At 36.4% G+C, this 135,959-nt stretch overlaps 2 protein-coding genes across 4 annotated transcripts in view; one reads left to right on the top strand and one right to left on the bottom strand.

Annotated features, from left to right (window-relative positions):
- The first annotated feature begins 34,940 nt into the window (after positions 1 to 34,940).
- On the top strand, positions 34,941 to 121,442 carry PIK3CA (phosphatidylinositol-4,5-bisphosphate 3-kinase catalytic subunit alpha). Of its 3 annotated transcripts, none has more exons than XM_081570969.1 (21): positions 34,941 to 35,308; positions 89,876 to 90,303; positions 90,804 to 91,013; positions 92,396 to 92,646; positions 94,484 to 94,729; positions 95,389 to 95,474; positions 99,236 to 99,341; positions 99,807 to 99,959; positions 100,058 to 100,192; positions 105,773 to 105,897; positions 106,780 to 106,861; positions 107,620 to 107,784; positions 108,005 to 108,108; positions 109,137 to 109,308; positions 111,075 to 111,181; positions 111,705 to 111,826; positions 112,634 to 112,712; positions 116,020 to 116,190; positions 116,778 to 116,895; positions 117,001 to 117,152; positions 117,940 to 121,442. In XM_081570969.1, the coding sequence occupies exons 2-21, from the start codon at positions 89,952 to 89,954 to the stop codon at positions 118,208 to 118,210; spliced, it is 3,207 nt and encodes a 1,068-aa protein (XP_081427095.1). In that variant the 5' UTR covers positions 34,941 to 35,308; positions 89,876 to 89,951; the 3' UTR covers positions 118,211 to 121,442. The 3 variants fall into 3 exon arrangements, with proteins under 3 accessions (XP_081427095.1, XP_081427097.1, XP_081427096.1); XM_081570970.1 differs by lacking the exon at positions 34,941 to 35,308 and adding an exon at positions 82,964 to 85,011; XM_081570971.1 differs by lacking the exon at positions 107,620 to 107,784.
- Positions 121,443 to 125,064: 3,622 nt separating this feature from the next.
- Positions 125,065 to 135,959, bottom strand: part of KCNMB3 (potassium calcium-activated channel subfamily M regulatory beta subunit 3) — a 14,202-nt gene continuing 3,307 nt past the window's right edge. Inside the window, 4 exon segments of the mRNA XM_081570988.1 lie at positions 125,065 to 127,365; positions 127,368 to 127,509; positions 128,331 to 128,529; positions 130,335 to 130,526. Of these exon segments, the coding sequence (XP_081427114.1) occupies positions 127,112 to 127,365; positions 127,368 to 127,509; positions 128,331 to 128,529; positions 130,335 to 130,526 (787 nt within the window). The 3' untranslated portion in view covers positions 125,065 to 127,111.

The following is a 135,959-nucleotide window of genomic DNA, read 5'->3' on the forward strand; positions in this document are numbered from 1 at the left end:
CCTGATGCTTTCAATAAATGCTGCAGTATTAGCTAATAAATTCAGAAAATAAGCACCTTCCAACTATATATGTGATAGATTTTACCACATTTATTAATTTTTTCAGTTGCTATTCTGTTCACTAAAAACTTATCATCTGTTGAAAATATTTTTGTTTGTACTCTGCAGATAAACATGAATTCACAAACATTGTAAACAAAAATCAGTGAGAGGTTAGATCAATGTTTTTCTTCAACATGTTTGAGTACAAGTTTTGAGCATATAAAAAGATGTCCTTCAACAGTTTATTTTTAAAAGTTCAATTGTTTCAGCGTGGATACCAATTTTTGAGGCAAAACATATTTTAGCAGAATCTACAGTACCAAATCATCATCAAACTTTCTCTTATTCCATAGCATCACTGTCCACAAGAATTCTGAAATTAATTCCAAGGCAGCTTTAATTATTTCATTTTTGTTTAAAATTTTTAGTGATTTTTCTTTACAATTTGTGTGGTTGTTTTCTAAAAACCACTAAAAGATTATTTCATGTAGTTACTCTGACTTTATCACCCTAAGTCACACTAAGGTTCAAGCTATTTTGCACCTTCCTAAAAATAAGACTTATGTTTGAAAAAGCATCAGTGCAAGGTCCTATACTGCTCACCAAATAAGCATGTGCTGCTCCACGTTTCCTTAGACACTTGCAGTTAAATGAGCCCTTGTGACTGACTCTGGGCTGGGAAAGAAAATAATGTATGTCATTTCTAACTCAAAGTTTTTAAGAACCAATATGTGATCTTCCAATTTGGAAGCCAGGTTTTGAGAGAATAGTCCCAATACAGAAGCAAACAAGGTTCTTGAGTCCCTGTTTGGGACAGAGCTACCCTGGAAAGTCAGTGGACCCACAATTGACTGATCAGGTGAAATACAGCCACAGTACTGTTAAGCCACTAAGATTTTGAGGTTAATTTGCTACCATGCATAACCTAGCATCCGAGTACATTCTATGAATTTTGATTACTGCTGACTCTAACTACTATGATTGCAGTAATGCTCTTATTTTCTGCCAATGAAGTGGTCTTCAGGGACAATGCCACTTACTCATAACCTTTGATCAGTTCAGTTATTTTCTTTATTTGAGTGAGAATAATTTACATATTCATAAGTTTTAAGCTTATACATCAAATTTTCTTTTGTCAGTTCCAATGGGTGGCCCTAATTAAAAATACTATTTAAAGGTATAATATTATATTTTTATGAAGAAAAAGAGAGTCACTAGAGTAATTTTTAAAGCAGAATTTCAGGTATATTTATATTACAAGGGAACTCACTGCCATGGAAAGTAAAACTAAGTAAAGTTTCATATTTATAAACAAAAGATTTAATTATGGGACATTACATTAGAAAGTTGAGCTGATTTGTGAGAAAATTTTTTTCTATAATTAAATGTACGTTAATAAACAAGTACACAAACAAATGCATGCAGGGGTTTGAAAAGAGGCCACCTTTTCAAAATAGTAAATATATAAACATCTGCAGGCTGACTGAGAAATCACATGGTCTAGATCTAGCAGGCAGGGTATGGATGATACAGAGGAATTGGGTTTACGGCAAAAAATGTACACAATTAGGAGGGGAAAAATAGACAAAGTTTCTTTAATGATACAAAAGTCCAAATTTCCCATTAATTACCAGTATATAAAAATATTAAAACATAAAAAATTAAACCTATGTAAAGCATAAAACTGGTAAAAGACATAAAACACAGCACAAAATATTGATTTTTCTTGTGGACTTCTGTGACAAAATGTTTCAATAAAAAATATTCACAATTTCCCTCCAAAATCTTCACATAAATTTAATGCTTCAGAAAGATGAGACATGTTAATTCTTTGGTTTTAAGTATCCATGGTTCACTGACATATATATATGTATATATGTGTATATATATATATACACATAAACTCAGAAATAGAATTACCTCAATTTGAGAAGCATCACTCCAATTTCCCTGAGATTATCCTTGTATTATGCTGGTACATCTGAAAAGTTTCAATTTTGATGGATTGTGTAGATTTCTCATATCAGTGCTTTCACTTACTGATATTTTGGTTTTTAGCCATCAGTTTACATTAAGGGGTACCGAACAGTCCAGGTTGCTATAATAAAATATCATAGCCTGGATAGATTAAACAACAGTCCTCTCTCACCTCCCCTCTTAAATCACTCACTCTGAGAAATCCAGCTGCCATGTTATAAGGACACCCAGGCAGCCCTGTGGAGAGACATGATGAAAAATTAATACCATCTGCCAACATTCAGGAACCAAGACCATCAGCCTTAGCCAATAGCCATGTGATAAGCTATCTTGGAAATGGATCTTGCAGCCCCCATCAAGCCCCCCTTCAAACAACTGCAGCCACAGCTGATATCTTAATTCAGCCTTATGAGATAGCCTGAACCAAAACCACCCAGCTACACTCCTCCTAGTTTCCTGACCCTCAGAGATAATAAATTCCTGATATTTTAAGCAACTAAGTTTTGAGGTAATTTGTTAATACAGAATAGATCATTTATTTATCTGCTTCCCTCTTTCTTTTGACTGTAGGAATCCTAGATTCAAATATGAGGCTCACCTCCAAAATTGATACAGGACTCAACATTTTTGTGTTCTAACATTATTTTCTTATCTTTATTTTTCTTTTCTCTCAATTTCCTCTTCTTTTTATTTAATTTTACTACAGTATATGCTAAAGCCACCTCAAATAGCTTTTATAAGATGAGGTAAAGTATTTTTTATGACAAAATGAAGAAAAATAACCAAAAGAAGATAACAAGATACAAGCAAAAAGTTAACATTCCATATTACACCTCAGTTTGAAGCTTTCTTCAACATGGAAGAAGCAAAGTTATTATCTAGCCTTTCTTAAAGGATTTGAATATAACTTCTAAGTAGGAAAATATAAAAATATTCAACAGAAGTATAAGCTATTTGAAATGAACTTTATGTTTTATCCTGAATAGTGATTATAAATCACTAGTCCATAAAGATAATTTCACCAATCTGCAAGAAAATAAGAAAAATGAGACCAATGCAGTCAATTTTCCATTGAATTAATTTAACTTGAATTTGACTGTATTGAGATTATGTTCCTTCTGTGCTGTGCTGTGCTTAGTCTCTCAGTCATGTCCAACTCTTTGCAACTCATGGACTGTAGCCTGCCAGGCTCCTCTGACCGTGGGATTCTCCAGGCAAGAATACCAGAGTGGATTGCCATACCCTCAGCCAGGATGTTCCTTCCAACCTTGATGTATTTTCTTTTAGGATACAATAATAATAGTGTATTGTGGTTTTTTAAATGTTCTTAATCACACGATTTCCCCATTTCTCCCAACATGAATGTGTTTTTGTTTGGTTATGTCTTATTAAATGTTCCCTGTGAATGAAACGACTACATACAGAAACCACTGCTCCTAGAGAAGTACTGAGGGACAGGGGAGAGATGGCAGGGCAATGTATGAGGGAGAAAAGCATTCATATTTTCAATATACCCTTTGTTTTTATAACATGAACTCCAGAAGAGAAAGATCAACCAACATGTATCTCAGGCCCTCTCTCAACCCCAATCTGGTTGAGTTTCAATGTTCAAAAGCAGTAGACAGTTTCCTACCTTTGCCCCTCTGGCCTGTGAAGAGAGTATAAAAAATTATGCAACCCTTTTCTCCACTTAACTTTATCTTCAGTATGAAGAATGTCTTCGGAAAATATATGTACTGTTTCAATTACATAGAACTGCTAGGCATAATGAAACAAATTCCATTTAAAATGGGGCTTCATGGTGGCTCAGTGGTAAAGAATCTGGCTATCAATGCAGGAGACATGGATTTGTCTCCTGATCCAGGAGGGTCCCACATGCTGTGGAACAACTAAGCCCATTGCCACAACTATTGAGCCTGTGTACTCTAGAGCCCATGAGCCACAATAAAGCCCGTGCGCCTAGAGCTGGCACTCTGCAGCAAGAGAAGCCACAGCAATGAGAAGACTGCACACCACAACTAGAGAGTAGCCCCCCTCGCTGCAACTAAAGAAAAGCCCATGCAGCAATCAAGACCCAGCACAGCTAAAAATAAATAAATACATACTTGAAGAATTACATTAAAAATGGTCTAAATTCATGGCAGTATTTTATACATGTGTCGTCTTCTAATTATTAGATACAAAAATATAATTTCTATGAGATGGGCATCATAAATTTTTTTATGTTTTTAACAAGGGTCCCTTGCAATACTGGGGAACTGGTGCTAGATGATTGTTTTTGGATAGGTTAGAGTGGCTTGAAAGCAGAAAATAGAAAAAGAAGAATGAAGTGGTTGGATCTTCTTTCCCATAATTCAAGCTTCTGGGAAAGATTCTTAACGGTGACAGACTCTAACTCTGACATATAACATTTTATTTTCTTCATAAGGTTAAGCGGTTCCTTGCTGCTATCCCCAAATGAAATAAAATTGCCATACTTTTGCAGGTGAAATTCTTTCTTTTTTCAGATTATCCAAAGAATGTGTCTATTAAACTTATATCTTATTTATGAGATAATAATAAGACTAATTTCTGTAAACCACTCTAGAAAATCAGCTCTTTTTTCATTAAAAAAAGAGCTCCAGTTTGCACAAGTAATATAAGTAGATGTAAGTAGATGCAACTACAGCCTGCAATTTGTCATACAGGAGTCAAGCTATTCTGCATCTCCTGTGTGTTTTGAATATTTAAACATGCCTCCAGTACTTAGTGTACCATCCATTTCATTTTTACCTCCCCCAGCTTTAGGTTTCTTTATGACAAACTGTATATTGTGAACATATATCCTTCCTAATACCAGATACTGAATCCTTTTAATAATAGAAACACGTGTTTGGACTTAATCTAGCAGGTTTTTTTTTTTAATTGTGAGAGGATGAGGTTATGTCTGAAACAATTCTGCTACCTTTTAGCAGATAGACTTAAAAGAAGAATGACAACCAGCTAACTTTATTTCTCCAAAAATTCTCTCACTATAATCTCTCACCCTCAGAAATTGTTTTCTCATCAAGATTTGCATTCCCCTCAAATCTGGAGACTAAACAAAGCTCAGCAAAGTGAACAGCAAGAAAAATTACTGCAACTTAAAGATTGAAAGACCAAAAAAAAAAATCTAAACTCAAGTCTTGAATTTATAAAAGAAGAAAGTAAGGCCCATGTGTCTTGATTAACATCACACAACCACTTCCAAAAGAAGCCAGAATTAGAATCCAGGTCTCCTTGCACCAGCTTAGAGTTTCTTCTGTGTAGGAATTCATGGTGTTGATGGTACAATTGGATAAAGAACTGGGGAAAGGGAGAGCGATAAAATATTCTAATAAATCATTCCCATTCTAATTTGGTACCTCTCAGAGGAAACTCCAAGGGGCCCTAAGCCTGGAAGGGCAGGAAGTCCTCCTTCCGGAGTCTCTTCCATCACAGCAAGCGCTGGCTTCAGAAACAACTTAATTTTACATTTGGCTTGAAAATCTAAAAATGATGTCATGACTGACCTCATGGCAAGTTACCCAGCCAACTTTTCCTTCAGGGTCATAAGTTTTCTAAAAGTGAAATAAAAACCAAAGCAGTATTTTCCTTTGCACAGAAAGAAAAAGAAAGGGGAGGGGGGTGGAGGGAGAGAGAATGACACTGTGATAGGCATATGACAAAGCCAATGAATAAATTAAATGGCAATTTCTGACCTTAATTTACTTAGTCTTGTTTTAAATATCAAGAAATAAGGCCTATATCATTTTAAACCTTAAAAATCATCATTAGGAAAGTATTAATGAATTTTAAGCAGCTAGAGTACTTGAACCCAGGAGAGAGCAACATGGGACAGAGAGTATTCCAATTTGCAGCACCTTCTATTGCACTACCTTATAGTGTTCTGAAGTTTTTAAATTATGTTACCTTTTATACCCACAATTCCTTGAATTTTGTATCAGGTTCTTTCACTGACTTAGCTTTAATCCCACTATTGATGGGATTGTACACTGGGACAGCCACTATGCCAAACAGTATGGAGGACCTTCAAAAAATTAAAAATAGAACCACTGTATGATCCAGCAATTCCACTCTTGGGAATATGTCCAAAGAAAACAAAAACACTAACTCAAAAAGATATCTGCAACCCCACCTTCATAGCAGCATCATTAACAATAGCCAAGACATGGAAACAACCTCAATGTCCACTAATAGATGAACGGATGTTTTACATATATACACTATGGTATATTATCCAGCCGTAAGGCGGGGGGGTAATTGTCCAATTTGTGACAAAATGGATGGACCATGAAGGTGTTATACTAAGTAAAATAAGTCAGACAAAGGCAAATACTGTACAATATTACTTATATGTGGTATCTTCAAAAAACAAATAAAAACCCAAACTCTTAGAAAAAGAGATCAGACTTTAATAACCATAGGTGGAGGTTAATGGGGAAGGAGAATTGGAAGAAGGTGGTCAAAATGTACAAACTTAAGTTATAAATAAGTACTAAGTGTGTAATATATTATACAACAGGATGGCTTTAGCTAACATCGCTGTTCAATATATGACAGTTGTTTAGATAGTAAATCCTAAGAGTTCTCATCACAAGCAGACTGTTTTTCCTTTTTTCTTTTCTTCTTTCTTTCCTTTTTATTGATTCTGTATGATAAGACGGTTAACTGAACCTATTGTGGTAATTATTTTACAATATATGTAGATTAAACCATCATGCTGTATGCCTTGAACTTACACACTGATGTATGTCAATTATTTTTTCAATGATTTGGAGGAAAGAAACATTACAACATCAACTTGACTACACTAGATGGCAGCAAATAATTAGAAGGGCCAAATAAAAACCATTTGAGTATCACACAAATATTGAAGCACTGGAGTGAGTGGAGACATAATGGTAATATTTGAGAAAGAAAAACAAAACCTGAGTGACTCATAAACATTTTTCAAGATTTATGATTTACTTATTCCTTCATTCAAAAAACATTAACAAATTATTAAACAAATACTTTTACTACAACAAAGTACTGTGGGAGTACTTCCTCTCTGCTGATTTTATAATTCTTAGAAACCACAAGAGAATTTACTTTGTTACTTTTGTACAAAAAGCTATGTTTTTGGTGTTTGAAGACTCCCTGTGTACTACAACTTTGATACATAGTATCTTCTCAGATTTTACTTCAGTTACTTGCTAGTTTCCAGTCACAACATGCGCTCTCATATGGCTGTAGTTTTTCATATGTTGTTCTCTACATCTGGAATTATGCCCAACTCCCCACCACACATACACACACACACCCCTTTGAAGTGTTTTCTCTTTTCCTAACCTTCAGTGACCATCATACACATATCAGAGTTCACTCTTCTAAGTCCCCCCAGCATTCTGAGAATGTCTATATCAGTGGGGAGTTCTGTGTTATACTTGACCGTCTCCACCACTAGACTGAGCAGTGTGTCATAGTTTTACATAGTCTCTCATTATCCAGCACAACTTCTCTCAGACTTGTGTAAAATTTTGTTGAGTGATTTAGCTGTGTTACAGGAAATCAAACTTCTATGTTAGAGGTCTGCTTATGACTTACAAATGTAGATGCCAATATCTTATAATTCGGTGTGGTAGCATATGGATGAGACTTTGTAAAAGTGGTCTATACACCAGAACTCCCTCCAAAATAGATTCAAGGTTCATGATGACACATTGTTACACAATCCTAATACAGGCACATGTCTGAGATATTGTGGCTTCAGTTCTAGACCAGTGCAATAAAACGAGTATCACAATAAAATGAGTCACCTGAAATTTTTAGTTTTCCAGCACATGTGAAATTTAGTTTACACATAATGCAATATTATGAGGGCAATATCATTATGCCTAAAAAAGCAATATGCATATCTTGGGACTTCCCTGGTGGTCTAGTGGTCAAGACTCCACACTCTCAGTGGAGGGGGCCCGGGTTCAATCCCTGGTCAGGGAACTAGATCCCACATGCTGCAGTTAAGAGTCCGTATGTCACAACTAAGGGTTCCACATAAAGATTCCACATGCTGCAATAAAAATATCCCTCATGTTGCAACTAAAGATCCTGCATGACTCACCAAAGATAGAAGATCCCAAAATTAATACCTGGTGGAGCCAAATATATAACAAAATATTTTAAAGTAATATTCATAACTTAATTTTAAAATTATTTATTCCTAAAAATTTCTAACCATCATCTGATCCTTCAATGAGTAGTAATCTGTTTGCCGGTGGAGGGTCTTGCCCTGATTTTTTTTTTTTTTAATTTATGGCTGTGCTGGATCTTCATTGCTGTGCATGGGCTTTCTCTAGTTGCAGCGTGCAGGGGCTACTCTCTAGTTACAGTGGACAGCCTTCTTGTAGCAGTGGCTTTTCTTGTTGCAGAGCACAGGCTCTAGGGCTCTTGGGCTTCAGTAGTTGTGGCCTGTGGGCTCAGTAGTGGCATTTTCCACTACTAGTCTCTAGAGCACAGGCTCAATATTTGTGGTGCAGGGGCTTAGTTGTTCTGTGGCATGTGGGAGTTTCTCAGACCAGGGATCGAACCTGTGTCTCTGACACAGGCAGGTGGATTCTTTACCACTGAGCCACCAGGGAAGCCCCTTGTCCTGACGTTTTGATGGCTGCTGACTAATCAGGGTGGTGATAGCTGAAAGTTTCTGTGGTTGTGGCAATTTCTTAAAATAAGACAACAATGAAGTTTGTCACATCTATTGACTCTTCCTTTCACAAATAATTTCTCTGCAGCAGACAATGCTATTTGATAGCATTTTCCCCCACAGTAGAACTTCTTTAAGAATTGGACAATCCTTTCAAACCCTGCCACCACTTTATCAACTACAGTTATGCAATATCCTAAATTTTTTGTTGTCATTTCAACAATCTTCACAGCATTTTCACTAAGGAGTAGACTCCATCTCAAGAAACCACTTTCTTTGCTTAGCCAGAAAAGGCAGCTCCTCCTCCTTTAAGTTTTATCATGACATTGTAGCAATGCAGTTACATGTTTAGGCTCTACCTCCAATTCAGTTCTCTTGCTATTTTCATCACATCTGTAATTAATTCCTTCTCTGAAATACTGGACCCCTCAAAGTCATCCATAAGAGTTGGAATCAACTTTTTCCAAACTCCTACTAACATGATATTTTGATCTCTTCTGATGAATCACAAATGTTCTTAATGGCATCTAGAATGATGAATGTTTCCCAGAAGATTTTCCATTTATTTTGTTCAGATCCATCAGAGGAATGACTATCTATGGCAGCTATAGCCTTTAAAAAATGTATTTCTTAAATAATAGGATTTGAAAGTTGAAATTACTCCTTAATCCAAGGGCTGCAGAACAGATGTTGTGTTAACAGGCATGGAGACACTGCTCTGTTGTACATCTCTGCTGGAGTTCTTGGGTGATCAGGTGCATTGCCAATGAGCAGCAATATTTTGAAAGAATTTTTTTTTTTTCTAAACAGCATGTCTAAGAAGTAGGTTTAAAATATTCAGCAAACTGTGTCATAAACAGATCTGCAGTCATGCAGGCTTTGTTGTTCTACTTATAGAGCACAGGCAGAGTAGATTTAGCATAATTTTTAAGGGCCCTAGGATTTTGGGAATGGTAAATGAGCATTAGCTTCAATTTAAAGTTATCAACTACATAGACCCTAACAAGAGAGTCACCCTGTCATTTGACTCTTTGAAGCCCGACACTGATGTCTCCTCTTATGCCTTGAAAGTCCTAGCTGGCATCATCTTTCAATATAAGACTTTTATCTATGAACCAACCTCTTCTAGCTTCAGACTTTTCTTCTGCAGCTTCCTCACCTCTCTCAGCCTGCATGGAATTGAAGAGAGCTAGGGCCTTGCTCTGGATTAACCTTTGGCTTAAGGGAATGTTGTGGCTGTTTTGATCTTCTGTCCATACTGCTCAAACTTTCCCCATATCAGCAATAAGACTGTTTTCCTTTCTAATTATTCATGTGTTCACTGGAGTAGCACTTTTAATTTCCTTCAAGAACCTTTTTGCAACTTGGCTAACTGGCCCAAGAGGCCTAGCTTTTGACCTATCCTGGCTGTCAACATGCCTCTCTCACTGAGCTTAATCATTTCTAGCTTTTGACTTAGCATGAGAGACGTGCAACTCTTCCTTTCATTTGAACACTTAGAGACCTTAGTAGGGTTATTAATTGGCTTAATTTCAATATTATTATATTTCAGAGAATAGAGATGCCTAAGGAGAGAGAGAGTGGCTAGGAAATGGTCAGTGCATGGAACAGTCAGAATACACACAATATTTATCCATTAAGTTTGCCATCTTATACAGGCATTTTGGTTTGTGGTCCTCCAAAACAATTACAATAACATCAAAGATCACAGATTACAGATCACTACAACAAATATAATAACAATAAAAATAAAATTTGAAATATTGTGAGGATTACCAAAATAACACAGAGACACAGAGTGGACCACTGTTGTTAGAAAAACAGTGCTAAGAGACTTGCTCAACACAGGGTACCACAATAAGCAAATAAAATTTACTAATGTCCTGTGAAATTACAGAAGATAGGGCATCTGAAACAAGAATAGGATGCAATAAAAAGGAACATTCAGAGGCAAGGTATGTTAGTTATCTATTGCTGCATGGACTGTAGCCCACCAGGCTCCTCCATCCATGGGATTTTCCAGACAAGAATACTGGAGTGGGTTGCCATTTCCTTCTCCAGGGGATCTTCCCAACCCAGGGATCAAACCTGTGTCTTCCTCACTGCTGCTGCTGCTGCTGCTAAGTTGCTTCAGTCGTGTCTGACTCTGTGTGATCCCACAGACCGCAGCCCACCAGGCTGCCCCGTCCCTGGGATTCTCCAGGCAAGAACACTGGAGTGGGTTGCCATTTCCTTCTCCAGGGGATCTTCCCAACCCAGGGATCAAACCCATGTCTCTTGCATTGCAGGCAGACACTTTACCATCTGAGTCACCAGGGAAACCCGCATGACAAATTACCCCCAAGCTAAGCAACTTACAAGAAACCTTTACTATCTTACACAATTTCTGTGGGTCTGGGAGCAAATTAGCTGCATGGTTATGATACCAAGCGAGGCTCTGTGGGGCTTCTGGGCACAAAGCCTTTCTGTATCCCTCTATTTCTTTGATCATATGAAACAGCCTTCATTCAGCCTCCATTACCTTCCCTGAGTTCCAGTGGGCAGATTCAAGCACTTGTTAATTGAAGGAGAAACAGGGAGAAACAGTCAAGAGCAGCCCTGGGTGGAGGACCTGTTTCCCCACAACAATGTCTTTGAGCTGTTTTGCAGATACTGAAACCCCTTGTAGGTGGGAGAAGTTGAAATGGTGTGCCCACAAGCATGTAGACCCCAGACCAGTTGGAACTGAAGGTTGATGATGTTGACTCTTACTTACTTCACCACCAACCCATCAGAAGAATGTCTATGAGCTGATCACACCCTCTTTGAACATTTACTATAAAACTTCCCACAATCTTCTCCAAGTTGGGACACAAAGTTTTGAAGGCATTAGCCCACTGTGGCCCCCTTTGCCTGGCAAAGTATTAAAGTTATCCTTTTCTACTTTACCCAAAACTCTGTCCCAAGATTCAGCGTGGCAATGGTACACAGAGAAGCTGAGCTTTTGGCATCAGTTCTGGCTCAGAGTCTCTCATGAGATTGTAGTCTAGCTATTAGCTAGAATTGCAGCTTTCTGAAGACTTGACTGGAGCTAGAGGATCCTCTTTCACATGATTTATTACACAGCTGTTGGCAGGAGCCTTTAGTTTCTCAGTCCATAGAGCTCTCCATAACACTATTGTGTGTTCTCACAAATGGCAACTGGCTTCCCCTAGAGCAAGTAATCCAAAGAAAGAGCAATAAGAAAGCCACACTGCCCTTTATGAACTGGCATCCAAAAGTCACACATTTTCACCTGCACCTTTTTTCCTATTCATTAGAAGCATGTCACAAAGTCCCGCACACACTCAAAGGGAGGATTGTTACACATTACTTTTAGATGGCTGCATCAAGGAATTTGTGGAAATACTTTAACCCACCACAAAAGAAGAAAAATAACTCTAGGAAATTATAAACATGATCAAAGCATAACCATCAGAATAAAAATTTAATATCCAAGTTAAAAGGTTAAGTTGAGAATAGTTGACAAAAAGTCAGGGATGGTTACTCCAAAAAAAAATGGAAAAAAACATAAAGAGCTTTATTCCAGATGCTCAAATTCCCAACTAATTGGAATTTCAGGAAGAGAAAACAAAAAAGTAAGAGGGGAGATAATTATAATTTTTCCTAGAATTGAAGGACACACATCTCTAATGTTATGAAAGAACCTCCCCACTGCCTAGCACAAAGCATGAAAAATGACCAAACCAAAACATGATAACACTAGAAGTAAAGAGAAGATTCTAAAAGCTCCCACAGTGGATTTTTTTTTTTTTTTTTAGTTTCAAGTTCCAAGCACCACCCATGTAGTAATCAAATTTCAGTTTTGATTATTTGCATAGGACCAAAAGTCTTTGTATCTATTTAGCTCCCCAAGTGTTTTTTAAGTATTAGTCAAATTTAGGGCTTCCCTGGTAGATCAGGGATGAAGAATCTGCCTGCCAATGCATGAGACATGGGTTCAATCCTTCATCATGGAAGATTCCACAAGCCTCAGAGCAACTAAACTCATGCGCCACAACTATTGAGCCTGTGCTCTAGAGCCTGGGAACCACAACTACTGAAGCCTGCATGCCCTTGAGTCTGTGCTCAGCAATAAAAGAAGACATTGCAGTGAGAAGCCTGCACACCACAACTAGAGAGCAGCATCCCCACTCTGCTCTCTGCAACTAGAGAAAAGCCCCCACAGCAACGAAGACTCAGCAGAGCCAAAAAAATTAATAATAATAAGTAAATTATTTTTAAAATTGGTCAAGTTTGGAAATCATCGATTTAAAGCATTTTGAGGAGAGTGAGATAAATATTTTCATATTGAAGTATCATTTTTCTCCAAAGTAGTTGGATATATTTTCCCATTATTCTTCTATAAATGAATCCAGTTTTTTGTGGGTGGTAGACTTATCCTCATTTTATAGCATCATGGTGGAAAGAGGGAAAAAAATTTTCTAAAGCACACCTACAACTAAATTTTAGTTCCATGTAACCTTTTTAGATTTACACACCAGGAATGGAAACCTCTTTTCTAACAGCATTAAAAAAAGAATAAAAGGAAATGACTTAAACTAAACTACAGCAAAATAGCCTTTAGAGTAAGGAAGTTTCCTGACATTGAGATTTGTCAAACACTAACATGGGTTTCTAGGGATGTTATGAAATATTCACCTTGGAGAGTTTTTAGAAAATGCTTCCCATCTGTCTGAGTTTAGAGGATAAGCCTGAAGAGAAGAAGACGGCCAGGAAGACTAAATAAGTTTGTTTACTCAGTAAGTTCTTGTTGAACTATCGCCAAGTGTCTGGTACTATGCTCAATGTTGGGGGGTATTTTTAAGACAGCATTTTTCAAATTTATTTGATCATAGAATACTCCAATGAAAATGTGTAAATAGATCTGCACCAAGAGGAACTTCTAATATGTAATGCTTATTTGTATAAAAATAAAACAAAAAAAAGAGTCTCACAGATTAATTGCTGCAAGAAAATAAAAAATAATATTTATTCACAAAATTAATCAAGCTTAAAAAAGTTTTCATTTCATATTCTTATTATAAAATGATACACATTTATAAATTACATTTACATAAAATTATCAACTATACTCTATAAGAACTTGCAATTCATCTATGTGATCAGTATAAGATAAATATACAAATCTGTTCTTTTCTATAACCAGTTAGAAATATATGTTGTACTGATCACTTCGATAAATGGAGAATGGAAGTTCCAGTATTGTAAAATATAAGTTCCTCTCAATTTAACCTATAAATTCAATGCAATTTTATTGAATATGGATGAACAGATGACTTTGTACAACACGGAAAACTGTTTATAAGTTCATCAAGAAGAATAAATACATCAAAATAGAAATGGATGACACATTGATCATAGAAGTTAAAGATCTCTTCTTCCAAAGTCCCACCTAAAAATGACATTAAACGAATTCTTGAAAAAGATTATAAATAAAATTCCAGGGAAAAGGAGGACAATAGGGAAAAGGACAGTGGTAAATGATACCAGCAAATTTTTGGAAGATGGAAAACAAATAGAGATGATAACAGAGAAGAGGATAAGTTAAGATGCCTCTCATAGAGAAGCATGTCAATTTACCTTACTGAATTCCTGACAGGCTCAAAATATGGATGAATCAGACACTGGTTATAGGGATGAAAGTCAGGGATGAAAACAGAGAAACTGGTCAAAAGTTTGTATGCAGAATAACTAGAATAGTAGGTTCTCTACGTCTGTGTCTCTACTTCTGCTTTGTAAGTAGGATTGTCTATACCAATTTTTTGCGTTTCACATATATGAATTAATATACAGTATTTGTTTTTTCTCATTCTGATTTACTTCACCCGGTATGACAGTATCGAGTTCCATCCACACCTTTACAAATGACTCAGTTTCACTCCTTTTATGGCTGAGTAATATTCCTTTGTATATATGTACCAAATCTTTTCTATCCATTTCTCTGCTTATGGACACTTAGATTATTTCCATGTCCGGCTATTGTAAATTGTTCTGCAATGAACACTGGTATGCGTGTGTCATTTTAAATTATGGTTTTCTCTGGGTATATGCCCAGTAGTGGGATTGTTGAGTCATATAGTAGTTCTATTTTTAGTTTTTTAAGAAACTTCCATGCTATTCTTCATAGCGGTTGCACCAATTTTTATTCCCATCAACAGTGCAAGAGGGTTGCCTTTTCTCCACAACCTCTCCAGGATTTATTATTTGTAGGTTTCAGGGGGAAGAGAAGTATGGGATGAATTGGGAGACTGGGGATGACATATATGTATATGCTAATGATACTATGCATAAAATAGATAACAAATGAGAACCCTCTGTATAGGACAGAGAACTCTACTCAATATTTTGCAATGACCTAAATGGGAAGAAAATCCAAAATAAAAAAGAGGCGATGTATGTACATGTATAGCTGATTCACTTTGCTGTACAGTAGAAACTAACACAATATTGTAAAACAATTATACTCCAATAAAATTTTTTTTTTTTTCGAAATTTTATTTTATTTTATTTTATTTTTTTTAATAAATTTATTTATTTTAGTTGGGGGCTAATTACTTTACAATATTGTAATAGTTTTTGCCATACATTGACATGAATCAGCCATGGGTTTACATGTGTTCCCCTTCCCGGACCCCCCACCCACCTCCCTCCCCATCCCATCCCTCCGGATCATCCCATTGCCCCGGCCCTGAGCCCTTGTCACATGCATCGAACATGGAATGGTGCTCTGTTTCACATATGACAATACACATGTCTCAATGCCATTCTCCCAGAACGTCCCACCCTCACCTTCTCCCTCAGAGTCCATAAAATTGTTCCATGCGTCTGTGTCTCTTATTCTGTCTCGCATATAGAAATTTTTTTTAAAAAAAGGTTATTTCCCCAGTTCAGCACAGCCAGATCACTATCGTCTCAGAAGAAACTGAAATCAGAAAGTCTCTAGGCTTAGACAAAGCAGGTACAGCACAGAGTAGGAAAGAAGTACGTTGTAAAAACCTCAGTTCTGAGTAGTGAGGAGCCAGGATCTTTCCTTCATGTAGGAATTCCAAGAATCAGACACATATCTCACAACCAGAAGATTAGAGGATCCTTTTTTTTTTTTTAAGAAACTAAATAGCTCTGGGGACAATTATTTACTAATATTAATGCTAATATCTAGGAATTCTAATAGCTGAATCACCCTAATCTGAAGCCTGCCACTCAGCTTTTTTAGCATCTCATTCTAAAATATAAATTTTATATATTTATATATAAATATATGAGAGGACTTCCTTGGTCATCCAGTGATTGGGACTTCACCTCCTGGGTGTGTGGGGTATGGGTTCAGGCCCTGGTCAGGCAGCTAAGATCCCACATGCCTTACAGCCAGGGAATCAAGGCATAGAGCAGAAGCAGTATTGTGGCAGTTTCAATAAAGACTTTAAAAATAGTCCACATCAAAAAAATTAAAACATAGGGGCTTCCCTGGTAGTACAGAGGTTAAGAATCTGCCTTGCAATGCAAGGGACGTGGGTTCGATCCCTGGCCAGGAAACTAAGGTCCCACATGCTACAGAGCAACTAAGTCTGCATGCCACAACTACTGACCCCATGCACCACAATTAAAGAGTCCATAGGGTGCAACAAAAGAGCCTGCAGGATGCAAAAAAGATCCCAAATGCTGCAACTAAGATTCAACACAGCCAAATAAATAAATAAATAAAGTTTTTGTTAAGTAAAATATAAATGGGTACTCTGGGTCACTGAACATTTGAGGATACTTTTTCAGTTCAGTTCAGTTCAGTCACTCAGTCATGTCTGACTCTTTGTGACCCCATGAACTGCAGCATGCCAGACCTCCCTGTCCATCACCAACACCCAGAGTTCACCCAAACTCATGTCCATTGAGTCAGTGATGCCATCCAACCATCTCGTCCTCTGTCGTCCCCTTCTCCTCCTGCCCTCTATCTTTCCCAGCATCAGGGTCTTTTCAAATGAATCAGCTCTTCGCATCGGGTGGCCAGAGTATTGGAGTTTCAGCATCAGTCCTTCCAATGAACACCCAGGACTGATCTCCTTTAGGATGGACTGGTTGGATCTCCTTTCAGTCCAAGGGACTCTCAAGAGGATACTTTCTAACACGTAATAAATACTGAAATGAACAATACATAGAGGTGGGGAGTGAGTGTAGGGGGAGGGAACCTCAATCTAGATGCAAGAAAGCATACAAATGAAAACATTCAGGCAATTTGTTATGATCATTGATGGGTAAAGGGACAACATTATGTGTGTGTGTGAGTGATTTAAAAAAACTTTTTTGTTGGAGTACCATTGATTTACAATGTTGTGTTGATTTCAGGTGTACAGCAAAGTGACTCAGTTATGCATATACATGTATCCACTTTTTTTTTAGATTCTTTTCCCATATAGGTCATTAGAGTATTGAGTAGAGTTGCTTGTGCTATGTAGTAGGTCCTGATTGCGTATCTATTTTATATATAGTAATGTGTATATGTCAATCCCAATCTTCCAATTTATCCCTCCCTCCTCCCCATTTACTCCCTGATAACCAGAAGTTTATGAACAGGTGTTTTTTTTTTTTTTAAGTAACAATCAGAGGACAAGAAATAACTTTGTGAAATTTTAAACATGATCATAAAAACTAAAAATTCAACAGAGGGATCAGATTGATACATTCCAGATGGTGCAGCAAAGCAAAGATTAAAGAGTTAGACTATAGTACAGATTATATTAAAAATATAGATAATATTAACAAGAATCAGAGACATTACTTTACCAACAAAAGTCTGTATTGTCAAAACTATATTTTTTCCAGTAGTCATGTATGGATGTGAGAATTGATGTAAAGAAAGCTGAGCACCGAAAAATTGATGCTTTTGAACTGTGGAATGGGAGAAGGTGCTTGAGAGTCCCTTGGACAGCAAGATCAATCCAGTCAATCCTAAAGGAAATCAGTCCTGAATATTCATTGGGAGGCCTGATGCTGAAGCTGAAGCTCCAATAGTTTGGCCACTTGATGCAAAGAGCTGACTCATTGGAAAAGACCCTGATGTAGGGAAATATAGAAGGCAGGAGGAGAAGCGGGTAACAGAGGACAAGATGGTTGGATGGCATCATCGACTCAATGGGCAAGAGTTTGAGCAAGCTCTGGGAAATGGTGAAGGACAGGGAAGCCTGGCATGCTGCAGTCTATGGGGTCACAAAGAGTCGGAGATGACAGAGTGACTGAACAACAACAAGAAATATTAACAAAACCAAAACAGTAGAATGATACTGGAGATGTAAATACCTGACTAAAAAAGAATTCCAAAGGAAGAAAATGGAAGAAAGAAAATAATCAAAATAAGTTTTTCCAATGGACAAGAATTCTCAGATTAAAAGAAGCTACTGAGTACCCAGGAGTATGAATAAAGGAAGATTACCTCAGTATCATTAAACTCTAGCACCAAAAATTATAAATTATGGTACATTTAGAATAGAGAGTTTAGAGGCTCTCAGGGAGAAAAACAGATCACTTAAAAGAAAATGAAACTATTAATTTAGATCATATTTTAAAATGGTGACAATTGAATCAGGCAAGAATTGACAGAAATTCTAAAGCTAGTAGGTGAAGTAATTTGAGAACAGAATAAATTATATAGTCAAAAATTTCCACATATATTGTTTATTGATTATAAAAGGAAAAATAGTAAGTTTTAGTGGAGAGATTTGGAAGATATCATTTTAACCAAGCAATCAAAGTTAATATCACATGATAGTTGCCAAGCAGGAGGGGATTAGGAAAAGGATGGAGTGGGAGGTTGGGGTTAGCAGATGTAAGCTTTTATATAGAGACTGGGCAAACAACAAGGTACTTTTGTATAGCACAGAGAACTACCTTCAATATCCTATGGTAAACCATAATGGGAAAGGATATTTTAAAATGTGTGTGTATATATATATATACATATATATATATAGGCCAGAGGTGCCTCAGTGGTAAAGAATCCTCCTGTAGCGCAGGAGACTCAGGTTCAATCCCTGGGTCAGGAAGATCCCCTGGAGAAGGAAATGGCAACTCACTCTGGTATTCTTGCCTGAGAAATCCCATGCAGAGAGGAGCTTGGTGGGCTACAGTCCATGGGGTCACGAGAGTCAGACATGACTTAGCAACTAAACCACCACTGTGTGTGTGTGTGTGTGTGTGTGTGTATAACTGAATCACATTGTTGTACAGCAGTAGTTAACACAACATTGTAAACCAACTATACTTCAATTTTAAAATGTTAATATCACAAATAATAGGGCAAATTGACAACATATACCTCCTGATGAAATGTATTAAAAAGAACATTTATGTATTAGGTTGGTACAAAAGTAATTGTGGTTTTGCACTGCTGAATTTGCTGTTTGATATTGGAATACATTCTTAAATGTGGCTGTCATACATCATTTTAATGCACATTTCTCGCTTTATATATATTTTTGCTAACGACTTATTACTTGCTGTTTATTTTATATTTATTTGAAACTATGGAAATGATGTTAGACAAAATGCAAATTCAAGCAATTTTCTTATTTGAGTTCAAAATGGGTCATAAAACAGCAGAGACAAGTTGCAACATCAGCAATGCATTTGGCCCAGGAACTGCTAACCTACATACAGTTTAGTGGTTCAAGAAGTTTTGCAAAGGAGACAAGAACCTTGAAAATGAGGAGTCTTGTGGCCAGCCATTGGAAGTTGACAATGACCAGTTGAGAAGATCATCAAAGCTGATTCTCTTACAACTAAACGAAAATTTGTTGAAGAACTCAACGTTGATGATTCTATGGTCATTCAGCATTTGAAGCAAATTGGAAAGGTGAAAAAGATCAATAAGTAGGTGCCTCATGAGATGACCACAAATCAAAAAAAGCCATTTTGAAATGTCATCTTCTCTTACTGTATGCAACAACAATGAACTATTTCTCAGTTGGATTGTGATGTGCAATGGAAAGTGGATTCCATACGACAACCATCAATAACCAGCTCAGTGGTTAGACAGAGAAGAAGCTCCAAAGCACTTCCCAAAGGCAAACTTGCTCCAAAAAAAGATCATGGTCACTGTTTGGGGGTCTGCTGTGGTCAGTCACTGGTAGTCAGTCTAATCCACTATAGTTTTCTGAATCTCAGTGAAACCATTACATCTGAGAGGTATGCTCAGCAAATCAATGAGATACACCGAAAACTGCAATGCCTGCAGCCGGCTTTGATCAACAGAATTCTTCGCCACAACAACATCCAACTGCAAATTGCACAACCAACACTTCAAAAGTTGAACGAATTGGACCATTAGGTTTTGCCTCATCCACCATATTTACCTGACCTCTTGCCAACAGACTACCACTTCTTCAGGCATCTCAACAACTTTTTTCAGGGAAAATGCTTCCACAACCAGCAGGAGCCAGAAAATGCCTTCCAAGAGTTCACTGAAACCTGAAGCATGGATTTTTTATGCTACAGGAATAAACAAACTTATTTCTCATTAGCAAAAATGTGTTGATTATAACAGTTGCTATTTTGATTAATAAAGTTGTGTTTGAGCCTAGTTATAATGATTTAAAATTCATGGTCAGAAACCACAATTATGTTTGCATCGACTAACAGTATTCCTGCCAAAAATGTATAATCTGAATCAAAGTATGATGAAACATCAGACAACCCCAAATTGAAGGACATTCTACAAAACAACTGACCTATTGTTTTCAAAAATGTCATAAAATACAATGTCAATTTCAATGTCATAAAATAAAAAGAAATGCTAATGAACTGTTCATTATTAAAGAGACATTAAAAACTTGGAAACCAAATGCAATGTGTGACCCTAGATTGGATCCTGGTCATTTTTTAAAATGTTACAAAGGACATTAATAGGATAATTGGTGAAATTTTAATAAAATCTGTAGATAAAAGTATTGTGACAAAGTGAAATTTCCAGATTTTCATAACTTCACTGCTGCTATTTTAGTGAATGTCTGTTTTTATGACACACACACTTCAGTATTTAATGGTAAAGGGATGCATTCTGTGAAATATACTCATACATGACTCCAAAAGAATGGAGATTAGAATACTATCTAATTTCATGACAGCAATATAGTTAGAACCAAATGGAGCATCCTCCTAAAATTCATAGGGAACATGATTTCCCTCCAAGAATACTGTACACAGCTGTATCATCAGTTTTCTATTGCTGCAGAGCAAATTGCCATAATCTCAGTCACCCATTTATTATCTCATTGTTTCTGTAGGTGAAAAGTCTGAGCACAGAGTAGCTGAGATTCTTTTTCAGGGTCTTACAAAGCTATAATGAAAGAGTCAGCTGAAGCTCTGCTATCACCTGAAACTTAAAAGTCCTCTTCCAAACTCATTTGAGCAATAGGCAGAAGTCAGTTTCTTGACGTTGTAGGACCAAAGTCCTTGTTTTGTTACTAGCTGTCAGCCTGGGACTGCTCTTAGCTCCTAATAGCTTTCCCCCGTGTCATGCTATCTGGCTCCCTCCTCTCATAGTATAACAATTTGCTTCATCTTCAAGGCCAGTAGGAGAACAGCTCTCTGAACCTTCTCTTAAAGGACTCACCTAATTCGGTAAGACTCAGTCAGGATAATCCCTCTTTTTATTCACTCAAAGTCAACTTATTAGTAAGTTATTCATGGGAATAATACCCCATCATATGTACTAGTACCATCCACACTCAACAGAAGGATATTATGCATCAGGGGAGGAAAATCTCAAGGACCATCTTAGAATTCAGCCTGCCACATCCACCTAAACTTTCATGTGGAGTTTGAAGGCTTTCAACCCTAGCATCACAATAGAATCTCCTGGGGAAATATTCAGTCTTAGTATCAGAATTCTCATTTAGTCGGTCTGAGGCACAATCTCAAAAGATATTGCTTTTGTTTTTAAGGCTCTCCCATGTAATTCCAATATGCAACCAGGGATGAAAACCACTATGGTAGAATGAAAACCTTTTCAGATATCCGAGATCTCAAAGAATTTGCTTCCCATTTGCCCTTTCTCAGGAAGCTCTGAAATGAGGCTGTAATCAAGGAAAGCACAGGATCCAGGAAACAAGGACTCTAAAATAGGAAATTACAGAGGAAAGTCCCCGGATGACAGACTGCAGGAGCCTAGGAAGTAACCAGTCTGAACTGGAAAAAGAGGATGAAGGACTCCAGGATGAGGTCTCAGAAAAAAGCAAGTGGAGTTAGTAGATTATCCAGATTTTTTTCTTAAAGATTTTTAAAATGTGGACCATTGAAAAGCTTTACTGAATTTGTTATAGTATTACTTGTGTTTTATGTCTTGTTTTTTTGGCCTTGAGTCATGTAGGATCTTAGCTCCCCAAACAGGGATTGAACCTGCATCCTCTGCCTCAGAAGGCGAAGCCCTAACCACTGGACCACCACGGAAGTTCCAGTCATCAGATGTTTCTGATCACTGGATGAAGAGAACTAGTATTTGGCATATGACAGAACTGATATATAATTGGAAAAAATTGTAAAAATAGGTGCAAAGAAAATATATACATTTGATAAATGATGTAATTATTTTCTTCAAGAAAAATTATAAGCTTTTCAAGACAGAACAGTATGTACTACTTGGCAATGCAGTTAACAATATTAATGTGGCCATAATGTAATTATTGATCCTTAAATTAAAATTATAATTACCTCGAGTGTATAAAAAGAGGGGAAGAAAGGGTGTATGTATATCTATGTAAAAGAGCTAAATCAATAAATTACAAAATTTTTTAAAAAGAAATTGCAAAATAGAGCTATAATATTAATTACAAGGTAGAAGGAATGGGGAACTACTGTGTTATATATAATCTTTTAAGTATTACATTTTTTAAACTATGTGCATGTTTAAATTGCTAAATGTTAAAAAAATATAGGAGCAAAAGGAAGCTCATGAGTAATAATGTTATAAGGAAATAAACTGATTTTTTTACTCAATTTTTTACTCAGTTTTTACTAAATAGATTAGCAAAAGTTAAAAATTCTTACATGAAAAAACTTCTTACATGAAAAATTGTAACAAAAGGTAAAGGGTAATTTGCAACTGGTAGGATGGTAAATTGTTATAGCAACTGGGGAAAGCAATTTGGCAGTTCAGCAAAATTGAAAAGATAGGCACACTACTACCTAGAAATTTACATTCATGCATGAGCCTTAGAAGGATATTCAATGCAGTATTTCTTGTAATTTGCAAAAATTGAAAATAACTTGACCATTTATTGACATATCACTAAAATTCATTTGTTCATTCAGCACATACTTTATGAAGTGGCTGCTATGTGCCAAGCACCGTTCCTAAAACTAGAAACATAGCAGTAATGGATACAGACTAAAATCCCTGCCTTCATATAGTTTACATTCTAGTAGAAGGAGGCATGTAATAAACAAAGAAGTACATAATTTGTTGGATGGCAATAAGAGCTATGGAAAAAAACAAAGCTGGAAAGGGTAACAGAAGCCCTGGGAAGGATTGTGTGTTTGATTTTTAAAAGGGTGCTCAAGGAAATCAGTTTTTGAATAAAGACTTGAAAGTGATCAAGCAAGTCAAATGAATACAGGAGTTGGGAGTGTGTCAGGCCTTTAAAATAAATAAGCTAGGTCGCTATATACCAAGACAGACAGATCTCAAAAAGATAAAGTTGAGTAAAAATGGCTATAAATGTACCGAAACACTATTCAAAATAATTTTAAGATAATAATACTATTCCTTGTTCCCAGATATAGGTAAGTGTAAAAATATAGAATTTTAGAATAAAACTAAGAAGAAAAAATATCAACTTAAAAATAGCAGTTGGCAGAAAAACAAACAACCCAATCAAAAAGTGGGCAGAAAACCTAAACAGACATTTCTCCAAAGAAGACATACAAATGGCTAATAAACTCACAAAAAGACGTTCAACATCGCTTCATATTAGAGAAATGCAAATCAAAACTACAATGAGGTATCACATCACACCAGTCAGAATGGCCGTCAACAAAAAAATCTACGAACAATAAATGCTGGAGAGAATGTGGAGAAAAGAGAACCCTCCTTGCGCTGTTGGTGGGAATTCAAAATGATACAGCTACCATGGAGAACAGTATGGAAAGTGAAAGTGAAGTTGCTCAGTAGTGTCCAACTCTGTGACCCCATGGTCTATACAGTCCATGGAATTCTCCAGGCCAAAATACTGGAGTGGGTAGCCTTTACCTTCTCCAGGGGATGTTCCCGACCCAGGGATCAAACCCAGGTCTCCCACACTGCAGGGGGATTCTTTACCAACTGAGCTATCAGGGAACAGTATGGAGATTCCTTTAAAAGCTAGGAATAAAACTACCACATGACCCAACAATCCCACTACTGGGCATATATTCTATGGAAATCATAATTGAAAAAGATACATGTACCCCAGTGTTTGAGGTTTCCCAGGTGGCACTAGTGGTAAATAATCCACCTGCCAGTGCAACAGATATAAGAGACATGGGTTCAATCCTGGGTTAGGAAGATCCCCTGCAGGAGGTCATGGCAACCCACTCCAGTATTCTTAAATGGAGGAGGCTACAGTCTATAGGGTCACAAAAAGTCAGACACTACTGAAGCAACTTAGCACAGATGCACCCTAGTGTTTATTGCAGCATTATTTGCAATGCTGCTGAACTTAGAGCCTATTATACGGAGTGAAGTAAGTCAGAAAGAAAAAAAACAAATATCATATATTAATGCATATATATAGAATCTAGAAAGATTATACTGATGAACATATCTGCAGGACAGCAATGGAGACACAAACAGAGAACAGACTTGTGGGGAAGGAGAGGTGGGGGAAGGAGAGGTGGGATGAATTGAGAGAGCAGCATTGAAACATATATTTGTTGTTGTTGTTCAGTAACTAAGTCATGTCCGACTCTTTGCGACTGCATAGACTACAGCATGCCAGGCTTCCCTGTCCATCACCAACTCCTGGAGCTTGCTCAAACTCATGTCCATTAAGTCAGTGATGCCATCCAACCATCTCATCCTCTGTCACCCTCTTGCCTCTTGCCACATCTCATCCTCCTGCCTTCAATCTTTCCCAGCATCAGGGTCTTTTCTAAGGAGTCAGTTCTTCACATCAGGTGGCCCAAGTATTGGAGCTGCAGTTTTGGAATCAGTCCTTCCCGTGAATATTCAGGTTGATTTCCTTCAGGATTGACTGGATTGGTCTCCTTGCAGTCCAAGGGACTCTCAAGAGTCTTCTCCAGCACCACAATTTGAAAGCATCAGTTCTTTGGTGCTCAGCCTTCTTTATGGTCCAACTCTCACATCTGTACGTGACTACTGGAAAAACCATAGCTTTGACCAAACAGATCTTTGTCAGCAACATGTTTCATGCCTTCATGGACCACAGCCTTGTTGTAGTGAAGGAACTTGAGCAACTCAATGAAGCTATGAGCTGTGCAGGGCCACCAGAGGCAGACGGATCATTGTGGAAACTTCTGATAAAATGTGATCCAGTGGAAGAGGGAATGGCAAATCACTCCAATATTCTTGCCTCGAGAATCCCATGAACAGTATTGAAACATATACATTTCCACATGTAAAATTAGACAGCTGGTAGAAATTTGTTGTGTGACACAGGAAGCTCAAATCTGGTGCTCTGTGACAACCTAGAGGGGTGGGTTGGGGTGGGAATTGGAAGGGAGGTTCAAGAGGGAGGAAATACATGTCTACCTATGAGTGATTCATGTTGATATATGGCAGAAACCAATACAATATTGTAAAGCAATTATCTTCCAATTAAAAATAAATTTAAATTTAAAAAGAATGGCTTCCTAGTAATCATATGGCCTTTCCCATTGTTCATTTAAAATATTCTGAAATATCTAATTATTTTCCAGTTTAAAAAATAAAATAAAAATAGTGGTTGGTTCTAGGGATGAAAGAATTAGGCTTGGATAGAGGATCAATAATGTTTATCTTTATTGTAGTATTTTATTTATTTGATGTGAAACAATACATTTCACTCAGATAAAACAGACTGTTAAATAATTGTTAATTCTGGGTAGAAGGAAAATTGGTGTTATAGAAATTTTTTTGTACTTTTCTGAATTTAAAATTTCTCAAAAAGATTAGCCAATACATTTTTGGAGAGAATAATGAGAGCAAAATTGATCTTTCAGATAACAAAGTGAATAATAAAGTTATCATGATTCAAATATTGCCATGCTAGCATAGACAGAGAGATTAATGGAACAGAGTAAAGTTCAGAAATAGATTCAGAGGTATATATGAATTTTTTATATGATAAATACAGCATTTCAAATAAGTGAAGAGACTAGAAAAAATGACCAAGAGGTAGAATAAGTAATTTACCAAAGAACATGAATCTCAACCTTCATTCAAGTTGCGTGTATCAGCAGTTTGTTCCTTTTTATTGCTGATTCATATTACATGTCATGGTTGTACCAGTTTCTTTAACTATGCATTTATTGAAGGACATCTATGGTATTGTGGTTTTTGACTATTTATTTTGTAAAACAAGTTTTGTGTATAAATATATCACGAAAAAAAAAAAGACTAAAAGACAAATTGCTGGGAGGTATACCAAAGTAAAAATGACTTTTTTAAATCTTTTAGGGAGAATTAATTTTTTTCCTTTACACATTTCTTTATTATAATTTTTTGTTTTTTGTTTGTTTTTGGCCATGTCACATGGCAGGCACATGGGATCTTAGTTCCCCCACCAGGGACTGATTCATGCATGGCCCCCTGCAGTAGAAATATGGAGTCTTAACCACTGGACTGCCAGGGAATTCCTATTATTATGTATTATTTTTAAAGAGTACAAATAATATTTGAGTGAAGCAGCCTTTCTACAATTGCCAACATTTAAGTGAGAATAGTAGTTTTTGCCTTATTATCATATAGCACCCATGAACTATCAGGAATGATGTCGTTGAAATGGATACTCTTACCGTGAAATTGAATCTATTTCTATAATTTGTTTCTATTGTGGCACAATGTAAAAATTTTGTTTCACATGAGAATGGCACACCAAAGTGAAGAAGAAAATGAACTGCATGTTTTTCAACATTCAGGTATTCCTGAGTTAGGGTACACTGAAAATCACTTAGCTTTATTAAAAGATTTGTCTTACTCAATATTTTAATATCCCTTCTATTAGAACCTCATGATACTACCCTTCTAATACAACCGGTTTAACTAATATAAGGGATCCCCAATACAAATATTCCTGTTGTTTCTTAGGTAGAAACACTTTAACAAAGTAGCGTGCAAACAGTAGATTCTACAATGGCACTGAAAGTATCTTTGGCAGCTACAGAATTAATTTTAATCATAGCTATTGAGTATAAGAAAATTGTTATTCTTTGTGGTCTACATGCAAAATTTGTCTTTCTAACAATGTTTAATTTTTTTAATGCAGTAAAACTGATTATTTTTCCCTGAAGAGCTGTTTCTCACAATTGAACTTCATAAAAATACCTGCAAGGCATATTAGTAACTATGCTCCTTAAGCTAAAGACAAAAATTTGAAATGAATGAGAAAATACAGGTTCTTACTGAGAAAGAGAAACCATAAAAAAGAGCCAATTAGAAAACTAAAAATTGAAAAACATGATATTGAAAATTTTAGAATTTCCTTGGTGGGCTCAAAAGCAGAAATGAATATAAAAGAGATAAAAGTAAGTAAACTGAAAGATCAATAGAAATTATCCTGTATGGACAAGAGAGAGAAAAAAGATTGAAACAATGAACAGAGTCTTAGAGAGATGGAGGACAACTTCAAAATGTCTAACATTCTCATCACTGGATTCCCAGAAAAGGAGAAGGAAATTGGGAGGAAAATACATGAAGAAATAACTGCTGAAAACATCCCAAATTTAGTGAAATACATAAATTTTCAAACTCAAGATCTCAGCAAACCCAAATAGAATAAACTCAAACAAAAACAAAACAAACAAACAAAAAAAAACCCTTCAGCACATCATAATCAAACCGTTGGACCAAAAAAATGTAAAATCTTGAAATAATCTAGAGAAAATTTTCTAGACAAATTACATATGAGGGGGAAACAATGAATATCTGAATGACCACAGTCGTAAGAGGAAAAATCCTGTTAAATCAGAATTCTATAACCAATGAGTATATTCTTCAGGGATAAAAACAAAATAAAAATATTCTCTAGTGAAGGAAAGAGAGAGAGTGAAACATCAGGCCTGCTCTAAAAGAAATACTAAAGTAAATTCTTCAGGCTAAAAGTAAAAGTAAAAATTCCAATCCCAAAGAAAGGCAATGCCAAAGAATGCTCAAACTATCACACAATTGCACTCATCTCATACGAGAGCAGAGTAATGTTCAAAATTCTCTAAGCCAGGCTTCAACAGTATGTGAACCGTGAACTTCCAGATGTTCAAGCTGGCTTTAGAAAAGGCAGAGGAACCAGAGATCAAATTGCCAACATCTGTTGGATCATTGAAAAGCCAAAGAGTTCCAGAAAAACATCTATTTCTGCTTTGTTGACTATTACAAAGCCTTTGACTGTGTGGATCACCACAAACTGTGGAAAATTCTTAAAGAGATGGAAATACCTGACCACCTTACCTGCCTCTTGATAAATCTGTATGCAGGTCAGGAAGCAACAGTTAGAACTGAACACGGGACAATAGACTGGTTCCAAATCGGGAAAGGAGTACGTCAAGCTTATATATTGTCACCCTGCTTATTTAACTTATATGCAGAGTACATCATGAGAAAGGCTGGGCTGGATGAAGCACAAGCTGGAATCAAGATTTCTGGGAGAAATATCAATAACCTCAGATCTGCAGATGTCACCACCCTTATGGCAGAAAGCAAAGAACTAAAGAGCCTTCTGATGAAAGTGAAAGAGGAGAGTGAAAAAGTTGGCTTAAAACTCAACATTCAGAAAACTAAGATCATGGCATCCAGTCCCATCACTTCATGGCAAATAGATGGGGAAACAGTGGAAACAGTGACAGACTTTATTTTGGGGGGGGCTCCAAAATCACTGCAGATGGTGACTGCAGCCATGAAATTAAAAGATGCTTGCTCCTTGGAAAAAAAGTTATGACCAACCTAGACAGCATATTAAAAAGCAGAGACATTACTTTGCCAAAAAAGGTCCATCTAGTCAAAGCTATGGTTTTTCCAGTAGTTATGTGAGGGTTGTACTATAAAGAAAGCTGAACATCAAAGAATTGATGCTTTTGAACTGTGGTGTTGGAGAAGACTCTTGAGAGTCCCTTGGACTGCAAGAAGATCAAACTAGTTAATCCTAAAGGAAATCAGTCCTGGATATTCATTGGAAGGGCTGATGCTGAAGCTGAAACTCCAATACTTTGGCCACCTGATGAGAAGAGCTGACTCATTTGAAAAGACCCTGATGCTAGGAAAAGATTGAAGGCAGGAGGAGAAGGGGACGACAACAGAGGATGAGATGGTTGGATGGCATCACCTACTCAATGGATGTGGGTTTGAGTAAACTCTGGGAGTTGGTGATGGAAAGGGAGGCCTGGAGTGCTGCAGTCCATAGGGTCAGCAAGAGTCGGACACAACTGAGCGACTGAACTGACTGAAAAGTAAATAATACCAGAAGGAAACATGGGTTTTCAGGAACGAAAGAAGAGAAATGGGAATGGATGGGTAAGTCAATAAGATTTTTTTTTTTTCCACATAGGTTCTCTAAAATATGTACAGGAATGTCTTAGAGATATTGCAGGTTCAGTTCTAAACCACCTCCATAAAGCAAATATCATAATAAAGCAAGTCAAATGAAATTTTTGGTTTCCTATTGCATATTAAAATTCTGTTTACATGAAATACTATAGTTTATTAAATGTACAATAGCATATCAAAAATGGACTAGTGCATACCTTAATTTTAAAATACTTTATTACTAAAATATGCTAACCATCATCTGAGCCTTCCGTGAGAGCAGTAACAACAAAGATCACAGAACACAGATCACAATATAATATTGAAAAAGTTTGAAATATCATGAGAATTACCAAAATGTGACACAGAGACATGGAGTAAGCAAATGCTATTGTAAAAATGATACCAATATACTTGTTCACTCAGGGTTATCACAAACCTTCTATTTGTAAAAAAAAAAAAAAGAAAATATTTGCAAATTACAATAAAATGAAACATGATAAAATACAGTATGCCTGGCTAACTGTTGAAAGCAAAACTTATAAAATTGTCTAACGGGGTTTCCACGTATATAAATTTCTACATATACCAACTATATCTTAAAGACCAGTGAGTAGGGCAAAGAGGGACATATGTGACTGCAAGGCATCTTTCCTCATTTTACTTGAAGTGATGTAATACTTCACTCAATAGACTGTGAAAGCTTATGTATATATACTGTAAGCCATAGAGCAACTATTTAAAAAAAATACAGAGAGATATATCCAAAAAGGCAATACACCAATTAATTAAAATGTATTATTAAAAATACACAAATAATCCATAAAAAGGTAGGAAAGTAGGAATGGAAAAAAATAGAGAACAAACAGAAAATAAACAATAAAATAGTAGGCCTAAATGCAATCTTAATAACAATTATATTAAATGTAAATAATCTAAATATAGAAATTACAGAGGTTGTCAGACTGGATTAAAAAGAGAGACTTATGTGTTGTCATTTTAAATATAATGATATAGATAAATAAAAGATAGGAAATATATATGTTATGCAAATACTAACCAAAGAAGGTGGAGTGACTACATTAATATTAGAAAAAATAGATTTCAGATCAGGGATATTACAAGGGATTAAGATAGTACATAATGATAAAAAGTCAATTCATCAAAAACACGTAAGTCTAAATGCGTGTACAGCTAACAACAGAGCTTTAAGATATGTAAAGCAAAAATACACAGAAGCGAAAGGAGAAATAGACAAAGCCACAATTATAGCCGGAGACATCAATGCTCTTCTCCCAGAAACTGATAGAACTACTGCAGAAATCCAGTAAGGATATAGAAGACCTAACATTATCAACCAATTTGCCATGATTGACATAGAACATTGCACCCAATAACACACATAAAATGTTCTATTATAGGGGTACAAACTTGTGTGCAGATCAAGAAACAACAGTTAGAACCAGACATGGAATAACTGACTAGTACAAAATTGGGAAAGGAGTATGTCAAGACTGTATATTGTCACCCTCCTTATTTAACTTAGATGTAGAGTACGTCATGTGAAATGCCAGGCTGGACGAATCACAAGCAGGAATCAAGACTCCCAGGAGAAATATCAGCAACCTCAGATTTGCTGATGACACCACCATAATGGCAGAAAGAGAAGAGGAACTAAAGAGTCTCTTGATGAAATTGAAAGAGGAAAGCAAAAAAGCTCAAAAAAAACTAAGATCATGGCATCTGGTCCCATCACTTCATGGCAAATAGATGGGGAAAAAATGGAAACACTGGCAGATTTTATTTTGGGGGGGCTCCAAAATCACTGTGGATGGTGCCTGCAGCCATGAAATTAAAAGATACTTGCTTTTTCAATGAAAAGCTATGACAAACCTAGATATCATATTAAAAAACAGAGACATTACTTTGCCAACAAAGTCCATATAGACAAACTATGGTTTTTCCAGTAGTCATATACAGACTTGAGAGTTGTACCTTAAAGAAGGTTGAGGGCTGAAGAATTGATGCTTTTGAACTGCAGTGCTGGAGAAGACTCTTGAGAATCCCTTGGACAGCAAGGAGATCAAACCAGTTAATCCTAAAGGAAATCAAACCCTTAATATTCATTGGAAGGACAGATGCTGAAGCTCCAATACTTTGGCAACTTGATGCAAAGAACTGACTCATTGGAAAAGACCTCGATGCTGGGAAAGATTAAGGGCAGGAGGAGAAGGGAGCAATGGAGGATGAGATGGCTGGATAGTATCACCAACTCAATGGGCATGAATTTGAGCAAATTCCCAGAGATGGTTCAAGACAGGGAAGCCTGACATGCTGCAGTCCACGGAGTCACAAAGAGTCAGACACGACTTAGTAAGCAACAAAAGGACATTTACCAAGATACTCGGGCAAAATAAACCTTAACAAATAGAAAAGAACTGAAATCTTAAAAGCATGTTTTCTGATCATAATCAAACTAGTAAGTGCTACATGGTAGTTCATTTTTGTCTTCCTTTGGTGTGTTTTTATTGTTTGACTTGGCAATTTTATAAATCCAGAGTATGCTGCTGCTGCTAAGTCACTTCAGTCGTGTCCGACTCTGTGCAACTCCATAGATGGCAGCCCACCAGGCTCTGCCGTCCCTGGGATTCTCCAGGCAAGAATACTGGAGTGGGTTGCCATCTCCTTCTCCAGTGCATGAAAGTGAAAAGTGAAAGTGAAGTCTCTCAGTCGCATCCGACTCCTAGCAACCCCGTGGACTGCAGCCTACTAGGCTCCTCCGTCCATTGGATTTTCCAGGCAAGAGTACTGGAGTGGGTTGCCAATATATTGCTTCATAATCAAGTTGACTCTTGTTTCCAAATGACTTCAAAGCTTAATTGTAATTTCAGTGTTTGTTACAGAGTATGTTTCAGTGCACAATACACATTTGAGTATCAGTTATCTTTATTTTCAGTGGAAATAAAACCAAAAGGCAAGTAACTATTATTAAATACCTCCAATGTGTTAGAATGGAACAACAGTGTCACCTTGGACATTCTACCTCTTGACTTTGAAAATAGCTCTTTAATTCTAAAGTATTCCATTTTTTTGTTTGTCTTACAGTCTGAGAATCACAATTTCAATTTTTCCTGTAAAACATTCTTCTTTCAGTTGCAGGACCTTAAGCAACACGTTTCATCATATAGAGGCCTAACATAAACACTGAAGAACAGTGCAGACACCTTCAGAAGCAAGATAAAGCAGACAACACATCAATGGTCACCATATAAACCAAATACAGCAATTGTGAATTCAGCAGTAAATGTTAATCGTGTACCAATGAGTAATCACACAAGTACCAGGTATGACATTTTCTGTTGTGACCTGCATGCGTTCTAAGTTGCTTTAGTCGTGTCCGACTCTTGGCGACTCCATGGACTGCAGTCTACCAGGCTCCTCTGTCCATGTGATTCTTCAGGCAAGAATACTGGAATGGATTGCCATGCCCTCCTCCAGGGGATCTCCCCGACCCAGGGATGGAACCTGAGTCTCTTAAGTCTCCTGCACCGGCAGGCAGGTTCTTTACCACTAGCGCCACCTGGGAAGCATGACACATGTGACACGTGATTTCTTAAAGGCAGATTGAAAAGTGGAAGAAAGTGAAAGTGGCTCAGTCGTCTGACTTTTTGTGACCCCATGCACTATACAGTCCATGGAATTCTCTAGGCCAGAATACTGGAGAGGGTAGCCTTTCCCGTCTCCAGGGGATCTTCCCAACCCAGGGATTGAACCCAGGTTTCCCACATTGCAAGTAGATTCTTTACCAGCTGAGCCACAGGGAAGCCCAAGAATACTGGACTGGGTAGCCTATTCCTTCTGCAGTGGATTTTCCTGACCAAGGAATCTAACCAATGTCTCCTGCATTGCAGGCGGATTCTTTACCAACTGAGGTATCAGGGAAGCCCAAAAGGCAGATTATCACATAACAAAAATCATATAATGCATGTACCATCTTTCTATTAAAATAAATTTTAGAAAAAACATGCATTTACCGTAATTTTTCCCCACTAAGGACCACCTGTTAAGATCTCACTAAACTCTGGCCCTAGGAACACAAATTTGGGAAATGCTGCCTTAACGTTTCCTTTGACTAGTAATTCAACATCATTGCTTTTTTTTTGTTTGTTTAAATTCCTTTCTCTTGAGTAACACAGTGTTCTGAAAGTTCTGAAAAACACTGGTTCAAGAAAAATATTTAGAAACTTAGACCTCTGAAATATGAGATGAAAACCAGAGCTTAGGAAAAGAGAGAAAGCACAGGAAATACAGAAACACAGTCAAATGAAATCAGGACCACATAAAGGAATGGTTCTTTTTTAGGATTGGTAAGGATGTGTGGTGTTTGAGCAAAACTGGTTATCGGTCAGCTTTCTGACTGAATGACAAGATGGACTGTAACATCCCCAGGGTGGGTCACTTTCAACTCCTCTACTCCTTAAAATGCAAGAGAGGGCCCTAGTTTAAGGACTTGTATTGCAGATTTCTGCTGATCACTGTTCCTATATCTTTTTAATACAACGAAAGGCCACTAGGGGGAGAAACACGCCCAAAACCTGACCCTTATCAGTAGTGATCTCAAAACGTAACAGATCCTATTACTCTCCAGCAAAAAGAAGCTTCTATGGTACGCAGTATCAAACCACCACCCTGCATCTAATCTGGAACCAAAATGGTTTTTCTAAAATCTCCGTGGGCCCTACGCGAAAAAAGCACGTGTTCTGAATAGTCAGAATGGAATCCTACAAGCTGATTCAGATCTGAAAAAAAGGACATTGCAAAAGGGCTCCCTGAGTGAGTCAAAGTATTGCAGAGGGCTGTGGCAGCGCATTCCTCTTTCGGGATGGGCTACAACTTAACCTTACGTTGGCAAAAGGACGCGAAGCAACGTTTTGTAAAAGGCCTTCTTTCTAGTATTTATATCCATTTCTGGTTAGCCACTGACAGAGGCGGTTAGCCACTATGTCCTCTCCCCTCGCCCCTATACGAGAGGAAATCTCATTTCCTCTATGGGCGTAAAAGTGAATGGACCCGCTTGCTCCCGATACGCTTTTCTATATCTCAACCCAGCCCTACAGCTCGCAGAAACAGATAGGCGCATCCCTGCTGCTCGTGCGACACCTATGCCTCCACAGGATGACAAAACAGCCTCACCACTGCAAAAGACAACAGCGTTAAATACCAGCACGGCACGAAAATGAGCCACAAAGCCACTCAAACTTCGGGCACAAAACCAATGCGCAGGCGCACTGGCACACTGTTACCCGATTTGCCCACTTACCCCTCCTGGTCTCTACAGTTTCACTTCCCCTCGTTTGTCCCTCTGCTTCCGGGGCATAGTAGGCCCGGCCCCTCCTCAGCTCTTACCCTCCTCTGCCCGAGGAGGGGGGAGTCGAGGGGGTGGGGAAGAGTTCGTTGTTTGTTTACACGATGTGAGCGGAAAAAGAGACCAATAAAGTTTATTCTGGAAACAAAAGGAAAAAAAAACAGGGGTGACAGAGAAAGGAGACGGGGGCGGGGGCGTGTGGCGGGGGCTAGCTAGGAGAGGCAGCGAGAAGGAGAAAGCGGCAGTTCCGGTGCCGCCGCTGCGGCCGCTGAGGTCTCGGGCTGCTGCCGCCGCGGCCGCTGGGGCTGGGGCCGCCGGCGAGGCAGGGCTCGGGCCCGGCCGGGCAGCTCCGGAGCGGCGGGGGAGAGGGGCCGGGAGGCGGGGGCTGTGCCGCCCGCTCTCCTCTCCCTCGGCGCCGCCGCCGCCGCCGCCCGCGGGGCTGGGACCCGATGCGGTTAGAGCCGCTGAGCCTCGAGGAGCCCCGAGCGTGAGTAGAACGCGGACAGGCCGGGAGCGGGCGCGGTCGGGATGGGGCCGGGTGGGTGCCGGGGACTCTCGGGCGCGCCCGCCGTTTTGGGCGGGGGCTGCCCGCCGGTCGTCTCTCCCAGCTTCGGCCCGCAGCAGAGTTCGCCTGCGATCCCCACTCTCCTCCGCCTGCCGCTGGCCTCACCCAGATGCAGAGGCGAGGGCTTGCCGCTCCCTCTTTTTCCCTCTGGCCGCCGCCTCGCTCCTCGTTTCCTTCCTCTCCCATTTTTGGGGATGGGGCGGCTAGAAACTGAGGAAGTGCGCCCAGGGCCGCCGCCCCGGTCGCGGTGGCTCGGTCCCCCGCGCCCTTACACATCCACCCGACCCGCGAGCACCGCGGCGTGAGCGATCCCGGGTGCCAAACCGCGAGCTCTTCCTGGGGGGCTGTCACGCCCGAGGACTTCGACAGCGCCAGCCCGGCGACCCTGCGTTTGCCTCATACTGGGTTTAAATCGCCCGGCTGGGGCTTGGAAGGCTACATCCCCGCAGCCCGCGGTTCCTCTCCCACCCTTCCTCTCGAAGTTGTTTTTTTCCTTTTAACCGAGACAATCAAACGTATTGGATCTTTCATTCATAGACCTGAGACATTGTCTCGCGATTTGTGTCTTTAGTAAGTCTAATATGTGATGTCTGCTTCATAGCTCCTAAGTGGCTCGGAAAGGTAGGGTAGCGCCCAGAATTGGACTGTGTAAACACCAGACGTTCAGCCAGTGTGTTTTGATCGCGGCTTGAGGGGTTTATTTTAGGATGCTAAAGGAATAGTGATGGTGGCTAGTTACCAGACTTAGGAATCGAAAGCTGTTTTGGATGTCAGTAATTGGGAAGCTGTTTACGTAGTTATATAAAGGGTAAGGGGAGCGCAATAAGAGGGGCTTCTGTGAAAACAGCCTGCATATTCTTTCATGAAGTAGAGTTGTGATTTCGTTTGGTGAAGCTTCCTCATTCCAGCATTGCGCCTTTGGGCACATGCAGGACATAGGTTTGCGAGATGATGTTTTGAATCGTAGTTTGTGAGGCCTGGGAGAACCCCTGGAAAACTTGAGTAGGTAGACTTCTGTTAACTCAAGTCATCGGGTAATTACTATGGCCACATTTGAACCACTGTGGACAATACCGGTCGCATGTTTTCCTGCTCAGAAGCTGGGTTCTCTGGGTATTTGCTTACATTGCACTGTACAAAATTTGTTTATCTACTGGATTGCGTGTTGTTAAGGAAAGACCTACAAAATACTTAAGAGACCACGTTGCTGATTTAATTTGTATAAATCACAGCATGTCTTTATTAATGGATCCTAGAAGCAACTGTAGTGTAAGAATTTGTTAATATGTCTATATTCAAGTTTTAACATTTTTTAAGACTGAATCATTGAATTCTGGTTGACAGCATAGATCTCTATCTAAACATCACATGTTCTGGAAAATTTTAATTATCAAATTAACTGTTCTGCAGTGTCATCAGCCAAAATTATCTGAAGAGGGCTCAGTGGGGGTGTGGGGGGGTAGAGTGGGGGGGTATTTTGTTTGGTTTTCTGAGTTTTCTCATCTCACCTTTTTGGATCAAATTAAATTTCATCCGTAACTTTTTTCAAAAGTTTCTTATAGGTTTTTCCATCATTGTAAAATAGAGTGCTTTCCTATTAAAATCACGAAATAGATGATTGAAAGAAGTGATACCACATGGTAACAGTCATAGCATCATGGGGGAAATAAAAATGAATGAATATTAACTTATTATCATTGACTTTATGAATATAAAGTTTGAAAGACATTCCTATCAGTTTTAGTTCAAGAGTTAAAAATGAACCACATATAAATGCAGAACAGTGTTTTTATAGGTATAAAGTTTTTTTTCTCAGTTTTAAGTAAATTAGATATAGCATTAAGGAGATGTCACTAAATTCAAATGCTGTAAACCCCAACATTACTGCGTGAAAGTGTATCTTCTCATGGGCTAGATATATGTGAAAGGAGGACTGTAAAAGAGCAATGGGTTTGCCTGGCTTTGGATGGAACAACCCTTCTTAAAGCAGAGCTTCCTTCCTGTCAGGATAAGATCCTCTCCATCCCAAATAAGTATTGCCTTAAAAAAAAAAAAAAAAGGTAAATTTACAAGTAAAATATTTAAATAAGATAGGTCATACATTTCCTAAAAGAGTTCGCTTGTTTCCCTTATTGAATTAAGAATTTTTAACATTTACTATTACCATTTAAATGGCATTTGCTCTGTTGATCTGTTTATTTGAAAAGGGCTAACTTAATCCCGTTTGATCTCTTTAGCAACAAAAATAGCATTAAAAGGATCACTTCTCTATTTTATTATTTAAATATCTTGAATTTCAAGTGAGGGCTGATTCTATAAATGCAATGTGTTTCTTAAGCATCATAAAAGATTTTATCTCTGAAAATATTTATGATCTTTAAATTTGTACAAGTTTAGAACCATAAATCTTAGAAAATCAAGGTTTATATTAGTATAGTTATTGAGCTGGTTTTTTAAGTATGTTTTATCTTGAGCTACAAAACAATCCTGTAGAGAAGGCAGTATTACTGTCTCTGAGAAATGACATTTTAATCTAAGGTCAGACAAGTATCAGATGACAGACTCATTGACAAAATGAATGCTTTGTGACTCCTTTCATTTTATTATGCTACCTCTAACTTGCTCCAGCCTGCTTTTTTTTTTTTTCAGCCTGCTTTTTTATAGATAAAGAAACTAGAGCCCATAGATAACCTTTTCCCTTATTTGTAGTAATAAATGGATGTGTTTAATTCCCTATATAGTTTAAACCGTGGTTTTTGATCCTGGCCACACATTAGAATCATCTAGTTAGCTTTTTAAAAATACCAGTGCCAGGGTCTCATTCCTGGAGATTCTGGTTTAATTGGTCCGAGATGGAGCCCAGACATCTGTTTAAGTTCCCTGGGTAATTCTAATAGACATGATTGTAAAGCTTTTGCTTTCTAAGACCTGTATGATTGGTTTCTTTTCTTCTCTCTAAGTTCATCTCTCCTTTTTCTTCCTACAGCTCCCTTGGCCTTTTCCTGCTTCATGTGCCAGTGCTGTTTGCTTTTCATGAGACATTTGCACACTCCATACCCCTTGTTTAACTGGCTGACTCCTACTCATTTTTCATATCAATTCCTTTGAAGAGTCTAGTCTGGGTCAGGTGCCCTTGCTTCCTGTTCCCATAACATCTTGTGCTTCTACTGTCAGAGCATTGACTCAGTGCATTGGCAATGGCCAATTTATTTGTCTGTATCTTCCACCAAGATGTAAATTTCATGAGAACAGTAGGGGTTTTATCTTATATAGTTATGTTCTCATTGCCAAGCACAGTAGCCAGTACATAATAGAGTTATTCACTGAATAAATATATTGACAACAGGCTTCTTTACAACATTAATAATTTACAAATGCCTATTGAGTTTTTATACTATATTTGTTCACTAAAAATATACATCCCTAACCTGCCCCACATATGTATTTTATTTGGAGACATTTGGGATGTTCTAAATTACATATAAATTATATCGAGAGTGACACTCAAACTACCCCACACACACACACACACACAAATAATTAAACATAGAACTATGCTAGAAATCAGGAGATGTGAATTCAGATCCTAACCTCACCACAAGAGTGTGTCCTTGGGCAAGTCTCAATCTTTTGGGGCCTCAGTTTCCTCATCTGTAATAGAGGAATTGTACTGAATGCTCTACATGGTACTACTCAGTGCTTTAGCCTTAAAATCCTGAGTACTAAAAAGACTGACTTTGGAAAATCTGAACCTCCTTGGTTCAAACTCTGGCTTCTATACTTACTGGCAGAATTACTTTGGATAGATTTCTTAATATGTATATTGAGAGTAATTACTATTCAACAGAGTTGTTATTGTTTTTGTTTTGTTGAATTAAATGAGTGTAGATCCAGGAAAGTTTTGGCCAGGATCAGATGCCTAATACATATTCATTTCCTTTCCCTTTTGAAAGTGTTAGATCTCATGAGTGGACTTATCTGAGATAAGAAAAAAGACAGTTTATGTAATACATCCTGTTTTCTACTTTGCTGACTGCTAACTTTACAGGTGTGACTAGGGACCAAGAATCACGTGGCTTTTAGTTTCATTTTCTTAGAACCCTATTCCACTGTCAAACACCCAGGTGTTAGTTAACCTGCCTGGGAAATAATTATGCCTTGAAGTTTGAACCGTGACAGGAGCTTCCCTGGTAGCTCAGTCTGTAAAGAATCTCCCTATAGTTCAGGAGACCCAGGTTTGATCCCTGGGTGGGGAAGATCCCCTGGAGAAGGAAATGATAAACCACTCCAGCCAGTATTCTTGCCTGGAAAAATCCGATGGACAGAGGAGCCTGGCAGGCTACAGTCCATGGGTCCCAAGAGTCGGACACGACTTGACGACTAAGCCACCATGACAGGATAGCAAGTGTCAAGCTATTTATATATCATAATACATAATATGGAGGAAGGGAGAATCTGAACTGATGACCTTATACCATTGCCAAAGATCAGTAAAATCAGACTTGACCATTCCAAAAGAATGGAACAGATTAAAACTAAGGATGATTTACAAAAAAGACTCAGAGATTTTGTTGAAGTCTGTTTGCCAGACCTTAAAATTCAGGGAGTTTTTTTATTTAGTAAATTTTAGTAAAAATTATTTAGTAAATAGTAAATTTATTTAGTGATTTCCAGGAGATATAGTAAGTATACTTATGGTCAGGACCAATTGCAGAAGATTGTTCTCGATATCAGATTAGCAGTTACAGGAATTAGTTAGCAAACTGAGGTTATTGATATTTTTCTCTGAGAGTTTTGTATCTTAATTGTATGTGTTTATTTTAGCCTTTATTTATTTGGTAACCTTTATTTATTTGTTTGGTTACTCAGTGTAACAATATCTCTGCTGAAGTTTCTTAATGCCAATCTTATTTTTGAATAAATCAAATTGACTTGGCCTGAGTTTTCCCTTAAGTTTATGTCTTTGTTTTGTTTTTAATTTTTTAATGACTTTAGTGTATTATTTATTTATTTATTTATTTTTATTTGTTGGCCACACCTCAGGGCATGTGGGATCTCAGTACCCCAGTCAGAGATCAAACCCACACCCCTTGCAGTGGAAGCATGGAATCTTAATCACTGGCCCACCCGGGAAGTCCCTTAAGCTTATGTTTAAAGTGAACTTTATTATCTTTTTAGAAAAGATACTGTAGTAAAAATTAAAAATAGTGGTTAGGAGAAACTGAAGTCTTAACGGGTGTGAAAAAGAAGCATGAGGCAACACAGTGAAGTCTAAGGATTTGACTTAAAGGCTTGTGGTTTCCATTGTTCAGAAAGGTTATTATTCAGCCTTAGATAAACTGATGATGTTTTATAGCCACTTATGTTATTTGTATTTAATCCTTTATTAATATGAATCAGTTGATATTGGTTAAGAAATTTTTATGTGTTCTCTCTCCCTCTCCTCAACTATACAATTTGGCGAGTTTAATGTTAAAATACTTCAATAAAAAGTTTCTAAGTTTATAGTAAAAGTGGTGGCTTAGAGCTTTTTCTTCAAGTTTAATGTTTCTTACAGTGAAACTGTTTTTTAGTATGGATTATAGTACTCTGGTTTGGATGGCTGAAAGACCAAATTCCAATCTCAAACTGCTACTTTGTATTTGTCTATAGGGGAAAGGAGGCAGACTTTATCACATGTTTGCCTCTCTTTAGTGTGCCACGTGCTAGTAATTCATACAATTAATGAGATAGTTTAAGTAATCCAAATTCTATACAATTATTTTAAAAGAAAATGTATACATACTAATTATTTTAAATTTATACCTAGTACGGAAATAACTTCAGCGTTTGATCTGACCATTGAACACTCATCTCTTCGTATCATTTTGCTAGTTAGCTTGATAGTTTATCTAAATTACACTCATTTATAAGAGGTTAAGTTTTAGTACCTTTTAGTATTAATATTAATTGGAATTGTTACAAAGGAATCACTGTGTTAGGGCCAGCATTACCATTTGAAATAAGTGTGGGATTTTAAAAAAGGTAGACGTTAAGTATTCTTACAGACCATGCTTATCTGGTACACTTCAGATTTTAAATATTTGTGTAGTGGAAACCAAGGAAGTCAGTGTTGTGATGTAAAAATAGCTGCATTAGGATAGAAACATTCTGTTCTGATCATAATTCTCTTGCCAAACTCACCAGGAGTTAGTAAGATTCTGTAGAGAGATGCATCTTATAAAGCACTATAGAGATTTAAAGCAATATTATGAGGATAATTTTAAGTATAAAAATTTTTTTTAACAGGAGGAGACTATGTTTGTGTTCATTCTTGTATCCTTAGCACCTAGCATAGTACTCAAAAGTAGGTGATCAGTAAGTGATATTTTTGCAGTAGAATCATAATTGGGGATAAAAACACTTATCTTTCGGTCAGTTAGTAGCTGTATATTTTAAACTATCTGAAAATTAATAAATTGCTGTGTTCCAGTCTTAGTTGATCATTTACTGTGTATAGATTCAAATTATAGGAGACATTTTTCTATAAGTAAACTAGTTGCATATTTCTATTGATGTTTGTAGACATTTTTAACAAAGATTGATAGGTTAGCAATAGCTATTTCCTAGAAGAACACTGAGTCAGGAGTCTGAGAATCTAGGTTCTATCTAGCTCTTTGGCCTTAGATCTTGACCTTTTAGCACTTGTTTGATTCCTAGCATTTTAAAGCCTATTTTTGATTTCAGGGAAGAGTTAGTAAGCCATTCCTTAGAGGGAAGATGGCCTATCTCAGTTTATTGTTATCTTCAGAAGAGAAAATCTCTTTTATCTACCCGTTTATAAATTTGCACATATTTGAAGGCCCTTCTGTGAAATTCTGTGACAGAAAAAAACAGCCATCAGAAAAGAATGGACTGGAAAGATTTTTTTCTTTCTCTCCAAAACTGTCAGGGACTTTGGAGGATCAAACTTACAACAGGCGTGCCCTTTTTGGTTACTGGCACTGAGAGCAGTTAAGTTTCTGACAGGCATTGAGAGTAGATCATCCATTGCACTCCAGTTGCCAGGGTTTTGAAGGCTCGAAAACCTGTCTCAGCACCCTTAATAGCCATTGGCAATCTTCCTTACTTTAGTTAAAGACTTCTAGGAAAATATGTCCCATAATTTCCTTTGGTAACCCATCCCACTAGTTGATTTTCAGAAAATTCATTCTAATCTTAGAAACATAATTCCAGAGGCATAGTAAGGCTCTTTTTTCTAGATGTATCCTCTGTTGTGCATAAAAATATATGAAAAGATGACAAAAATAATTGTCCTTAATCAGGAAACAGTGATGTGTATGCTATTGATTTGTTGCTTCTATAAATGTTCAAATCACTCACTTTCAACTTTTGAATAGGTTTTAACCAGCAAACTGTTCAGGTAATGAGATATTATGTTGAATTATTTTGATTATGTACTTCATTTTTCAACAAGCTAAGCAGATTTCTGTTGCTCTTCTTTGACAGATGATGCTTTTCCAAGTGCTTTTCTGATGGACTTACTGCAGGTCTAGACCTGAAAGTACTACTGCATTTTGAAACAATTTATTGCCTTTAGCCTGAAAGCAAGTGAATTGTGTGTGTTTTGGGTTTTTTCCTTAGGTTAACCTCTTGACAGGTACAAAATCCTTTGAGTTTTCTGCCAAATAAGCTACTATTCTGGAATATAGATTTATGGGACATGTCACCAAAAGCAGATCAGCATTAAAGGGAAAAATTATTGGGAAAAAGATTGAAATTAGGCACTATTGTAAAGTCAATATGAAATCAAACTATATGACAGCAAAGAAAGGAAAAATTATATTTTCACATTGTCATTTTATACTTATTGTAAAGATTAATAGTAACATCATTTTATTTTCCATATGAAGATTTCCTTAAGATCTAGTGGCTTTTTTTGCAATTAATACCTTGATAGGCAGCATCTTAAAGTATTTATGAAAGTGATATTTGTATTCTTTTTCTATATACAAGTTGTAAAAGTTTGACATGACATTATCAAAGCAGTTTCTGTACTTGATAATTAACAGTGGTAGTAAAATTCAAAGCAGTTTATAGTATTAGTAATGTTATGGTTCAGAGACTGGTAGTTTGTTTTCTCTTCAGTATAAGGAACCAACTTTCAACTTTCTTAGTGACATTGTAGGACTTAAGATTTATTCAAAATCACTGTGAATTATTTTGACTGTTTCTGTGCAATGGGAACCTAAAGCCTTGTGTTGTTCACAGACACTGCTAATATATAGCTAAATGATCTACTGATACACAATGACTAAAGCACAACTAAATGTGTCATGTGGTGGTGTTTTGTTGAGTTTAAATATCAGATACATAAATCTGTTGAGTACATTCCTCTTGCAGATAATATTTTTCCCCCCGTCAAAATGAGATCAAGTAGTCTTAACAACTGTACAGAATATTTAAAGTCAGAACAGTCTTAGAAAATCCATAAAATATGGTCAGTGTGTAGGCTTCTTTAATTTTTCTTTTCCTAAATATATGTCACAATGGCTAAGAGCATGTGCTCTGAAGCCAAACGATCAAAATTACTAGTTTTGTAATTAAGAGCAAAATTATTTACCTGTCTAGGTTAAGTAGTATCTTGTTCATTCACCAAGTTGTGTCTGACTTTTTGCACCTCCATGGGCTGCAGCATGCCAGGCCTCTCTGAGTTAATACATAATTCCTTATTTGTAGAAGAGGGATAATAACAGTACCTACATCATAATATTATAATGAAGGTTAAATGCCAAATACATGAAAGCATTTAGAACAATGCCTAGTACATAGTAAGCACTCAGCAAATATCTGTATGCTACTTGAGAGCACTAACCATGTCATGTTCATTGGTTCATTATGGGGCTTTAACATTTTGTAGTGAATTGAATCCTGTCCATGTTGAGAATTTACTAATGGATCCTATCTCTGGAGAATGAATGATAAGGTTCCTGTCTAACAAATTTCTTGACATTAGTGCCTGCTTTTTGTTCTATTACAGTTTTTTCAAGTTTCATACTCACTCTGAGAATTTAAATTCTATTTCATACCTAAGAGAAGTTAGCATATAGAGATTTAGCATGATTGGATTGAGGGATTTGTGGACAGAAAGGAATTAAGTAAATGAACGTACATTTTTCATATCTAATCTGAGCTTCCTATGGATTAATTTTCCCTGTCCATTCTTAGAATCTCAGAATCCCCATCAGATATCTTTTTTCTTTTTTTATTGAAGGATGACTGATTTACAATATTAAATTAGTTTCAGGTGAACAACATAGAAATTCGATGTTTTTCTAGATTATACCCCACTTAAAGTTTTTATAAAATATTGGCTATCTTCATATGCTGAACAGTATGTCCTTATAGCCTACTTATTTTATATTTATTAATTTGTAGCTCCTGACTTTCTACCCCTATATTTCTCGTCCACTTGCCTCTTCCCCACTGGTAGCCACTAGTTCTCAATATTTGTGAGTCTGTTTCTGTTCTGTTATATTCTGGCGTTTATTTTTTAGATCCCACATGTAAGTGATAACATACAATATTTATCTTTCTCTTTCTGATTTATTTCACCAAGCATAATACTCTTGAGGTTTATCCATGTTGTTGCATATGGCAAAATTTCATTCCATTTATGGCTGAGTAGTATTCCATTGTATGCATACATACCACATCTTCTTCATCTGTTGGTGGACACTTAAGTTGCTTCCATCTCTTGGCAGTTATAAATAATGCTGGTATGACCCTGATGGCTCAGCCAGTAAAGAATCCGCCTGCAATGCAGGAGACACAGGAGATGTGGGTTCAATCCGTGAGTCAGGAAGATCTCCTGGAGGAGGAAAATGGTAATGCACTCCAGTATTCTTGCCTGAAAAGTCCCATGGACAGAGGATACTGGCAGGCTACAGTCCATAGGGTTGCAAAGAATCAGACATGACTGAGTGACTAAGCATGCAATATTCATGAACATTAGGGTATGTGTATATTTTTGAATTATAGTTTTGTTTTCTTTGGATATATACCCAGGAGAAAAGAAATTGCTGGATCATATAGCAATTCTATTTTTAGTTTTTTGAGGAACCTCCATACTGTTTTCCACAGTGGCCGCACCAATTAACAGTCCCACCAACAGTGTACAAAGTTTCTCTTTATTCTACATTTGCACAAACATTTGTTATTTGTGGTGTCTTTGATGATAGCCATTCTCACAGGTGTGAGGTAATATCCCAGTTGTGGTTTTAATTTGCATTTCTCTAATGATTAACAAGCTTGAGCATCTTTCTGTGTGCCTGTTGGCTGTCTGTGTGTCGTCTTTGGGAAAATGTCTGTTCAGGTCCTCTGCACACTTTTTAATTGGGTTGTTTTTGTTTTTGTTTTTGGTGTTGAGTTGTGTGAGCTCTTTATATGTTTTGGATATTACCCCTTATCGGTCGTATCATTTACAGATATTTTCTCCTATTCTTTAGGTTGTCTTTTTGTTTTGTTGATGGTTTGCTTTGCTATGCAAAAGCTTTTAAGCTTAATTAGGTTTCACTTACTTTTGCTTTTGTTTCCTTTGACTTAGGAGACAGATCCAAAAAACACTGTTACAGTTTATGTCAGAGACTGTTCTGCCTATGTGTTCTTCTAGGAGTTTTATGTTTTCCAGTCTTACAGTTAGGTCTTTAATTCATCTTAAGTTTATTTTTGCTTATGGTGTGAGAAAATGTTCTAATTTCATTCTTTTGCTATTCATTTTTCCCAGCATCACTTATTGAAGAGACTGTCTTTTCTCTGTTCTATATTCTTGTCTCCTTTGTTGTAAATAAATTAACCATAGGTGCATGAATTTATTTCTGGGCTCTTTATTTTCTTTCATGAATCTGTCTGTTTTTGTGCCAATACCTTGGTGATTTGATAACTGTAACTTTGTAGTGTAATCTTAAGTCAGGGAATGTAATAACTCCAGCTATGTTCTTTTTTCTCAAGATGGTATTGGTTATTTGGGATCTTTTGTGGTTCAATATAAGTTTTAAGATTGCTTGTTCTAGTTCTGTAGATGTCTTGGATATTTCGACACGAATTGCATTAAACCTGTAGATTGCTGTCGGTAGTATGGACATTTTAACAACATTAATTCTTCTAGTCCATGAACACAGGATTTTTTCTATTACTTTGTATTATCTTCAGTATCTTTCATCAGTGTTTTATAGTTTTCAGAATATAGGTCTTTCATCTCCTTGGTTAAGTATATTCCTTGATATTTTATTCTTTTTGATGTGATTTTAAATGGGTTTTTTTTTTTTTTTTTACTTTCTAATAGCTCATTATTAGTGTATTAAAAAAGCAACTGACTCATATAAACTAATCTTGTATCCTGCAACTTTACTGAATTCATGTTCTAATAATTTTTGTGTAGAAACTTTAGGGTTCTCTCTATATAGTATCATATCATCTACAAATAGTGAGTTTTACTTCTTTCCTTGGCTTCTACTTCTTTCTCTTGTCTGATTTCTGTGGCTAGGACTTCCAGTACTGTGTTAAATAGAAGTGGCCAGAGTGGGCATCCTTGTCTTGTTCCTGGTTTTAGAGAAAAAGCTCAAAGCTTTTCACCATTGAGTATGATATTAGCTGTGGGTTTATCATGCTGCTGCTGCTGCTGTTTTGTCACTAAGTCATGTCCAATTCTTTGCGATCTCATGGACTATATCCTGCTAGGCAAGAATACTGGAGTGGGTTGCCATTTCCTTCTCCGTGGGATCTTCCCAAACCAGGGGTCAAACCCATGTCTCCTGCTTGGCAGGTGGATCCTTTACAACTTAGCCACCTGGGAAGCCCTGGGTTTGTCATAGATGGCCTTTATTATGTTGAGATATGCTCCCACTGTACCAACTTTGCTGACAGTTTTTATCATGAATGGATGTCAAATTTTGTCAGATGCTTTTTCTCCATCTATTGAGATGATCATGTGGTTTTATCCTTTCTTTTGTTAATGTGGGTTATCACACTGATTTGCAGATATTAATTATCCTTGCATCCCTGGAATAAATCGCACTTGATCATGGTATATGATCCTTTTGATATATTTGTGAGTTCTGTTTGATAATATTTTGTCAAGGATTTTTGCATCTATATTCATCAGAGATATTGACCTGTAATTTTCTTTTTTTGCAGTATTATTTGTTTGAATTTGATTTCAGGGTAACCGTGGCCTCATAGAATAAATTTGAGAATGTTCCCTCCTCTTCAATTTTTTTGGAATAGTTTGAGAAGTATGGATATTAGCTTTTCTTTATATAATTGATAGAATTCCTCTGAAGCCCACTGGTCCTGGACTTTTGTTTGCCCCCCAGCAACTATCTTAATCGCACTCTACCACAGGGCCTTCCCTGGTATCTCAGTGGTAAAGAATTTGCCTGCCAGTGCAGGAGACGTGGGTTTGATCTTTGGGTCAGGAAGATCCCCTGGAGAAGAAAATGGCAACCCACTCCAGTGTTTTTGCCTGGGAAATTCCATGGACAGAGGAGTCTGGCAGGCTACAGTCCATGGGGTCGCAAACAGTTGGACACGACTTAGCAAATAAACAACAAATTGAAGCAGTAATTGTTTCATGCTACTGGGTATTTCCTTTCCCTATCTTTCTTCATGCACTAGATGGTAATTGTGTCATATTGTCACATAGCTGCTGTGTTACATGGCTTTTGTAGAATTCTCATGTCGTGTTTTAAAGCTTCTCCGTTATACTTGCTGTGAAGTCTTAATGAATACAGAGTTAACTCTTGTGAATCATTCTGTTCGTTACCTAGTTTCCATTGACTGGACATTGTGTAAACCTTACAAGTCATTTACATGAAAATAAGGAAAGCAGTCATGTGTTCTGAATATTTTCATCAGTTTATCTCTTAAGTCTTTGCCTTAATCACTAAGGTAACTAGTTACCTGGCATCATGGATGGAAGTTTATGTGGCATCATCTATCTGGTTTCAGTACCATGGTTGGCACCTTATATAAATGAGGCTGTTAGTTAGTATTAATGTTTTTGGTAACTGTGTGAATTTGTTTTCTTACGTCTTAACTTTTAACAGTTTTCACTAGACCGCTCTGGATGGTCACACAAGGTAATTTATTTTTCTCAAGTTGATGATCCCATAGTCTTATCTGTAATATAACAGGAAAATAATAGCAGTAAAACCCGCACACTTTTAAAAACTTCATATATTATTATAATTAGTTTATATGGAGATTGCTTTGGAAAGTGTCTATCATTTTTGGCATAATTGTTCAACATTTTTCATTATTACTTGCTCTTAAAGAATTGTCAGCATATTCCCCAGCATTTTTTATGCATGTAAAACTGTATAGAATTTTGTGTCTTTGGGGGGGGGGGGAATGATACGCATAATGAAAAGTTTAAAAAAAAAATGGCAGTGGACTTCCCTTGTAATGAACAAAGAATTAATTGACAGTCTGTGGGAGAAAATTTCCTTGATTTTCTAAATGTGCCTGTTAATACATAAATTTTTTGAGTTACCTCAAATCCAAACTTCAGTATCGTGAATCCAGGAAAGGGGAACGTTACGGACTCTGTGCATGTTGTCTCCCTTAACCTTCACAGTAGCACTTCAGTACACATCCTCCTTCATTTCACAGGTTAGGAAACTGAGGTTCCACATCTAATCAGTACAGTGGAGTTGCATCACGTTCAATTTACAAGAATTCAGTTATACATATTAATACGAAGCCAAAAGTAAAAGCATGACGAAAGCAATCATTTAAATATTGCAATCACATTCCGCTACTGAGCTTTTGCTTGAAGTAGACATGAAATTAAAGATGTGAATTTGCTGTTACCTCAAACTGGTTTCAGTGTGTAGGTATGGACTCACTGTGTTGAGTGTGATTCTGTTATTCAGACATGTGTGATGTTCATGCAGTATGGCCTCTAATACCAGTTCTCTAGTGCAGAACTAAAGAAATAGCTATATGTTCCAGTGTTGAAAGAGAAACTGTTGTTTTAGACTTGCTGAGCACTTGTGTTGATTTCTAAGGTGGCCTGTAGACATGACCACAACAAACTATTATCTCTCTGGTACATGCATGGACATGCAGAAATCCACACCATTTTAAATGCTAGATATATTTTATATATTCTGTATATAATTTTGTGTTCTAAATTGATGTATATATTAATATATTATTATCTTTACACAAAACATATTTTTGTACAAGGTGGTATACAAAAAAACATACATTGTAATTTATAGGGGATTTAAGAGACTTTTTTTCAGGAAAATGTTGACTGTGTAAATCCACAGACTATGTATGTGATGTTTGCTGCTATACACCCAGTACCTAGCATGTTACCAAGCACAAGGTTTATTGAATAAATGGGGAAAAAATGTTTAGTCATTCAGCAACTTAACGTTTTTTTAAATACAAATATACATATGGTGATCACATTTTCTCAGGCCAGATTTTGAAGGCACTTTTGAAAAATGTGCTTTATCCCCCAGATGGATTAGTCTTAAATCATATTAGAACAATAAGAAAATAGAATATTAGAAATTACAACTGTCTCACAACATCTGGTCCTAATATGACCACTAGACTTACTGTTATTTATGTTTCTTTCCTTTCTCCCATCTGTTCTTTTATATGCATATGAATTTGCTGAAGGAAGTACAACCATACTAGACAGAATTTATTTTATGGGAACCTAAATGGGTTTCTGCTCTTTCACCTAGAAAAATGGAAAGACCAGAGGATAGAAAATATAAATAAGGTGACAAATCTATGTGTTATTCTTACCTCCTTATGTAATATTTATTGCCTTTGTACAACCCCTTTTTGAATTCCCATCTGGTTTGTGAAGGGAAGAAGAACTTCCCCTCAGTCCCTTGAAAGAGTTGAGCTGCCAGATATTATTCTTTTTAGCTGGTCCAGAAGACATGTCTCCTGGGCCACGAAGACATGATCTCTTTCTTACATTGGCAGGGGAGGAAAGGCTTGATACAGTGAAATAGGACATTTGCTTGTGATTCTAGACCAGAACCAGAATATCTAACCTGCCTGCTAACTGCATGACATTGAATAAGCCACTAATGTTTCATAAGCCTGAAAAGTTGATGCTGTGTGGCTAGTGACTGAAAGAGATGTTTTCAGGGTAGTACTGTGTTCCAGATGGAGAAGGAAATGGCAACCCACTCCAGTACTCACACCTGGAAAATTCCATGGATGGAGGAGCCTGGTAGGTTACAGTCGATGGGGTTGCAAAGAGTCAGACATGACTGAGCGACTTCCCTTTCTTTCTATAGTTTCTTTTGGAGAAGGAAATGGCAACCCACTCCAGTGTTCTTGCCTGGAGAATCCCATGGACAGAGGGGCCTGGTGTGCTGCGGTCTATGGGGTTGCAAAGAGTCGGACACGACTAAGCAACTAACACACACACACACTATGTTCCAGAAGTGAGCTTATGCAAACAAACTTTAAGCTCAGTCGTGCCTGACTCTTTGCAACCCCATAGATTGTTGCCTACCAGGCTCCTCCATCCAAGTGGGTTTCCATTTCCTTCTCCAGGGGATCTTCCTGACCCAGGGATCAAACCCAGGTCTCCTGCATTGCAGGCAGACGTTTTAGCATCTGAGCCACCAGGGAAGCCCCAAGGATGTAGAACTCAAATGAAATAGCAACTCTAAATAAAATAGGGAAAATAAGTCAACAACATATTAAGTCTATTTTATGATTACCAAATAGAAATTATTCTAAAAATGCAGAGGTGGCTTAATATGAAATTTTATAAGTCATAGATCAGTAAATCCAATAAGGGAAGTAAAGATCATATCAATAAATATGGAAAAGAAAGTAATAATTTCCTTTTGTTTCTTTAAAAACCAGGAACAAAGAGAAATTTTAACAAAATATATCAAACTGAAAGCTGAAATAATGGTTAATGGTGAAACACTAGAAAAGTAACCATTTTTTAAAATTTGGAAACCCATTATCACTATATTATTATACAACATTGTTCTGGAACTTCTGACCAATACAGTAAGACTTGAAATAGAGACTAGAGGAGTAAATACTAAAAAATAAGCCACACAGTCCCATTTTCAGTATGATGTAGTTGCTTTGTAGGAAAACTAATTGAGAAATTACTAGACTTAATAAGAAAAGAATATAGAGTAACTAGATTTAAGACAAATAGCTTAACATTAGTGGTTCTCCTTTATGGTAGCAATAATTGTTTAGAAAATATATTTAATATAAAAGAAATCATTTTTAACAATATACAGAAGAAAGTTAAATTATGTTCATAAGAAATATATGAACTCATGTGAAGAAACCTAAAAACTAATGAAATATAGACAGAGTATGGGTACAATAAGGAGAGTGTCATTGCAACTGTTATAAGTACCAGTTTGTCTCAAGCACACCTGTGGATTTAACATAATCGTAATTTTTCAAAATGTGAGAAATTAACATGAGACTAAACAGGTAAAATGAGATAAATTCTAAGTGAAAAATGAAGAACAGTGCCAGAGAGCTAATCCTATCGCCCTATCAGATATGAAAATATACTATAAAATGCTAATAGTAAATCAAGGACTTGGATAGTGGTAGAAGCATTGATAATAAAGTTGGTAAAGGAAATAAAGATCCCAGAAACAGACATTCTGAATGTAGAAAGGGAGTTCAGAAATCAATAGAAAAAGGAAGACATTCAATAATTGTTTTTGAGAGCATTAGTTAGAAAAACAAAGTCAGTTTGATCTTTATCTCATCTTATATACCAGAATAAATTCTGGATTAATTGAAGAGTTAAGTGAAATAAATATTTTTATGCTAAGATCTTAATGACCCAGATAACCACGATAGTGTGATCACTCTAGAGCCAGACATCCTGGAGTGTAAAATCAAGTGGGCTTTAGGAAGCATCACTACGAACAAAGCTAGTGGAGGTGATGGAATTCCAGCTTAGCTATTTCAAATCCTAAAAGACGATGCTGTTAAAGTGCTGCACTTCGTATGCCAGCAAATTTGGAACACTCAGCAGTGGCCAGAGGACTGGAAAAGGTCAGTTTTCATTCCAATCCCAAAGAAAGGCAATGCCAAAGAACGTTCAAACTACCACACAAATGCACTCATCTCACACACTAGCAGAGTAATGCTCAAAATTCTCTAAGCCAGGCTTCAACAGTATGTGAGCCGTGAACTTCCAGATGTTCGAGCTGGATTTAGAAAAGTCAGAGGAACCAGAGATCAAATTGCCAACATCCGCTGGATCATCGAAAAAGCAAGAGAGTTCCAGAAAAACATCTACTTCTGCTTTATTGACCATGCCAAAGCGTTTGACTGTGTGGATCACCACAAACTGGAAAATTCTTCAAGAGATGGGAATGCAAGACCACCTGACCTGCCTCCTGAGAAATCTGTATGTAGGTCAAGAGGCAACAATTAGAATTGGACATGGACAATGGACTGGTTCATAATTGGGAAAGGAGTACATTAGGGCTGTATGTATATGTCACCCTCCTTATTAAACTTCTATGAAAAGTACATCATGCGAAATGCTAAGGCTGGATGAATCACAAGCTGGAATCAAGATTGCCAGGAGAAATATCAGTAACCTCAGATATGCAGATGATGCCACCCATATGGCAGAAAATGAACAGGAACTAAAGAGCCTTTTGATGAAGACAATGAAAAAGCTGGCTTAAAATTCAGCATTCAAAAAACTGAGATCATGGCATCTTGTCCCATCACTTCATGGCAAATAGATGGGGAAACAATGCAAACAGTGACAAACTTTTATTTTCTTGGGCTTCAAAATCACTGCTGATGGTGATTGCAGCCATGAAATTAAAAGACATTTGCTCTTTGGAAGAAAAGTTGTGACAAACCTAGACAGAATATTAAAAAGCAGAGACATTACTTTGCCGACAGAGGCCTATATAGTCAAAGCTGTGGCTTTTCCAGTAGTCATGTATGGAAGTGAGAGTAGGATCATAAAGAAGGCTGAGTGTCGAAGAATTGATGCTTTTGAACTGTGCTATTGGAGAAGACTCAAGAGTCCCTTGGACTGCAAGGAGATCAAACCAGTTTCAGTCCTAAATATTCATTGGAAGGACTGATGCTGAAGCTGAAGCTCCAATACTTTGACCACCTGATGCAAAGAGTCAACTCATTTGAAAAGACCCTGATGCTGGGAAAGATCGAAGGCAGGAGGAGAAGGGGACAATAGAGGATGAGATGGCTGGATAGTATCACCAACTCAATGGACATGAGTTTGAGCAAGTTCCAGGAGTTTGTGGACAGGGAAGCCTGGCATGCTGCAGTCCATGGGATCGCAGAGTCGGACACCATTGAGCGACTGAACAACAATAACAAATCTCATTTAAGAAAGATATTATCTGGATGGGGAAGTAACTTCCAAACATACAAGAATGCTGCTGCTGCTGCTAAGTCGCTTCAGTCGTGTCCGACTCTGTGCGACCCCATAGACGGCAGCCCATCAGGCTCCCCCATCCCTGGGATTCTCCAGGGAAGAACACTGGAGTGGGTTGCCATTTCCTTCTCCAATGCATGAAAGTGAAAGTGAAGTCGCTCAGTTGTGTGCGGCTCTTAGCGACCCCGTGGACTGCAGCCTACAAGGCTCCTCCGTCCATTGGATTTTCCAGGCAAGAGTACTGGAGTGGGTTGCCATTGCCTTCTCCAATAGAAGAATGAGAGACTCTCAGAGAGAAAGTTACATTTGACTCTCATGTAAAACATTGGCATTTATTCTGTCTTTATCTCCCACCTCCCCTCCTATTCCACTTCCCAATACAAACAAACAAACTAAAAGATGTACAAACTAGGGTTAGGAATTTGCAAAAATGTAACATACAGATGTTTAAACTTTAAGGTATTCGTACAAATACTTTCAAAAACACCAAGATCCGTGTAAACGAATGAGCAAAGAACTTGAGAAAACAAGTTTGTTGACTAAAGAGAAAATAAAAACATGGGAAAATGTTTTTCCCAGAAAGATAAAGAAGTGAAACTGTAAGATACAGTGATATATTTTTACTTTTTGAATTAGCAAGAAGTTTCTTCAAACGATGTTGTTGCTGGTGAAGGTGCTGGGAAATGTGCTTGCTCATGTGTTTCTGTTGGCAGCCTAAATTGATTCAACCCTTTCGGAAAGGAAGTCAGCTATTTTTTTTTCCCATTAAAATTAACATACCTTTTAATCCCTTAATTCCATTTGTGGCATTATGATAATAATGTCAGTTTTAAAACAGTTGAAGTATTCAAGTAAGCTATGCTATATCTTCCATAGAAATAGGCAGTGAGAAGACTGTTGTTCTTGAAGAATTTACAGTAATTTGAGGGAATGTTTTCAAAGTGGGAAAAAAGGCAAGATACAAAATTTTTATGCTATTTGAGCACAACTATATAAGCACAACTATATAACCCATGAAGTAAACTATGAAATATGCATATTAAAAAATCTGTAAGAGACTGCATTGAAAAATGGTAATAATGGTTGTCTCAGGTGCATTTTTCACTGTTTTGTTTTCTTCCTTGATTTATGTACCACTGTATTTTGCGTAGATACAGAGCACAGTCCCATGGTCTTAATAGACATTTCAGTCAGTATTTAAGTGAATGAATATCTCTAATAAGCATGGGTTACTTTTACTTCGACAGAAATATGAATACAATCCACATCTAAGTTAAGGAGAACGTGGGAAGTGTTTTAGAAAGGAACTTGGTTCTATTTTGTGTGATCCTGGTCTGTTAATAACATCACTACTGCCTAAATTAGGAATTTCTATTCATTTTGGACTCTTATCAATTATCTCTGACCTGTTAAATCCAACTGATCACCAAAATCTTGAATATTTTTTTTTAGAAATGCCTCTTGGTTTCATTTCCATCTGTTTTCATTAGTCACTGCCTTAGTTTAGTCCTTTCCTTGACCACTGAAGTATCCCAACAAGTCTCTCTGCTTTACTACTCCTCTTTTACCAAGGCTTCCTGCTCTTGAGCCTCATCCATGTGATCCCAAGACTAGATATTGAGGAACACTGACCTTAAAGGGCTCTTGTATTCATTTACTATAATTCTCACAATTTGGCACCAGCATACTCGCTGTACACTTTCTACGCTGTCCCTTCTGAACACCTTGCAATCTAGCCGTCTAGAACTGCCTCAGGATCACCTAGGCCCTTCTGGACTCCTGCACTTGTGCTCACGCTGTTTCTGCTGCTCAGAGCCCTTTTGCTATGGCTGCTCCTACCCAGTAACTTGTTGACCTGGCACACTCTCTTCAGCTTCTCTATGAAGTATTCCTGATCTCAACTCTCCTAGGCAGAGCAGAGCTCTCCCTCCTTTATAGGCTCTACTTAGGGCTTCCCAGGTGATGCAGTGGTAAAGAATCCACCTGCCAGTGAAGGAGGCACAAGAGACATGAGTTCAGTCCCTGGGTTGGGAATATCCCCTGGAGTAAGAAATGCACCCCACTCCAGTATTTTTGCCTGGGAAATCTCATGGACCAGAGGAGCCTGGCGGGGTGAGGGGCTACAGTCCAGAGAGTGAGACACAACTGAGCACAGCACAGCCTCTGCTTTTTGCAACACATACATACTAAGTTACGCTTACTTATTTATGTATCTGTCTTCCTCAGTAGACTGTGAGCCTCTTGAGGTCAGGGATGTCATTTTACTTATCTTGTACCTTTAGCATAAACCTGGCACATAATTGCTTAATGTTTGTCATATCAGTAACAGCTCAATAAGGAAGGCAGGGAAGGAGTGGTTAGTCCCACTTTTCAGTGAAGAAGATGAGGTCTTAAAAAGTTAAGTATTTGCTTACAGTTACCCAGCTTGTAAGTACCATAGACTTGAGATTTGCCCCTAAGATACCTGGCTTCTTTTCTGGTTTTAGTCTACAGGAAAGGTAGACAGACTATCACTGTAAAATTACACACACATACACAGCCTTTTAAGCATTTTTTTCCTGTTTATGTATTTGTCATGTTTGGGGGGGGGTGTTTTAACTTTTTTTTATCGTATTCACAATTTGTACATAATATATATTCCTCTAGGGCAAGAACTGATTACTGGATATTAAGCTGTTATTGCTCAGTATCCTCTGCTTTGTGATGCTATTTGTATCCCTTTCAGAAACCATATTATAGTACCTAGTGGGGTATCCACAAATACTTGTGTAATTAAATTCAGCTGACACTTATGTACTCACCATTTATTCTGCAGTAATTAAGACAAAAATTATATATAAAAATATATATATACACACACATGTATAGTACATATATAAGTATTCAAGAGGTTTTGCATTGTGTTTTTTTCAAGTTCAATTTCCAGAGTTTGGTTGTGTTCAGCGTTGGTACTTCAGTCTTGATGTGTTGATGGAAATCAATGACCAGCTGCAAAGTTCAGATCCAATGTGCCATAGAATACATCTAGCTATGGCTTAAACCAAATGTTAGTAATGAAATATTTAGTAGCAACTGTTCTTTTAAAAGAAACATTTTGGATAATTAGAGTCATCTTGTAATATCCTTGCACCCAGCTGTCAGCTTTTTACTTTTTCTGCCAATATTTCTGGAACTAAAATCAAGAAAATGGAAATTAGGGTACCACACTTTGAAATACACTAAACACTTGACAAACTGTTACATCTTATAAAGATTTCCAAGTAGAGTTCTTCAGTCAATGTCTCAAAAGATTTTGTAAAAAGCAAATATCTAAATTAACCTCCTATATTAAGCTGAAATACATTAGTAAATATTAGCATTTGAGAAATTGAACAATTCCCTCTCTTAATAGTCACGGGACGTGGAGATTATTAAATTTGAGCATTTAATTTTAAAAATTTCCTGTTCCTGTTACTTTTGTTGCCATATTTAATCAGCGTCTCACTATCCTTTTGTTCTCCCTTTCTTTTAGCTTTTGTTGTTACTTTCTGCTTTTAATACAGTCAAATGTCCATTTTTTATCACATCAACTTTTAATAATATTCCTGATATCCCACTGTTACACAGTGATAATAGTACCCTATCTTTCCTTTAAATTCTTGTCCCACCTTTCCTAACACAGTATATATGCAGCTACTTAGTACATTGTCAAGTGATGGTAACTTTTACATTCTATTTTATGACCATACTTGAAACTTCTTATGTTTTGACTCTAGGTAGATGTAATAGCTGATATTAATAGTATTTACATCAATTTGCTTGCATGCTAAGTCACTTCAGTCATGTCTGACTCTTTGCAACCCTATGGACTGTAGCCCACTGGGCTTTTCTATCCATGGGATTTGCCAGGCAAGAATACTGGAATGGGTTGCCATTCTCTTCTCAGAGGATCTTCCTGACTCAGGAATCAAACCCCAGTTTCTTTATATCTCCTGCGTTGGCAGGCAGATTCTCTACCACTTGCACCACCTGGTATGATTATATAAAAATGTTTCACTCCACAACCAAATGATAGATTTCTTTATACGTTCAACATCATGAACCACATAAAGAATATCCTTAGTACTTAGATCACATGGTTACTCTTTTTATACAAGCCACAAGTTGCTCAAAATTGTGCAGTTTTCCTTCATATTTTGAGCCTGATTTTATTATACATTTTTGTTGTTGTTTTTCCTCCCTAAAGTTTCAAATTGCCTTTTATTTCCTATTGTGAAAACAAGCATGTATATTCAACATGCCACTAATACTTTCAGTTCAGATCAGTCGCTCAGTCGTGTCCGACTCTTTGTGACCCCATGAACCGCAGCACACCAGGCCTTCCTGTCCATCACCAACTCCCGGAGCCTACCCAAACCCATGTCCATCGAGTCAGTGATGCCATCCAACCATCTCATCCTCTGTCGTCCCCTTCTCCTCCTACCCTCAATCCTTCCCAGCATCAGGATCTTTTCCAATGAGTCGGCTCTTTGCATCAGGTGGCCAAAGTATTGGAGTTTCAGCTTCAGCATCAGTCTTTCCAATGAACACCCAGGACTGATCTCCTTTAGGATGGACTGGTGGGATCTCCTTGCAGTCCAAGGGAGTCTAAAGAGTCTTCTCCAACACCACAGTTCAAAAGCATCAATTCTTCGGCGCTCAGCTTTCTTTATAGTCCAACTCTTAACAGCCATACATGACCACTGGAAAAACCATAGCCTTGACTAGACGGACCTTTGTTGACAAAGTAATGTCTCTGCTTTTTATTATGCTATCTAGGTTGGTCATAACTTTCCTTCCAAGGAGTAAGTGTCTTTTAATTTCGTTGCTGTAATCACCATCTGCAGTGATTTTGGAGCCCAGAAAAATAAAGTCAGCCACTGTTTCCACTGTTTCCCCATCTATCCGCCATGAAGTGGTGGGACTGGATGCCATGATCTTAGTTTTCTGAATGTTGAGCTTTAAGCCAACTTTTTGACTCTTCTCTTTCACTTTCATCAAGAGACTCTTTAGTTCTTCTTCACTTTCTGCCTTAAGGGTGGTGTCATCTGCATATCTGAGGTTATTGATATTTCCCCTGGCAGTCTTGATTCCAGCTTGTGCTTCCTCCAGCCCAGCGTTTCTTATGATGTACTCTGCATATAAGTTAAATAAGCAGGGTGACAGTATACAGCCTTGACGTGCTCCTTTTCCTATTTGGAACCAGTCTGTTGTTCCATGTCCAGTTTTAACTGTTGCTTCCTGACCTGCATACAGATTTATCAAGAGGCAGGTCAGGTGGTCTGGTATTCCCATCTCTTTCAGAATTTTCCACAGTTTATTGTGATCCACACACTCAAAGGCTTTGGCATAGTCAATAAAGCAGAAATAGATTTTTCTGGAACTCTTTTGCTTTTTCGATGATCCATCAGATGTTGGCAGTTTGATCTCTGGTTCCTCTGCCTCTTCTAAAACCAGCTTGAACATCTGGAAGTTCACAGTTCACATATTGCTGAAGCCTGGCTTGGAGAATTTTGAGCATTGCTTTACTAGGATGTGAGATGAGTGCAATTATGCAGTAGTTTGAGCATTCTTTGGCATTGCCTCTCTTTGGAATTGGGATGAAAACTGACCTTTTTCAGTCCTGTGGCCACTGCTGAGTTTTCCATATTTGCTGGCATATTGCTGGCATATTGAGTGCAGCGCTTTCACAGCGTTATCTTTCAGGATTTGAAATAGCTCAACTGGAATTCCATTACCTCCACTAGGTTTGTTCGTAGTGATGCTTCCTAAGGCCCATTTGACTTCACACTCCAGGATGTCTGGTGATCACACCATCGTGATTATCTGTGTCGTGAAGATCTTTTTTGTACAGTTCTTCTGTGTATTCTTGCCACCTCTTTTGATACTTTATGACGCCTCAATTCTCTTATCTGCTGTTTAAAAGCTGTGAGATTCTTTTTTCTGAATACTTTTTTCTTTGGCCACGTAGATTTCATTCTAGTTTGGGCTTATTACTGTCTATGATTGGTGTAAAACTTTTCCTGGGATTGCTTTTTCTTAATATAACTAAGATTATTTATGTGATTCAGCCTCTACGTCAGCTCTATCATCTCTAGCATGTATCTTCCACTTTTTTGGCCTCCATTTTTGGTTGGCTTGAGTAATAACTCACGTGCCTTAGGACTGGGTCATGGGAGGTAAAATCCATGGAAATACTTTATATTTTCTTTATATATGATAATTTGCTGGGTATAAAATTCTTGCTGAGAACATTTTCCAACAGATTTTAATTGCTGCCTAGTTTTCACTCCCTCTATCCCTCCACTCCACAAACCTTAGGAAAATAGTAATAGAAAGCTGTACCTTGATATATTAAATAGCAGCTATCCCAAGCCAGAAGCTTCAGTTCAGTTCAGTCGCTCAGTCGTGTCTGACTCTTTGCGACCCCATGAACCGCAGCACACCAGGCCTCCCTGTCCATCACCAACTCCTGGAGTCCACCCAAATCCATGTCCATCGAGTCGGTGATGCCATCTAACCATCTCATCGTCTGTCATCCCCCTCTCCTCCTGCCCTCAATCTTTCCCAGCATCAGGGTCTTTTCAAATGAGTCAGCTCTTCGCATCAGGTGGCCAAAGTATTGGAATTTCAGCTTCAACATCAGTCCTTCCAATGAACACCCAGGACTGATCTCCTTTAGGATGGACTGGTTGGATCTCCTTGCAGTCCAAGGGACTCTCAAGAGTCTTCTCCAACACTGGCTTAATTACAAAGGATTCACATTCTATTCACATTATGAATAACATAAGGAACAATCCGCTGTTTTCTCACTTTTTTTGTATAGATATACAATGCTGGTACAGTTAAATGAGGGAAAGGAGACAAAGTATGATAAAGGAGGATGTAAATTATTATTTGAAAATTTTACTTCCCGTATTCATTTCTGTCTGTCCTAACCACCCACTCGTATTCTGCTCTCCAAAGTGTAGCCAGTGTTAGTAACGTGATTAATTTTAAGGGGGAAATGGGAGGGAATACACGAATATATATTTATGTAAGATACTTTTTAAGCCAGAGTTTTAGTCTTATTAGTATAGAATTATAATCGACATTTTTCTTGTTCAAATATCTTCTGAGTTTGTCATTGTATTCCCCTTTAAATTTTTAATTTTCATCATCGAAATAAATGTATTCTCTAGTAATAACAGTGTAAGAAGATTGGGTGATTCCCCTTTGTGGAAAACAAATGTAAGAATGCTGAAGTAACTATATTAATATCACCCAGTATATTTTAAAGCAAAGAATAATACTAGAGATAAATTATAAAGGAACGAACATAGCAGGGAAATGCGAAATTCTAAATACACGTGCACTTACAACAGAGACACAAAATACATGAAGTAACACTGCCAGAATTGAAAGTAGAAATAGGCAGTTAAACATTTAGAGTTGCAATTTTCTGTATTCTTCTTTCAACAATTGGTAGAATAAGTAGACAGAAAAACAGGATATAGAAGACTTGAATAAGGCAGTCAACCAATTTGACCTGACATCTACAGAATACTACACCCAACAGCACATTCAAAGTGCATTTGAAACATTCATCAGGATGAGCCATATAATGGCCCACAAACGTAAAATTTGTTAATAAATATACAAAGATTGAAATTATGCAATGTGTTGAAATTACATAGTGGCAATTTAAAGGAATTAAATTGAAAGTCAATACAGAAAGAAATAAGGACAATTCCCAATATGTGGAAATTGGATCACGTATTTCTAAGTAATCTGTGGGTGAAAGAAGACTTCACAGGGGAAATTGGAGGATATTTTTAACTGAATGAAGAAAATATTTTCAGCTGCATGAAAATAAAAATACAGTATATAAAATTTTTGGTATATAGCTAAAGCAGTGCTAAGAAATTAATTTATAGCTTTAAGTGCTTAATACTAGAAAAATCAGTTATCTAAACTACTGCTTTAAAGAGCTAAAAAAGAAATAGTAAGCTAAGATCAAAGTAAACAGAAGAAAGGAAATAATAAAGATCAGAGAGGAACTCAAGTAAATAGAAAACAGAAAAGCAATGAGATGAAAATCTCATTCTTTAAAAGGTTCAGTAAAATTGATAAACCTTTAACTAGAATAATCAATAAAAAAAGTAAATTAACAATATTAGTAATGAAAGAATAGATATCATTACAGATCTATAGCTACTTAAAAAGATAATGAAAGAATATTATGAACAACTTTATACCAGTCAGTTTGACAGCTTGGGTGAAATGGACAAGTTCCCTGAAAAATACAAATGACTAAAAGAAGAAATAGAAAATCTAAGTACACTTATATAGAATAAGGAAATTCAGTTAGTAATTAAAAACCTTCCAGCAACAACCATATTCAGGCCCCAATGCCATAACTGGTAATTCTGACAAACACTGAAGAAAGAAAAATCATAATTCCTGCCCAGATTTTAAGGAAATATAGATGGAAGGAGAACATCACAACTCATTTTATGAGGCCGGTATTACCCAGATATCAAAGTCAAACAAAGACATCACAAGAAAACTAGCAGTGAACATTCCTCACGAATATAGACACAGAAATCTATAATAAAATATTAGCATATTAAATCTAACAGTATATTGATATGAAAAGGATAATGTATCATGGCCATGTGGGATTTATCCCAACAATGAAAGACTGGTCTAACTTCCAGAAATCAATTCCATGTAATACACAGTGCTAATAAAATAAAATTGAAAAATTGTATGATTATATCAATGGATGCAGAAAAAGTATTTGACAAAAATTCAACACAAATGCATAAAAAGGTCAGCAGGCTGGGAATTGCAGGCAACTTTTCCAGTTTGATAAAGAATATCTATGAAAACACAACCAGAATCATATCTCATAGTAAATGCACATGATTATATCTTTTCTGGTACAGTTTTTGTTCTTGTTGCTGTTTTAATTAAATAATTAACTTATTTAAAAATTTTGCTTAGTTAAGGTTGCATCTGTCTGTCTTCCCAGAGGCATCAAACCATCTTTGTAATAATAACTTTCACCCATAGGGTAATTAGTTTGATTACTTTTGTAAGACACCTTCCTGTGCATAGTAAGTCAGTTCAGTCGTGTCCAACTCTTTGCAACACCATGATCTGTCTACCAGGCTCCTCTGTCCATGAGATTCTCCAGGCAAGAGTACTGGAGTGGGTTGCCATGCCCTCCTCCAGGAGCTCTTCCCAACCCAGAGATCAAACCTGCATCTCCTATGTCTCCTGCATTGTCAGATGGGTTCTTTACCAGTAGTCCCACCTGGGAAATGTTCCTAGAGCCTTCAGTTTTTCTGATTTAATCTTGACTACCCCCTAGGTGTGTTTCACAGCTGTTGTCTTGTGACTTCTTGCTCTTATCCTGGAAATTCCCTTCATCTGTTTCCTGTGTTGGAGCCTTGATTTCCCATGTCCCATACCTTCATGGTGTACTCTCTCATTTATAAGAGCATATTCTCTAGTGGTTTGTTGAAAAGAGAGAGTTCAGTTCAGTTCAGTTGCTCAGTTGTGTCTGACTCTTTGCTACCTCATGGACTGCAGCACACCAGGCTGCCCAGTCTATCACCAGCTCCCAGAGCTTGCTCAAACTCATGTCCATTGAGTTGGTGATGCCATCCAACCATCTCACTCTCTGTTGTCCTCTTCTTCTCCTGCCTTCAATCTTTCCTAGCATCAGGGTCTTTCCAGTGAGTCAGTTCTTCATATCAGGTGGCCAAAGTTATTGGAGTTTCAGCTTCAACATCAGTCCTTCCAATGACTATTCAGGACTGATTTCCTTTAAGATGGACTGGTTGGATCTCCTTGCAAGGGACTCAAGAGTCTTCACCAACACTACAGTTCAAAAGCATCAATTCTTTGGTGCTCAGCTTTCTTTATAGCCCAACTCTCACATCCATACATGACTGCTGGAAAAACCATAGCTTTGACTGGATGTTTCTTTGTCAGTAAAATAATGTCTGTGCTTTTTAATATGCTGTCTAGCTTTGTCATAGCTTTTCTTTCAAGGAGCAAGTGTCTTTTAATTTCATGGCAGCAGTCACCATCTGCAGTGATCTTGGAGCCCAAGAAAATAAAGTCTGTCAGTTTCCATTGTTTCCCCATCTATTTGCCATGAAGTAATGGGACCAGATGTCGTGATCTTTGTTTTTTGAATGTTGAAAAGGGATAACTTAGGGGTAAATTTTCTGAGATTTTACATACCTGAATATGTCATAATCTATTCCTGCAATTATGTGATATTTTAGATGAGTGTACAACTCTATAGATTGAAAACCATTTTACTCATAATTTTTAAAATATTGCTGCTCTACTGTCTTCTGGCATCCAGTTTTGCTATTGTGTGATCAGGTGCCATTCTGACTCCTGATCATTTATTTGGTTTGAGGGGGGTTGTTTTTGTCTTTAGAAGTTATTATTATGTTCCGTTCAGGCCTAGTGTTACGAAATTTTATGGCACTGTCTCTTGGTATGGGTCTCTTCCTTTATTGTGTGGTTCACTCAGTAGGTCCTTGCTTTCTACAGACTTACATCCTTCAGTTCTTGGAAATTTTCTTGCCTTACTTTTTTTATATTCTATCTTCATTTTCGTTGTTGTTTCTGGAATTCCTTCAAGTCAGATATTAGACTTCCTGAATTGCTTTGTCTAGTTTTTTACCTTTCCCCCTATTACTCATCTTTCTTTGTAGTCTACCTTCTGGAAAATTGCCTTGACTTTAAATGCCTATTGAATTTTCTTTTCAGCTCGTAGTCTCTCATTTTCCTACTGGTTCCTCTTCTTGTTAAATGATGCAATATTTTCTCTTTCATGAGGATATTTTAATTAGTTTCTTCAGCATTTTCTTCTGTCCCATCATTCTCAGTGTTTCTCAGCACTCCTGTTTTATCTTGGTTTCTGTCTTTGGAGACTTTCCTCAAATACATAAAGATCCTTGGCTGTCATTCATATTTAAAAAGCATTAAAAGCTGATAAAAAGCTCTGAGTTTGAGGCAGGTGTCTTGTTCGTTGGTGGACTGTGCTTTAGGAAATACTTGAACGTCTTGATCTTTCTCTAGGTTAGTCAGTTTGGGATCCTTTTTTGGAGAAAAATCTACCATCTCTTATGTGGGACTACTTATGTTCTAGACCTTTACTGAAGAAAAGAACTTTGAATCTCATTTAAACTTGCACATTATCCTCTGGTTTTATTTACAACTTTACTCTTAGCTATTTTTGTATCTGTTTCAGTCCACGGTCTTTTGGGTTTATTTTTTCCGGAAACTATGGCTTCTGATTTCCGAAAGATTGGCAAGTCATTGACTATGTTAAGTGAAGTTGGAGACCTGAAATTCTGATAGTTCCAGGTATTTCCTGTCCTGAACCTTTCTGAGGTTCTGTGAGAATTGGCTTGTTTCTTATCTATAGGCACTTAAATTTAATATTCCTCACCTCACTTATCATTCTTTTTTTCCCTTGTGAGCTATTTGTAAATTACACACACACACACACACACACACAAAATTAGCCCTTTGTCATATATGTTGCAAACACATCTTCCTAGTTTGCCAGTGGTCTTACAGTTTGGTTTATGGAAGAACTTTCACCAAAAAATCTTTGACTTTTTAGTCATTTTATCCATTTTTTTCTGTATGATTTCTTGGTATCATAACATTAATATATAAATGAACCATAGTTTTATTCTATATGAACAATAATCAATTATATAATGGAAAAGAAGAACTCATTCACAAAACTAACAAAAAGATCATTTATCTACAAATAAACTTAATAAGCCATAACAGAACTTACATAAAGAAATCTTTTAAAACTCTACTGAGGAGGCAAACATTTCTTGGGCAGAATATGGGAAGCACTAATTATAAAAGAAAGATAAATAGGACTATCAAAGTTAACATTTTTTGCTCATAATAAGACAGTAGGAAGATGAAGAGACATACCACAGAATGGAAAAAATATTCTTAATATTTATAAGTAACATAAAAAACTTATTTTCAGAATATATAAAGAATCTGAAATCAACATTTTAAAAAATCAGCTACCTAATATAAAAATGAAGAAAAGATGCAAAGCATTTCATGGAAGATATACAAATAGCCAGTAACACATGGAAAGATTTTAAACATCATTTATCATTGGTAAATGCGAATTAAAATCATTGTGTGTTTATTTGTAGAAATATCACTACCCACTAGATATCAGATACCCACTAGAATAGCTAAGATTAAAAACTGATACTACTAAATATTTATGAGTATGTAGAGCAGCTGGAACTCTCTTTTATTGCTGATGGGAATGCAAAGTGATCAACTACTTTGGAGAACTGGTAGGCAGTTTCTTATAAAGTTAAACATAATATTTACCTCCTGTGTCAGGAGTTCACTAAGACCAGGTTCAGTGGTTTTGCTTAGAGGACTCACAGGACTCAACATGTGGTCATACTCATTGCTGTAATTTATTATAGCAAAGGATGCAAAGCTCAGTCAGCAAATGAAAAAGGTACAAGGGGAGAAATCCAGGGGAGAGCAGGTAAAGCTTCCAAGGGACCTCTCTCAGTGGAGTCATGCAAGGTACATTAATTTCCCCAGTGAAGGGTTGTGACAACACTGAAGTGTATCCAACCAGGAAAGCTTGTTAGAGATTCAGTGCACAGGTATAGCCTTAGAGGTTCATCCCTCTGCCCAGCACATACCCAAATTCCAGACGGAAAGCAGGTTATTAGATGCAAACCATATTGTTTCCATAAACAGTTCAGACACAGTGAGCCACTCTTACTGGTTAGGGGTTGAAAATAAATCCTCTCAGTATCTAAGATCCACTTTCCCAGACGCTAACTACGGACCAACTTTGTAAGCAGGCCTTTTTAGGGATAAACAGTCTTGTAGAACCCAGCATTTCACTTCTAAGTATTAACCAAGAGAAATAAAAGTATGTGTCCTCTAAAACAAAAACAATAAAAACTGAGGTAAAAACGTCCATGCCAAAATTGGAAAAAGCTCATATATTCAACAACTAGAGAAAGAACAAACAAGTTGTAGTATATTTTGGAGTACTACTTGGTGATTTAAAAGAACTGACTAGTGATACATTAACAGCATATCTAAATCTCAAAAATAATATGTTAAGTGAAAGAAGCCAAATACAAAAGAGTAGATACTATGTGATTCAATTTATATGAAGAACCAGAAATACTAATCTGTAATTAGATTAGTAATCAATTAATTGATTAAGAATCAAAATGTGATTGGGACAGAGAGAGAAGTTAATTGGAAAAGAGCATGAGGGGACTTTCTGGAGTTATAGAAATAGTCTGTATCTTGTGTGGTGGTTGAATAGATGTAAAAAGTTAAAAATCATCAAACTTAACATTTAAGATATAAGCAGTTCATTGTATGTTAGTAATAGTTCAGTTTAGGCTTCCCTGGTGGCTCAGTGGTGAGGAATCTGCCTGCCAATGCAGATTAGAGTTTGATCCCTGAGTCAGGAATATCCCCTGGAGAAGGAAATGGCAACCCACTACAGTATTCTTGCCTGGAGAACATCATGGACAGAGGAGCCTGGTGAGCTGCAGTCCATGAGGTCACAAAAGAGTCAGTCACGACTTAGCGACTAAACAACAATGTAATTCAGTTTTAAACATAATTACTGGGGAACACTGAACAATAGTTAAGTGGAGATACATACTTGTATAGGAAAATTATTTTGTAAAAATGTCAGTACTGTCTAAGCATAAATCAAGTATTCATAATCAAAATATGACCAAGTTTTGCTTTGAGCTTTATTTTTGAACTTAACAAAATGATTCTCAAATTCATTTGGGATTGAAAGCCAAATTTAATGAGACTGTGAGGAACTAGAAAGAAGGCATTTGGGTTGAACTTAAGGAATAATTGAAATGGCAATAAATAGACACAGAAGAAAGATCCTGGACTTTATTTACAAATGCAAAGAAAACTGAAGAGAAAAGGTTGATCCAGTGAGGTTAGAGTTTGGAGGGTGGTTGGAGAGTGGGAGAGTAGAGGCAGAGCATTGTTGTAATGGTTTGTGACACTTTGAGTTTGAGCTATATTCTGTAGACACTAGGGATTCATCATATTATTGTAACTGAGTAATTGTATGATTAGATGTGTTTTAGGTAGCTAGTGACACTGGGTGATGAATTGGGGAGGGGAGAAATTAAGTAGTGTATGCTTTCAGGGCTTTTTGCCTTAGTTCCTATTGCCCACTTAACCTGCTGTGTCCTCTATACTTGTCAGACATTCTTTTCATTTCATCTTAGAAAAAGCACTTGCTTATGAATGCTCATTGAATTATAAATATAAATAAGTCACTGTTCCATGTGAAAACTCTTTAGGACCTAATACTGATAGAAAAACACAAAAATCCCATGGACGGAGGAGCCTATCTGGCTACAGTCCATGGGGTCTCAAAGAGTCAGTCAGAGCGACTGAGCACACACAGTGACAGAGAAGATGGCCAAAAAAACACAACCGATGGGTTTAAGGACAGTTTAGTGGGTGGAAGTGGCATCATGCAAGAAACATCTCCAAAGTTTCTAACCTTGGAGATTGATAGAGTGGTTATGTCATGAAAAGTCCTCACATTTGCATGGTAAGCTGAGTGTGTGTGTGTGTGTGTTAGTTGCTTAGTCGTGTCCGACTCTTTGCAACCCCTTAGACTGTAGCCCACCAGGCCCCTCCGTCCATGGGATTCTCCAGGCAAGAATACTGGAGTGGGTTGCCATTTCCTTCTCCAAAAGGAACTATAGAAAGAAGGAAAGTGAAGTCACTCAGTCGTGTCCGACTCGTTGCGACCCCATGGACTGTAGCCTACCAGGCTCCTCCATCCATGGAATTTTCCAGGCGTGAGTACTGGAGTGGGTTGCCATTTCCTTCTCCAGGTAAGCAGAGTAAGAGCTACCAATGAGAGAAGCAATTAAAGAGACCAGAATAATATCACAGAAAGATTATTTTGACTTTTTATTGGGGAAATTTGGGGAGAAAACTTGAAATCATTTATAATATTAATAGCTTCTTACCTTTGTAATTTTAGGGCTTCCCTTGTAGCTCAGTCGGTAAAGAACTTGCCTGCAGTGCAGGAGACCTGGGTTCGATCCCTGGGTTGGGAAGATCCCCTGGCGAAGGAGATGGCAAGCCACTCCAGTATCCTTGCCTGGAAAATCTCATGGACAGAGGAGCCTGGTGGGCTGCAGTCCATGGGGTCACAAAGAGTCAGGCATGACTAAGCGACTAACACTTACTTACTTTGTAATTTTGATCTTCTAATTTTGAAGGTATTTCAAAATAAAAGGTAACATATGAACCTGGGAACTTTTTGACAATTACCGTTGTAGAAATAGCCACTTTTAGAATGTTCTCTAAATATACTGTCTTGTAGTAACTTTGTAATTGATAGTGAGATCTATTACAGAGTTTCTACAGATAGATAGGTCAAATAGTGAGAGAGGTAGAGGATGTATGAGTGAGTGCCTGAGTATATGTGTCTGTATTTTGTCCTGGGAAATGACATCCTGACAGGACAGAGAACAAAAGAACAGTATTGAGAATAGCTAGAGTAAAGGTTGTTTTTTTCTGTCACCACACAGCAGATATGGAGAATAGTAGAAGCAGACAGATGGACAGTTATGCTAGTTTTGGAGTGTTCTAGTAGAGAAAAGAAACTTTCTGTTCCTTTTATTCAGAAATTGAATTTCTGGGCTAACTTACTAGTTTCAGTAAGAAGTTTCATATTCTGACCAAAGAAACATTTTTTTTTTACCCTGGGGGTAATGACTCATGCTCTTCTCAGAATTTTGCTTTTGTGGAAGCTGAAGTGCAGTCATAAATATAGCACTGTTATTTGGATCTTAGTGCTAATGATACTATTGTGAGTAGAGTAGTGATGGGTAAGAACACTAGTATTGTAAGGTCAGTTGTAACAAAGGAACCCCAGACAGGTTTTAATTAGCTGATTCCTAGAGATATAAAAGTATTTAGATATTTTTTAAAAAAAACTGATAAGATAGTTACTGTGATTTTGTTGATTATGCTATAAAAATAGAACATACTTTTATCTTTTTCTTTTTTTTAAAGTACTTCATTGTTTTGAGGACTTTATGACAGACAAGTAAATTTCTGACTTCCGATAGTGACAGTAGAGAATTTTTTCTGTGCATTTTTTTGTGTACCACTCAAAATTGGTATAAGACTGTCAAGTTATAATCATATAGACCATAAAGCAACTCTCCAATAATAGAGATTCTTAGTGTTACTGGAGATGCCACTTGAGAATCCCTTGGACAGCAAGGAGATAAACCAGTCAGTCCTAAAGGCAATCAGTCCTGAATATTCATTGGAACGACTGATGCTGAATCTGATGCTCAGATACTTTGGCCACCTGATGCAAAGAGCCAACTCATTGGAAAAGACCCTGATGCTGGGAAACATTGAGGGCATGAGAAGGGGGCAACAGAGGATCAGATGGTTGGATGGCATCATTGATTCATTGGACATGAGTTTGAGCACCCTACGGGAGATACTGAAAGACAGGGAAGCCTGGCTAGATGCAGTTCATGGGGTCGCAGAGAGTTAGAAACGACTTAGCAATTGCCAAATTCAGAATTAAATTGAAGAAAGTAGGGAAAACCACTAGACCATTCAGGTATGACCTAAATCAAATCCCTTACAATTATACAGTGGAAGTGAGAAATAGATTCAAGGGATTAGATCTGAGTGCCTGATGAACTATGGACGGAGGTTCGTGACATTGTACAGGAGACAGGGATCAAGACCATGCCCATGGAAAAGAAATGCAAAAAAAAGCAAAATGGCTGTCTGAGGAGGCCTTACAAATAGCCATGCAAAGAAAAGAAGTGAAAAGCAAAGGAGAAAAGGAAACATGACCATTAGAATGCAGAGTTCCAAAGAACAGCAAGGAGAGATAAGAAAGCCTTCCTCAGTGATCAATACAAAGAAATAGAGGAAAGCAATAGAATGGGAAAGACTAGAGATCTCTTCAAGAAAATTAGAGATACCAAGGGAACATGTCATGCAAAGATGGGCTCAATAAAGGACAGAAATGGTATGGACCTAACAGAAACAGAAGATTTTATGAAGAGGTGGCAACAATACATAGAAGAACTGTACAAAAAAGATCTTCACGACCCAGATAATCATGAAGGTGTGATCACTCACCTAGAGCCAGACATCCTGGAGTGAGAAGTCAAGTGGGCCTTAGGAAGCATCACTATGAGCAAAACTAGTGGAGGTGATGGAATTCCAGTTGAGCTATTTCAAATCCTAAAAGATGATGCTGTGAAAGTGCTGCACTCAATATGCCAGCAAATTTGGAAAACTCAGCAGTGGCCACAGGACTGGAAAAGGTCAGTTTTCATTCCAATCCCAAAGAAACGCAATGGCAAAGAATGCTCAAACTACCACACAATTGTACTCTTCACACGCTAGTAAAGTAATGCTCAAAATTCTCCAAGCCAGGCTTCAACAATACATGAACGGTGAACTTCCAGATGTTCAAGCTGGTTTTAGAAAAGGCAAAGGAACCAGAGATCAAATTGCCAACATCCACTGGATCATAGAAAAAAGCAAGAGAATTCCAGAAAAACATCTATTTCTGCTTTATTGACTATGCCAAAGCCTTTGACTATGTGGATCACAACAAACTGTGGATAATCCTTCAAGAGATAGGAATATCAGACCACCTGACCTGCCTCCTGAGAAATCTGTATGCAGCTCAGGAAGCAACAGTTAGAACCAAACATGGAACAACAGACTGGTTCCAAATCGGGAAAGGAGTACATCAAGGCTGTATATTGTCACCCTGCTTATTTAACTTATATGCAGAGTACATCATGAGAAAGGCTGGGCTGGAGAAGCATGAGCTGGAATCAAGATTACTGGGAGAAATATCAATAACCTCAGATATGCAGATGACACCACCCTTATGGCAGAAAGTGAAGAAGAACTAAAGAGCCTCCTGATGAAAGTGAAAGAGGAGAGTGAAAAAGTTGGCTTAAAAGTCAACATTCAGAAAACTAAGATCATTGCATCTGGTCCCATCACTTCATGGCAAATAGATGGAGAAACAGTGGAAACAGTGACAGACTTTATTTGGGGGGGGCTCCAAAATCATTGCAGATAGTGACTGCAGCCGTGAAATTAAAAGATGCTTGCTCCTTGGAAGGAAAGTTATGACTAACCTAGACAGCATATTAAAAACCAGAGACATTACTTTGCCAGCAAAGGGCTGTCTCGTCAAAGCTATGGTTTTTTTCAATAGTCATGTATGGATGTGAGAGTTGGACGATAAAGAAAGCTGAGCATCAAAGAATTGATGCTTTTGAACTGTGGTGTTGCAGAAGACTCTCGAGTCCCTTGGACTGCAAGGAGATCCAACCAGTCCATCTTAAAGGAAATCAGTCCTGAATATTCATTGGAAGACTGATGTTGAAGCTGAAACTCCAATACTTTGGCCACCTGATGCGAAGAGCTGACTCATTTGAAAAGACCCTGATGCTGGGAAAGATTGAGGGCAGGAGGAGAAGGGGACGATAGAGGATGAGATGATTGGATGGCATCACTGACTCAATGGACATGAGTTTGAGTGAACTCCGGGAGTTTGTGATGGACAGGGAGGCCTGGTGTGCTGCAGTCCATGGGGTCGCAAAGAGTCAGACATGACTGAGCGACTGAACTGAACTAAACTGAACTAGCAACTGAACAACAAGATGAAGTTGAAATTTATGTTCCAGTTTAACCTTAATCTTGCAGTTTAAGAAATAGAGGTTTAAATGTGCTATTTATGTTCCATAATAGATACTGTTATGCTGAATTTCACCACATCAGGATTCTCCATCAATGTATCCATTCATCTAATAACCGTTTTTGGTCACATACGCAAAAGTCTCTGTTAATATCGCCTATAGTGACTCTCTTTAACCTAGGAACTTTCCCTTATCTCTTCACTGTAAACTTTGTAATCATTCTCTTTCTTGAGATAATAGTACTCCCTAGTGGAGGTTTAGAATTTTAGCTAAGTTCTCTTTTTCAAACTTTTCTTTTATCTCCCTCTGTGCATTTATTTTAATTTCAGCAAAATTAACTAATGAATCATAATGTGGGAAGCAGTTGTTTGATAATAGTTTAATGACATGTTAAATAGTTTTAAAGGTTTTGTCAGTTGATACAGATTTAAAAAGTGCTTTAACTTTTTGAATTATAAGGTAATTTATTGTTTATGTGTCAGGCAGTTAACTGGTGACATACTAAGCAGCAATGAATAAAATGGAAATATTCTACTTACTGATCCCTTATGTTGCCATTTATACACAGTCACACCCACTTCAGTTTGTCATTCTCATTGCTCTCATTTTAAAGTATAGTAACTATGATTTCCCAGCTACTTGGTACATTGTACTGTATCAAGTATAAGTGAGTGGTAAATGTTTGAAAGAGCAAAGCGAAACACATCTACTAATATAATCCATCGTTAAATGGATTCTAAGATATCTTACCTATATTTTGTTGGCTGAAAAATAGAGTTTTTAAAAAACAAATCTGTGCTTATATGACTCCACATTGTTGTTGCTGTCATTCATAGGACTGCTTGTCTTTACATCTTGACTAAGGGATGCTTGTGCTGAAATTAAGCTACCTTCTCTCTGATTGCACACTAAAAGATCTGTGTTCCTTTGCTTGCCAGACAGCTCTCCTGCATTACTCCAAATCTTGCTTTAGTGAAGTAGCCTTTATACTAGAGAGCAAATACTGAAGTCTGATAAATCACTACTAATTTGGTTAATAATTGCTTGCAGGGGAGTTTCTCTGCGTTACTAGTGTAATACTAAAGTATTCTGTTATTGCCAGAAAATGGACCAGATGGCAAGCAGTTACACCAGAGTATATACTATTATTGTTTGGTCTTTATCGTTGAAAAAGGACATTTTTAAAATCAAGTTTCTACTGTATCTCATGTCTTCCATCCAGTGTTGTTGCATTCCCCTTGAACTGTATTGTTATCTGTAGATAGACTTGGGTAGTATTCACTAAACAAATAATACCTATCTTAGAGTTCTTTTAGAGTTTAGTTTTAAGAAAATGGAACATATTTGCAAGTAGCTCTCTCTGGATTTATTTGATTAAGTTTGGTAAAATGAGGGACTTTTTTTGTTTTGGCCAATAAATTTGGCATGTGGAATAAGCAGATTAAAAATAGACTAATGCCAGTAATATATCAGTAAGTATGGTATAAAAGTAAGAATACTTGAAGAGATTGTAGTAGTGGCCTCCAAGAAAGGTAATCAGTTCAAGGACAAAGGGTGGGATTGTGATATTGGGACAAAAGGATAATAGCTAGCATAGATAAATAACTAGACAAAAGTGGCAGGGAACTGTGTACTGATATGACAACCAAGATTGTGCAGTACATCTTCAGTCAGATTTTCCCAGTGTAGTCTAAATTAAATCTAGATTAAAAACTAAAATATGTTTTCATGACACTGTATTGTACTGATGCTTAATTTTGTAATACAAACATTGGGGACTATGCCTTGAGATGAATGAAGCTGAAGGTAAGGTCTCTAGTATTTTTAGTAAAAGTCCATTAAATTATACCTATTTCCATAGAATATATCCTAAAATTAGAATGACAGCAGAAGACTAGTCCTGGTCCCTGTGTAAGATTGATACACATATTCAAGAAGTACTCTGTAGTTTTACGTTAATGTTTTTATTTGATTCACTTACCAGCAGACTTTTCCTGCCATAAAGGAAATTGGCAGAGTCCATTTATACTTTCTCCTTAGCCTGTGACTACTAGCAGAATCACCACCATGATCGTTGCAGTGCATGCTAGACCTTGTCATTCGATTTTGAAAATGTTGTCCTTGCAACAGCCAGTTATAACAATGATATATAAATATATGCTTTGTTTGTCATTTGTGCGTGGTAGTATGTGATAATAGACACAGATAACATAGCTGAAGTTTTATGACACTGCATAAAACTCAGGAGATAGAGAAATCCTTTGGAAATTGTAGACCATGATGAAGCTTTATGATTGGCCGCTCATTCTCTCTTCTAGATAAGTTTGGGCTTGTGACAGATAGTATAAATGTGTAGTATTTGAATAAATTTTGAGTTGACCAAAAATGAAAATAATGCTGTACAGAGACTTTCAATGAGACATATCTGGAGGCATTTAGGTGAATATTTTGTCTGCTAGTATCCCCAGTCAAAATTGCTAGCTCCAACTTTATTGGATCAAACTAGAGTGAAAATTTACTATTTGGGGATTTGGGTTTCTCTCTCTCTCTTTCTCTGTGGACACAAAGAACTTCCCTCACGGCTCAGACAATAAAGAATCTGCCTGCTGTTCATTCTTGATAAAGAGAAGAAAAGACAAAGAGGAACAGTGTGAAGCAAATGGTTTCCAGAAGTTCATCCATCCTCACCCGTAGTAGCAGGAGAACTTGAAAAAAGACTGTTAAGATATTTAAAGCCATGGAAGGTCTTGTGAAGGCATTATGCTTAACCAGAGAAACAAAAATGAAAGAGGAAAAGCCATTTGATTAACTTTAGAAAGAGAAGTTCTCATTCCTGATGACTTATGGAAACACCTTGCCTTCAGGTTATTACAGGTCTTTAAAAAGAATCAAATCAACACTGGAAGATACATTGCTAATGTTACCTTTTACTAGATGTTTTAATTTGATTAAGATGTTTACTCAGGGCATTCTTAAACTCTTTAATGAATTTCTCTGGATGGGCCCTGGATGATGTACTCTTGTCTCTTCAAAAGACTATATCTGAGTCCTGGATAGGTGTTAGCTTCATTAGAATAATAAAGAGTGAAGTTATTTTTGGTGAAGCACCCAGGCTTTTGAAAGAAAAACGGGAGAGTAGAGCCCTTTTATACTTTTTGAAATGAACCCATCAATCAAGAAAGGAATGGTGTGTGGTTAGCATCATCCAAATAATGGCAAGTAATAAATAGATTGTCTTCCTTAAATATATGGGACATGAGTCTCATTTGAAAAGGGAAATTAGAGTCTGTGGCCATACTACCCTGAATGTGCCCAATCTCCTCTGAAAATGGAAATTAGAAAGTACTGTGAGCCCGATTTTTTGGTTATAAACTTTGATTTGGTATGTAAAAGATTAAGCTTTTAGGACTTTTTCTCTTCATCTTTCATGGGCTAAAATTTTTGCTTAGTAGAAAATTGGAGTAACATTTCTAGAACCCCTCCATATTTTGCGTTTTCTTATAGTGGGTCATCCTTCCTTACTGGGCTGGTCTCTTCACTGATATCATATTGGTTGAATTTTCATGAAGGCATTCGTGCATGATTAGGCTTCTATTTTCACTGTTGTGTTGGAGTATACTCTAAATCCTTAAATGGAGATATAGCTGTCAAACTTAAATATCATAGAGTTGTTTCTCTCTTTATGTAAAAGATACTACTTTTTTTTCATAGTTTGCCAATTTCATTTCTTTTTTTTTAAATTTATTTATTTTAATTGGAGGCTAATTACTTTATAATATTGTAGTGGTTTTTGCCATACATTGACATGAATCCTCCATGGGTGTACATGCGTCCCCACCTTGAACCCCGCTCCCACCTCCCTCCCCATCCCATCCCTCAGGGTCATCCCATTGCACCAGCCCTGAGCACCCTGTCTCATGCATCGAACCTGGACTGGCAATCTGTTTCACATATGATAATATACATGTTTCAATGCTATTCTCTCAAATCATCCCACCCTCACCTTCTCCCACAGAGTCCAAAAGACTGATCTATACATCTGTGTCTCTTTTGCTGTCTCGCATATAGGGTCATCATTACCATCTTCCTAAATTCCATATATATGAGTTAGTATACTGTATTGGTGTTTTTCTTTCTGACTTACTTCATTCTGTATAATAGGCTCCAGTTTCATCCACCTCATTAGAACTGATTCAAATGTATTCTTTTTAATGGCTGAGTAATATTCCATTGTGTATATGTACCACAACTTTCTTATCCCTTCGTCTGCCAGTGGACATCTAGGTCTACTTTTTAACCATTTTTCAAGGAAAGTATCTTTTTTTCTCATTAAAAAATTACCCTCTATATTATACCAAATTTCCTTTAAGTGTTGCTTCTGTGAACTAAATAGTATCTTAATAAATGTACATGAGCTGTATTGTTGGTTTTTAACCCAAAAGATCACCACCATCCCTGCTTATTTCCAGTCAATTCAGATATGATTAAAAGACATTTATTTTAGCATGAAGAGAAATTTGATAGTATAGTCTATTTAATTCCTCTTTACTACTTGCTTTTCCTCACTTGTCATTATTTTTTTTCAGTCCAAAAAGCCAAAAATATTTGTTGCCATGAGTTTGCATTTTTATTTCTATTACACATTGCAGTTTTCCCCTTTTCTTTAAATAAGAAAACCAATATAATTTCATGTATAAACTTAAATAAATAGATTTTAGAAATGATGTATAGCATAATTCTAAAATAACAGTTTTTTCTATTTCCATCTGCTTTTTTAGAATAATCTCTTGTGTTTTATTATTATTGGAATGTGTCAGATGACCATTTGATGCTTATGCTCTGCTGAGAGTGTACAGACTGAGTTAAACTGATATAGGCTTCATCCTTTAGGGATTTCATGTTTGAATAAGAATACAGAGACAAATATAAAGATGCGTACAGAGACATCTGTGCAGATATCAAATAGATCAATAAAATTATTCTGCATCAAAAAAGATTTTTTAAAATAGCTATCATCTTCAGACTTAAATTGAAGAAAGTCGGGAAAACCACTAGACCATTCAGGTATGACTTAAATCAAATCCCTTATAATTATACAGTGGAAGTGAGAAATAGATTTAAGGTACTAGATCTGATAGAGTGTCTGATGAACTATGGACGGAGGTTCGTGACATTGTACAGGAGACAGGGATCAACGCCATCCCCATGGAAAAGAAATGCAAAAAAGCAAAATGGCTGTCTGAGGAGGCCTTACAAATAGCTATGAAAAGAAAAGAAGCGAAAAGCAAAGGAGAAAAGGAAAGATATTCCCATTTGAATGCAGAGTTCCAAAGAATAGCAGGGAGAGATAAGAAAGCCTTCCTCAGTGATCAATGCAGAGAAATAGAGGAAAACAACAGAATGGGAAAGAGTAGAGATCTCTTCAAGAAAATTAGAGATACCAAGGGAACATGTCATGCAAAGATGGGCTCAATAAAGGACAGAAATGGTATGGACCTAACAGAAACAGAAGATATTATGAAGAGGTGGCAACAATACATAGAAGAACTGTACAAAAAAGATCTTCACGACCCAGATAATCATGAAGGTGTGATCACTCACCTACAGCCAGACATCTTGGAGTGAGAAGTCAAGTGGGCCTTAGAAAGCATCACTATGAACAAAACTAGTGGAGGTGATGGAATTCCAGTTGAGCTATTTCAAATCCTAAAAGATGATGCTGTGAAAGTGCTGCACTCAATATGCCAGCAAATTTGGAAAACTCAGCAGTGGCCACAGGACTGGAAAAGGTCAGTTTTCATTCCAATCCCAAAGAAAGGCAATGCCAAAGAATGCTCAAACTACCGCACAATTGCACTCATCTCACACGCTAGTAAAGTAATGCTCAAAATTCTCCAAGCCAGGCTTCAGCAATACGTGAACCGTAAACTTTCAGATGTTCAAGCTGGTTTTAGAAAAGGCAGAGGAACCAGAGATCAAATTGCCACCATCCACTGGATCATGGAAAAAGCAAGAGAATTCCAGAAAAACATCTGCTGCTGCTGCTGCTAAGTCGCTTCAGTCGTGTCCGACTCTGTGCGACCCCACAGATGGCAGCCCACCAGGCTCCACCGTCCCTGGGATTCTCCAGGCAAGAATACTGGAGTGGGCTGCCATTTCCTTCTCCAGTGCATGAAAGGGAAAAGTGAAAGTGAAGTCGCTCAGTCGTGTCTGACTCTTAGCGACCCCATGGACTGTAGCCTACCAGGCTCCTCCATCCGTGGGATCTTCCAGGCAAGAGTACTGGAGTGGGGTGCCATTGCCTTCTCCGACCAGAAAAACATCTATTTCTGCTTTATTGACTATGCCAAAGCCTTTGACTGTGTGGATCACAATAAACTGTGGAAAATTCTGAACGAGATGGGCATACCAGACCACCTGACCCTGCCTCTTGAGAAACCTGTATGCACGTCAGGAAGCAGTAGTTAGAACTGGACATGGAACAACAGACTGGTTCCAAATAGAGAAAGGAATACGTCAAGGCTGTATATTGTCACCCTGCTTATTTAACTTATATGCAGAGTACATCATGAGAAAGTCTGGGCTGGAAGAAGCACGAGCTGGAATCAAGATTGCCGGGGGAAATATCAATAACCTCAGATATGCAGATGACACCACCCTTATGGCAGAAAGTGAAGAGGAACTAAAAAGCCTCTTGATGAAAGTGAAAGAGAAAAAAAAAAACAAGTGAAAGAGGAGAGTGAAAAAGTTGGCTTAAAGCTCAACATTCATAAAACTAACATCATGGCATCTGATCCCATCACTTCATGGGAAATGGATGGGGAAACAGTGGAAACAGTGAGAGACTTTATTATTTTGGGCTCCAAAATCACTGCAGATGGTGATTGCAGCCATGAAATTAAAAGACGCTTACTCCTTGGAAGGAAGGTTATGACCAACCTAGACAGCATATTAAAAAGTAGAGACATTACTTTGTCAACAAAGGTCCGTCTAGTCAAGGCTGTGGTTTTTCCAGTAGTCATGTATAGATGTGAGAGTTGGACGGTGAAGAAAGCTGCGCACTGAAGAATTGATGCTTTTGAACTGTGGTGTTGGAGAAGACTCTTGAGAGTCCCTTGGACTGCAAGGAGATCCAACCAGTCCATCCTAAAGGAGATCAGTCCTGGGTGTTCATTGGAAGGACTGATGCTGAAGCTGAAACTCCAATACTTTGGCCACCTCATGCGAAGAGTTGACTCGCTGGAAAAGACCCTGATGCTGGGAAGGATTGGGGGCAGGAGGAGAAGGGGACGACAGAGAATGAGATGGCTGGATGGCATCACCAACTCGATGGACATGACTTTGGGTAAACTCTGGAAGCTGGTAATGGACAGGAAGGCCTGGCGTGCTGCGATTCATGGGGTCACAAAAAGTCGGACACGACTGAGCGACTGAACTGAACTGGTCATCTTCTTACACTAGACCTGAAACAATAAAGTTCTGTCCCTTTCTGGACATGGACCTAGATAGCATTGATCTTATAGATAAGAGAGGGGGAAACTTATTGAATTTTTATGTTCCAAGAACTATGCTAAGGATTTTTTAATATGTATTATCTTATTTAATTCTAATACATCACTATGAGGTAGTAACTATTTTTTTTTCACTTGGTGCTAATAAGGAACTACCCGAAATTTCCTGAGGAAGTCTTAGTAATTAGAGAGTTCTCCGTAAGGTCAGTAATGCTGAGGGTGATGGAGTAGTAATCTGAATCAAAGCAAAACCCTCAGTTTTGACCATTCTGCTCTGCTGTTAGAACAAGACTGGTTTCATATATGTTCTTTTTGCTACTAAATACTGAATAATAGCATAATTGAAAAAATGTAAAGGTTTCTAAAATGTTTCTGGTTCCTTTGCTACTCATTTGCTACAGGTGTTAAGATGTTAAGGCTTAAGTCCTGGTTAGATTCTCTTTATGGAATGGTTAGCTTTGCTCTTCCCTTTGGGCAGAAGGAGGTACCCCTAATGCTGTCCACGTGTCTTACCAGTGCTTGCTGTTAGTCATAAGGTAGCACGACTGAAGTGACTTAGCAACAGCAGCAGCAGCCTGATTAATAAAGAGAAATCAAAGAATTAGAATTCACTACTCTTTTCTACAACTAGAAAAACAAGGCAAACTATTAATGTATTTTTATTTGAAGTATTAGTCATTCTTTTAGTTCTATATTTCAAAATCGTAATTTAACCAAATATGGCTATCTTGATCTGAAAAAGTAAGTGGGATTTATAGAGTTACCTGATTTGCAGTTTATTTCTGACTGCCTGCTGCTTTTTTATATGCAGCTATGATAATCTGTTTTGACTCCCTCACAAAGATAAGAAAAATATTTCCTGGAAAGCTACGTCACTATGGAATCATTTGTCCTATTAAACTGTATGTTACTACGAAATATCTCTTATTGTGTTTTCCACATTATTTAACTATATTTACTTCATAATCTTGTCCTTCTGATTTTCACCTCTGTTAATATTTAGTTCCTTTTGAGCTTAAATTTTAGGCAATTTTAATTTATCCTGTCACTAAAATTTGAATTTTTATAAGTTCAGATTAGGGAAGTTAGTACTATATTTTGAGATTTATTTTTTCTTCATTTATCTATATAAAATTTGAAAATTCATAATTCAGTAATCTGAGATCAAGTTCTTAGATTTCAAGATTTATTAATCTCTATTTTACCTTATTAATTTCTTTTATGTTTGTTTATCACATTTGATTCTGGCTCTCACACTGGATTCTTTTAACCCCCTTTAAAGTTCTTGTTCATATTTATCGATAATCAAAAGTCTGTATCAGTATAGATATTGTTGACCTAGATGTTGTCATTATTTTAAAAATCCATTAGCAAAACCCTTCCTAAACCTGTTTGTGGACCTCATGTTAGGGAACGCTTATCTTATATAATGGACTTCCCTGGTGGCTCAGTCGGTAAGGAATTCACCTGAAGTGTGGGAGACAGGTTCGATCCCAGGAAGACCTGGGATCTTCCCCTCGATTGGGAAGATCCCCTGGAGAAGGAAACAGATACCCACTCCAGTATTCTGGCCTGGAGAATTCCCTGGTAGCTCAGACGGTAAAAAAATCCGCCTGCAATGCAGGAGACCTGGGTTCAATCTCTGGGTTGGGAAGATCCCCTGGAGAAGGGCATGGCAACCCACTCCAGTATTCTGGCCTGGAAAATCCCCATGGACAGAGGAGCCTGGTGGGCTGCAGTCCATGGGGTCCCAGAGTCGGATACGACTGAGCGACTAAGCACATCTTATATAATGCATTAAATCTCTGAAATGTAGTGTCATAACACCTTTTTTATAGCACTACACATTTAATAGTGAAAATGAATTGCATTCTCTTGTAAAGGAATTTAAGTTTTCTATATCCTAGTCATGAGAACTTGATTTTCCAACCTGATTTTCTCTTAATAAAAGAATGTTAGATCTGTTTTCTCATCATCTGCATACAAAGGTCAATGAAGGACAGCACTTTGAAAGAAATAGATTATATGCATCCTTCCAGAGCTAGTGTATATTACAGCTGTGCCTTTGGATTCACTTCAACAACAGTTCAGTGACTCTTTAGAGGAAGAGAATTTTAGAAGCCCTAACTGGGACTCAGAATAATTGTACTAAAAGACACTTGCTTCCCATGCCCACGTAGTCTCTGCAGTGAAATGTTTAAAATTACTCTTCTTATCCCTCAAATCCAGTTGGTCTCTCAGTGCTTTTGATTTTCCTTTACAAGGTATCTTCATTTATCTCTTTTTTGCTTTTTACTAATTGCTACCACTTTTTTGTTCAGGCCCTTGTTACATTTTCCCTGGGATAATTTCAACATATTAGTTTTCCCACTTACTCATTTATGCTCTAAGATTATAGTGACCCAAATAAAAACCCTATCCTGGAAAAGTTCATGGTCTATCAGGAAGTCTAACATGGATGTAGATAATTTTAATAATAACATATTAAGGTACAATTACAGAAATACATGTAAGAAGCTGACTGACATTAAGAAAGGAAGTAATTAACTCTGAAAGTAAATATTAGAGTAATCAGACCATGGAATTATTGAGATTTTAGTCATGTTATTTCTGTAGCAAATGTAGAGGCAAGTTTTTGTTATCTTGTTCTAAATAAATTAAAGATTCATTTGTAATTTTTTAAAAACAAAAGCTTATTTTCCAGTTTATAAGTGAATAGATGCAGCTGAGATGTAACTTTGGCAACTGAGTTAGCCACAAAACTAATGTTTTCCTATTGACTTGTCTGAGAATGGGGTGGAAAATATCTTGTCAGTATATGTCTAAGTAGATACACATTTCTTAATGTGTTAGTTAAATCAGATAACATGTTAAATGTATCAGTTATAAAAAATGGTTGTAAAACCTTTGGTCATTCAGCATTTATGCAGCTTCTGTATTTGTGGGACATGTATATATATCTATAAAATACAAGGTGCCTGTTTTAGCAGATTGTGGCTGTCTGGGCTTCTCAGGTGGCTCAGTGATAACGATTCCACCTGCCAATTTGCCAGAGCCACAGGAGATGTGGGTTCAATCCCTGGGTCGGAAAGATCCCCTGAAGAAGGAAATGGCAACCCACTCCAGTACTCTTGCCTGGGAAATCCCATGGTCAGAAGAGCCTGGCAGGCCACAATCCAGGGGGTTACAAAGAATCAGACACAACTGAGCGACCGAGCACACATAAGGTGATTAAGCTACTGTAGAGTCAGTATAGATATCCCCTAAATTTGCAAGTGTATACTTCAAGATAGCTTTTTTTTTTGGAACTTTTTATTTTGTATTGGGGTATAGACAATTAACAATGTTGTGATAGTTTCAGGTGAACAGCAGAGAGACTCAGCCATACATATACATGTATCCATTCTCCCCCAAACCCTTCTCCCATCCAGGCTGACCACATAACATTGAATAGAGTTCCATGTGCTATACAGTGGATCCCTGTTGGTTATCCATTGTAAATATAGCAGTGTGTACATGTCCATCCCAAAGTCCCTAAATATCCCTTCCCACTGGCAAGCAGAAATTTGTTCTTGAAGTCTGTCTCTTTCAGTTTTGTAAGTTCATTTGTATTTCTTTTTCAATTCCACATATAAGGGATGTCACACAATATTTCTCCTTCTCTATCTGACTTAACTTCACTCAGTATGACACTCTCTAGGTTCGTCCATCTTGCTGCGAATGGCATTATTTCATTCTTTTTAATGTCTGAGTGATATTGTACCACGTCGTCTTTATCCATTTCTCTGCCGATGGACATTTAGGGTGCTTCCATGCCTTGGCTGTTGGCTATTGTTAACAGGATGGCAGTGAGCATTGGGGTGCACGTACCCTTATATCATGCTTTTCTCTGGATATATGCCCAGGAGTGGGATTGCAGGGTCATATGGTAGCTCTATCTTTAGTTACTTAAGGAACCTCTATACTGTTCTCCACAATGACTCTACCAACAAAATAGCTTTCTTATTTTTAATGATTTTCTGATGTAGATGTAACATTGATATTTTAGAAACAAATAATTTTTAAACATAATATACTTCTGAAATTAAAATTTAAAATATATAAGATATGCTTTATGTATATTTTAAGTTAGAAAGTCTCTGCTATCTTAGCCAGTGTATATAGACTTATAATTCACAGTTAACTAACAGTTATCTGTACTCTGCCTTAATGATATTGACTGTAGAGTATTGTACTAGATGTTAATTGCTGCATTTCGAGGTGAATATTATCAGCAAAAGAATACATCCAGTGATGGCAGAGAAGACAACAAGCTATCTCACTTGAATTACGGTTAAAGGAATTGGGGTTAAAAGAACTAGGGAACATTTTTAGTCTTTGTCAGTATGTGAAGAGATAGAAGGCAGACTGTTGGAATAAAGAAGTGTAAGAATAACAACCTTTAGGAATACCTTTAGAAGTGCTTCACAAAAACGTCTATATCAGATGGGTGAGCTCCTAACACTGAAAATTGCTACTGAACATTAATTAGGTGACTTAATAAGTACTTTAGTGTTTTAAGATTTTAACTTGACTGGCTTAACATTAATCTCTTTGTTTTCAAAATATTTAGATTGAAAGTGTGGGATTGAGGTTGCAAAGGCAGGGTTGGGATGACTTATTAGCCAGTGTACATTTAGAAAATTCTCTAGTTGATATCAAGTAATTCTGACATGTTTTCAGAGGTAGCAGACTTTTTCTGTAAAAGGCCAGATAGTAAGTATTTTAGATTTTGCAGGCCACATGGTCTCTGTAGCACCTGCTCAACTCGACTGTTTTTGTGCGAAAGCATCATTGATGGTACGTAAACACGGTTTCTTGGCTGTGTTTCAATTAAACTTTATTTACAAAAGCAGGGGGTTAGCTAGATTTAGCCTGTGGACCATAGTTGGACAACTCTTGTCTTAAATGATAAAATCTGGAAATACCATTCTAATATAAATGGAGAAAAGCTTTCAGTTAAGGAGTTAAAAACCAAATTGTCATAATGTCATTGTCTTTTTGGCTGTAAGAGTGCACGTCAGGTGTTCCAAATACTGAATTGCCTATTGAATTAAGAAACCTTTTGCTATAAAAGTCAAGTGACAGTGAAGAGTCTGAGACTATTTTCTGCTGTTCATTTCTGCTGCATATTTTGTCCTTAAAGGTGTGTTTTTACATCTTGGTTGAATGTTTATTTGATAATATCATTTATTTGAAAACAAAACTTTTAAGAAATCTGAATTTAAAAATCATGAAAAAATGTCATGTTGTTCTTTTGTTCAAAATACTTAGAGGCTCCCTTTTACTTAGAGTATACTACATAGAATTCAAACTCCTTAACATGGAGTCTGTCCACTTTTGCCCCTGTGTATCTCTCAATCCTCCTTCATTATCACATATCCTACCTATTCCCATGCATTTCATACTCAAGGAGTAAAAAAAAAAAGTCAAATTTGTATTGCTGGTAAAGGCCGCATTTTTTTCATGGTCTTTGCACACACACTTTTATAGCTGTCTAAAACACCTTCTTCACCTAGCTGTCCCATGTCCAAGCCACTTCTCTACAAAATCTCTATTAATCTGTAATGCTGTACATAAACTTCCCTGATGCCTTCCCTAGCCTCCTCAGGCAGTTGGAGATTTCTTGTGACTTTTCCGAAGTTCCTATTCTGCCTTATAACAATTTTCCATTGTTAAAGTTGTTCCTGGGTCTTGTCTTTCCCCAACAAACTCAACAACCAAAGAGAAAGCATCTATTTACCATCGTTTTCATACTATTTAACCTAGAACCTGGCACAAACAAGTATTTCTCCAAAAAGGGCAATGAAGCCAGGGATTCCTCACACCTAAGCTGTAAATAGCTGTACCAATTAAATAGGGATACCTGGGGTCTGGGGAACAAGCCACAGTTGCAAAAATCCCAGCATCTGAGCCACTCAGTACTATTCCAAATTCATCTTTGAGTCTTGCAGTTCCAGCTCTGCCCTCAGGCTTCAGCACTTGACTCTGGTACTGCTTTGTGAAGCTGAAACTCCTTGTTTACTTGCCCCCCCCTCTGTAAAAGAACCCAGTTCCCTTTTTCCCATCACTAACTGATACCAGTCCTGAATAATTCATAAAAACTTGAAAAGATACTATAGGTATAGTTGACAGGTTTGTTAATCATATTTAACATTTTTTGGGTGCTTACAGTGTGCCAGTCTCTTTGCTTACATGTTTTGCATATATTACCTCATCAATACCATGGTCTGATGAAGTATATGTTATTATCCCAACTTAACAAATTGGGGCAGGGGGCCAGAATGGTGGTGGTGGTGGTGATATAAGGTTTGGTGAGATGAATTGAACTGCTTAAGGCCATACAACTATTAACTAAGGCAGACAGAATCTGAATCCAGTGTAACTTCAGAGCCTGTTCTTTTATTCACCATTATTCACCACCAGTGAATATTCCTGCCATAACTGAAGTCCAAATAACAGTATGGTTGTAATGTGCACTTTGAAATCATGTAGACCTGGATTCAAAATATTTAATATTTACTGGTGGCAAATAACTTTACTTCTCTGACCTTCAGTTTTCTCATATGTAAAATGTTTATTACTTATCCCAAAAGGGTTATTACATGCGTAAGTGCAAGATATATACTAAATAGTAAGTGTAAGATATATACTAAATAGTAAGTGTTAGCTCCATTTGTTTTTTCTACACTTCTATTCTTGTGAGCTCTGAGGTGATGGTTTGAACAGAATAAGGCCTGGGGTAAGAGGACAAATAAGAAAGTTAGCTTCCTCTCCCTCCTGTAGAGTACTACCAGTGTGGACCAGTGCCTGCTTTCCAGGATCTCCCAGTATTTTATGGCTGTGATCACATTTATTCTCTTAATAAGAAGGGTGTGTCTTCAGTATTTCATAGTTGTTAATTGCCCATAAATATACTAAAGTAGAATAAGGATTAGAATCAGTGATCTCTTGGGTACTAGACTTCTCTTTCGCTAATTCTTAGGAAACATATGGGACTTTGGGAGTTGTTATTTATTATATAAAATAGTTGCCCTCATGATTCCATAACATAGACCTGTTAGTGCCATTCAACAAAGAAAACTGTAAACACAGCTGCTGTTTTGGTATGGTTTGTGGTTTGGTTTTGTTTTTATTTGAACTTTTTTCTGCAGGCAGATCATCACTTAAAAGTAATCATTTGGCATTTCCCCTTGCATTCTTCAAATTTTTTTGTATGTTTTTTAAAATCATAGCCTAACTGATTTCTATAATTATGCTCTCAGATTGATCCATCTGTTTTTTTTACTAGCCAATGAATTTTCTTTTAAAAGTATAGAGAATAGGATAATTATATTTTAAGTCCTATAACCTCGGTGAGTCTCGTATAAATTTGAAGAAGATGTTTTCAAATATTAAAAAATATGTACATTCCTTATTGTCTTTCAACTGATCTCTGTATTTCCAGGGGTAGGGAGAGGGCCCGAAATTTCTGCTATTTTACTCCTCATCTTCCTCATGTGTTAAAACTCTGAAGCATACCATAAACACTTATTTGTGACTGAGAATGGACACTGCAAAAAAGTCTAATCAAAGTAGATCCTATTGCTCTCTCTAGGTTTCATAGGGTGTGCGGAGAAAGAGGAATTGTAGGGGGCAAATGTAGATGTAGTTAGACAATTTAGGCCTTTGCAGTGGTCCAGACAAAAAATAGTGGTGGGCTGACCCAAGACATTAAGAAATGCAAGATATAGAATTAACGCAATTTGTTGATGAATTAGATACTGGCTTGTAGGAAATAAAGGAGTCAGAGATAGTTTTTGGATTAAGTATATCCTGCTCTTCACCTCTTTCTCACTGTGTTTGTTCCACTCTTGCTTATCCTTAAAGAATTTAGTTTATATGTTACCTTCTATGGAAAACTGCCTCATTCCAACTTCCATTAAGTTAGGTGACCACTGTATGTGCTTTTATAAGCACCTGGTACTTCTTCATGAGAGCTTTTTTTTTTTCCTGTTTTATATGTGTGAATTTTTTACCCCACACCCACATACACATAACCTTCACACTCTTGATGTTGTCTTGTGAGGGCAGAGGCCATGCCTGTCTTATTCATCATCATATTCCTAGTACCTAACATGGTCCTGGGGACAGCACCAATACATTGTTGGTGAATAGTGTCATTTATAGCTATTGTCTACAGTGCCTGATAGAGTAATTGAATACAGTAAGTTGTCTGGGGTTTTTTGAATCATTCCTCTGGCTTAATTTTTATTTCTTTTTTATTTTCTTAATATCTCTAACCTTATTTTTTTCTTATAGTTCTATAGTTTAGCTTACTGTATAACAAAATATAAACCACAAGAAATAAAACTGTGCTACGTGGGACTTCTGTAGCTCATACAGTAAAGAATATGCCTACAGTGCGGGAGACCCAAGTTCGATCCCTGGTTTGGAAAGATGCTCTGGAGAAGGGAATGGCAACCTACTCTAGTATTCTTGCCTGGAGAATCCCATGGACAGAGGAGCCTGGCAGGCTCCAGTTCATGGGGTCGCAAAGAGTCGGACACGACTGAGCAACTAACACTGCTACCTTTTGGTAAAAGGGATGGATCATTGCAAATTAATCATCTTATCTCAAGGAAAATGCATTGATGACACTTTTTATTACACTGAATATATAACTAAATTATACTTAAAGACAGAATCATCAAAGGTATTGCTTAGATAATAATCAATACAAAAAAAGGAAATTACAAAGATTTTTCTTCTTAAGAAAGAAAAAAATACTAAACTGTGTAAATTCTAGTTACCACAGAGTAGAGGTAGTAGTGTAAAAGGAAAAGGATTTGACTTCTGTAGCCTTTACTTTACTCATCTTTAAAATAAAAACAGTGGTGGTGGTTTAGTTGCTAAGTCGTGTCCGACTCTTGCTACACCATGGACTGTAGCCTGCCTGGCTCCTCAGTCCATGGGATTTTCCAAGCAAGAATGCTGGAGTGGGTTTGCAATTTCATTATTCTTGCCTAAAAGCCTTTACTTTACTCATCTTTAAAATAAGAACAGTGACCCATGGTCTAAAAGGTCGTTTCCAGACCAAATTCTTCTGTTCCATAAAATAGAAAAGAATGATATATAATGGAAATTTTGTTTCAATTGCAGCTTACTGTTTATTCCCTCCATAGTTCCAGCTCTGTCTTGATAAGATTTGACCTTAAAAATCCATTCAAATAAGAATTTTTTATTGAATGAATTTATTAAATGTGATTAAATGCAAGTAATTGTTTTTTCTAATTTCTGGTTTGTAATCAATTCTTTTAGCCTGTGCTTAGTCGCTCAGTTGTGTCTGACGCTTTGCAACCCCATGGACTGTAGCTCACCAGGCTCTTCTGTCCATGGGGAGTCTCCAGGCAAGAACACTGGAGTGGGTTTCCATGTCCTCCTCCAGGGCATCTTCCCAAACCAGGGGTCGAACCCAGGTCTCTCCTGCATTGCAGTCAGATTCTTTACTCTCTGGGCTACTAGGGAAGCCCTCTTTTAGCCTAATTAGGAACAATAAGATGAACTATAATTACTTACTCTAATCATTTCAAACTACAGAAAATGAAATTTTACATTTAGTAATGCCATAAGTGTATTCTTTGATGGTCCCTCCTTTAACATACTTTTTCTTTCTTTGATTTAGATTTCTGCTTTGGGACAGCAACACATATAATTCCTTAAAGTACTTTTATATGTAAAACTTGTAAAGGATCAGAACAATGCCTCCAAGACCATCATCAGGTGAACTGTGGGGCATCCATTTGATGCCCCCAAGAATCCTAGTAGAATGTTTACTACCAAATGGGATGATAGTGACTTTAGAATGCCTCCGTGAGGCTACGTTAATAACTATAAAGCATGAACTATTTAAAGAAGCAAGAAAATACCCTCTCCATCAACTTCTTCAAGATGAATCTTCTTACATTTTCGTAAGTGTTACCCAAGAAGCAGAAAGGGAAGAATTTTTTGATGAAACAAGACGACTTTGTGACCTTCGGCTTTTTCAACCCTTTTTAAAAGTAATTGAACCAGTAGGCAACCGTGAAGAAAAGATCCTCAATCGAGAAATTGGTATGATAAAATTTTGAAATGGCATTGTCCCATTCTAAATGCAAATAACTATGAAGCTTAGCTGTTTTCTCATTAATAAAATATTTTGTCTGAACTGGTTAAATAGATTTCAAAATAAAACTCATTACAATTCTAAAGTATTTTTTGACCGCTAGGCTAAGGAACTATTTTTAACACCTTGGTATTAGTCTGTAAAGTTTTCTTTAAAAAGTATCATATGAAGGAATGAGAGATGATTTATATTTGTTATATCCAGTTTTTGTTTTTTAAAAAATAATTGATAATGAATAATGTTTGCTACTTTTGCTCCAAATTACTGAGCATATCACATTTTATATATTAAACATATTTGAGATTTTGTCAATTCTTACTATATGTATTCATCAAAAATTTTACTAACACAGAAAATTCTTTATTGTGATCGTCCATATCTACCAAGTTCCTTGTTTATAACAAGCATGGTCTTACTGTGTGTTTAACAGAATGTTATATCATTTTAGGTTTTGCTATCGGCATGCCAGTGTGTGAATTCGATATGGTTAAAGATCCAGAAGTACAGGACTTCCGAAGAAATATTCTCAATGTTTGTAAAGAAGCTGTAGATCTTAGGGATCTTAATTCACCTCATAGTAGAGCAATGTATGTTTATCCTCCAAATGTAGAATCTTCACCAGAACTGCCAAAGCACATATATAATAAATTGGATAAAGGTAAGAAAATTATTTATCTACCATAAATGGCCACTGTAATGAAAACTTCTATCTGTACCTATATCTTTATACAGTCCTTTTGTCCTGGCTAGATGATAAGCTTCTTGAAGGCAGGGGCTGCTTATACTGACAAGACATAGTTGACTGCCAAGTACACAACTTGTATGCAATAAATATTGATTGAGTGAATGAATATGTGCATGTGGTGCCTGATCCCTTGGTGAATTGTTTATCTTAGAATAAAACTGAAAAGAAAACATTGAATTTCAAATTCACTGTTAACAGAATTACAGCTAATTATATTTTTACAAATAAAAACAACTATAAATAGAAATATTTTATGAAATTATGGAGAAAGCTAACACATTCTTACTATATGCAAAGAAAAAGTAAATGTTAGATGCAGTGTTTAACTCTGATCATAATGAGTGATAATAATCACTTGACTATTGACAGTATATCAGTTTCTAGAGTTAAGTGAACATGAGAGTATTTAAACTGCATTGTTCTAGAAATGAAAATATCATTGTATCAGATAAACATTTGTGTTTTTCAAGGTAACAAAGTGAAGTTTTTAATGGAAAGTTATAGAATAGGTTTACTTATTAAACATAGTATTATATCAGAATAAATTAAGGCATCTTATTACTATTTCAGCCATATTATTCAAAGTAGTTTAGCATAAGATCTTCATTTAAAATTCATTTCTACATTAGCATAGTTTTTAAAATGGAATGATCTTTTCATTTTTTCCTAATACTCTTTATGAAAATTTTCCAACATATAGAAAATCTGAAAGAATTTTACTTGTGTATACCTTGGCCACTCCAACATAGTTTTAATCTTTTCATTTTCATCTTCTTTTTCTTGGTCCCCCAGCTTTATACTTCATTAATCTTAAAAGGAAAAAATTAGAAAATTTATTTTCTTCCCATTCCCTCCCCCATCTTTTCTCTCATTCTGATTCAGCATCTTTCTTTTAAGTCTCCATGGTTCTTCCCCATAGTTACGAGACACATTTGTACTTAAAGTACTGTTGAACCTTTGATTCCATAATGAATCACTCTTCACAGGGGTTGTATCTATGAAGTATGTCATGCAGTTTAGAATGGAAATTAGCTTGGTCTCAGATACTTGCAACACACAGTAGTCACAGTTTTGTGTGCTTGCCTTAAAACATGAGGTTGGAACATGTTTTGTCAGCCCTATCAGATTTGAAGATTTGCTCTTTCTACCTGACATTTACCTGTATTTAATTATGGTTGATTATAAGTCATTTCTGTTTGTGGTTAGAGTAATGGTACTGCATACTTTTTGAAACTTGTCTCTTAAAAAATGAAATATATGTGGTGATTGCATCTAATATTATTTTTCAATTATAGGGCAAATAATAGTGGTGATTTGGGTAATAGTTTCTCCAAATAATGACAAACAGAAGTATACTCTGAAAATCAACCATGACTATGTGCCAGAACAAGTAATTGCTGAAGCAATCAGGAAAAAAACTCGAAGTATGTTGCTATCATCTGAACAACTAAAACTCTGTGTTTTAGAATATCAGGGCAAGTATATTTTAAAAGTGTGTGGATGTGATGAATACTTCCTAGAAAAATATCCTCTGAGTCAGTATAAGGTGAGTAACAAGTTTTAAAGATATTAATTTTAAATTTAAAAGTTAGTAACATTGGGAACTGGTATCTGCATTTAGGATGCAGTTTTTGAAAATTTGATTTTTTTTGGCCACACTCTTGGCTTACAGAATCTTAGTTCCTTGACCAGGGATTGAGCCCTGGTTTTGGCAGTGAAAACGTCAAGTCCTAATTACTGGACTGCCAGGGAATTCGTAAATAATTAATATTAGTAAAGAGCATTAATAAGCTTATTTTTTACACTATATTTTATTTGAGAGACTGATAAATTTGAGAGGACCAATGCTATTCTTTTAGATTTTATATAATTAATATTTAGGGACCTGACTACGTGTATATGGGTAAGCTGAGTAACAGTTTACAGTTGTAACAATAGTTATGTCATTATTCAGATACAAACATTTGATTTGGTGATGATTTAATTGTGCCATGAGGTAAGATATAATAATGTTTCAGGTGTTTAACAAAAAATGCATTATGTGCTTTTTCTGGATAGCTCGAATTCTAAAGTGGAAATACCTTTATAGCCAATAGGAATTTTAAATAACATGAAACTTGCCCAAAAGGCTTTTCACGTGCCATACTTTTCAAAAAAGGGCTTGTTGTATTTGAATAGGCAGTATTAGCAATAAAGTAAATGTTCTTTGTCAAAAAAAAATAAAAAATTGGCAGTTACACTAACACCCAAATATGGGGCATTTAATGATTTTTATCCCTTTCCAAACAGTGGCACTAGAAGGAATTAAACATTTCAAAATCCATGAACTACAGTTAATTAAGATGTACTGTTAATACTTCTCTACTCTATTTTTCTATTCATTAACTAAATACCTATAAGAAGCAACCATATTTGTACCAAGCATATGTCAAGTACTGATTTACAATACCAAGTAAGACATGGTCTTGGCTTTTAGTTTGCTTACATTCTACTAGGGCTTATGGGTAAGAAAATAGATTTTTGTAATATGGGTACACTAGTGCTATGTGTGTATGTGCTTAGTCACTCAGTTGTATCCTACTCTGTGTCACCCCATGGACTGTAACCCCTCCGCCAGGATCCTCTGTCCATGGAATTTCCCAGGCAAGAATACTGGAGTGAGTTTTCATTTCCTTCTCAAGGGGATCTTCCAGACCTGGGGATTGAACCTGTGTCTCCTGCATTGGCAGGCGAATTCTTCACCTACTGAGCGATTGGGGGTGTACAGTAGCATTTATATTAAAAATCTCTATCCTGATTATCATTTTAAAGTTCAAACCAATGCATTTTAATATTTTTTAAAACATATTTCATAATTATTAGTCTCCTCTCCTCGTGTGTGTGTGATTTTTTTAAAGAAATGTTTCTCAAGAAATGTCAGGACAAAAGAACAAGTGGGCAGCAGCTCTTGGATTTGACATCAGTATGACTTAATAGGTTGAAGGACAGAGGCTTTCTAAATAATGTTGCTTTTTCCTTTAACAACTACAGTGTTTTCATAATGAGTATCTCCTGATCCTTATTTTTAATTCCTTTTTCTTTTTTTTTTTTTTCCAGTTGAAGGTAGAACTATAGTCTCAAAAGCTGACCTTTATTTTTCTTTTCTTTTATACAATTTATATGCCAGGAGGTGCTTGGCTTATCTGTGCTATAACCTGACTCTCAAATGTTATTATTTTAAATGTTATAAATATAGCAACTGCTAAAAAAAAATCTGTAATGTTTCATTTGTTTTACCTTTGCAGATTAGTATGTAAATTCTCTCATAATACTCTTGCACTTTGCTTTTAAAATGAAAACCTTACAAGAAATGGCTTCTCCCCTCCCACCTTAATCTCTTACAGTATATAAGAAGCTGTATAATGCTTGGGAGGATGCCCAATTTGATGCTGATGGCTAAAGAAAGCCTCTACTCTCAACTGCCAATGGACTGTTTTACAATGCCATCGTATTCCAGACGCATCTCCACAGCTACGCCATATATGAATGGAGAAACATCTACAAAATCCCTTTGGGTTATAAATAGTGCACTCAGAATAAAAATTCTTTGTGCAACCTATGTGAATGTAAATATTCGAGACATTGACAAGGTAAGGTCAAGTGTTGCTGTTTATAATTGATATAAATTATTTTATATAAATCTTTTTTATTGAACTATATCATAATCTGTTGACCTGCAGTATGTTTTCAGTTGGCTAGAAAACATCTACCTCAGTTTATAGTCCTTTTCTGTAATTCTAATAATTCTAATATCCATAATTCTAAGCTCTTAAAACCAAACTTTTATAGAATTCATTTGGCAGGAAAACCTGACCTAATCTGAAGCAAGATTTTTTATAATCTTTATTTATCCCACTTAGTGTAAATACCCATATGTTTTGTTGTAGAAATATTAATTTCTCTATGAAGTGCTGCTCTAATTGCTAAGAATACTAAGTAATATTTAGTATATGTACCAATTTATTGTTCTGAAATTTGAAAAACTGAATTACATACCTGGTCTAAAAAGGGATTGTGGGCCTATGTTGAAGGCAGCACCATATTGGTGAAAAATCTACATCAGTTATTAGTTTACTATATATGGGAAGAAAAAGAGAACAGAAAAGCTACATCTGAAAAAAAACTTTTAGTTGATTATCTCATTCATATCAGTTAAATTGTTTTGATAATGTTTAATATTGGTCTTGTCTAGTATGTATGTGTGCATGTGTATATGTATGTGTATACACATAACTTTTTTTTCCCTTAGATTTATGTTCGAACAGGTATCTACCATGGGGGAGAACCCTTATGTGATAATGTGAACACTCAAAGAGTACCTTGTTCCAATCCCAGGTAAGGAAGTATATGAATTCATATTTTCAAAAGTCATATTAGTGTTTAACAGTGTAATAAATAAAAGTAGCATATTTTACATTATTAATTTTATGCAAGTCATATATAATTCCCAGACATTTAATATAGAACATAAGGACATTCCATCAAATAAGTATCCTCATTCCGGGATCACTTTATTTATTTTCTCTAAAATGTTATCAGAACAGTTTTTCTGATTCTCTCTTTCATTGTGTTGAGAAAACGGAAGGTGGTTGTAGTTTTGTGCTGATGATTCCTTACAGTAGATCTAAAAACCTTGCATTTTATTCTTTTTTAAACTCCCTTTCCATTAAGAAGTGAGAGTTGGCAAATAACTTCAGAGCTGTACTACTCTGAGGCAGTTTCCTTTACAACACTCCCAAGAATACATGTTTATGACATTCAAGTAAAGAATCTTTGGGAACAAATCAATTTCTTAGTGGGAGGGGGAGTTATTGGAAACATTTAAAAATGATTACTGCCTAGATAAAATGAAGAAATAAAAAAGGTAGTATAATTCAGCAACTTTCCATCTTGCCATTTCTTTGCCTTTCTTTATAGAATCATTTGAGAATAAAAGTTTATTCCTGAATATAGTCGGAGAAGGCAATGGCAACCCACTCCAGTACTCTTGCCTGGAAAATCCCATGGATGGAGGAGCCTGATGGGCTACAGTCCATGGGGTTGCTAAGAGTCGGACATGACTGAGCGACTTCACTTTCACTTTTCACTTTCATGCACTGGAGAAGGAAATGGCAACCCACTCCAGTGTTCTTGCCTGGAGAATCCCAGGGGCAGGGGAGCCTGGTGGGCTGCCGTCTATGGGGTCTCACAGAGTCGGACACGACTGAAGCGACTTAGCAGCAGCAGCAGCAGCAGCCTGAATATAGTAGTATTTTAAGAGAACTCAAGTTGGTTTTAAATGTTAAAGTAGATGTTTTAGACTAGCAGTAGAGCTAACTAATGGATCTTCCAAAAGTAAGTTTCATAATGAATTCAGACTGAGTTCTAGAAACGTCAGGAAAAAGTTCTAGTCTTGTAATAAAATTGCTAGAGATGCCACCCTTCTAGACCATAGGTAAAGTTCAGAGAGATGGTAGCCTTCTCTACCTGGAAGAAGGAATATAATTGCCATCCCACCTGAACCATCATAGGTCAGAAAGCACATCATTCAGGTTAGAAGTTACGCTGTGGCAATAGACAACACCAGAATCTTTTAAAATTTTTGTTAGACCAACAAAAGTTTGTTTCCCATCCGTACAGCATATCCGTCACAGGTTAAGTGGGAGATTTTTGCAAGGAGCATAAAAACAATATTTGAGGAAATAATAGCCAGAAATTTCCAAATTTTGGTGAAAACTATAAAACCAACAACCTAAGGGGTTCAGCAAGCCCAAGGAAAGACCCCAAAATAATGTTAGATAGATTTATCCTAATTCTTTCAAGTAACAAAAATAAACAGACTTTAGAAAAGTAAAAGGTAAATTTATTTAATGATATAAGATCAAAATGTCAAAATTTTAATATATCAAAGTAACTATTTAGAAAGGACTTCTGTTTTATTATCTTTTCTTTAAGAATATCTAAAAGGTAAAATCCCTATGGAAGTAGTATAAAGACTTAAGTAAATTTTTAAGCTTTTCTGTACTTAAAAATAGAGATAAAAGTATATGAAGTTATTAGAAAGATAGAATCTTAAAAAATCTTAATGAGATTAAATGATTTTTTCAAATCTGTGCTTTCTATGTGCTAAATAAATTAGATATTTTTTATGATTTCCATATAAATGTTACCAGTTATCTCCCAAAATCAGAATAAATTTGGAATATATGTAAAACCATTGCTTAAAACTAAAGAACTTAATTGGGTTGTGCGTGTTTGTGTGTGTGTGTGTGGACTTTAGAAGAAGAAAAGAACATGCTTTAGTTGGTTATCACAGTACTGTACAACTGGAATACATTAATAAGATACAGTTCTCTTAAAAAGTGTGTAGAAAATTTTTCATTAATTATGAGCAATTCAGAAGGTTTCGATGTGGTAAAAAGTACTAGGTATATTTGAGATACACCATCTAATTTTTCTTGAATTACTATGAACTTAACAAAGCTTACAGTATTTCTTTTCCCTGCATTTGTTGTTTGCTTTCCCTTTAGATTTCCTTCTAGCTGAGTTTCCCCATTTTAAATGTAAGTCTTCTCTGTATAAATGGACACTTGAGCTTTTAATATGGACTAGTTACTGTTCTAATTTCTTTATGTATGTTATCTCATTTAATTTTCACTACAACTGTATGAGAGTTGGTGCTGTTATTAGTCCCATTTCACAGACGAGAAAACAGACAAAGCAAGGGTTACACATTTAGTAAAATAGTAGAAACAAGATTTTACTCCATACAGTCTGACTTCTGAGTTCATATTCTTAGCCATTACTATGTTTTTTAATTTAAAAAAAAAAAGAACTACTTATTGTATTGGTTCTTTGTAAGTATGTATACCAAATATAGACATAATTTCACATGTAACATCCAATAAATTAAAGGGAACTTATCGTGAAAATTTGAATAATTTTTATGATCACTTTTTGTAGTAACTTTTTTCCTCTCGTTATGTCAAGTTTTATTACTACCTGTGAAGTAGTTACTCTGAAATTTAAATAGTTTCTCCTTATGTATCTTTTCTTTTATTTATCTACTGGCTATTTAAATTAATGGGCTCTTTTGAATGAAACTACATCATACATAAGAGTAATTAAATATAATTTTAATCATAATAGGAAATTAACTTTAATTTTATTAATTTTATTAATTTTTATTTTAATTGTTTATTTTATTAATTAATTTTATTTTTCTATTTCCATCTTCTATAAGTGAATTTGTTTTTTATTTTTACCGAAGTATAGCACAAATGCATAAAATTATACAAATCATGATTGTATAGTTCAGTGAATTATCACAAAATGAATACTTATATAACCACTATGCTGGTCAAGAATTAGAACATTTACCAGCATTCCAAAACCCCTCCTCATGCTCCTTCCCAATCCGTTAATCTTCTCTCCTCCCCAAAGGTAACTGTTCTAATGCTATTAATTTTGGTTGTTTCTAAATTTTATATAAATGGACTCAAAGAGTTGATATTCTTTTGTTCCTAGCTTCTTACAGTAAATATTATGTTTATAAGATTTCATCTATATTGTAAATAACTAGTGTTCATTTCCATTGATATACGGTATGCCATTACATGACCATACTACCATTTATCTATTTAGTGTTAGACATTAGGATTTTTTTTGAAGTTTGGAGATACTGTATATAATTCTGTTAGCATTCTGTTCAGGATTGCATACATTTGTGTGGTTTTATACCTAGAAATGGAGCCAAGTTATGGATCAATTTTAGTAGATTATGGTTTCCAAATTCGTTGTACAAATTACACCTCCCCTAGCATGTATGAGATTTCCTGTTAATGCACCTCCTTACCACCCCTTAGTATCATCAGTCTTTATTGTTTTAGCCATTCTCTTTATACTGTTATCTTTTATTTTTGCATTTTCTGGATGACAGATACTCTTTCATGTCTATTAGCCATTTAGATTTGATCTTGTAAAGTTTCTGTTCCAGTCAGTCTCTGACCTAGTTTTCATTTGATTTATCTTTCTCTTAGTGATTTATAGGAATCATTTATATAGTCTGGATAAAGTCTTTTTTGGTAAATTCTTTTTTTCTTTAAAATTTTTCATAGGTGGAATGAATGGCTGAATTACGATATATACATTCCTGATCTTCCTCGTGCTGCTCGACTTTGCCTTTCCATTTGTTCTGTTAAAGGCCGAAAGGGTGCTAAAGAGGTAAAGTATCAGAAAGAATAGTAATAGTCACTCCTAAAAACCCCTGAATATACTGCTGATTGAATTTTTCAAGAAATGGATATTTTTTTCCCTTACTTAAAAATTAATAAATCAAACATTTAAAAATAATATATTTACTTAAAGAAGAATAACTTAGTAGAGCTTCCAGAATTTATTTTGTGATGAATATGTCCTCAGTTCATACTGATAAAACTTTTAATGTGCACAGTGACTACACGTAAATGTGTCTTGCTTGCTTTGGTTCATATTTCCCATTTATAATTTTAAAAATATGTGTACTTTCAAATGGGGAAAATGAAACTACACTTTGAAAAAAATTAATGTGATTTGTTATAGATAAAATTTAAAAGGCAGTTGTTTAATTCTTTCTGGCAAAGAAAAGTATTTTGAAATGCGTTTTATAATTTAATCCACAGAGTAGTGAGCATTTTTCTGTTTCTTAAGGAACACTGTCCATTGGCCTGGGGAAATATAAACTTGTTTGATTACACAGATACTCTAGTATCTGGAAAAATGGCTTTGAATCTTTGGCCAGTACCTCATGGACTAGAAGATTTGCTGAACCCTATTGGTGTTACTGGATCAAATCCAAATAAAGTAAGCCTTTTATTATCATAAATTAGATTTTTTTTCTTTCTTGTGTGTGTGTGACAGTCAAGTATAATATGTATAATAACTTTTGTTCCATCTCTTAGGAAACTCCATGTTTAGAGTTGGAGTTTGACTGGTTCAGCAGTGTGGTAAAGTTTCCAGATATGTCAGTGATTGAAGAGCATGCCAATTGGTCTGTATCCCGTGAAGCAGGATTTAGTTATTCCCATGCAGGACTGGTAAGGCAAATCACAGAGTTTTCCTTAAGTATCAGTCATAATCAGTGCATTTGCATACCTGCTTTTACTCTTTGAATGGAAAAGGTTTCGTGTGTTTTAGTTACACTGGCATCAATATTACAGGCTCTAGAACAGTATTGCAATAGAATAAAATTCTGTATGCTAATATTTTTTCTGCAGTCTGCCTCTTAGTTTAGCCTGCCTCATTTAACAAATAATTTATTTAATACTGACTACACATATATATTTACTATACAATAGGTTGTTGTTCAGTCACCCAACCGTGTCCAGCTCTTTGTGACTCCATAGACTGCAGCATGCCAGGTCTCCCTGTCCCTCACCTTCTCCTGAAGCTTGCCCAAGTTCAAATCCCTTGCATCAGTGATGCTATCCAGCCATCTTATCCTCTGATGCCCTCTTCTCCTTCTGCCCTCAATCTTTCCCATCATCAGGGATTTTTCCAATTAGATCTTCACATCAGGTGACCAAAATGCTAGAGCTTCAGCTTCAGCATCAGTCCTTCCAATGAGTTTTCAGGGTTGATTTCCTTGAGATCGACTGGTTTGATCTCCTTGCTGTCCGGGGGACTCTCAAGAGTCTTTTCCAGCACCACAGTTTGAAGGCATAATTCTTTGGTGCTCTGCCTTCTGTATGGTCCAGCTCTCACAACCATACATGACCACTAGGAAGACCATAGCCTTGACTAAACGGAACTTTGTTGGCAGAGTGACGTCTCCGCTTTTCAACACACTGTTTAAGTTTGTCATAACTTTTCTTCCAAGGAGCAAGCATCTTAGTTTCATGGCTGCAGTCACCATCTGCGTGATTTTGGAGCCCAAAAATATAATGTCACTGTTTCCATTGTTGCCTCATCTATTTGCCATGAAGTGATGGGACCAGATGCCATCACATCCACTAGTTTTATTGGCCGCAGTGCTTCATAAGGTCCACTTGACTTCACACTCCGGAATGTCTGGCTAAGGGTGACAGATCACACCATTGTAGTTATCCGGTTCATTAAGATCTTTCTTGTACAGTTCTTCTGTGTATTCTTTCCATCTCTACTTGATCTTGACACAATAGGTACCAGGTAATAAAGTTGTGACCTGAAGAGACTCTACTGTTTATATAGTGTGCTGGTGAAAATAGGTCTGAGACTGGTAAAAGCATAAATGTAAGATTACAAATTATGCTGAGTGCCATGAAGGAAATAATAGTGTGTCAAGAATAATGAACTGTTAGGGAAGAAAGGATAGTGTATTTTGGGCGCAGGAGAGACCTCTCTGGGATAATAACTTTGAAATTGAAACCAAGGTGTACGTATGTTGTTAACTGGGCCTAGAAGCAAAGGAAATAGCATATCACAATAGTCTATGCTGGACTTCCCTAGTTGGTCAATGGTAAAGCACTCAAATGCCAGTGCAGGAGATGCAGGTTCAATCTCTGGGTTGGGAAGATCCCTGGAGAAGGAAATGGAAACTCACTCCAGTTTTCTTGCCTAGGAAATCCCATGGACAGAGGAGCCTGGTGGGCTACAGTCCATGGGGTTGCAAAGGAGTTGGACATGACTTAGCAACTAAACAACAACAATAACAACATAGTCTATACTAGAAAACAGTATATATAAAATGGAGTTTAAATATGGATCTGTTTGTCTGATCTTGGCTGTAGTTTTAGAACCACAATGTAACTGGGTTCAAGGATCATAAACTTTCCCTTATTTTTCAAGGCAAAAGTGTCAGTACTGAGAGAAGAGAGTATTTTGGTTCTTTGCTGTCTCTTTTCCAAGGTTCCTAATTTGTCACCTTTTTCTTTGGCCTAATTAAAGATTATAGATAGACCATTCAATGAATGTGGGTCCTGAAACATGCTACCCCCAGTAATAGTGGCACCCAGGGGCAGTCTGGAATCCTACACTTAGAAACTTTATTAGTTTAACTTTATTATTAATAGTTGTGTTCTCAGTAAGGAGTTTACCAAACTTTTGTAAACGGAATAATAATAATAATAGTAATAGTAATCTTCCTGCCTGTGTACTTTCAAAACTATGTACAAAATGTTTTGTTAAGTAGAAATTAATTTAAAATCATTTCTAATTCTGTCATTTACTAAAAGTATAATTAGCTTTTTTGACATTAAAAAACAGATTCTCTTGCTTGAAAAATGTAACCACTACTTTGTAAGTTTAATTCCTTGAATATATTTAACATGTATTAAGTGCTTACTGTGTACTAAATGCCATGCCAATTACTTTTCACATATTACCTCATTTAATCTTAAAAGTAGTCTCAATGAGGGTAGGTGCTATTTTAACTCCCTATTTTCCCAGAAAAGAAAAGGTTTATGGAGTTTAAATAAGTTATCCAGTGTCACTCTTAAATAAGTATTAAGTGTTTTACTCTTAACCATTCTAACTTAGATAAACAGGATAATAACCTTGATTCCTTAATTTTGAAATTAAGCATTTCTATAAAATGTCCATAACTCTGTCCAACTAGCTATACCTATAAATTAACTGAATTACCAGAATTAGGTCACATACTTGAAAACTCGTTTATTTCCTATTTTATTCATATTTTAGTCATTGAACTCAGTTTGCCACAGCCCATTTTAGCTTTTGAGTTTCCTTTTTGAGCAGTTCTAAGTTTTTTAAGGATTGATATTTTATGACATTTTCTTCCTAGAAGAATTTTTTTTTATTTCAAAGAAAAAAGAAAAACTGTTTATTTTTGTAATAGAATAAAACTGATTCTATCTTTCAATTACCATTGGATCTATTGAAAACTTTCATAAATCTAAGATACAACAATGAGATTCTTAGTTTTCTTGTATCTTAAGACATTTTACTATTTAATCATTATTCATTAATTCCAACATGCTAAAAAAAGACTAATATAATATGGAAATATAGAAGGATAGAATAACTAGAAGGATGATACAATAGTGAGGTAAATCATCACTTTTACATCATCCTGCAGTCTTATTGCAATGCTCAATGTTTTCCATCATCTTTCCAGATGTATAAAGAAGTCTGCAAACACCATCTTTGTAGTTTGTTAGTTTTTAGGCTTTCATTGAACACTGTTAATAATTTAGAATTTTTCCCTTTCCACTCACAATGACAAAGAGAAGAAAACTTGACAGAGAAAAATATTTCACAAGTATGAATGCAAAGAAATGGGTAATAGTGCCTTAAAGCAAAGTTTCTCAACCTTATCACTGATGACATTTGGGGCCAAAAATTCCTTTGCTGTAGGGACTGTCCTATTCATTACAGGATGTTTAGCAGCATCCCTGGCCTCTACATACTAGATGCCAGTAATATCACCACCACAACTTGTAACAATCAAAAATGTGTCCCAACACTATCAATGGTTCCTGGGAGGTAGATGGGACAAAATCACCCCAATTGAGAACCACTGCTCCAGACTTAAATGATGATGTTAAAATTGATCATATTAAGTGAAACATCAGATGTCACTATCCTAGATGGATTTTCTCAAACTCAAGAGACAGTGAGTGAACAATGTATCTCCAAGGACAAAAAATGACTAACACAAGTTAGTCATTCTGCAGGAATGACTTTATCACACAATATGTCTTAGTAAGAACCTGGACCACAAAAAAAATTAAAAAATAATTTTTAATTATTACCACATCTTTTACCACATTACCACCATCTATTATTACCACCATTATTACCACATCTTTTTCAGTATTCTTTTCATCTTTTATGATGCTGTGCATCAAAATTTACTTTGTAAGTGGCTAAATGCTACAGACAGTTGTGTATAAAAATAACTGGAAGGAAAAAAGTAATATAGAAAAATTTTAACTCCTTGGATTGATTATTCTGATTGATATCTGTAAGTATAAACAATAGAAATGTTTTGCACTTATGAAGCAAAGAAGATGGTTATCCTCTCTTCAGCAAAATTATGTCATCAGAGTTTTCAAAAGTATTGTATTTTGAAAATGCAAGTATGAGAAGAAAAACCAGAAGTAATGATACTATGTTTAAATTCTTATTGAGATGTCTATTAAATTGTGTTTACCATTGTTTATTCTTCTCTAAATTATTTTGTATTAAAAACAAAAATAAGTAAAAGAACTAAGAGTCCATTGGAACCCAAATGATTAATGTTAATGACTACTTTTTCTGATGAGTTGAGGGTTAAGTATTTATTCTTTTACCTGGAATATTACAGTAGCTTCCTACCTGGTCTCCCACTTATCCCAGAGCAGCCGGAATAATAAAATTATAAAAGATAAATCAAGTATTAATAACAGTATTCATCCTGTAAATAACTTTCACTAAAAGTAAAATCCAAACCTTTTACCGTGACCTGCAAATTTTACATGCTGTGACTATGACCTCCTGTCAGTCCTCTCCCTCATCTACTGGACTTTAGATGCACTGATCTTCACCAAACTCTTTCTGTCCGTGGGGCACTTTCACTGTTTCCTTCATCTTTCCCTGGTCTTAGTGTGGATGGTTCTTTCTTGTCATTTGGATCACAAATTAATATGTTCTCAGAGGCCATTTCTGAACACTCAGTCTAAAGTAACCACCCCGTCCTTCTCTGTCACATCACTCACAGCATCTGTGTTGACTCTCCAATAGCTTTATTTGTTCATTTAATTTTCCACTGTAATAGAGTCTCTGTTAATACAGGGTGTTTTACTATTTTCTGAGCCCAGCAGTAAGAATAGGACAAAGTTACACAATACATGTATTAAAGATTTGTTGAGTGAATATGTGCCTGTAATATTTTGTTATGCTTTTGGATAAATTAACAATATTTAAATATATAAAAATCAGGGGCTCCCCTGGTGGCTCAGATGATAAAAGAATCTGCCTGCAGTGCAGGAGACAAGACCCGGGTTTAATCCCTGGGTCAGGAAGGTTCCCTGGAGAAACAAATGGCTACCTACTCCAGTATTCTTGCCTGGAGAATTCTGTGGACAGATGAGCCTGGAAGGCTGCAGTCCACAAGATCCAAAGAGTCAGACACAACTGAGCAACTGACACTTTCACTTTTTAAATAAAAACCAAGTAGCATGGATGTCTGCTTTCATCTTTATCCATTGGGAATAAGTATAACCCATCCTAAATGGCATGTGTTTTTCATCATATATTAATGTGTTCATAGTTATTCATTATGTGGTTAATATATTTGTATTTAAAGGGAATAAATGCATTACTTGGAATCTTGGAATTACACCAAAAGTTATGGTATTTTCATTTTAGTTTCCAAAATTCAGCATGCAGTATTTTAAAGTGGCTTGTTGTGTGTTTTTTTTTTTTTCCTGTTTTCCCCTTATTTTTACTTTTGAAATTGGAAAGCCTTGCAGTGATTATAAGGATATATTCAGGCAAGGGTTATGAAAGAATTTAAACTAGTTCTCGCCTATCCCTGAAAATAAAGTCTTACAATGAGAATAAACTTTTTCAACAGTTAATAATCAATGTAAAGTTTATTGAAAGTTAATCTTTTTTTGCAGATCACTCATAAATCGAGGGAGAGCGTTAGGAAATATGACAAAGAAAATTGTGTAAGATATTACTTTATTTTACAGAGTAACAGACTAGCTAGAGACAACGAATTAAGAGAAAATGATAAAGAACAGCTCCGAGCAATTTGTACACGAGATCCTCTATCTGAAATCACTGAGCAAGAGAAAGATTTTCTGTGGAGCCACAGGTAAGCGTTAAGATAGAGTCTCTCTTTCTTCTATTTCACAAGAAAGAACTGACGTTGGCTTGATCTTGCCATGTTTCTGCCATTACCTATTAGAGTAAATAAAGCATAGGTTACACGATTTTTTATTATAAGCATTATCCTTTTTTAATATGGATGTAGATCAGTATTTCTAGAAAATCATGATACATTGGTAGTAAGCTTGCAGATTGAAGGCTTTTTTAAAATTCTAAATCTTAACATGACCTTTTCTTAGATTTGGTTTTTTGGTTTTGTTTTCAAATAAAATTTAAGATCCACCCCCCAAAAAAATACCTGTAGTTTTAGACCCAGTTAATTGTGATTTAGTTGGCCTAGATATTTTCAAGAGTTCCTTCCGTTTTTCATTTTTTCTTCTATTTCCTGAAAGTAACAGTGTAATGCCCTATTTTTACTTTTGAAGAAACTACCCTGAAGCTTGGTATGTGTACACTGGTTTATTTAAATAAAGTTGCAGTGCATTTCTGCAGAAAGTCCATTTAAATATAAGTTTTGTCCACTGACCACAGTAGAAGTGGGAACTCTTCTCATGGTTCATGATTAATAATAGAAACCATGTAAAGAATGTTATAAGTTCATAATTTTTCCTAAGTAGTTGTCCTCCATTTGGATTTTCCTTTTGTCTTCCATGCCATTTATAACTGTCTCTAAATATATATGTGCATATATGTGCAGCTATAGTGTTAAACAAAGATTTATTTTGGTTTTAAGGAAGGCTAGTCATGGTAACAAGTTTTAAAAATATTTGGAACTTATTAGAGATTGCATAGTTGAAAATTTAGACATTTAGGTCTTTTGGATAACATGTAAGAATGCTTTTTATTTTCTTTTGTCTTTTCCACATAGACACTATTGTGTAACTATCCCCGAAATTCTACCCAAATTGCTTCTGTCTGTTAAATGGAACTCTAGAGATGAAGTAGCTCAGGTAAATGCATGTTTGAAATTACTGAATAACTTGCACAAATTTGGTATGTCGTTCAAATTGTTTTCTCTCAGAAAATCTGCATAAGTGTAAGAGATGAAATAGACTATGTTTTAAATTAATTAATAATGATAATACAGATGGTCCTCAACTTACATAGTTCAACATAAGATTTTTTGACTTTACAGTAGTGAGAAAGTGATATGCATTCAGTGGAAACTATTTCAAATTTTGTATTTTGATCTTTCCTCAGGTTAGCAATATGTGGTAAAGTAGTCTCTCCTGATACTGGGCAGCAATAGCGAGCCACAGCTTTAGTCAGCCAGGTGATCATGAGGGTAAACAACCAGTATCCTTACAACTAGTCTGTACCCATACAGCCATTATAAAATAGGCTTTATGTTAGATGGTTTTGCCCAACTGTGGGTTAATATAAGTGTTCTGAGAATGTTTAAGGTAGTCTGAGTTAAGCTATGATGTTCAGAGATTATGTGCTAAATGCATTGAGCTATTTTCAACATACGATAAGCTTATCAAGACATAAGCCCATTGTAAGTCAAGGAAGATCTGCGTAGTAAAGAAAAATAGCCTTTACATAACTTTCACTGATAAAATTAATTAGAATTAAACATTTTAAGCACTGAATTCATAAGGGGGCTTTTATCTAATTTTACAGCAAGAAATTAAGACAATGTCTTAGAGGGTTCATTCACAACTATTTTTGCTTTTTAAATATAATTTATTATCTCACTCATACACAGATGTACTGCTTGGTAAAAGATTGGCCTCCAATCAAGCCTGAACAGGCTATGGAGCTTCTGGACTGCAATTACCCAGATCCTATGGTTCGAGGTTTTGCTGTTCGGTGCTTAGAAAAATATTTAACAGATGACAAACTTTCTCAGTACCTAATTCAGCTAGTACAGGTAAAATAATGTAAAATAGAAAAATAATGTTTTATTTTAAATCCATGCAATTTCCAAAACCTGCTGTATTAGCTGGTTTTATACTTGGGTAAAAATCAGTTTTATTATCAGGAGTATCTATTTTATTTCTAAAAACTTTTTTCTTTAAATTCAGCCATGAAGAAACTTACACTGATTGATGTGGCTTTGTTTTTACGTATGTTTGTTTTTACTGACATAGGTACTAAAATATGAACAGTACTTGGATAACCTGCTTGTGAGATTTTTACTCAAAAAAGCGTTAACTAATCAAAGGATTGGTCACTTTTTCTTTTGGCATTTAAAGTAAGTCAAATTATTTCTCCATTTAATTCTTTACACAAATATTACTTGTATTCTAATGTATGATGTATACATGTATTAATGTATACTTCTATATTACTTATCTACTATTGTTTTTGTTTGTCTAGAAGTTTTCCATACTGAAAGTATATTGTACCAGTCAACTTTCTCAGCTTTTTCTCTTTAACATTAAATAAGCAGTAAAATTAAAACTAAACTTTATACAGGAATGAGAGCTGAAATATTTTTAAAGACTTTGATTCTACTTTAAGAAAAGTAAAATTTGCTAGGTCTAGATTAACGTTGCAATTGATTTCACTGTATATGTGGATTAAGATATTCCTTAACCCCCCAAAAAAATCTTCCCTTGGAATTCAGAAAAATAATGATGAAACCTTACTAGAAAATAAGATAATTAAGAACAAAAATATTTTGCAGAATTTATATATCTAATACACAAAGTTAGAGGTCATAAACCATGCACGTTTTTATAAATTCAGAAACAGATTTATAATTAACATGGTTTTTTTTAATGCTAAATCAAAAATTGAATCTGGAAGCTAGGTTTAAAATAACTTAAATTACGGCACAGTACAGAAAAGGGACATATATGTCAGAAGAGTCAAATAGTGCTCACTGAGCTCTTCACTCCCTCTCTCTTCGTTTTATTATTTTTCTGCCTGATTTCCTTTTTTCATGTTTATATATATTGTGCTAAGATTAGTAAATGAAAGATAGTTGAAATAAAACTAAAATTCTAGATTTTTTAAGATTTATATTTTCAGGAACTACCTGAAACTTTTTAATTGTTTTGCTCCTAAATGATAGGTTTTATAATTAGTATGATTATATTAGTTAATAATAGTATGATTGTAACATTTTTGGAATTTAGAAAATGGGTTTTCTTATTTTCCTACAAAAGGTTCTGTGTATCTCATTTACAGTTCTCTCTCTCCCTCCCTCCCTCCCTGCCTCTTTCCCTCCCTCCCTTCCTCTCGTGCTCTCCTCATTCGCTTGCACTGGTCTTTTAGATCTGAGATGCACAATAAAACGGTTAGTCAGAGGTTTGGCCTGCTTTTGGAGTCCTATTGCCGTGCATGTGGGATGTATCTGAAGCACCTTAATAGGCAAGTTGAGGCTATGGAAAAGCTCATTAACTTGACTGACATTCTCAAACAAGAGAAGAAGGATGAAACACAAAAGGTATGTGACTCTTTAGTGTGTTTTTGAGACTCCTTCATTGCAGTGGAGCAGGGTTATTTGAGAGCCCAGTATATATGCCTTAGAATTAGGCATATTAAGATTTTGATCCAAGCAATGTAATGTTAGATACATTATTTAGTCTCTTGAGATTCGTTTTCCTCATCTATAAAATGAGACTAATACTTTCCTCATAGGGTTGATGTGAGAATTAAATCAAACCAGATACACAAAGCACCTGTCATAGACCCTAGAACATGGAAGGTTCCAGTAAATATTAGTTCCTTCCTCTTTACATTCCTTTCTCTTTTATATAGCCCTTTTTCATATTCTTTTCCATTACGGTTTATCACAACATACTGAATATAGTTCCCCATGCTATACATTAGGACCTTGTTGTTTAGCCCTAAGTGTTGAAATTGATTTTTCCTTACTCTGTGTCATTTCTTTTCTTTTAGTAATGACCCTGAAAATGAGTGAAAAGAAATGAGTTTCTGTTTTGTAAGTTTAAAATGGACTCAGTCACACAGTGAATATTTCACACATTCAAGTGATCTGCAGTCTAACTTAGTGTAACTTAGTCTAACTAAGTTACATCTTTTGTAACTTACTTTACATAAGATGTAAAGGTTTTTCATGACCTTTTCCTCCTCCTTATCCATTATTCAGTCCAACACATCCTACAGTAAAAAGTGAGATCATTCCTCACTTCTAGTGAAATGAAAAAAAGAAAATTCCAGTTGATTAGGGGGTCCCCAAAGGACAATGTAAATTAGTAGTAGTGAATAAATTTTTTCAACATCATCACTAATATTGCTTGAAAAGAAACAACTTTAAAAGAAAGTTACTGTATTAATCTAAATATCAGTATGTAACTGAGTTGATTTTATTGAAATTGTAGTATGTAAGTTCAAATACAGGTTATTAGAAAATAATTGTACTGTTTCTGCTGCTGGAATTGTGCGTAAGAGGAAATTAGACTGCTTTGAAATAATAAAATTTATTACATTGTAACTAAGGTAAGAAAAAAGAAATTAGATATTAAATTTGTAAATATAAATATTTCTTCTAAACTGAAGTTTTCATATGATTGGTTGGCTGTGATACAGTAGACTAAAAAGTGATTTAAAAAGGATGTTTCTTTCCAGCTATGTACTAGAACTTTGTAGCATGAGACTTTTCCCAACAATCCCCTAGACCTTCTTTACTGAACAAAGAATGTGGTGTTTTCTGAAAAGCTTGAAAGTCAGACTACTAAGCTAAGCTAACATGATGGCTCCATCCATAGCTTTTCCTCTAGAAGAAAGATCTGCAGACTTTTTCTTAAAAAGTCAGATAGTAAATATATTAGACTTGGCAGCCCACACAGTCTGTTTTAACTACTCAACTCTGCTGTTCTAGTGTAAAAGCAACTATCAAAGTGAATAGATGTGACTATATTCCAATGCAGTTTGACTTACAAAAACCAGCGGCCGACTTACAAGCCATAGTTGACCGTGCCTTGATCTAGAGCCAAAACATAGCCTCTGTCAGGATACAGTACCTTCTTACAGGAAGGGACACAGTATTGTAACTCTCACCTCTCTGCCTGAGTTGTGCTGCTCTGTGTTACAGCATGTTATAGAGGCCCTTCTAGTTAGAATGCAGCCAGTCCAGGATATAGATTCAAAAACTACGCACTAATGAGGTTCCAATGGATAAAAGATACTAGCAATTAGTTTTACCTTTTATCAAATCAAATTCTAACCGTGATTGTGCTTATCTATCAGGTACAGATGAAGTTTTTAGTTGAACAAATGCGGCGACCAGATTTCATGGATGCTCTCCAGGGCTTTCTGTCTCCTCTAAACCCTGCTCATCAGCTGGGAAATCTCAGGTAAGGAACTTTATTGGCAGTTTTATTGATATATTTAAACACATACTTTCTCTGGAGAAAATCTTGAAAAAAATCAAAATGTCCATAATAATTGTATTCAATAATATATGCATCTCTTTCCTTTTCCTACCCTGCAAAACAAGAGTAATAATATTTTCTTAAGTTCAGAACTGCATTTATTGAGAATGAGTTTTTACTGCTTTAACAATAGAATTTAAAACTTTCTATGGCCAGAATTTGTGATATCATTGGATAAGAAATAATGTTATATCTGTAAAACTAATGATATATACCTATAATTGTGGAAAAGTCATATTCTATGTAGAAGAAATTTTTAAGCTTTTTATTATGTATTTTTTCTTTATACGCCCTTAGAAATTATTTCATACATAAAACTGAGGAGAAAGTTTAAAATTGCTGTAACAGTTCAAAAAGCTATACAGTATATGTATTTTGAAATAAATTGAGACTATAAAGAATAACAAAACTAAGGTGCCGAGTAAAATTTTCAACTCTGTTAAAGGCTTGAAGAGTGTCGAATTATGTCTTCTGCAAAAAGGCCACTGTGGTTGAATTGGGAGAACCCAGACATCATGTCAGAATTACTCTTTCAGAACAATGAGATCATCTTTAAAAATGGGGATGGTAAGAGTATTAATGGACTTATGATACATGAACTTAGCTATATTTTTATACACAGGATATTTATGAACCATGAAGATTATTGAAAGCCATTTAAAGAATATGCATGTGGTAAAATATGTGATATTAAGCAGATGTCTTAACCTTTAGAATATGTATTTATAAGTCTTGAAATGAAAAGATGTACTAGGTTTAGAATCAGAAGGCCTGAAAGTCATTTTGCTTAAATGTATATACATTCACTCCATAAATATTTGACATGCTAGGCCCTGAGGTTGTAAGAATACACAAAACGGAATCCATGCCTTCTTAGAGTTTATAGTCTAGCAGGGAAAAGAGAGACGTTGAACAAATAACTACAGAAACAAAACTACAACCTGGTAGATGTAGTCTGCTAAGGAGTCATAAAAGAAGGTCCTAATTTATTTGGAGAATAGGCTGTGGGGGAATATATTTTTATATTCTAAATAAATGTATCATAGATGGGTTTTCATTAGGAAATGACCTTTCAGCCCTGAATTCTGTTAATCCAAATATTTTAATATAAACATGTTCAAATTTAAGGATTCAGAAAAATAAGTAATTTATATATTTTAATTTTTTTGTGCAATACATGCCCACTTATCCTACATGTGTTTATGCAGATACTTTAGAAATGGGTTAAAAACTCAGATTATTGCTTCCTTACAGATTGTTTTGAAGAGCAAATATAGTTCTATATATTTTCTGTTTAAAAACATTGTGATGATGTGATACTCAAATTTGTGCTTGAGGCATTAAGTGGTGCTGTACATATTATTTGAATTTCAGATTTACGGCAAGATATGCTAACCCTTCAGATTATTCGCATTATGGAAAATATCTGGCAAAATCAAGGTCTTGATCTTCGGTAGGTAACCAATAAGGCGACATGTATGTTGAAAGTTATCCTGAAAAAGTAAACCATTAGTAAATATTAATTGTAAGCTATATTAATTAGAAAGAATATAGTCATATCTATAAATAAATGTACAGAGTAATAACTAACACTAGTTGATTACACTGTGGTACTTTCCATTTGCCTCTTCTTCCTTGGCTCAGAATGGCTAATGAGATTCAGCTAGGTTAGAAGAACTGTCTCTGATAAGCTGGTAAAGACTCTGCAGTTGCCTCCAGACTGTCACTAGCAGTCTTCCCTTGGTATCTGCGGTGGATTGGTTCCCAGACCCCTGCTGATTCCAGAGTCCATAGATGCTCAAGTCCCTATATAAAATAGCATGCTGCTGCTGCTAAGTCGCTTCAGTTGTGTCCGACTCTGTGCGACCCCATAGACGGCAGCCCACCAGGCTCCGCCATCCCTGGGATTCTCCAGGCAAGAATACCGGAGTGGGCTGCCGTTTCCTTCTCCAGTGCATGAAAGGGAAAAGTAAAAGTGAAGTCGCTCAGTCGTCTGACTCTTAGCGACCCCATGGACTGTAGCCTACCAGGCTCCTCCGTCCATGGGATTTTCCAGGCAAGAGTACTGGAGTGGGGTGCCATTGCATAGCATAGTATTTGCATAAAAGCTATGCACATCCTCCTGTATACTTTGTCATCTTGAGATTACTTACAATACCTAGTATCATTAAAGGCTGTGTAAATAGTTGCCTGTGTGCAGCAAATTCAAGTTCTGCTTTTTGGAACTTTCTGGACTTTTTTTTTTCCCCAAATATTTTCCATCTGCAGTTGGCTGAGGCCAAGTATCCAGAACCCACCGTTGTGAAGGCCAACTGTATTTAGGAACAGGGCATAGGAGACATGAGACACAAATAGTCCCAATTTTCATTCAGAAGTTAAGAATTTAAAAGAAGGTTTCTTTCATGATATTAGTTTTCTAATTCTAAAACTTTATAAACTCTCTAATCTTGAGTCAAATTGCAAATTAGTGACTGTGCAAAAAAGCATCTGAAGTTAAGCTAGCTATATTATTGAAAAGTAAGATGGATCTTTAGAAAGTTGTTACGTCTTTTAACTTAAGTAAATTTAAAGTTTAATTTTTTAATAATAAGCCTTATTGGATTATGTAACCCATTATGTAACTATGAGCATGTTCAATAATAATAATAATACAAAAATAAGGAAAAATGGTCAGGAGTACCACCTTAGGAAGTTCCTGTATTTACCAGAACAGATAGAAGGAAAGATCACAGAAGAAAAATGATCAAAAGGGTAGGAATACCAGAGTAAGTAATTCACAGATCCCAGAAGAGGGGAGATAGTTACAAACAATTTACAGTATCAGTTGCTTCAGGAGTTTAAGAACATAAGGACTATGAAAAAGCCTTTGGATTTTACTCTTCCCTTGGTAGAGTAAATTTACTCTTCCCTTGGTAGATTCATGGTTAGTTTTAAGAAGAGTCAGTAAAATGGTAGGCACAGAAATTAGGCTACAAGGAATTAAGTGAGAAACTGAAAATAAGTTTAAACTATTACTCTTTTAGGAATTTAAGAAGTAAAGGAAAGATGGAAAGTAGCCTATGAGAACAACAGAGCAAGAAAAACCGTACTTTAGTACTTATGTGCCAATTGGCATATTAGATACTTTTTTCATTGTCTCTTTAAATCCTCACATCTCTGTGCTTGAGACTACATGTCCTTTTTTATATTCTATGTGGTGAATGGGAAGTACCCCTAAAGCACTTCTGCTTCACACCAAAGTATGCTTATGTCAAGGAAAAAGCATTGGTTGGTTATTTGAGCTGTGAGCTAAACTAACTGCTTTTATCCTAGAACATCATTTTGACTTAAAGAACAACTAATAGACAGAATGTGGTTATTCAGACATGGATATTTGGCAGACATTTTCTTGAGCATGAACAATTTCTTGAGCATGAACAATATGAGACTCTTCAGAGAGAACAACTGACAGCATTTGTTGTCAAGGATCAAATTTGAGCTTTCAGGCAAAAATTAGAATTTTGAGAACCTTGTATCTACTGCTGTGAGCTTCCCCCAAATTAAAGATTTTTCTGATGAGATCAGTGACAATGTTAGCAACTGTGATTTTTTTTTTTAGTTGATATAATGAAAAAAAAGTACCATAATTTGAAAGATCTCCATATCTGAGTGAACTAATATCTTCCAAATGACCAGTGTAGGATATTATTAAGTCATGTATGGGTAAAAGTTCCATTCAGAGGCAAGATGAACAAATGAGTGGGTCTTCATGTAACAGAGTATGAAAAGTTTCTTCATGTAACAGAGTATGAAAAGTTTACTGATACGGTTTCACTTTCCATACTGCAACTTGAGAAACTATCTCTTATCAAGTTTTGGAACAGTGTAAAAGAAAAATATGTACAATTATCTGAAAAGGCTATGACGATACTCCTTTTTCCAACTACATACCTGTGTGAAGCCAGATTTTCTTCATATGCTTCAGTTAAAACTTTGCATAAGATTGAATACAAAAGCATACATGAGAAGCCAGCTCGGTGCTATTAAGCCAGACATTAAAGAAATTTGAAAAAATGAGAAACAATATCACTCTTCTAAGGGTTTTTTGTTTGTTCTGGTTTTTAAGGTTTTGCTTTTGTAAAAGATAGTATTTTTATGTAAAGAAATATAAATATTACTTTAGATGAATTAACAAATATTGAAATTTTTAAATTTTAATTTCTAGTGTCAGTAGATATAACTCACATAAATAAAAGCTCTTTGGTATCCTTGATGATTTTTTTAAGAGTTTAAAGGAGTCCTGAAACTAAAAACTTAAGAACTGATACCTTAAGGTATCATTTAGATGTCAATTAAACATCTTTAAGTTCACCCAAATTTTTAAAGTCATGAATGTTTATAAACTTTGAGTTGCCACAGTGATCTTCATGCTTTACTCAAGTACAGCTAAATGCTTTCACAGTTGAAGGTTATAATAAATGATGGCAGATAATTCGAGAATTTTTCTAGGAATGTTTGTCATTCTGTAATAAAAGAAAATTAAAACTAGATTAAAGGAGTAAGAGTCCCACTTGACAAATTTGCACATAGAATATTCCTTTATTAGCCCATTAAAATATTTGCTATTTTGGGGAGCACCCTTCTAGCTGCTAGATGGAATGCCACTTGATTCATGAATCTCCTAATGAAGCCAATTAGATCTTCACACTAAAAAAAAAGATAAAATATTTGCTGTTTTAAAATCTCATCAACTAATTGCAAATGTCTTGATCCTTTTTCAGAATGTTACCTTATGGATGTCTGTCAATTGGTGACTGTGTGGGACTTATTGAGGTGGTGAGAAATTCTCACACTATAATGCAGATTCAGTGTAAAGGAGGCCTGAAAGGTGCACTGCAATTCAACAGCCACACACTCCATCAGTGGCTCAAAGACAAGAACAAGGGAGAAATGTGAGTTTATTATCCTTTTCTTCTATGTTAATCTAAGTTTTTGATAGATAAGTTTTTTAATGGTTGTGTATATTTTGAGTTAGACCAGAAGAAAAGATTGTATTTACTTTGGAAAAAGATATGTTCAGCCTTTGAAATGTTTGAGGTTACTGTATTTAAATGATCAGAATTGCTTATAATTTGGTGAAATCCAAGAATCTAAAATCTGTTTTTCTTAATGCTTATTCTTTTTTTAGAAGTTAATGTTAAATTAACATTAAATTAATAAAAATTAAAATGAAAAATTTTACTCCCAATTCATTGTTAAAATGGTTCAAAATTTTTATGTTAATGACACGCTAAGTATTTTTTCACTATAAGAATTATGCTTTGGTCAGAGAATATCTAGAAGTTTTCTTAGAAACTTTTGATAACTTCAGAATCCTAAAGTTCATCAGATTTTTTAACATAATTACTTCCTTCCCCTAATGTCAGTGATTGTTTTCATTGTTTAAATACAGACTTCACTAGAGACTCTGACCATGTTTTCCCAGTTTGGACTGGATCATTCTGTACTTCCATACTAACGCATGCTTATTTCTTCATAGATATGATGCAGCCATCGATCTGTTTACACGATCATGTGCTGGATATTGTGTTGCCACCTTCATTTTGGGAATTGGAGATCGTCACAATAGTAATATCATGGTTAAAGATGATGGACAAGTAATAGCTTCCTCTTTTTAAATATGCTGACATTCTTAAATTTATTAATTCGGGATGTTGTATTTCTGCATTTGTCAAACTAACATAATTTCTTATTTTTGAAAGCTGTTTCATATAGATTTTGGACACTTTTTGGATCACAAGAAGAAAAAATTCGGTTATAAACGAGAGCGCGTGCCATTTGTTTTGACACAAGATTTCTTAATAGTGATTAGTAAAGGAGCCCAAGAATGCACAAAGACAAGAGAATTTGAGAGGTAAGCTGAAGAAATCAAAAGCACAAGCTAAAGAATTCTTGCTAATATGCAATTGATATTTTTCAAGCAATTTAAAATAATAGATGTTATATTAATATTGTAGCATAAACTGAATATTTTATGTGTGAATTGTGTAATGCTGTGAAGGAAATGGAAAGAAAAACCAGTTTAACTTATTGAATTAGTTAAGGCCTAAAAAGGAAGTGATCTTTAAACTTCTTTGTACAGTAAAAGTTTTTCTTTACTGCTGTTTAAAAATTGGAGTCCAGCTTCTCCATATTAACAAATCATGTATAGTGTGCTACATACAATACTTTTTAGTCATACAGTGAGGAATTTAGTCAGCCATGAATACCATGTTTTTTCATAATTTTTCTTACCACCTTATGGAGTATCATTAGTCTATCTGAAAACCTTAATGTACTTTTAAAAACCTTTTATAAAATTCTGTTTTATCTATAGCTCAGTCCTGGCCCTAACCTAACCCTAAAGGCTTTAGTATAGACCAGTTCATACATTTAATAAATCCTTATTCTATTCCTAATGTGCCAGGCATTATTTTGGGGGTTGGTGACAGCAATAAACAACTCCTTATAGACTCATAGAGTTCATATTCTAGTGTCAGGTCAGGGAATAGAAAGTGTTGGTAAGAGGAATAGGGAGAAGAATGCTATATGTTATAGTTTTGTCTAAGAAGGCCTCTGTAACTATGTGACATTTGAGCAGAGACCTGAAGGTATTAACAGGATTTACTCCATACTGACCAAATTGTTCTTATTACTTGTAGGTTTCAGGAGATGTGTTACAAGGCTTATCTAGCTATTCGGCAGCATGCCAATCTCTTCATAAATCTTTTCTCAATGATGCTTGGCTCTGGAATGCCAGAACTACAATCTTTTGATGATATTGCATACATTCGAAAGACCTTAGCTTTAGATAAAACTGAGCAAGAGGCTTTGGAATATTTCATGAAACAAATGAATGATGCACATCATGGTGGCTGGACAACAAAAATGGATTGGATCTTCCACACAATTAAGCAGCATGCTTTGAACTGAAATGATAACTAAGAAACTAAAAGCTCAGTATCTGGATTCTATACTGCACTGTTAATAACTGTCAACAGGCAAAGACTGATTGCATAGGAATTGCACAATCCATGAACAGCATTAGAATTTACAGCAAGAACAGAAATAAAATACTATATAATTTAAATAATGTAAACGCAAACAGGGTTTGATAGCACTAAACTAGTTCATTTCAAAATTAAGCTTTAGAATAATGCGCAATTTCATGTTATGCCTTAAGTCCAAAAGGTAAACTTTAAAGATTGTTTGTATCTTTTTTTAAAAAACAAAACAAAAAAACCCCCAAAATATATAGAAATGATGGAGAAGGAAAAAGGATGATGTTCTCTTTTTGTCTTGCAAATGTTTTCTGTTTTGAAATATGGACACAACAAAGTCTATTATTGCATTAGGTCCAAGTAAACTGGAGTTTGATGTTAAATTACTTTAAGATTGGAAAATAATGAAAATTTCTTATTTTTCCATTGCTGTTCAATTTATAGTTTGAAGTGGGTTTTTGACTCCTTGTTTGATGAAGAAAAATGCTTGGGGTGTAAGGGACTCTTGAGATTTCAACAGAGACTTTTCTTTTTTAATAAATCAAACCTTTTGATGATTTGGGGTCTTAGCTGCAAAGTTTGGGAAGCAGTCACAAATGAGACCTGTTATAAGGTGGTATTTTGAGGTTTTTTGTTTTTTTTTTTTTCCTGGACAGTATTTACAAGAATCTGATTCTTATTTCCCAGGGAAATTCTGGGCTCCCACAAAGCAAAATAATCATCGTAGAGAAAGAACGAGCAGGAATAATTCTTGCTCCAGAATTGTACAGTATTCACCTTAGATTGACTTTTTTTTCTCCTTTTGCAATGAATTGAATACATTTTTCATGCATGTTTTCCAGAAAATAGAAGTGAGTATTAATGTTATTAAAAAGATTATTTTTTTTATTAAAGGCTATTTATATTATAGAAACTATCATTAATATATATTCTTTATTTACATGATCTGTCCCATAGTCATGCATTGTTTTGCACCCCAAATTTTTTATTGTTTGTAGCAGCATGGTCAGCTTTTTTCTTGATCTGTGGGTAAGGTTCAGGCACTATCTCATACCAATGACTAGTATATAACTACTTAAGGAAAACAGATTTAAAAGTTCTCCTCTGTCCTTTTATTTTCTTCTGTTTTCACTTGAATTGCCCATCTTCCATCCTCTTTTATAGTTGAGAATGCCTCAGTCATTATGAACTATGAAATTAGTTGCCAAATTAACACAATTTAGACTATCTTCCTAATTGCTTCACCCCTCTACCCAGGTATGCTCATGAATAATACTTTATAATAAGGGGAATAGAAATCATGAACTTTTTACCTTTTTAGGCTATTTACTCAATATCTCCCTAGTAAAATTAGGACCTTAAATCATTTTAAGATCATGTCCCATTTCTGAGTCATCAGGGCTCACTTTCCAACTTTATTAAATAGCATTTGAGCACAAGATACATTCTTAAACATTTTGAAAAACATTAACCCAGGATATAGGGGCTCAGGCTAGTCATCACTCTACAATCTGATATTTTACCGAGTATTTGAAATGAATGATTAATGCCCTAGGAAATAGCTTTAGCAAATGTCCAGGTGCCACACCAGAAAAAGTGCAATAATTTACTGACAGTTTTCTAGAGTAGGCTTATTATTGGAGTACAACTTTATGAATAGTGCATATTGTATACAGCATCACTTAAAAATACCCATTTATGAAATCAGTTACCTATAGTAGAAGTCTTGGATAGTAAACAGGGACTCTAATACAGATACTCTTAATATTTGGCTATTTTAGGACCCTTAAAGGGCATAATTATTGGAGACTTAGGTACCTCACTAAAGTGTGTACATAACATTGCCAATAAGAAAGATTAATTTGAAAATTAGGGAAACTTCTCTAAACTGTCTTGGAATAGTTAAGGAGAATTTAAACTCTGTTTTAAGCAGGAGACCAGATAGGTTCTTTTGCAGATGTTGGAAATTTCAAACTTATTAAAACTTTGTGATTAATGTTTTTTGTCTTTTAGATTTATTCAGTTAATATATACTAACATCCCAGTATTAATCCCAGGGATTAATTACAGGAAAGCTCAGTGAAATAGTACAATTCTGAAAGAAGTTTTGATGGTGGAAACTGAGATTTTAACAGAGAACTAACTGTGTTTTACTGAGTGTCAAAAAAGCTTTGAGCTTCCTTGTACAAAGTTTATATAATTTTTGCATTTTTCACATCAGTCCAGATAGTCCCTTCCCCTAGGACCTCTCTGCCACTAAAAGACAAGCCACATAGCTTATTTTATCCCAAATTTTAAGAGTTATTACAACCAAATTAATGCCATTGGACAAAATGTAGACAGATTCTATAAAGACTATAGATTAAGTGAACTAGCTAAAAACGAAGTATATTTCAAACATATCCAAGCAGAGTTTATGCAAACAACATTAAAAATAAGGAAAAGGGGGACAAGTAGTACTCAGAAGGCAAGGAACCAAAAATTGAATTAAATGCTACATGGGATGACTAGGATATGTTTCAAGTAAGTCAGTGATAATATAGCTACTTCCAGGTACTTCAGTATCAGAGATCAGTTCCTATTGGCCAGTTTCTATGACCAACCATCCTTGTCATTGAATGTGGTATAACTGACTATTGACTTGACAGGTTCATTTGGTCACTTGAGCAATATTTCCTTCAATGACTATTTTGGAGAAAAGAAAAATAGGTTTAAAGAAAATAAAACTTAAACACATTCTCACAAATAATCAACTATTTGAAAATCATGCTTTAACTTTTTATCATATTTTCAGCTATATAAGATCATTTATTTTGAAGACTTTCAGAATGCTGTTAATTTGAAATCTGTTAATCATGTTGTAGAATTTGGTTTTTTTAAAAAGATGTTTCTAATTGGATTTTTTAAAGAAGAATGGAATTTGGTCACTATTTTATGATAGAACCTAAGCTTTTTGTGGTTCTTAGTGTCCTCTGTAAAACTTAGTGTCAAAGTAATCAACTTTTGAGGTTTTCCCTTCTAATCTGCTTTATATTATAAGCCCTTTAGGAAATGGGAACCTGGTGAATATATAATGAATTGTAAAATATTTTAATGTGTAACTTTTTCAACTGTGAAACTATGACTATTGGTTTTTTTGAAGAAAACAGCTGCTGATAAAGTAATTTGTGTAAAGTGTAGTTCTTATTAATCAGGAAAATAATCAATTACTTGATTAGAATGTATATATCCTCTTGGATTTTATTTTAAATGGATTGGTGATTTTCACATAGGTAAAACACAGTCCATCTGTATTCTTTTTCCATCAAAAATCTAGTGATTTGGCATTTATTAAAAAAATATTTATGAGCAGCCTATTTTAAAGGCACCATGGAAATTGCACAGTATATAAACTTGAATTTGTTTCTCAATGATTTGTAAATCCATTTAATTCATATCCTGATCATGTTAGTCCATGTTTGCCACCTTTTGAAGAAATATAATTTCCAGCATTATTTTAAACATAGCAAGTTAACTTTTTCTGTTATAAATTCCTTTTGTTTCTATATCTGCACAAACTGCAGACCTGGGCTGGACCCACACATTCAGAATCCATCTTAAAAATTGATTTTGATGTCCAAGACATCACAAATATTTCAGTTGAAAGACCATATGTGGTGTTAATGGATTGTGGTGCTTCTACTATTTAAAAACAACTTTCATACTTCAGATATTTTTGAGAAGAGGGGAGTGTGAAGGGAGGGGGCAGAACAGGGAGGAGTTGCTTGAATGAGTTGCATTCTTCATATCCGTCCTGCTCGGATCGGGCACTAAGAGAAGGCTGAAAGCTGTGAGAGTATATTGTGCACACCATGAGGGAATTAATTCTTCATCAAGGATGGGATTGTGAAGGCTGAACTATACAAATCAGCACTGACAGAATCTTCAGATAATAATTCTTGGTGATAGAGAATAATACAGCTGGGCTGTTTTTTAAAATATAAAGACAAACCATTTTTATTTTTTAATTATCACATTAAAAATTGTAAATGTATCTTATGTACCATGGCCTGGGAAGCCTTTTTTCTTTGCTCTTAAGAGTTATTTTCACTTTCTGAAAAAAATATAGGGTTCAGCTCAAGATAACTATAGTCCTGATAAAATTGGATGGGTCACTCTACCTCAGAAGGTTAATAAGGAAAAAAAAGTAGATGAGTCACAATTCAATACTTTTGGCTCTGATATTACAGAAATTTGCAGAGCACTGTATTTTAGATTTATAAAGTCAGAGTTGGCATGTCTTGTTTTTAATGGCATTGGATACATTTAGAAAAAATTTGGGTTAAAATTTAAGCATTGCTTCAGCCATTTTAAAAAGGCAGTAGTGCTAGGAGGTTCATGGTACTAGGTTCCTGAATTTAGCATTTGAAATTAGGTTTTTTTTTTTTTTTTATTGTTTAGTGAAATGATGTGTGTATATTTGCAGACATTTATATTTGTATACACAGTACTTGCTAACCCTAGTCAAGAGACATCATTTATAAAAGGTGTAAACATCAAGGTTCTAAAATTCAGAAGAGTTTAGAATCGATAAGGAGTTTCCCAAGTTGGGATGTTAGTTTTCACAAGCTTGTTTCGTTCATGTACTTCACTTGAGTAAGGGTTTGCACTTTTTGTCAATGCAGCGCCATTCCTTTTGCTTGGTTTTAGTTATGTTCATATTTCAGCCATGCTAGTTAGCATAAAGAGATAGTTATGAGCCATAAGAAAATCTTATGACTTAATTTTTATACAGCTACATTTAAGAGTTTTAGCAACAAAGAAAAAAGATCAGTCCACTGTACATATTAGCATAGATGGGTAGCTGGTTTTTACTACCAACAGTTGACTCCAGTCCTCCTGTTGGTAAGTGTGGGAAGGATAATGCATTTTTTAAGCATTAAGTTTATGAATCTATCTAAAATATTATTTAATCTCTCACTATAATAATTCTGTGGTTATGCTAAGAGCCATGTATATTTCTGGTGATTCTTACTTTTGTTAACCCTCCTAGGATAGCAAGGAGGCAGAACCTTCACTGTTCTATTATTTTCTCAGAATATCTTTAATAAGACTAACCTCCTTAATTCTAGTGCAGTTTTCCAAATGTGGTCACTAGCCAGTGATTTCATAAGAAAAAAAACTCTTTATCAGATTTATATTCCTATTGGAGAGCTTGGACTTCATGATTTCTAGAAATGTTTTTGGCTATGGAACCAAAGTTTCAAATGCAGTTAATGTTTTCAGTGTGGTTCAGTCCTAAGACTTTATTTCAGTTGAATAAAATCTAAAAGAATGTATCCTTTTAGAACGTAACACTTCAACATCTTGGGAATGTGACACTACCATAGACTACTGACACCTCCAGTGTTGACTTTGGAAGCTTCAAAAAGGAGCTCCCATCACCCTCTGTAGCCCCATTTATTGTCACAAATCTACTTCTCTATATTTGTCTTTCATTGAGTTAGAGTCCTGTAGTATACCACATTAGTTAGGAGGAAAATGTTTTTAAATGTTCTTTTAATGATGGCCCCAAAAAGTATTTGACACAGCAAGTGCACGTGTTACTGTACTGAGAATATAGAATAATAACAGTGTCACTAAATTTAAGACCTCGTCCCAGTCATGCTCTTCCTGGCAAGAAGTTTGGCCTGTGACTGCACTTAACTGTTTGTGCTCATCAGAAACTGTCAATGTCTGCTTTAACTTTGCAGTCTGTAACATCACGCTGTTTATTAAAAAAAAAAAATTACTAACTTGTGTCCAAACAATCCTTAGTGTACTATATGTTGAACAAAAAAACTGTGATAATTACATTTGCCATTTAATACTTAACAGCAAACCACTGTTGGTTATAATCAAAATTTAGCTGAAATTTTCTTATCAATAATGACTAAGTATAGTTGATTGAAAACCTGAAACTATTATGCCTTAAAAGCCAATTTTTCTGTCGCAGTAAAATGATGAATATTGGAGAAATATCAGTTTAAATATTAACTTCCTTTAAACAAGAAGAATTATATGCTTGTATTTTAAGCAGAGATACATGTGTACATATACATGTATGAATGTGTCTGTATGTGTGGACAGACTTTTGCCCAAGTCAGTTGATGACCAGAACCTAAAAGTGAAGTTCGTCTAGAAGCAAACTGGTTTTGCATTCAGCTATCATAAACCTTGCAAAAGGTAAGTCTGGGCTTTTCTTGGACCAGTAATGCACACGGGCATTGATATTTAGTGCTTCTAAGCAATTCACAGCAAATAATTGCTAAAATTTTCATTTGCCAAATGGTTTGAGTTAACGTTGTAAATTGACTTAGTTCTTCAAGCATAATGTATCTCTTTCCTGAGATGAGCCAAGTAGCTACTATATAAATAGAAAACTATAGTATTTGAAACACTTCAGCTTTGACACTTTCATACGCTTTAGGTTTCCGATTGTTTTTAATTTGTTAGGAGAAAAATCCAAAGAACTGCATATTGTTAGGTGGGTCTCAAACTTACTAAGAAATGGAATAGATATGTGACCTTAATTTAAGAAATCTAGAGAATCTCAATTTGCAGAATGATTTAAAAAGTGTATGCATACATATATTTTATTACAAGGAAGTCTTTGGCATACAAAATAATCTACTACAGCCTTCTAAATAGCATGTTCTGAACTCTAGATACATATCATACTTAGCCAAGAAAAAGTGGGGAGGAATCGGCTCCTGCAGCTCCTTACCCCAGCCCCTGTTCCAGCTGTCCAATAAAAGGTACCAAGACTGGTTGAATCATTTTATTTTTAATAAGAACTGTACATACTTAAGGTTTACAATATGGTGATTTGATATACATATACATAGTGAAATGATTACTACAGTCAAGCTAGTTAATGTATCATTCACATAGTTACCTTTGTGTGTGTGTGTGTGATGAGAGCACCTAGACTCTTCTCTTAGCAAACTTCTGGTACTCAATGCAGTATTATTAACTATAGTCATTATGTTGTACATTAGATCATGAGATTTATTCATCTTATAATGAAGTTTGTACACTTTAACCAATGTCTCCCGTGTTTCCCCCACCCTGCCCCTGGTAACCAGCATTCTGCTCTCTGCTTTTTATGTATTTGACTCTCTTAGATTCCACATACAAGTGAAAATGCAGTTTTTTTCCTTCCTGTGTCTGGATTATTCTTAGCATGATGCCCTCCAGGTTCATCCATGTTGTTGTAAATGTCAGGATCCTTTTTTTCAGGATGAAAAATATTCCATTGTATGTATGTTTACACACACACACACATATATATATATATCACAATTTATTCATCTGTCGATGGACACTTAGGTTGTTCCATATCTTGGCTGTTGTGAATAGTGCTGCAGTGAACATGAGAGTACAGATATTTCTTGAAGGTACTGATTTCATTTCCTTTGGGTATATACCCAGAAGAGGAATAAGGCTAACTAAAAATTGAAACTTAGCAAAAGTTTTGTTATCTATCTACTAGGTACCAGAAACCAACCTAGGTGTTTTACATACTTTGCCTTTTTTCTTCCCTAAAAATAACCTCATGAAAGAAAAGACCCATCCCCATCTCACGGATGAGAAGAGTGGCTCAGTTCAACTTACTTGCCCAAGGACACATATCTGAAAAGCTGTAATTATGGCCTACAAATTCTAAAAAATCTTACTCTGAGAGACATGTTGTCTCCACTATTCCACACTAGAAGGAGCAGAAAATACCCAAATTGTTCACTGCTGGTCAAGTCAATATTGCTCTATTATTCAGTTTGTTTAATAATGTGTGACTTGCAATTATTGCTAAAAGGCATTAAATTGGCTTAGAATCAAAGTTTGTTTTGATTACATCTACGTATCAGGGTTGCTTCAAAAGTCGTCCTTTTTATTGTCTATGATGTAAGATTTTTTTAGTAAAATTGTAAAGATATTTTGAGGAACATTGGTTTTCAAAGTGAAGTCTGTTTTCAACTCATATTCAGCTTAATCTGAAAAGCACTTGTTGGGAGAGTCTTGTGATACTATTTCATGACCATGGTTGATTCATTAATTAAAGTACGGACAATTGTTGACTATCCATGTGGGTTTTCTATGATGCGGATTATCTGAGATGAATGTTAAATTCTATCTGGTGCAGCTTCTGCCTAACTTGATAACATTTCTAGCCACCTCTCCCACTCCCTCCAGAGTGTACACAAAAAGCAAAATGAGCTTATGGGAAGCATAATTAACTAGAAAGAAATGTTTCTAAAAGAAAAATCACATGGTACATGGCAAGGTTAAGTACAAATAACACTAAGCTTAGTGAATTTCCCAGGCAGCAGCTTTCCTCTTTTCTCGTGGATGATGAGGTAAAACGGTAGGTCCATGTTTTCTGAAATTACCAGATTATTATCTTCCTGTAGTGTATGAACTGCTCTTCACTAAGACTTTTTTGACATGTGTTTCAATGTACACTGCATTGCATGGAACTAGACTGCCTGTTCAGTGCTCAGCAGGTTAGAAACTCGCATCACTTATTTCGACAGTGACAGGTTCTAGCAGGGGCTGATACTAGACGAAGCACAACTACCGTAAGCTCCTTTTACCCTGTGGAAACAAAAAGTGCTCCCTGGCTCATGTGGAGAGATCTGGAATAAAAAAGGTGGTGAATTTATATGTATTTATAGACTAGAATATACAATGAGACTTTTTAACATTTTTCTTTCCTGCATGAAATAACCATGCTTTGTTTCTACACGGTTAGTTTGCAAGTAGGCATAATCAGGTCCTCAAGTGCAGACCCTGCAGGTATCTGAAGGCCAGGACTTTAATTTGGCCACCGTCTTAAGGTTTCTCTGCTCCTTCCTTTGCTCCTCCCAACACGCCACAGTTTGAATTGATGCTGTGCCATGTAAGGAAATTTGCCACTTACCTCATTTCTGAATGCAGTGCTGTGTTTTTCACACAAGAAGGACAGGTACTGTGTTAATCTCACCATGCCAACTATCAGGACACCACCCAGCAGGGTCAGTGAAGGCCAAAATAAACAGTGGAAGATCACCATCTGGTCGTACTTTTTATGAGAATGACATCTTCGGATTGGCTGTCTGGACTGTAGAAGCATGAAAATGGGGTCCCATTTTTGTGATCGAAGAATTCCTTTATGTCCAGAGCACCGCTGAGCAACTCATTTCTATCCCGGTGGCACTTAGGTGTGTAGAAGCACTAGGAATACGGAGGAGGAAGAAAAATGAGGGCGCTGGCTCTGAAATCAAGCACTTAAAAGTTTTAATTCTGAAATCTCTTCACAACTGAAGCTAGTAAGAGTTTTAATCTCTGAGGGTGACAAGACCTATTACACAGCTCCTGGGGAAGGGGTGCCAGGAAGGCAAATAGTGAACTGGCCATTTCTGAGCACTAAACAAGGATGTGGGAATAAAGACACTGAGGTTTATTACCGTATCCACTAAGCACTCAAGACACTCTGCCATTGGCCTACAAAAACATTTGAGACCTTAAAGGTTATGGCATCCAAAACAGAAATCACCAGATTGAAACGAGTGTTTAAGTAAACACAAAGAAGTGTAAAATGTCAACTAATTTAAGTCAACTTTTTATAGTTAGGTGAAAATGTACTCTTTAAGTCATATGAACCTGTTGAGTATCCTTTAAAGGATAATCTTCAAATTTCTTTGATAAGAATAATTGTTTGATTTAAGGTGGGCTGTAAGTTCATTTTAACATTTTCAATTCGATGAGGAATGGGATCTTCCAACAATAAGTTAAGACTACCTACAAATAATTTTGTTCACTGTCTCAAGTCTTTAAATTCCAGACACCAATATGAACTCTCTTTTCTATATACCCCATTTTTCCTCCAAGAACACTTTTAGCTTCATTTATCCTGTTTGGATCACTATTGAGATGTTCACTGGAAGAAAACAGTTTTATCTAGAGATGGCCTTAGGTACTGCACCTTGCTAGAGACAGTCTGCCACGGAAAGGTTGTGTAATGAGAACACTTTCACACATGAAATTTACACTACCTTGGAATTTATCTGGACAGCCTCTTCATTATAGTGTAGGAGCACCTTCTGACCTGAATGGGTGAGGTTCACAAACACCTGGAGACACGGGTACTCGCCCTGACCTCGGCAGCCCATCCCACAGGTAAATGCACAGTCCATCCAGTCGTGCATGATGTGCGCATGGATGATAGTTCAGTTCGATTCTTCTCTCTGAGTGCTTCCATTCTGAAAAGTAAATAAATGATTTTCATCCCTAGAAAATTTAGTCCTATACTTCTAATGTGATAACCCAAGGCACCTGTCTTTTTCAAAGCAACATAGGACCCACACAGAAGGCATTTAGCGATTCAGGAGCACAGAGAACCTTGCAATGGGATAAACAGCAGCAAGGTACCAAGTTCCCTCTCAGTTATGACCCTCCTGGCATATTTCTCACTATAGATCAATGGTTTTCAAATTTCAGAATCACCTGAATGGGTTTGTTAGAATGAATAATTTGTTAAAACATGGGTTCTATGACTTGGGATTTGGGTTCAGTTGGTCCAAGTTGAGGCCCAGAAATCTGTGAATTTAACAGTATTTAAAGTGTTTGGGGAAACATACTTTTTAGCAACATTAGCCTAAATACTATAACCACAAAAATTCACACTCAGAAATCTTACTATCTTCCTGCCTCATTAACTCAAGATCCACCCACTGGCTTGTCCTGGTGAAAATGTGCCTTTGGAAGGAGTCCCGCCACAGGGCTCTTAGGCAATTTAGCCATTCCATTTACCCTCTCTAAGAGGCAAGTGCAAATCATATGAGGAATCCCATTAGAAAACTTGCCATATTTTAACTTTAGTAAACTCCTTAAGGTCAAGAACTATATCCTCTGCATCTTTATGTGCCTCAAAGCAGAAAGCACAATCCCTCTCACATAGTAGAGGCTAAATAAGTGTTGTACTGAACTAAATTTTACTTGGCTTCCCTGGTGGCTCAGTGGTAAAGAATCTATCTGCCTTCCAATGCAGGAAACACGGGTTCTATCTCTGATCCAGGAAGATCACACATGCCTTGGAGCAACTAAGCCCCTGCACCACAACTATTGAGCTTGTGCTCTAGTTGCTCAGCAGCAACTACTGAGCCCATGTGCCACAATTACTGAAGCCTGGGTGCCCTAGAGCCTGTGCTCCACAACAAGAGAAGCCACAGCAATGAAGAGCCCGCACACCACAACTAAAGAGTAGCCCCACTTGCCGCAACTAAAGAAAAGTCCGAGCAGCAACAAAGACCCAGCATAGCCCAAAATAAATAAATAACAATTATTTTTAAAAATTCTACTTGGAAAACATTCCTTGAGGATTTGTACACACACCACACACATAGAATGTCATAGATACAGTGAGAAAGTGTAGACAAAAGTCTGCCCATGAAGACTTTGTGGTGGTATTAACCTTGGGTATTTTCCTTGGCCTTTCTGAGCCTGAGATTTCTCATCCATAAAGTGAAAATCAAAGTAGTAAAATAATGCTTCCTTCATGGACTTGGGGTAAGTTTATATAGGGATAAAATATATGTTTGATATATAGTATATATTTAAGTTAATGGTAACTTATTACACGTGTTTAATAAGGAAACTACTTAAAAGAAAAAGAAGAAAACTAATATTTATTGAGCAACAACTATGTGCCAGATAGATACTACCAAACTCAAAAACTCAGACTCAAAAAACTTTTGTTATGTTCATGCAGAAACTCATCCTCATCTCCTTCCCTAGGATGTTAGTATATTAAAGAATGTATTACCTGCAGGGATATCGAATATGTGGACCCCCTATTGAAAGACTTTGGAGACTGGAGGAGGGGAGCAGCAAAGGAATATCTTTCACTTTCTCACCACCCCTTCCTCCACACCCAGCTGCCTCCCAGCACTGAGAGAGGAACAGGGATTCTGGAGAAAGCAAAGCCAGCCTCCCCTCTCCTCCTTTACCACTGTTCCTGCACCTAGGATAAATACTACGTCTCCTCTCCCTGTTCTCACCTGAGCAAGAAGGGCTTCAGGATGGTTACTCCAAGCAAGAAGAACATTAGGACAGAGAAACCCATCATTGCAAACCCTAGCAGCATGGCCCAGTCCTCTCCAGCACTGGATGGCAGCTTCCTGTGCACATCTGGTGGGTCTCCATCATTGTGGTCTGTGTTTCTCCTCGTCCCTGAGGTAGAAAAGGCTGACCTTTGTGGGAACAGGGAAGGATATATTTCAATAAATTGGGACCCCAGTTCTCATAAATAGTTGGGAACAGTAGTGATTATTTTGTATAATAAATGTTAAATCACTATGTTGTACACCTGGAACTAGCATAGTGTTGTAGGTCAATTACACTTCAATTTTTAAAATTAAATAAATAAACAGTATTTGTTTTTAAAAGCCTAAGTTTAAATTCTAACACTTCTGGAAGAAAGCATAATAAGAATCCTTTATGACCTTGGTGTAGGCAAATATTTCTTAGATACAACACACAAGCACAATCTGACACACAAGCACAATGACACACAAACACAAAGAACAAATTGGTAAACTGGACTTCATTAAAATTTCTGCTCTTCAAAAAAAAACAGTTTAAAGAATGAAAAACAAGACCAGACTGTAAGAAAATATTGGCACATCATTTATCTGATAAAAATCTTGAATCCAGAACACATAAAGAACTGTCAAATTCAGTAATGCCACACAACATGATTAACAGTTTCAACAGCCACTTCAGAGAAGATACTGCTACTGCTAAGTCATCTCAGTCGTGTCCGACTCTGTGTGACCCCATAGATGGCAGCCCACCAGGCTCCCCTGTCCCTGGGATTCTCCAGGCAAGAATACTGGAGTGGGTTGCCATTTCCTTCTCCAATGCATGAAAGTGAAAAGTGAAAGTGAAGTCGCTCAGTCGTGTCTGACTCTTAGCGACCCCATGGACTGCAGCCTACCAGGCTCCTCCATCCATGGGATTTTCCAGGCAAGAGTACTGGAATGGGGTGCCATTGCCTTCTCCATCAGAGAAGATATATACATAGCAAATAAGCACATAAGAAGATCTCATTAGAAACTTGTACATTAAAACTACACCAACATACCACATCATCCCCACTAGAATGGGTTAAACCAAAACAACAGACTGTATCAAGTGTTGGAGATGATATAAGAAACTGGAACTCTCCTGCACTGCTGATGGGAATATAAAACAGTATAACCACTTTGGAAAACAGCTGGTATGTCCTAAAAAAGTTAAATATATAGGGGACCATATGACCCAGGTGTTCCATTTCTAGGTATTTATTTACCAAGCAGAATGTAAGCACACGATCATACAAAGACTTGTACACAGATGTTCTTGGAACCCCAACTGTAAGGAGCCCAAAACTGAAAACAACCCAAATATGTGATATACGTTTTATCAGTAAGTATAAATTCTTACATTTGTATAATGGAGTACTGTGTAGCAACAGAACTGATAAACACAGTACTCATAATGGACCTCAAAATAATTACGCTGAGTGAAAAATGCTGAACAAATGAGAGAGGCCACAGTGTATAATTCCATTCCAACAAAATTCTAGAAGATGCAAACTTACGTTTAGTGACAGAAAGCAGATTAAGCGGTTACCTGGGGGTTGGAGGACATGCTGTGGGCTTCCCCCGTGGCTCAGTGGTAAAGAATCCACCTGCACTGCAGGAGCCACAGGAGACGTGGGTTCGATTCCTGGGTTGGGAAGACGCCCTGGAGGAGGAAATGGCAACCCACTCCAGTATTCTTGCCTAGAGAATCCTATGGACAGAGAAGCCTGGTGGGCTATAGTCCATAGGTCACAAAGAGTCAGGTACAACTGAAACAACTTAGCATGCAAGCAGCATAGGAGACATGCTAAAGGGCACAAGGAAACTTTCGTGGTTGTAGGTTATGGGTATGTTTCTCATCTTGACTGGGTGCTGGTTTCACAGTTACACACATATGTCAAAACTTGCCAAGTGGTACACTCCCTGGTGGCTCAGATGGTAAAGCATCTGCCTACAATGCGGGAGACCTGGGTTTGATCCCTGGGTAGGGAAGATCCCCTGGAAAAGGGAATGGCAATCCACTCCAGTACTCTTGCCTGGAAAATCCCATGGATGGAGGAGCCTGGTAGGCTACAGTCCACAGGGTCACAAAGAGTCAGACAAGACTGAGCAACTTCACTTTCACTTTTCACACTTTAAATATGTGCCATTCGTCATATTTCAAACATAAAGCTTTTTTTTTTTTTTGGCAAATGTTGGAAGAAAAAAAGTGGGACATTTACCAACCCATGGTGGGGTAAAGGGATGATCCCCTCTGCCGTTCACCTGAGGGGTGTGGGCAGACTTGATGCAACACAGTGAGATCTTACATTCAGAGCTCAGTTAAAAGTCCATCTAAACAAGCTAAAATGACATGTTAAAAATTTTTTTTTTAATGTAACAAGACTAAGGAATGTTGCCTAGGTAAAGTCTTTAGAGATCTGTTTAATCAATGACTAGGAAAGAATCACCTATAAGTAGCTTTCATACTTACTTTTATCTCTCATGGATATTGTATATTCCCCCAGAAAATATTTTTTTACATTCCTTTATGAATTCCATATGGGAAGAATGACTCCGCAGGCTCCCATTTGGAATTAACAGCATCCTGAAGGAGGATCTGACTTGCTCTTTCATGTCCAGCTGCCGGGAAGACAGTACATCTAGGGCTTTCTGGCCAGGGGCCCAGTCTGCTCAGAACAGTGAGGGTCTCACTGTGGCTTCTCCCCTTGCCCACCTCTCCTCTGTCTTCACGCAGCTCCATAAACAGGGCCCTCCATCTCTTCCCTATCTCTGCTCTGTTCTAGCAAAGGAGGTGATAAATTCTTTCACAAGGGGGCTGTCCAGTGAACCAAGTCCAACACAAAGGTCACCAACTGGTGGCCCATGGACAGCATCCAGCCCGCAGATGTGTTTTGTTTGGCTTTTCCTGTGTGTTTTTTTAATTGTGGGATTAGTTGCTAACACTTTAAAAATCATGAAATTTCTCACACAAATGCAGATTTCTACTTTTGAAAAAAATCACAAAGGCCACGTCACTGCCTATGAAGAGCTGGCTGAGCCGAGCAAAGACTGCCCCTGGGGACAGGGGTGTCTTCTCCAATCCGCCACAGTCCCACCACTTCCTATGGTCACTGTCACTGTTCCCTGCTCAGCAGGCATTTGTGTCCAAGAGGTATTTCCATTTTAAGAAGCTTAACGAAATCTTAAGCCAAACAAATGCAGCCATAATGGTAAAAACTCAGGCTCCATCAAGCTGTGTAAAAAGCTTACTAAAATTTTGAAGTGGAACAAAAACCCTGTAGAGGGAATTACTAGTCGTTGTCTTCGGAAAGCGTATTTTATACCTTATCTTCCATCCTTCCTCCTTTCTCTCCCTAATTCCCTTTCTCCTGGCAATATCTTCAGACCTCAAGAGAGTGAGATTGGGGGGATTCGCTGGTGGCCCAGTGGTTAGGATCCTGCGCTTTCACTGCTGAGGGAGCGGGTTCAATCCCTGGTTGGGGGCTATGTCTCTGTAAGCCTCGTGGCTCAGCCGAAAGAGAGTGTGAGTGAGGGGGATGTGGGGCAATCCAGTTTGTTCTGGGGGCCTGCTCTGGGAGACAGTACCCTCAGGAGATGACAACTCTGCCGTTACACTGCTTTGGGAATCAAAGTCCTGGTTTGGGATTTTTAGTCTCCTTTGATATTTTACTCACCCTCTATCATCCCACCTTCAGAGAATGGGCAGTGGGGGAAAATTTAATGAAATCTGAGCCAGCATATTTTATAGTTTCTCAACAAATATGATAGCTTGATTAAGAGTTTTAGCCCTAAAGGAAGGTTTGGCTATTTTCCAGGTTCCCATTAGTAAAGAACCCGCCTGCCACTGCAGGAGACACAAGAGACAATGGTTGGAATCCCTGGGTCGGGAAGATTCCCTGGAGAAGGAAATGGCAACCCACTACAGTATTTTTGCCTGGAGAATCCCATGGACAGAGGGGCCTGGCAGGCCACAGTCCATGGGGTCACAAAGAGTCAGATACAACTTAGTGATTAAACCACCAGGTTCCCAATACCCAACACCCAGCATTTCCCTCGTGTTCTGAAACTGGGCTTTAGTTGCTCTATATTGTAAAATCTCCAGAGGCTTATTGTCAGATATCTGTGGAATCCATGCATGAAGAGGCTTATTATGAGGCCTCTCTGGCCATTTCTGACCTATTGATTTAACATACCAAATTATACCTGTGATGTACAAAACTGGTATAACCTGGGAATAAGACCTAGTAGTATAATAGACTAGTCTTTCTAATATTTCTGTCCACTTTGTTTAAAGGCTTTATGAAAAGCTGAAAACTTAAAAGGCACCTTGTGAAGAAATTTCATATATGGAGGGAAAGATAATAAACAATAATTGCTAAAAATGAATACACAGCTATATTTTACTATTATAATAATAAAAACAATCTTCTATTTCTCTAGTAAAATAAACTAGATACCACTTTAACTGTAAACAATAAAAATTCTGGTCAAAGCTTAGGAAAAAAAAGAGTTTGAAATATGAAAAGGACAAAAACTATGTGAAAATAAGAACCCAGAGGAGAAAGTGGACTGGAGCACAAGTTGACCTTGAGGGCATTTGCAGAACTTGCTGACCCTGAGCTTCAGTCTCAGTTTGTGGGAAGGACACAGGGACAGGAGACAATGCCCAAAGCCCATCCAGGGTATGGGAGTTAACGCTCTCAACTACAGCTGGGATCCAAAAGACCTCATACTCAGTGTGAGGTGGAATGACAAGTACCCACCGTCCACACACAACTCCCTAGGACACTGCCGGGAAAGAGCCTTTCTCAAACCCTGACACTGCACAGAGGAGGAAAACTACAATCTCCCCTGAGACTTCACAACCTTAAGGAGATCCTCAAGAGAGTTTATGGCCAGAATTCACACTACTTGGGAAATCCAGAAACCTCAAGCTGAGAATTTCATTCAGTCTTCTCTCAAGTAGTTGGTGCCCTCTGGCAGCAGGGAGAAGCCAATGTATAACTTCTCTGGAGGAGCTCACCTCCAACCTAGGTCTCCAAGGAATCCTACAAAGTTTCAAGGAATATGTGCTCTCACTCTAAAGTCATAAAGCACAATATTAGGGCCTTGGAGTGAGAAAAACACAACAGAGTCAGATCCCCCAAAAACCTTCTGATTTTGGACAATATATAAAAATATATCTATGATATGTTTGAAAAAATAAAGGAGGGGTGGATATCAGAAAGAGCAAGAGACTCTAAAACATGACCAAGACAGTATTAAAAAGAACCAAATAGAATTTCTAGAAATGAAAAAGAATTGATATAAAAATTCAATGGATAACAAGGACCTATTGTATAGCACAGGGAACTATATTTAATATCTTGTAATAACCTATAGTGGAAAAGAATCTGAAAAAATATGTATACATATTATACATATATGTGGGCATGCTCAGTCATGCCCAACTCTGTGACCCCATCAACTGTAGCCCACCAGGCTCCTCTATCCAAAGAATTTTCCAGGCAAGTATACTGGAGTGGGTTGTCATTTCCTACTCCAGGGAATCTTCCT

Source organism: Giraffa tippelskirchi, chromosome 2 (genome assembly GCF_054371585.1).
Source record: "Giraffa tippelskirchi isolate mGirTip1 chromosome 2, T2T-mGirTip1v1.2.pri, whole genome shotgun sequence".
Taxonomy (NCBI): domain Eukaryota; kingdom Metazoa; phylum Chordata; class Mammalia; order Artiodactyla; family Giraffidae; genus Giraffa; species Giraffa tippelskirchi.

Excerpts from the sequence above, each read along its gene's own strand:
- PIK3CA (XM_081570969.1), top strand. The coding sequence starts at position 89,952 with ATGCCTCCAAGACCATCATCAGGTGAACTGTGGGGCATCCATTTGATG. Across the intron at positions 95,475-99,235 it reads GTACCTTGTTCCAATCCCAG|GTGGAATGAATGGCTGAATT; the intron begins GTAAGGAAGTAT and ends AATTTTTCATAG. Across the intron at positions 111,827-112,633 it reads CATCTTTAAAAATGGGGATG|ATTTACGGCAAGATATGCTA; the intron begins GTAAGAGTATTA and ends TTTGAATTTCAG.